Genomic DNA, 121,896 nt, shown 5'->3' on the forward strand with positions numbered 1-121,896 from the left:
GAGTGTGGGGCGGCTGGTCTGGGCCACCACGGACAACCATACTTTTTTTATTTTTTATATTTTACAACAACAGAAGACCATGTCAGATCTCCTTCAAGTAAAGTTAGAGATGCTTGTAAGCCACCATGTAAATGCTGGGAAATCACCTTGGTTCTTTGGAAGAGCAGCCAGTGCCCTTAACCCAAGCTGTCTTCCTGGCCCTTAATTAATTTTTTAAATCCTGGTTAATTATACTGTTAGAGTCCTTAAATACCCACTCAATAAGGAAGCACCGGCATTGAAGGTGTTACACACTTAACATGAATGCTGTTGTTAAGAGATTGAAATCTTCTGATTTGGATAAGATTTATCCCAAATCTTTTTGAGTGTCTATAGCTAGAGTAAATGGAGTTAAAAGTCTGTTAAATATCTGAGCACGTTATAGGACCTTTTACCACCATTAGTTTGATGTATCTTAATACTCATGTGCCTAAGATATGGCCCTTGAAAGACCTATTTTCTTTTCTTTTTTTTTTAAATTTCTTTTTTTTCTTTTCTTTTTTAAAATTTATTTATTTTATGTGAGTGCACTGTAGCTGTCTTCAGACACACCAGAAGAAGGCATCAGATTCCATACAGACGGTTGTAAGCCACCATGTAGTTGCTGGGAATTGAACTCAGGACCTCTGGAAGAGCAGTTGGTGCTCCTAACCACTGAGCCATCTCTCCAGCCCCCTATTTTCTTTTTTTTCTCTCCTTTTCTTTATTTTTTTCTTTCGAGACCTCATCTGTTTTTATTTTATGTGTACGGGTCTAAAAGTATGTACAGACCCATCTGTCTATGCATGCAGTGCTTGTTCAAGTCAGAAGACAGTGTCGGGTCCTCTGGAACTGGAGTTACAGAAGGTTGTGAGCCACTCAAGGCTGCTGTTTGTTTGTCTGTCCTCTTAAGGAGCCTCTGATGTTCTCAACCACTGAGGACCTCTCCAGCACAGCTGAACCATCTGTCTAGCCCCGGTGTCTTAGTTAAAGTTTTCATTGCTGTGAACAGACACCATGACCAAGGCAACTCTTATAAAGGACATTTAATTGGGGCTGGCTTACAGTTTCAGAGATTCAGTCCAGTATCATCACGGCGGGAAGCATGGCAGCATCCAGGCAGGCATGGTGCAGGAGGAGCTGAGGGTTCTACATCTTGTACTGAAGGCAATCAGGAGACGTCTGTCTCTGGGGCAGCTAGGAGGGAACTCTATGGCACTGGGTGGAACTTCAAAGCCAACCCCCACAGTGATGCCCTTCCTCCAACAAGAGCACACCTCCTAACAGTGCCACTTGCCAACAGCCAAGCACGTTTAAACCACCGCTGCCAGATTCTTTGCTTCTTAGTAGAAGGAGTCTGGCATGGTGTCTCATACCTTTAACCCCGGCACTTGGAAGACAGAGACAGAGCCTACACAGCCTGGTCTACATACAGAGTTCCAGGATATCCCTGTCTCAACATAACTAAAATAAAATAAATAGTAATAGGGAAAATATCTTTAAATTTTCTTTTTTGTTTGTCTGTTTTTGTTTTTCCTGAGACGGGGTTTCTTTGTGTAGCTCTGGCTGTCCTAGAACTAGCTCTGTAGACCATACCGGCCTTGAACTCACATAGATCCAACTGCCTCTACTTCCCCAGTGCTGGGATCAAAGGTGTGCACTACCATCACTCAGCTATAACATCTTAAAATACTTATATTTACACAGACAGACAGACAGACAGACACACACACACACACACACACACACACACACCCCTAAAAACACAGAGGTAAGTAATTTTCTTTTGTTAAATATTTATTTTAAAGATTTATTTATTATATATAAGTACACTGTAGCTGTCTTCAGACACACCAGAAGAGGGCATCAGATCCCATTACAGATGGTTGTGAGCCACCGTGTGGTTGGTGGGAATTGAACTCAGGGCCTCTGGAAGAGCAGTCAGTGCTCTTAACCACTGAGCCACCTCTCTAACCCCATAAGTCATTTTCTTAACGCATGAAATGAAGTTCAGCATCTCAGAAGAGAACAGTTATTTGACAGGGAACCCTCTTAGCTGAAGCAGGAGCCATTGTCTCTTAAACTTAATTTATAGCCTCAGGCAGTTGGGCTGTGTCCCAGAACTAGAAGCCAAGATCTAGGAAACCAGATCTTGACCAGAACTGTACGATTATAAAAGTCATGTTTTTTAAACTAAGTTTTTTTTCTAAGTATAAATTTAGATGCTTGTGTTAAATCTGTGTTAATCCCCAAAGGCAGATCCAGGATGTCACCGCCTCTATGCGTTCTACCAAAGTTGTCACATTAATTAAATACTCTTTAGACTCTTGCCATTATTGTTTCCCTGGCAGAATGGACAGGAAACCAACCCTAACCTGTAGAGGCCACTGTAGTTGGAACCTTTCCTCTTAAAGGTTTAGTCTTGTTACTGGGCCAGTGTAACAACTTCAGCTTACACAAGCACTTACTAGTTGATTTGGCATACAGTAAATGACACAAAACACATAAGCACACTCCACATTGTATACATACATATACTCCCAAAGAGATCTCCGTAAAATCCAAGGCTGTGAATGTCAGTGTTTGTTGGGTCTTTATCTATCAGTCTCACTGTGAAAAGAAAACAACACAACAAAGACCTTTAAAGAGCACATATATCAATTGCTTTTCATCTATCTTTTTAAAGTATATGAGTGTTCTGTCTTCATGCACACTGGACGAAGAAATCAAATCCCATTACAGATGGTTGTGAGCCACCATGTGGTTGCTGGGAATTGAACTCAGGACCTCTGGAAGAGCGGTCAGTGCTCTTCACTGCTGAGCCATCTCTCCAGCTCTGATATTAGTTTACATGTCCAACCTTAATAAAACCTTACATTGGTGGCACAGGCCTTAAATCCCAGCACTTAGGAGGCAGAGTAGCCGGCCAGGTCTACAGAGTTCCAGTACAGTCAGGGCTACACAGAGAAACCCTGTCTTGGGTGTGGAGTGAGTTGGGGGGAGGACATTAGTTGCATTTTTATAAATGTGTCAGTTTTCCTCTTAACCCAGCTAGCTCTCAAATAATGAAGACTGGACTATTATATTTATTTTATGAGCTTTAAGGGCACAACAACTGAGCAGTATTACTCTAATTCTCTAAGCTACTTCCCAGACAAAATTCCCAAGATACTTGCATTTTATGGCTTTCTCGGCTCAAGGTGTCTTCTCAAATATTTCCTGGACTCTATCTAGCCCTAGGGCAAATCCCCCTTCCTCTTTCTTCCCCAGTCCCCTGGCTGGGAGGAAGTCCAGCCCTAATCTCCTCCCTTCCCCAGTCATTGGCTGATCAGCTTCTTTGTTGAACAATCAAGGAATAATTAGAGAACAATGTTTACACTTCAGCAAGGCAGGATATTTTCAGAATAAGGATTGCAAACAGATATGGGGACACGGAAATCAACGTTTGAATAACATAGGAATAACATTTACAAAGTGCACAATAACATTATCCCTATGGAGGGGTAGGGGCAGATGGGGAGTTGGTGGGGTGGATGACACGTGGGGGCGGGGCTTCATTCCCAGCAACCATATGGTGGCTCACAGTCACCTTTAACTCTAGTTACTCTTCTGGCCTCCAAGGGCACCACGCATGCACATGATGCGCAGACTTACATTCAGGCAAAACATTCACGCATATAAAACTAACAAAGCCGCCTCTGCTAAGCGGCGGTTTCGGCCATTAATCACAGCACTCAGGCAGGCAGATCTGAGTTTGAGTGGAGTCTGGTCTTCAGAACGAGTTCCAGGATAACTAGGGCTGTCAAACAAACAATAAATAAAATAAAAACAAAAAGAGGGAGATCAGCAGGAAAGCAAAGACGCAGGGCGTTTTAGGACTCGGGTTTAGAGAAAGCAGAGGCAGTTGTTTCTAATGTTCCGCTTTGAGGGACCAGTTCTCCCCTGTGTCTCCAGCCGCTCATTTGGAGACAAAAGACTGGCTTAAGACATCTGGGCATCGGGGTTGGGGATTTAGCTCAGTGGTAGAGCTCTTGCCTAGCAAGCGCAAGGCCCTGGGCTAGGCCCCCAGCTCTGAAAAAAAAAAAAAAAAAAAAAAGACATCTGGGCATCTGCTCTTATAATGAAGCCTCCTATCCTGGAAAAGCCATGTGTTTACAGGCATAAATATTTTTGGAACCTACTTTTTTTAATTTTTAAATTTTTTTTCCAGGAGCTGGGGACGGAACCCAGGGCCTTGCACTTACTAGGCAAGCGCTCTACCACTGAGCTAAATCCCCAACCCTGCAGCCGGTGCTCTTAACCACTGAGTCATCTCTCCAGCCGGCAACCTACTTTTAATAAGGGTTCAACCCCTAGTTCACCACCCAGCATAGGTGGTGGGAGAGAAAAGTTATTAGGATATGGGGGAAGTGGACCTGTTTAGCAACAGTTCTTTGAGGGCGAGTTCTATCTTCTTGGGCAGCTGTTCAGTCCTGTAGCAAACACCAAGTACGTTCAGCAGCTGCGGACCGGTCCTCTAGGCAGGCAGACACCAGGCAGCTGTAGTTCAATCCTATAGAAACTGCCAGGCTCACCAACCAGCCTGAGGTGAGGCTGCTGAAGCAGCAAGGTGCTGCAGGAACCTCGTGAGCAGTGCTTAGGCAAGTTCTCCCAATGGTGGCGTTACCACAAGTTGAACTCAACAAGGCCACGTAAGGCAAACCAATACATGATCGTCGTTAGTAAAGAAGAATGAGACGGAGCAAGCCAAGCCAAGGCTCAGTGCTCATCCCTCACTGTCTGTGGGGTTATATTTATACTCCTTCATCATAGGTCCTTCCACGTGTTTGTGAGATGCCAAATCTTTTAAGTTCAGACTCCATTTTAGAGAACCTGACCTAAGTTGGAACTCAGGTAAACTAACAGGCTGGTACCTAGCATCAATTTCTGTTGGTATTCTGTCTAAGCTCCACCCCAACAGCTACCTGGCAACAGCCGGGTATGCCCCGCCCCATAGTTGCCTGGCAACAGCCAGCTGTGCCTGACTATAAAGGGGGCTGCTTGCCCCGTCCTCTTCCTTTCTCTTGCTCTTTCTTCTTCCCTGCTCTCCTCATCGTCCCCTTCCCTCTCCACGTGCTCATGGCTGGCCTCCTTTACTTCTCCCCTCTTCTACTCTTCTGTTCTCATTAAACCTTTCCACGTGGAACCATGCTTGGTGTGCTTTGTCTGGATGTGGGCCGAGATTTAAACCCCAACAGATTTCAAGTTGACCCTCCAACAAAACCTGAGCCTAGCTCCAGTCTCTAGGCTAATCCCCAACAAGACCAGCGTCTCCAGGTTACACCCTCAACAAGACCAGCATCTCCAGGTTATTCCCAACAAACTTGCACCTCCAGGTTACAAGCCCCACCCCCTGCCTAACAACCACCAATGGGAAGGGAAGCAGCAATTAAGTTTATGATAGGACTCCCAGCACCAGCCAGTCATGTTAAAGGCCACGATAGCTTTCCAACTAGATGCTTGCACACGTACTCCCCCGCCCCATAGACATTCTGGGCTCCCCTACCACCAATGGTGGTGCGTTTGGGGGCCGGGGAGGGAGGAGAGCTGACTTGAATAAAGACCCTGCTGTGAGCCCCATCAGATTGGCTCCTGTGTTTTTTGGGGGAACCACTAACATTTCCTTGGAACTACATTTGCTCTATCAAAGCATCCTTTCACCATGTGTCTGCTTCAGGAAAACTATCTTTCAAGCGTTTGCTTTAACAAGACATCCTTTCACCTCTGTGCCCCAGCAAAAGATCATTTGACATAACTAACTTTCCAGAGAAATTAGAATTTCAACTTCATGTAGTATTTCATCTAACCCAGAAAACCAGTATGAAATTGTCTAGGAGATATATTTATATATAACAAACACAAAGTGGGTCCTCTCTCCACCTCTTTAGCACCGGGATTGCAGGCAAACACTACACACACACACACACACACACACACACACACACACACACACACACACACACTTGCTTGTGCAGCGCTTGACTGGCTGAGCCACTTGCCCATAAAAATTATTTCCGTTTTAGAAGATTAGACGTGGTGCTAGCCACAAGGGTTGCATGTCTTTTCTTTTGACACTGTCTTTCCACTGGGGTTGTTTATGTCTGTCACATAGACTTTGCTCCTTCTCTGGTAGATCTGTTTTCTCCCAGGCATCTACCACAAAGCCCTGTCTCTTCCTCATGACATTTGGCCTATTGGTGTCCTGTGTCCTGATTTTGGTAGTTGCGTATTATAATTAAAGGATGGAAGGCTTATCTAGTCTCCCCAGGGTTTTGATTCCCTCGTAGTTGCGTGTCTCCCCCACATCCGCCCAACACAAAACAAAAACCGATTAGCATATAGTCAGTAAAACACAGAACACTGCCTTTAATTCTGCCTCCCACGGAAACCACTTCCTGCTCGATCTTCCTCCCGCGCTTCTGTGGATCTCCGCGTCGTATTTACTTCTAGACTTTCTGGGGAGCTTATAGTTCCCTTTCCTCTCTGTGTGTTTACTCTGCTTCCCAGGGCAGGCCACAACGTAGGAGTTTCCTGCCTGCTCATCCCCACAGCAGCTTCATTGTCTCTCCTTGACACCTCTTCCTGTCTGGCCTTCAAACTCTGGGTCTCATGGAGCCTCGGAATCACCTTCCGGTGTCTGAGTCCCAGTGCCACCTCCCCAAGGATCCGAGGGATGTCCAAACTCCCTCGGGCTTTGCTTGTGGTCCAGGTATTGAGGCCATTAGGCAGTTCTTGAATGCGGTCTGTTCATTGCCTGGCTTCCCATCCTTGTTCTGATTCTTTCTTCCTTAAACCCCCTCCTAAAGCACCCACCCGCCGGTCGAAAGGTATAGCCTGACCTACTTCCTCCTTGAGACCCTGTCTAAGGCCCGCTTCCTTCTCTGGCCACGCCTATTTCCGCCTCAGTTTCCGTGCTCCCCATCCCTTCTCTGACCTCGTGCTTATAGTAACTACATCCGTTCTCTGTGGACAGAAACTTCCCGTTTCCTGTTGTGTCTCCCATCCTGACTGTGCTTTTCATTGACATTTGTACCTCACTGGCTTTCAGAACCGGCGCCTAGAGAATACTCAATCAGTCTGGGGCCTAGAGGGACGAATGGCTTTAAAATGTTCTGCACAACTCAATTCTCCAGATGCGCCACCCTCACCCCCACACACACGCAAATCCACCCAGGTTGATGTGCAGATCTCCGCACCACATCTGCCTGGCTCCCAACCTCCTCTTGTCACCAAAGTTCTCTGTGAACTTCCATTCCTTCATCTGTCAAAGAAGACCAAAAAACAAAACAAAACAAAACAAAACAAACAAACAAACAAAAAAAACAGCAGCAACACTGAGGTGAGAATTATAAAGGCCTAGAGCTCTGTGTACCTGCAGACTAAAGTGACAAACAATACCAAAGGACTGCTTTTTCTTCAATGTACTTTTTAAAACTTATTTTTATTTTATTATTACAAAGCATTGGAAATGTGCTATGGTGCTTGCGTGGCTGTGTATCTATGCAGGTCGTGGGACAACTTGTGTGGAGTTGGACCTTTATTCAGGTTCCAGTGAACTCATGCTGGCAGGCTTGCGTCTTTACCTACTGTGGCATCTTGACCGCCCAGATGTGTCTTCTTTTGTTGTTCTTGCATTGCTACTGTTTGTTGTATTTGAGGAAGGCTCTCATGTAGCCCAGGCTGGTCTCCAACTCACTAAGCAGCAGAAGAGGATCTTGAACTCCTGATCCTCCTGTCTGCACGTCCTAAGAGCTGGGATTGGAGCCATGTTCCATCACACCTGACCACTTGTATTGAGTCCATTGTATTGAGTCCTATTTGCCAGCTGTTCACACTGTTAGGTTTTCTACATTAGGTTTCGACCTGGCCAATCTGTCCTCACAAGTCAGCTACATTTCACAAAAAGGTAAACTGAGCTACTGACTGCTCTGCTGAAGATTCTGGGCTCAATCTGTTAGTTAGATTCCCCCAGCTTAATCACGCCTGTTTTGCTGGTTGTTTGTATTCGTTTCTTCTTTGTTGTGTTTGCTTAGACACTCCAGGTCTGGCATTGACTTCCCAAGGTATCGAGGCATGACCTTGAACTTCTGACCTTCTGCTTCTACCTCCCACTGCTAGGGTTTATGACTGTTGGGAATTGAACCTAGGGCTTCCTGCACAGTAAGTGAGCTACTCTACCAACCAAGCTACAACCCCGTTCCCTGTTTCTAAACTATTATCACTTCACTCACTTATATCTCTACATGTGTATGTGTTTGCGGAGGTTTTCTGTTTAGCTCTAAGCAGACTGGACGCAAGCTCCAGTCATTTGCGAAAAGGGAAGCTCAATCGAGAAAACACCTAGACCAGAAGCATCTACAGCCAGGACTTTGAGGCATATTCTTTATTAATGATTGACTTGAGAGGGCCCAGCCCATGGAGGGTGAGGTCAGTGCCATCCTTGGGCAGGTGCCCCTGGGTAGTAAGAGAGCAGGTACCACTCCTTTAATCCCAGCACTGAAGAGGCAGAGGCAGGCTGGTCTCTGTGAGTTTGAGACCCGCCTGGTCTGCATAGTGAATTCCAGGAGAGCCAGGGCTGTTACACAGAGAAAAACTATCTCAAAATACAACAACAAAGACAAAAAAAAAAAAGGGGGAAAGGAAAAAGCAAGCAAACTGAACACGACCCCTCGAGGAGCAAGTCAGGAAGCAGCACTTCCCCATGGCCTCTGCTTCAGCTCCTGCCTTCGGTTCCTGCCTTGCATTCTTGCCTGACATCCTGCAGTGGTGGGCTATACTGTAGAACCGTAAGCTGTAATAAACCGTGCCCTCCCCAAGCTGGGTGGTATTGATCACACCATTAGAAACCTAAGACAGAGGAGAAGCTGTGACACTTTATTCTCCCCGCCAGGTCACCTCAGGAGGCTTGGGGGCCAGTGCCCTGCTGAGTCACAGAGCAAACAAGGAACGTTTTCTGCATTCTGGAAACAGGGTACCCTGTGACTGAGATGAGTAAGTGAGGTTGACCTTGAACTCCGGATGCTCCTGCCTCTACCTCCCAAATTCTGGGATTTTACGAGCATTACGACACTATACCCAGGTCTCCATAACACATTTTTATGAGCAGCTTACTCAGGTCTGGAAAGAAAAGAAACTCCAAGTCACTGTTCCGGACTTGGTTAGAATTGTGCCAACTTTTTAAATGTGCCAGTGGTTTTTTTTTCTCTCTCTCTCTCTCTCCCTCTTGGGATTTGAATTTGAAAGACCATCTTGAATGTCTAGATGAATCCGATGGAGAACAAACATCTTTATAACATTTGCGACTTGGTGCTTTCCTGACCGTTCCCAGGCACACCCATCCAGATATTTAAGCCCCCTTTTTTGGTCTCTGAAATGTATTCCCATTACAGTCTTGCCCAATCGTTCTTAAATTTTTTTTCCTTCCCCCTGAGGCCTGTGGTTTATGCTGTTTTCTCTCCCTTCATGGAATATGTTAGGTATGTCTTCCCCATCTCCTCTTACAGAGGCTGACTTCCCACCTCCTTCCTCCCACTGTCCTAGCAGCAACTGTCTAGACTTAGCAGCTGATGTAGGGGACTCACACCTCATCCTCAGGCCGTCAGCTGAGCATGAGGGGAGTGACAGCTGTTTCTGTGGGCACAATGACCACATTCTGTACTCAGACTTACTTGGGCCTCATCCTTTTCCCTGACCAGAGCAACTGTTTTCAAGGACGGCCCGGCCCCACCTGTCTGCTCTAACCATTCCTTCCAGCAATCTCTGCCCACTCTGGTCTGGTGTACTCATGTCTTAGCACACTTCTAGCACGCCCTGTCAGACTGCCTCTCATGGGCTCGTCCTGGTCTGAAGTTAACTGGTGGGAGGGGAGACATCTCTCACCTTGGAGCAGTTTACTGAGTGTCAGCTCAGCTGTCATATTCAGACACAGGCTCCATTCAGGTAGATGGTTTTTTCCAGGCAGATCGATGGTTTTTAAACTATTATTACTATTATCTACTATTAAACTATTAAACTATTATCTACTAACCCATGTTAAGGGAGAGGGCTAGTTACCTGTCTTATGCCTGCCCGCCTCTCTAGATTTGGCACAAAAGTCTCCATCTCTCCTCCTGGGTCACAGTGTGTGGCAGTAAATCTCCAACTCCAATAAACCCACACAAAAAACACACAGCTTGGGTTGGGGATTTAGCTCAGTGGTAGAGCTAGGCATGCGCAAGGCCCTGGGTTCGGTCCCCAGCTCTGGGAAAAAAAAACAAAAACAACAAAAAACCCAAAGAGACGGTCCACAAGAAATCACCTGATCCACTCCTCAGGGCAGCCCCTCTTTGTTAATTCTCTTATTTTATTTTATTTTTTTACTTATTTATGCTGTCTTCAGACACACCAGAAGAGGACATCAGATCCCATTACAGATGGTTGTGAGCCACCATGTGGTTGCTGGAAATTGAACTCCGGACCTCTGGAAGAGCAGTCAGTGCTCTAAACTACTGAGCCATCTCTCCAGCCCAGGGCAGCCCCTCTTGAGGAAGCAGAATTAACATCAAAATACAAACAACAGCAGAGCAACCCACACCAATAGTGACCTTGGGGACCCGGCCCTTGGTAAGGCAGCCCTGGCTGTTTTTCAGATGTCTTATGTGAGGGATGGAGGTATTGCTCAGTGGGTAGAGTCCTTGCCTACCACACACAAGACCCAGGGTACCACATAAATCAAGAGAGGTGGCACACACTTGTCATCTAGCGCTCAGGAGGTAGAGACAGGAGGATCGAAAGTCAGCTACACGTGGAGTTTGAGGCTACACGAGACCCTGTCAGAAAGAAAAGCAGAGCTGAGTGTGGGACTTCCGCTCAGGCGAAGTCAGACCCTTGATCTCATTGCGGGAAGGATTTTCAGGGTAAGTCAGAGTGAAGCAAAGCCCGTGAGCTTGTTTTTTATTTTTGTTTTTTGAGATAGGAACTCTCTCTGATAGACCTGGTTGTCATGGAACTTACTAGATAGACCAGGTTGGTCTCAAATCACAGAGATCCACCCGCCTCTGCCTCCCAAGTGCTAGGATTAATGCTGGATACCACCACACCCGGTAGCCTATGAGTTTATGAGGTAGAGATTTAAGTGCAGTCATGTAGAGAAAAAGACGCAGAAAAAGGAAAATAATGTACCCAAAATATGAGATATGAGGGCAGCAGAGAGAGAGAGAGATGTGATCAAGTAGATTTAAAGATTAATATTTAAAGATTAAGTTTAACACATTTCCTCCCCCCTCTCTCTTTAGACAAGTTTCCTAACACAGACTGGCTTCCAACTGGATCATCCTGTTTCTGCACCAGGGATGCTGGGATTGCCGTCATGTCCCACACCAGTTTTATATGATGCTAAGGAACAAACCCAGAGCTTCATGCAAGCAAGCATTTTCCCAGCTGTACTCCCTCCCCAGCCTCTTTCCCTTCTCTTAGAGCATTTCCTTCTTTGCACATAAAACTGCAAGATGGCTTTTCTGGAGTATATTGTTCAGGTTGGAAAATGAGAGGAGAGCGCTAAGACAGCAACACTCAAGACCAGAAACAATTTAGGTAAGCATAATTTATTCGTGGTTCTTGGTTTTGTTATTATGTTTTGGGTGTTTTGCCTGCCTGCATTTCTGTGCAGTGTGTGTACACTTAGCGCCTATGGAGGCCAGAAGAAGGGGTTGGATTCTTTGGATCCTAGCGTTACAAATGGCTATGAGCCGCCATGTTGGGGCTAGGAATCGAACTTGAGTTCTCTGGAAGAACAGCCAGTGCTCTTAACAGCTAAGCCACCTCCCTCCAGGCCCTTACCCTTATTGGTTGTTTTTTTTTTTTTAATATTTATTTATTATATATGAGTACACTGTAGCTGTCTTCAGACACACCAGAAGAGGGCATCAGATTCCATTACAGATGGTTGTAAGCCACCATGTGGGTGCTGGGAATTGAACTCAGGACCTCTGGAAGAGCAGTCAGTGCTCTTAACTGCTGAGCCATCTCTCCAGCCCTTATTGGTTGTTTTAAACGTCCTTGTTTTGAGAAATCTTCAGGGCAATGAGCATTGTTATTGATTGATTGATTGATTGATTGATTGATTGACAGGGTTTCTCTATGCAGCCCTGAATATCCTGAAACTCAGTCTGTAGACAGACCAAGCTGGACTCGAACTCACAGAGTTCTGCCTGCTTCTAGAGTGCTAGGATCAAAGGCATATGCCACCACACCTGGCTGGACCATTATTTCTAGAGACCATTTTGGCTTTACCAGTTGTGTTTTAAGTTTCTGGCTCCTAACCAAGATTCCGGAGGGCAGGGTTTAGGGTGACGAAACAGTGGTTAAGGGCACTGGTTGCTCTTCCAGAGGACCTGCGCTCAATTCCCATCACCCACATGGTGACTCACCTGTACCTCCAGTTCTAGGGTAGCCTAGTTGTCCTTTGTCACCAAATGTCCACATACTGGATATGCATTCAGACAAAACGCCCATATGCATAAAAATAGCTATAAATTAAACAAAAAGATTCCAGACAGCAGGGTTCCTTTCCTTCCCGAGTGCCCTTAATTTTCTCTGTATGCTGGTCCATTCAGGTAGCTGAGGAGTAGGGACTTTCTGGAAGTTAAAAAAACCGAAAAAGCAGACGGATGCCTTTGAGAGCCAAGCCAAGCCTTGTGTTTTCACCTTTGAGAATGTCCCCTACAGATTTGGATTTTTTTTTTATTCATTTATTATATATAAGTACACTGTCGCTGTCTTCAGACACACCAGAAGAGGGCATCGGATCCCATTACAGATGGTTGTGAGCCACCATGTAGGTGCTGGGAATTGAACTCAGGACCTCTGGAGAAGTAGTCGAGTGCTCTTAACCGCTGAGCCATCTCTCCAGCCCCCAGATTTGGATATTTTAATACTTGGTTCTGACATTCAGGAGGCGTGGCCCTGATGGAGGAAGTGTATTTACACAGGGGTCGACTCTGAGAGTAAAAGATTTACCTGCCTTCAGTTTACTGCAGTTCAAGGTGTGAGTTCAGGTTCACTTTCCTGTTGGCCTGCCTGAGGCTTGTTGCCTCACATCCCTACCCTGGTGGATGGACTCTTACCCCTTTGAACCATGAGCCAAAATAAACTTTCTTCCCTAAGTAGCCTTTGATCTAGGTATTTTAGCACTGCAGTGATAGCAGTAACTAATACCTGAATTTCTTGTTCTTCTGTCTCCAGTGCTGGGAGAACAGCCCTTTAACACAGCTCTTCATGTTGGGGTGACCCCCCCCTCCCCCAAGCATAAAATAATTGAACGAGACTGTAATTTTGCTACTGTTGTGAACCGTAATGTAAATATCTGATATGTATGATATCTGATAATTTGACCCATATGAAAGTCATTTGACTCTCAAAGGGGTCGAGACCCACAGGTTGAGAACCTCTGTGCTAAGGGATCAACCCCCAAAGCTTTGAGCATGTGCTGTATCAACAGAGCTATAACCCAGTCCCTAGATATAGTTTTAATTGTGGGTCCTAGTGGCCATAGAGTGCTCTGGAGCCCTTGGGTAGAGAAATACAGACTGACATAGGAGGAGGAGGCTCGGTGCTCCCAAGTCTGGCCAGAACCCGTTAGCTCTATTAAACTCTCACCAAGACATCTTCACGTTGCCTGTACAGTGCCCGTGACCCTGCCTGACCCTTCGTGGGTGCAACCTCTTTCCCGTTTGTTGCAGCACCTTGCATGCAACCAGTCTGCAACCAACACACAAATGCCCGTTCTCAACTGCTCTTCCAGAGGTCCTGAGTTCAATTCCCAGCAACCACATGGTGGCTCACACCCATCTGTCATGGGATCCGATGCCCTCTTCTGGTGTGTCTGAAAACAGCGACAGTGTACTGATATACATAAAATAAAATAAAATAAAATAAAATAAAATAAAAACAACAAAAAGTTCTCTTAAAAAATTTACTTCTTCTTGTTTACTCACTTTGCATCCTGCTCACTACCCCCCTCCTGGCTAACCCTTCCCACAATCCTTCCCCCATCTCCCCATCCTCCTTTCCCCCCATCCCCTTCTCCTCTGAGTGGGCGGGGGCACCTGGGTAGTCCTTCACCCTGACACTTGAAGTCTCTTCGAGGCTAGGCGCTTCCTCTCCCACTGAGCCCAGACAAGGCAGCCCAGCTAGAAGAACATGTCCCACAAACAGGCAACAGCTTTGGGATAGCCTCTGCTCCAGTTGTTTGGGACCCACCTCAAGACCAAGCTGCACATCTGCTACATATGTGCGGGGAGGCCTAGGTCTAGGCCTAGGTTGTTGATTCACTCCCTGAGAATCCCAAGGGTCTAGGTTAGTTGACTCTGTTGGTCTTCCCGTGGAGTTCCTATCCTCTTCAGCGCCCACAGTCTTTCCTTCTATTCTTCCATAAGCATTCCAAACTCCATCCACTGTTTGGCTGTGGGTGTCTGCATCTGTCTGTGTCAGCTGCTGGGTGGAGCCTCTCAAAGGACAACGTGCTCCTGTCTGCAAGCATAACAGAGTCCAGTGGGCAAGCATAACACAGCATCACTAGTAGTGTTAGGGATTGGTGCTTGCCCATGGAGGGTTTCGAGGCAGCATTCTTATCAGCAATGAAAATGCTAGAGGCAGGCTGAAGGCATCCAGTAGGGTGGGTTATTACGGGACAGGATGGGAAGGAGGAGGACAGAGGAGTTGAGGCCAGGATGGGCTAGGGAGAGACAGTGGATGAAGATTAAACAAATTCCTTGTCTCCCACCCCACCCCCTTGCTTGACTGAATTCCTCATTGTTACCAGACACAATAACCCGTTTCCTCTCTGTGTCTCCCCAGCCCAAGGACTTGAGCTACTCCCTGATCTATTGAGACAGGAATTGGGAAGGAAAGTATCTGAAGCCAGCTGTGGAAGCTGAGGCTGGAAAAGATGGACAGACATACTGTGTCGGTGTGGGTGGTTGTGGGGGTGGCGCGGTGTCACGGCAACCATAGGCGTTAAGCGTCGGGGCTCTTTGTAGTTCGGGAGTTCCCAGAGGGAGCCATCCAGCTTGCTTTTCGTCAGCTTTGTCCTGCTGCGGTTATTAACTGACCAGGAAAAATGAAGATATTCTAAAGAGACACTCGTGTCTGTCAATTTAACCAACTACCAACGCAATGGAGCCTAAAGAAAGGAAAATTTCCCGGCAGTCTGTGAGCCGCCATGCCCAACTTGACTCTTTCAGTCGTCCCGCCTTTTTGGCCTGCATCACCCAAACTTCTCTCCGGAAGCCCTGCAAGCCGAGGACCCAGTGCAAATCTGGAGAGATAACAAACCACGAAGCATTGACCTTGATGTCTTGTGTCTCACAAAGCTCGACCAGAGACAATTTGGGAAACGTGCTTTGAGCCCAACATCGAGAATCCTCTCAGCTAGTCGTGCCTCCTAGACTTAGGAACTAGCTCAGAGCGAGCTCCAGTTTGGTTTGCTTTTTCCTACACAGGGTTTCTCTCTGGGGCTCCGGCTGTCCTGGTACTCGCTCTGTAGACCAGGCTGAACTGGAACTCACAGGGACCCTCCTGTCTCTGTTTCCTGACTGCTGGGATAAAAGGTACGCCCCACAACCACCACACTCACTCCAGTTTGTTGTATTGGTGTTGTTTGGGGACCTTTTAAGTTTTTTTTTTTTTTTTTTTTTTTTTTATTACCCAGGCTGGTCTTGAACTCACGAACTCACCACATGACACCAGCAGGCCCTAAACTCTGATCCCCTTGCCTTCACCCCTGGAATGCTGAGATTGCTGGCATGCATTGCTCCACATGGCTCTAGCTTTTCTTTCCACAGCCAGAAATGCTTTGTCTTGGATTATGGCGTCGCCTCCAGACCCAGTTTCAGGAGTGTGAAACTTAAAAAAAATTGTTATTTTATAAATTCGTACACGTACACACTTGCATCTTAGTCGTAAATATGCTTTTTCTTCTTTTTAAATAATTATTTATTTTATTTATATAAGCACACTGTAGCTGTCTTCAGACACACCAGAAGAGGGCATCAGATCTCATTACAGATGGTTGTGAGCCACCATGTGGCTGCTGGGAATTGAACTCAGGACCTCTGGAAGAGCAGTCAGTGCCCTTAACCGCTGAGCCATCTCTCCAGCCCCAATCATAAATATCTCTAACAACTCTCCCCTACCTCCCCAGACACCCCTCAACAAGGCTTTTCCCATCACCCTTCTTTTCCTCAGTAACCCTTGAGTCTGAACAGTGCTGCCTGCGGCAGTGTTGACTGACCTCATCGGCTTGGACTGTGCGGGTCTTGTGCAATTTGTGAATTTCATAGAAAGCCGCGCTGTGTCTAGAAGACAGTGTTGCGCAGCGCTCCTTCTCCTCCAGCTCTGGCATTCTTTCTACCTCCTGCCCCGTGCTATTCCCTGAGTTTCGAAGGGAGTAAATATAAACGTCCCACTTAAGGCTGAACACCGAGCTGTCACTTATTCTCAAATTTTTGATGAGTTAGGAGTCTCTGCATTAACTGTTGTCCACTGAAGAAAGCAAGCTTCGGGTTGGAGAGATGGCTCAGCGGTTAAGGGCACTGACTGCTCTTCCAGAGATCCTGCGTTCGATTCCCAGCAGCCACTCGGTGGCTCACAACCGTCTGTAATGGGACCTGATGCCCTCTTCTGGTGTGTCTAAGACAGGGTGCTTGTCAGTGGGTATAAACACAAATATTTATAAGGTGGCTTGACAGCATGTCCATTTGGCCTTCAGAACCGTGGGCATTTAACCAAGTTCGCAGTACCGAGCATGAATTACCTCTGGAGGGAAGCAATCCTCAAGTCCAAGGAGAAAGCGGTTGGTTGTTCCTGTAACTCTCGTACCAGTATTGCACCAGTGGGCCTCTCCTTTTTGGCGGGTTAATTCACAGTGTTCGCCTCTGAATAAGACTACACGGCTTTCCTCCCTGAGCAGCCTGCATAGTCTTCCGTTACCGTGAAAGCTAACGAGCAAGGAAAAATGGGGCTGTGAAACTTTGAGGGGAAGATTCAGTTGCGACTTAGGAGACCAAACTCCGCTACCACAAGACTTACTTCTTTCCCATGGTGATTACTTCAACCGGCTATTTTGAGAAACTGTAGACACAGAGGTCTCTCTGTAAAGCTGTCCTTTTGTGAAGAAAAGGAAATGTTCCCTTGTAAAATCTTCTGTACCAGGAAGACAGCGATGCTAAAGTAACCTTTACCACAAAGGTTTCTTTCTTTTTCTGCAGTGAGAGGAGTCCACTGCAAGGTCAGCAGTCCTATCCCAGAGACTTTTATCTACATAACAAGACAGTCGATTCTCCATGACTTTTTTTTTTTTCTGTCTCAGCCTCCCTTAGTTTGTCTGTTACCCCAGGAAGCCTCGTGCTGCTGTTCTGAAATTGGAGAATCATATGACGTCAGGGTGGTAGATAGACCTCAGGGCTTGCCTCAGGTACACCCTCACTTCTTTGTTTAAGAAGTGACATTAGTCCACATATAATTAAAATCAGTGTCACCCATCAATCCGTTTTCGGGTCAATTTAATTCATATACTGGTCAAAGAACCTAGAAAAGACAGGGCACACAGCAATATTTTTTCCTCCATGCAAAGCCTTAGGGCGGAACTTACTGTTCTCTGAGACACAGTTGAGGAACAGTAAGGAGGCCATTGGTGCCTGGAGTAGAGAGTAAGGGAGGCCAGGGGCTGGAGAGATGGCTCCGTGGTTCAGAGTATTTAACTGTTCTCACAGAGGAAGCAGATTTAGTTTCCAGCATCCACACAGTGGTTCACAGCCATCTGCAACTCCGGTTCTGGAGGACCTGACGCCTTCTTCTAGCCTTGGCAAGCACTGCGTGCATGTGGTGCATAAGTGTACACGCAGAGGAGACGCTCATATACGTAAATGAAAAAGAAAGAAGTAGGGAGAAATGGCTCAGCAGTTAAGGGCACCGGTTGCTCTTCCAGAGGTCTTGAGTTTAATTCCCAGCAACCACATGGTGGCTCACAACCATGGGATCTGATGCCCTCAGTGGTGAGTCTGAAGACAGCGACAGTGTACTTAGGTATATTAAATCAATCTATCAGTAGGTAAGTAAATAAATACGAGATGGGAGCCATGGGCAGTTGGAAGAGAAGGAGGGCAGATTCCAGTTCATGCCTTTATAAAGGCTGCTGCTCTACTCCTAAAAGATAAATGGGGATATCAGCCTGATGGCTACCACAGCAATCCTACAGAGAGCTTCCAGGAGCCCTTACAGAGAGTAGTCACAGGAGCCCAGGGACTGTGGCAGGCTTGAAACGCTGTCAACAGCTAGGCTTCCTCGTCTGAAGGCACTAGAGGAGTTCTCCTAATGCTCTAGGCCCTAGAATCTTGGGACTTGCACTCTGGGAAAGGCAGGTCTTTGACGTTGACGTAGAAAAGAGTTGCAGGACAAATCAGTATGAAGCAGAGTTAAACTGTATTAAAGGACATTTTTATCCATTGAAAAGCAGAGGTTGGGGGGTTGGGGATTTAGCTCAGTGGTGGAGCACTTGCCTAGCAAGCGCAAGGCCCTGGGTTCGGGCCTCAGCTCCAAAAAGAAAGAAAAAACAAAAGAAAAAAAAAAAAAGAAAAAGAAAACCAGAGGTTAAAAGAAAGGTCTCAGAGAAAAAGTGAGATAGCATAGTGTCTCTCTCTCTCTCTCTCTCTCTCTCTCTCTCTCTCTCTCTCTCTCTCTCTCTCAGTGGATTTTAACGCTATTATAGCTAAATCCTTACCAAGAACTTAAATGAGCTCACAGGACAGTTCGTACAACATGCAGGGAGGAGTGCCCTTGATAAACTGTAATCAGGATTGAGGATATAGCTCAGCTGGTAGAGTGCTTGTCTGACTTCAGCAGTCCTAGCACCCGAAAGCCAGGAATGCTGGTGCTCCTCTGTAATCCCAACACATTGAAAAGAAGTTCGAAGTCCCGCTGGAGAGCTGGCTTAGGGGTTAAGAGCATTACCTGTCCTTCCAGAGGTCTTGAGTTCAAGTCCCAGCAACCACATGGTGGCTCACAACCATCTGTAATGGGATCTGATGCCCTCTTCTGTTGTGTCTGAAGACAGATACAGTGTATCTATATATAATACATAAATAAAAATCTTTTTAAGAAAAAAAGAAAGTCTGTCCCTGAATCAGCAGTCTTTACAGAAGTCTTTGGTTTTTCGTTTGTTTGTTTGTTTGTTTTAAGAATTATTTATTGTTTTAAGAATTATTAAAAGATTTAGCTCAGTGGTAGAGCGCTTACCTAGGAAGCGCAAGGCCCTGGGTTCGGTCCCCAGCTCCGAAAAAAAGAACCAAAAAAAAAAAAAAGAATTATTTATTTATTTACTATTTATATAAGAGTACATTGTCCTTGTCTTCAGACACACCAGAAGAGGTTATCAGATCCCATTACAGATGGTTGTAAGCCACCATGTAGTTGCTGGGAATTGAACTCAGGACCTCTGGAAGAGCAGCCAGTGTTCCTAACCGCTGAGCAATATTTCCAGCCCCTGAGTGTTCTTAATTATGCTGCAATTTTTTTCCAGCTGGAGAGCCTTTAACTAGATTGAGAGGTTCCTTTCTCTTTTCTTCTCAGTTACCCACAATTTCTTTTTATTCCCCCTCAAGTTTTTTACCACAGAGCTATCCTCTCAGCCCCAGATTTTTTTTTTAGACAGTATTTTATTTCCTACTGTCCAGATTGACCTCAAGCACTATGGAGACAAGAATCATCTGGAAATGTTCATCCTCCTGTCTCCACCCCCCAAATGCTGGGATTGTATGTATAAGCCACCATGCCTGGCTCACATTTGAACTTTTTTATTATTATTATTTATTTATTTATTTATTTATTTATTTATTTATTTATTTATTGTGTGTGTGTGTGAGAGTGTGTGTGTGTGTGTGTGTGTGTGTGTGTGTGAGACAGGGTTTCTCTGTGTAGCCTTGGCTGTCCTAGAACTCCATCTGTAGACCAGGCTGGCTTTGAATTCAAAGAGATTTGCCTGCCACTCCCTTAGGAGTCAAAGGTGTGTACCTCCACTGCCTAGCAGATTACATTTTTCTAATTTTAATTTTATTTATTTTAGGCTGAATGTATGGTGGCACATACATTTAATCCCAGCATTTGGGAGGCCAGGGTCGGGGGGGGGGGTGAGGAGTGGGGGTGGATCCCTATGGGCCAACCTGATCTACATAGTAAATTCCAGAACAGCTAGGACTATGTAGAGTAATAGGTTTCTGTTTCAGATAATAAGTTTCTTGGCCGATGTAATAAACCAAATTGAGCCAAATTTAAAATTTATAAAGGCAGGTTTATTGGAGACAGCTCTCGAGTGGGTTTACCTGTCTCAGTCTCAGAGAATGAGAGAACGAGGCCAGAGACATCTCCACGCAGACAGGGACACAGAGACAGGCAGACAGGCAGACAGAGAACACTGAGAGCACGGAGATGGAGCTCTGGGGTGGCTGGGGGCCTTTTATCTGTAGCACCCACCTTGCACACCCGTCAGAGCAGACGATGATGTAAGCGGCTGTTAGGCCCCCGAGAGCATCACCTGTAAGCTAACATAGATCTCTTTCCTTTATACAAACTGATTGTGTGTGTCTGATGGTGAGTGCAGTGCTGGTGCAGGCCAGATGTGCTACTGCTGCTTCCCTGCAAGGTGGAGGGAAGAAATTGAGCAAGACCATGAGCTCAAGACCCACATGTTTTTCCCTAGGTCTCCACGCAGCAGCCCAGGTGTGGGGGAGGGGCGGGGGGGCAGTTAGGGTCGGTGGGACAGGCTTGTGACTACTGAACCACATCAAAGCAAGTAAGAGAGAGAATCATGCTGCCTGTCGTCCACATTCTTGCCTCTCTCCAGGCTTCTGTTTTTAATCTTTAATCTTTTCTTCCTTCAGGGTCTTTGATACTGACAGGGACAGCTAATGACAGATGGGAAGTGACCGTATTCCCACAGCTTTGAAGTCTGCAAAACACCTCATGCATACCCGACTCGTTCCCTAGAAGAACAGAACCGATGGAATGAATATATCAAAATTAAGGAATCTAATTAAATCCATTAGGAGCTGGAGGGACGGCCAATCCAGTAAGGATCGGATCATCTGCTTTGGCCACGCCCTTTTGATCTCTTCATCATCAATTAAGGCAATCAGGGCAGCTCTGCAGGAAAGGCTCCCTACTTGGATCATTTTAATTTGTGGCAAGCTGACATTGAAACCAACCCTAATAGCCGCCATCTGCACTGAATCCAGCCTTGAGTTACAATTGCTTTCTGAGGGGGAAGTGAAAATTTTAAAACAAAGCCTACTGGATGGCAGAGGCAGAAGGATGTCTGTGAGTTTCAAGCCAGCCAGGGCTACACAGATCAACCTTGTACCAAAAAACAAACAAACAAAAAAACCCAGGCCATATATCCAACCAGATAAGTTGGAAATATGTACATGTATATAACTATGTATATGTATATATACACATATAGTTGTAACTATAAACATATATACATATATACATATATACATAAACCTCCTTTAGATTAAGGCAGGGAAATGACTGGAGAAGGTCTTGAACTGTATGTCCGCCTATCCTTTAGTAGACATACCATCCAGTTCTATGTAACTGCACTCAGTTGCAACAGAAACTGTGCCTCCCATCCTCTTCCCAAAAAGGATCCAGCAGAGACTCCGCAGGTCCTGGCTGGCTTGGCCACGGGAGTTGTACAGGGTGAGGGTTAGGAAACATGTCTGAGCATAGCTTAGCTTCATCTGAGGGATCAAACACATGCCATCCTCTCTGTGACTCCTCCAGCTCTTCCTCCACTTCCAAAGGCAACACCTGAGGTGCCTGGATCCCAGAAGAGTCCACATGCTTCAGGTAACACGACTAGAAAGTACAGTCCAACGCTGAGGTCTGCCCCTACTGCGCCCCATGGGGAATTCCTGCACATGGCCCCTCCCTTCTTCTCCTCCTAAGAAGGCAAGAGGGAGCAGCTGGACCTATTGAATATACCAGGTGCCAGAATGCAGCTGTTCTCTCCTTGTCGCCTCCACACCCAAGCGAGCTGAGCTGGGTGGAGGCAGAGGGGGTGGGGCTCCCTTGTGCTGTCCTGTGATGCTGTATCCACCGCAGGCAAATGCATCCTGAAATTGATTCTGAGCAGTTCTGACTGGTGAGAGCTGCTACTGACCGGTTCGAGCTGGTGAGAGGGAGGGCAAGGAGTGCAGGCTTCAGGTATTCAAAGGGAGAGAGAGTGATTAAAGAAAGTGGGTATACAGGAAATGGCACCAGGTAGGCCCTAGCCTCAGTGCCCACCACCCTCCAGCTGTGGGCTCCATTCCCATCCATGCTAACAGTGAGTGAACCCCCCTGTGCTAGCTTTCATGTCAGGAAAGAGCTGCTCCAAACTAACCCATAAGTTGAAAGCTGGGGTATAGAAGTATATGCTAAAGGGAGGACTCCCCACTTTGCCAGTTTTGCCAGCTGAGGTGGGTGCTAGAGGTACAGTCTAGAGAACCTGGGTTCTCTTTGCAGGTCCTGGTCCTGCCATGCCCGTTCCACTGCTCCCGTTGATGCTTCGATCGCTGCTATCACGCCTGCTGCTGCCTGTTGCCCGCCTGGCCCGTCAGCACCTCCTGCCCTTGCTGCGCCGTCTGGCCCGCCGACTGAGCTCCCAAGACGTGAGAGAGGCTTTGCTGAGCTGTCTGCTGTTTGTCCTCAGCCAACAACAGCCACCGGATTCTGGAGAGACCTCTAGAGTGGACCACTCCCAGAGGAAGGAGAGATTGGGTCCCCGGAAGTGAAGCCATGGGTCCCTGAAGCAGCCACGTCCATCAAAGTACCTTTTGGAGCGGGTTAGTTCAGGCACCCGCTTGAACTGGAGCATGCCCGGTGGGCGAAGACGGTCAGGGCTGAGTGTCAGAGGGTTCTGACCCGAACAGCTCCCACTCCCCTAGCACCTAGAGGTCTACAGATTGTGTTGTTGCCCTTGCTCCCCGCAGCTCCCTTTGCCTTATCTCTGGCCTCCAGGGTGGATCTGCAAATGAAGGAGGTATCCAGGTCAGTTAAGAGATGGTGTTTCACTTAAGACTAAAGACAATTTAGCTAAGAGGTGGTATTTAGATCCAAACTGTCCAGTCTAAGACCTTGCCTCCCTTTAAGAGACTTAAATACTTTCAAAGCTTAGTCAATAAATGACTGTGTGTTGTTGTTACTGGTGGCGGTTTGTTCTGGAAGCTGTTTACTGTATCCAGTCTGGCCTCAGCCTCCTGAGAAAGATCTTGAACTAACTCCTGATCCTTTTGACTTTATCTCAAAGGTGCTGGAGTTACAGGTTTATACCACATCCAAGCCTTGTTTGGGTGGCACTGAGGATTGAACCCAGAACTGTATGCACGCTAAGCTAGCTCTCTACCAGCCGAGCTAATTTCAGGCTCTGTGTTGAATGACTGGGGTGTCTCAGAAAGTCTTGCCACCCCACCCCCACTCTGTCCTATCTCCGGGTTATCTGTGGGAAGCTGGAGGAGCAGGAGAGGTGGAGATATTGGCAACACTTCCTTCCGATAACTTGTTCCATCTGTCCCTCGGTCCTCACAAGCTCTACGTTGTTTGGAGTTGTGTGATTTCATTTAGAATGTCCTGCTGTGGCCCAGTGATCAGTGGCTTAGATCTGTGCTGCAGGAAGGCTAGCTGGCTGAAAGGGCAGGAAAATTGGTCCCTGGCATGCTTTGGAGACATCTCAGCTAGAGGTAGTGGGAAAAGAAGATTGGCCAGCAGGGCTGTGGGTCAGGAAGTAGGGTCATGCATGACCTTTAGGGACATCTTACTAGCCTTGAAGAAATAAGAAATCACCTCAACATTTCACCTCTTGGGGCTGGAGAGATGACTCAGCAGTTAAGAGCACTAGCTGCTCTTCCAGAGGGCTTGAGTTAAATTTCCAGCATCTACACGGCCGCTCACAACCCTCTCTAAGCCCAGTTCCACACTCACGGCTGGTCTCCAAGGCCTCCAGGCGTGACCTGGTACAGGGATACACACTCAAGCAAAACACCTATACACATTAAAAAAATTTTTTTTTAAATTTATTTCTCACTTCCCAGCAGAGTGAGCGGAGCGCTTTTGTGTACACATGCGGGGGAGGGCATCGAGTATTACGATTCTCTGTATAATTTATGATTCCCACACAATAAACCTTTCAGGAGTGATTTCGGCTGCAGGTTAAGAAGAGCATAGTAAGGAATACAGGCCCCTGTCAGGGGATCCCCAGTCAAGTTGGGGATCCCATGCAGGTTCCTACAAAACTTGAATCTGGGAAAGCCGGACATCTGAGCTGAGCTGCCCTTCCCCCCTCCCCCTCTGCCTCTCAGGCCTTGCAGAACTTTTTCCTCCTTCCCATGACCCAGCTAGAGTCCTCATAGTCCAGCGACCTATGTGGACGGGTGGATTAAAAGCAGTCCCACCTTTCCTACTACGTCCCTTCTCAGCCCTATGGCCCCTCCCACTGGGCCTCCTCGAGCCACCCGGATCTCCACTCTTTGGGCGGCGCGGGGCGGGGCCGGGCAGGGCAGGCAGCGGCTGCGAGCGAGAGGCTAGCGAGCTGTCGTCGGTGGCGGCTACTCTCGCTCGCCCTGTGCCAGAGACTGGTCGGCTCCGGCCTTGGCAGCGGCCCCCACCCCAAGGTGAGGAGGTCGGGAGATGGCTGGGGTCCCCAAGGCCTGGGAATTTTTATTCTCCCCTGTCCAGCCTCCCCACCCCCACCCCAGGTCCAATCTCAACTGGTGCAGTGGGGCGCCGATGGGGACTGAACGGTTCTGATGGTGTCTAACGGGTCCTTTGAAAAGGAGGATTTGACTCGACTCGCAGAGTACAAATCTTCGACTTCATGAGGATGGATTTTTTTTTTTTTTTGAGAGTTTGTAGGCCCACAATTAGATGGTTGTTTAAGCTCTGGGCCACTTAAAATTATCTCCTGGATCAGAGGAGACATCTGCCAACCAGAGGGTTAGGAGACACATCTGAGAAATTTGGCTAGAAGCCTAGGCTTAGACGGAATGAACAAAGTCAGTTCTTCTTGAACCCTGACCTAGTATCCACCTGTGTACACATCTGTCTTTATATGGAAATTTCATACTGGGCATGGGGAAGACTTGCTCAGTTGGTTTAATTCTCTCAGACCCTATGTAGTATGTATGTATGTGTATGTATGTATGTATGTATGTATGTATGTATGTATGTATGTATATACATATTTTTTCCCCAAAGCTGTGATTCCACTTATAATCCTAGCACTGTCAAGGCAAGGGAGAGGACAAAGAGTTAGAACTCCTATGTTACAAAACCAGGCCGGCTAGGCCAGTGGCACAGGCCTTTGATTTTTAGCACCCCTAAAGTAGAGGCAGGCAGATCTGTGTGAGAATTCCAGGCCAGCCAGAGAGACAGGGTGAGATCCTGTCTCAAGAAACAGAACGTAAGGTAACTGGAGAATTGGTTCAGTGGTTAAGAGTGATTACTCTTCCCCAGGGAGGACCTGAGTTTGGTTCCCAGCACCCACATCAGGTAGCTCATGACTGCCTACAAGTCCAGTTCTAAGGGACCCAAAGCCCCCCAGCCCTCCACGTACCCGCGCATATACATTACGCAAATACATAATCTTGAAAAAAACAAACCAATGAGAATGGTACCTAAGGAACTGCAGTCAGAGGTAGTTCTCTGACCTCTACACACACAGGAGGGAATGGGGGGGATGAAGAGAGTTTGATCTTGTATTAATTATGGAGCCCTTCCACTAACTTATTTTTTTTTTTTTTAACAATGGCATTAGGGCTGAGGAACTAGCTCCACGGCTAGGAGCGTTTCTCTAGCACGCTCTGGGCCCTGAACTTGACCGCAGTGTCCTGAAACAAACAAGAGCAAAACAAACACAACAAAACCCACGTTGCCTTAAAATTTCTCTTCATGGCTGACTCTTTTTGGTGTCCCCTTAAAGTCAGCACGATGGGCAAGTGTTTCCCTGGGTTTTCCCTAGTTCCTTTTCGGCCTCAAGGCCACAAAGATTTAATCACCAACAACGGAGAACTTGAGACATAGCTTGTGACAACCCCCCAGCCCGGAGCAAACACTGTTGCAGCAAACACAGATGGCTGTTGCTAACAGCTGGGAGAACAGGCCTGGAGAGAGAGAGAAGAAGGCTGAGCATGTGATGTGAGGCAAATCTACCTTTGGGAGGGGCAGAAATGATAGAACAAGCCACAGTCCCAGCTGGGGGGAAGAACAGGACGTAAAGTGAGCATCAGATCAGGTGGACCAGCCTTCCTGACCTAACCTTTAGGGACGGGGAGAGGGGAGCCATGATAGAAGGTTTAAAAACAAAAACAAAAACAAAAACAAAAACCTGGTGGACCTGCCTAAGAATCTGCCTAGGCTTGTGAGCTGGGTTCCCTGGGCTGTCCAGCAGAGGGCCCTGGCACCAGCAACTGGCTGAGGCTGCCTGGGGTGTGGGTGCTGGCTGGAACCCAGGCAAGAAGCTTGCCAGACGGGCTATTCTCCAATAATAACAGGCCTAGCTGTGGCCATCTGCATCGACGGCCAGGTCCCAGTGGGTGTGAGGAAAGGAACCAGCCTTCCCCAGTCTGGCTGGGACCCTCACCACTTCTCTCTTTCCGTCCTCCAGCTTGCTTTGCACACCAGGGCTCCCAGCCTGGCCATGCCTATTGGATCTCTCCCGAAACTGCGCCAGCTACGGATGGCTACAGAGCGAGACCTGGGATGGGGAAGAGGGGAAGGGCAGGGGCCCACGGAAGAAAGGAGGCAAAGGCAGGGAAAGACAGGGACTAAACAAACAGAGGGTAGGGATCTGGCGTTGTAGACAGACATGAGGTTACTCTTAAGCCATGGGATGGTGCCCAGAAAAATACCACCCAAGCCCGGCTTCCTGCCCTCTGTTTGCTTAGTGCTAGTGGGGAGATGTGTCATCTCTGTGGGAGCAGGAAGGCTGTATACACCCCAAACAGAACAGCTTGAGAGAACCCACTGTCCTACAGAGTCAGCTACCTCCTAAGGGCCCAGTCATTCTCTGGGGAGAGCTATTGCACCTTTCCCTTATGATGTTAGTACTGGTAATTGTTAATTAGTTCCAATGGTTTCTCTGGGGCATGGGCTCCTTAGGGAGGTCGGGTGAAGTAGGCAATCTGGATGGGATGCTCTTGCCTCAGGACCCTCCCCAACTTCTGTAGGGAGTGCTAATGTAGGGGCTTCTAATAAGTCCTTCCTTCTTGTAGGGCCTTGAGGGTGGGGGATATGGATGGACAAGATTTAGCAAGGCTTCTAGCCCCCAGGGTTGTCTTGGGATGGAACAGTGAAATGGTGGTTAGGACAAAGATATGCAGGATGTGAGGCCTTTCTTCCTGGCTCCCCCCTTCTCCGGTCTCCAGCTGTGCTTCAGTTTTTCTTAGAGACCTCAGGGCTGACCCTATGCAAAGAACCTTCAAGGCAAAGTTATAGGGGGAGGGAGGGAATGATGTTTGTGTGGTGTGCCAATCTGAGGGCTGGAGAGAGGAAACAAACACCTCCTGTGTCCGGGTTCCAGAACAATTAAATCTGAGGTATCCCACCAGGGTAGTGGGTGGAAAGTCTTCTTGAAGGGAAAAGGAGGAGTGGATAGGAAAAAGGATGTATTAGAAGGGTGTGTGTGTGTGAGGGGGTGCAACCAGTAAAACGGTGGAGTGTGAATAATGGCGTGGGCGGGGTTCGGAGAGGGATAACGGAACACCTGAGGTGGAGCGTGGCAGTGGGGGCGTCTGGGCCTGGGTGAGCAGAGGGCCTGTCTGTGCAAGAGTCCTGCCGTGGAACGTGTGGGAGTTAGGAGGGCAGGCCCAGCGCGGAAATTAGAGGTACCCAGTGTGGGGCCCGTGCCCCCTCCCAGGCTTCGGTGTCCTCCCAGGCGACGGTTGGGAAGGATCCAAAGACATGCTTGCCATCGAAGCCAGCAGCCCTGGCGGCCCGAGGCTCAGGGTCTCTGGGTTGTGAGCGGGTGAACTGTTAAGGGGGCGGCGAGGAGCCCGGGGGTGGGGCTGTACCCCGGAGGAGGTGGCTCGGGGCGGGCCCAGTAGAGGGCGGGTTTGAAAGCGCTCGGGCGGGCGCGGGAACCGCTGGCGGAGCGAGCAGATTTCGTCGCCGGAGGTGTCCTTCTCCAGCAGGTGCTCCTATGACCCGGGTGGAGCGTGCTGGGGACCCCGGGGTAGAGAGTGGCGTGTCCGGCCTGCTAGGAGGGAAGGGAGGCCCGGCCTCCCAGCTCCGAGGCGGCGACAGGGACTTTGGGGTGCGGCCCCCACGCGGCGTGTGCGGAGCAGCGCAGCACGGGGCGCGCATGGGCCTGGCTTTGGGTAGGGGGGATGATCCTTTTGTGGGGACCGGGGCGGAGGCGAGTCCAAGACAGCCTGGCTTCTGGGCCTGAAAGCGACTGTCTCTGTGTTGACTTCCGCAGAGGGTCGGCGAGTAGGTGGTTCAGTGCTATAGCTCCTGTTATGAACTGGAGAGAGGAGCTGTGCTGTCTTCTGCCCCGAGGCTGGAGGACGGGGAATGCGGGGATACAAATGAACGTGGGGTAGCTAGCTGCCCATTTACTGACTAAACTCCTGTCTCTGGACTCCCTTCCCTGGGAGCGTCCTCATTTACTCAACACGGAGAATTGAACCAGTGACAAGATAAGGACGCGCACCCCCAGGCTCCCGGTAGATGAAGGCTTGCTCCACCCCTGCACCTCACACCCCATTCGGGACCGTGCGGCTAGTCAGCTCCCTCTTCTTGACTAACCCTTCTCCCGTTCTGTTGTTCTGTTTGTCTTGTCCTGCTTGTGTGACCTTTGCATATATATACAATAATGTATGCGTGGTGGAATGGTTGTGAAGTGTCATGAATCTGAAACTAATGTTACGTGGGAGAATGACCTGATTTTCTCAACTTGTTTAAGCCCTTTAATTGGAGCACTGTTGCCCTCCTGGAAGTCTACATAGATCGCTGAGGAGCCTTATTAATTCACCTTCCCTACCTGAGAAGGAACCTAGAATAATTGGTGCATTGAAATTGATGCCGTTTTCCCCCAGTCACCAGCTTCCCAGCAATTGGCCCATCTATTCAGTAGAAACTGATCCCTACTAGCTTCGGGGGCAGCTAGGAGAGGGGCATCTGCAGATTCCAAGTAAAGGTTCTGACACAGCAAAAACTACACTGAGAAACTGAGCTTCGTGAGAGGTGTCATGTCGGGGCCCTAGGACACAGGAAGGCTTCAGATTGGTGGCTGCTTTCAGGGCCTCTCCATCTCAGACAGGTCAAGGCATGGCTGAAGTGACACCAGAGGCCCTGAACTGCTATTAGATCCCTGGTGGGACAAAAGCAAGGCACCTAAGCAGCGAATGGAATGTTTGGATGTGGGCGCGACCCAAGGGCTGCCTATGGCTTTAACTGGTGTCCAGGGGCATTTCTGCAAGGGGAGGTGTGTGTGTGAACACCTCTCCAAGCCTAGGCCAGTTTTATGATGGGAGAGTGTTAGCCCTCACTCTGGCTTGGGGCTACACTCACTTTTTTTTAAAGATGTATTTATTTATTTCATGTATGTGAGTACATGGTCTCTGTCCTCAGACACACCAGAAGAGGCATCGGATCTCATTACAGATGGTTGTGAGCCACCATGTGGTTGCTGGGAATTAAGAGCAGTCAGTGCTCTTAACCACTGAGCCATCTCTCCAGCCCCCCCGCTACATTCACTTTTGCTGGTGTATGAGAGGGGTGTGGAGTGCTCAGCTACGAGTTCAGTGTGCTGAGGGTCTGCTATGTTTGGATGGGGGTTCCTTCCCTTCTATCTAATAGAAACCTGAGTCCTCAGGCTCTCCCCAGCCCCAGCAGAACCTCTTGTCCTAGAAAAATAGCAACGCAACTGTTTACCACTCTGTCCCCAGTGCCTAGGAGGATGCTTGGCTGACACACAGAGAACCTCAGCTAATACTCCTTGAAACCAACAGAAGGAACCTTCTGCTTTCATCTGGAGGTGTGTGGCTCTGCTGTCTAGGATTGAGGGAAAGGAAGACCTTTGACCAGTCTGGGCTTCACCCACAGAAGAGCAGAAGCGGTTGTAGGGCCTGAGGGTGGCCAGCTGTGACTCTTGTCTGGGCGGGCGGGGCCTGAAGTCCTGGCCGCACCTGAGAGCTGACCTGGATGCCACAGGCTTAGCTCCTACCCTGCTGAGCCTGCTGCTTCTGCTGTCTTATCTCCCAGCTACCGGGTGGCCCTTTATCTCCTGGCTTCTTAGCTTGGGAGACCCTGCTGAATGGGGGCCCCTTGAGGCCTGAGGGATTCTCTCCCGATAAGCCCTTTGCCAACCTTTTCACTCTGGACCCAGGACCCAGCGTTCTGCCTGAGCGTGAGCTAGGACCCCCCTCCCAGGGAACGCCCAGGTGCCTTGGGCTTTCGCCCTCCTGCCAACATCGAGTCTCCAAGTTCGGTGAGTGATGGGATAGGGAGCTGAAGCAGCCTACCCTAGGCAGAGAATGGCAGTCTGAGGGGGGTCCCTGTGGGGCTGTGCCTTGTATATTCCCATCCTGCTGTCCTACAACTGAAAGCCTGTTCAGCCCACTGAGGCTGTGCTTTCCCTCTCCTCTTTGTGGATGGGCACCGAGCGGGATGCCGAGGGTGTGGGTAAGAGCTTTGGCATCACGATGCTAGCCTGTGCCTTCCTTACCTTCCCAAATTTCCCTTCAAAGCCACTGTCAGAAGCGGGAAGAGGATAGCTGGTGGCCTGTGCCTGAGAAAGGAACCGAGGTGGGGGCGGAGTGGGGTGGGAAAGAAGGGAACATTCTGGGATGTGGGGTCAAGGAAAGGAACTTGCTATGGAGAAGGCCATGTCCCTCCCACAATTATGAAATGTATTCTTGGAGAACTCGGGAAGCCCCCAGGCAGTGGTTGGAAGGAAAAGCTGAGGCACTGGCTACAGCAGAACCTGGAGTTAGTCCCAATCCCTCTAGGAAGCAGCCTGGGAAGGCCCTCCCTGCCACAGTCCTGGTTGGGGATGGGGTGGGGGGCACCCTGGAGCGAGAGTGCAGGCTCACAGCAGGCAGGCCTCAGGAGACCCGAGTTCCTGCAGGTCTGTTTGCTGTCTCACCGCTCTCCCCTCTTTTCCCTCTGCTCAGTCTCCTCCCCTCTGCCTGCCTCTGCCCTCTCTCTCTGCCCAGTGTCATCACTGTCCCCGACCCCTTTCATCTCTTTTCTGCCGTCTTTGACTCTCTTTCCCTGCCTCTCGGTCATGCGTCCTCCTCCTCTCTTGCTCCCCTCCCTTCGGTTTCAAGCTTATAAACCGCTTCTGCTGCTGGGTAAAAATAGCGGTGGCAGCGGCCAGGCGGGCAGCCAGGTACAGCCCAGTCAGGCAGAGAGACAACAGGAAGGGCTTACTGGGGCCAAAGGCCAGATGGGACTGAGTTGAGTGGTCCTGAGTCTATGGAGGCTCATAGGGTACCTTCCCTTGCCTACTCCAGCCCTAACCCAAGAGTCTGAGAAGGGCCCTGGGCAGTGTGGAAGTAGAACCAGACAGGGCTCAATATTCCTTTACCCTCAGCAAGAGCCAGAGGGAAGGAGCTGCCAACCAGGCACAGCGGAGAACACTGGAACCATGACAACCAGTCACCAGCCTCAGGACAGGTACTGGGTGGCCAAGGGGTGTGGCAGGGGGTGGTTATGAGTATGAGGAGAGAAACTGGTCTGGGAATCTAAGGTCTCTTGGGTAAGGGTGGGAGGCAGGTGCAGTACTTGGGACTTGGGGTACCCCAGAACTAACCGTGCTCCCCGCCTGGTGGTTCTGAGTCAGGTCTATGGGGTAGGGTGGAGAACATGCATGCCTTGGCTGGGTGCTGGCTCCTCTGCCTACAGGGCTAGGTGGGCAGCAGGCCCCTTCTTGAGTGTGTCAGTGTTTCCACTGTTAGCTGCGCAGCTAGACAGCAGCTTCCAGCCCCTCCCACCATCGCTGTGGGGAGACACTTGGCTGCTTCCGTCATTCCAGAGCACATCTGGCAGGACTACCCTTGTCCCTGGGGGCTGCCCTGGGGCCTCTGCCTCGGATGACCTCGGCCCACCCCACTCTTTGGACTGACCCTTCTAGCCTTCTATCTCTGGAGCCTGTGATCTTCCTCAAGCTAGTTCAGGTCTAGGATGTGTGTTTTGATGGAAGAGGAGCTTGAGTCAAGTCTTCCACAGGGGCTGAGGCTTGTGGAAGTGTATGAAGCCATGTTGCACTCTTTCCAGATGGCCTGTATGTCCTGTGGGTCTTTCAACCCCTCATTGCTCCCCTGCCCACAATTTCCCTCTTGCGCCAAAGGCTATGTAATTAGGCCCATTCTGACTGGAGAGCTAGCTTCATCTTTCGGGGACCATTTCTCCGCCTGTAAAGTCTGGCGAGAATGTCAGCTGTCTGTGACTGTTTTCTGAGGGGAAGAATTGTAATTGCAGATTCCAGCTTCCTGCCTCCTTTCTTTCCCCGGGCTGCCTGGTGCCCTGGTCTTGCCCCTCAACAATCTGCCCACTTCATTGCTGCCTGGCTTGCTAGTCCTTCCTCTGACCTCCCTTGGAATTTTACCTTTCATCCGAGCCTTCGCACCAAGCCTTGAACATCTGGTCCTCAAGGGGAATGGATGAGGGCTTTGAAGGCTGTGGTGGCCATGGCTTAGACTGGCAAACTCCCAATGAAGGCTTACAAGGGCTCCAGTTCCACCGAGCTGGGTCCCCTGGCTCCCATCTCTGTGAAGTCTGTGGGTACCTGCTAAGGGGAAGGAAGGTACTTTACCAGGTACAGGCAGCTGTAATGGGAGGGACAAGGGTTGCTAAGCTTATAGGCAAAACGACTGTCCAAAGTCATGCTCGCAGCCAGATGGTATCCATAATCCCTAGTCTGTCTGCTCTGCCCTGCCCTGGGTAGTTTAGACTATAAAACTGGTTCTGTCTAGTTAGGAAAAAAGATCTATAGCTCCCTACTTCCCAGTCCCGACACCCCATCTCTAGGCACCTAGCCCGTCTGACCCACTGGGTCTAGAGTTGTCTGGGTGTTTTCTGGCTTCAGAGTTCTTCAGGGAACTCCGGAGCTCCTCCTCTGACAGCTTAATTCCTCCAGCGGCTGCTGTGGCAGGGCCCTGGCAGGGCCCTGGCTGGTGTTCACTCGCTCTCCTTCAGCTACCTACCCACCTTTATTTAGCAGAAGTTCCCAAGCCCTCTCTGGCTGTGTGGATCACACTGCTTCCCAGCTCACCGGGTCCCCTAAGCCTTCTAGGACTTAAGAACAAAGGTCCTCTCTCCCATGTCACTCAGAACCTCACAGGAGGGAGGGCACCTACAGTGGCACAGCCAGCACGGCTGGGGAGCTGGGGGGGGGCGCTGACCACTTGGCTTTTCTCCTTCCTATACAGGTATAAGGCTGTCTGGCTCATCTTCTTTGTCCTGGGTCTGGGGACACTGCTCCCCTGGAATTTTTTTATAACAGCAACCCAGGTGAGGTTGGAGTGGGGACAGGCACTAGGTTCCAGAGATCATGTCCCCTAGGCTTTGGAGGCCTGGTTCTGTGCCTCTGGGCACAGAGACTCAGCCTCTGCAAACCCCACAGTATTTCACAAGCCGCCTGAACACGTCCCAGAATATATCCTTGGTCACCAACCAATCATGCGAAAGCACCGAGGCCTTGGCTGACCCCTCAGTGTCCTTGCCAGCCCGGAGTTCTCTCAGTGCCATCTTCAACAATGTCATGACCCTGTGTGCCATGTTGCCCTTGCTGATCTTCACCTGCCTCAACTCTTTCCTGCATCAGAAGTGAGTCTGTCCATCACACATGTCCAGTCAGCTCCCGCTTCCTTAGCCCCGGGCTGACCCTTGACCTCCATCACCATCCCCCTGCCTCTCCTAGGGTGTCTCAGTCCCTTCGGATCTTGGGCAGCCTGCTGGCTATCCTGTTGGTGTTCCTCGTCACTGCCACCCTGGTGAAGGTGCAGATGGATGCCCTGTCCTTCTTCATCATCACCATGATCAAGATTGTGCTCATTAACTGTAATCGGGGGACGCTGTGGGCAGCCCGGGGCCTGGGTTGAGAGTTGGGGAAGATGAGGGTGGGGGTGGTTTGGGGTACAGCTCCCTGGGAACCCTGAGAGCTAGCCCCTGCTGACAAGCCGTCTTCACTCTTTGCCAGCATTTGGTGCCATTTTGCAAGCCAGCCTTTTCGGTCTGGCAGGCGTCCTGCCGGCCAACTACACAGCCCCCATCATGAGTGGCCAGGGCCTGGCTGGCTTCTTCACCTCTGTTGCCATGATCTGTGCCGTCGCCAGTGAGTCCTACTGCGCACACTGCCCTGCTTGCTGGTTGTGGGGAGGCGAGGTAGGGTGACTTGGCGGGTGGCATGTGTCTGAGCTTGTCCACTGTCTGCCAGGTGGCTCTAAGCTGTCAGAAAGTGCTTTTGGTTACTTCATCACAGCCTGTGCAGTTGTCATTCTGGCCATACTGTGTTACCTGGCCCTGCCTTGGATGGTGAGCAGATGGGGAGCTGGGGAGGCCTCGGGGTTCAAAGCAAGGGTGTCTTAAAACCAAAATATAGCAAGTCAGGGTCTGGAGCTGCTCCTGACTCCCATCTCCCTTGCTGGACAGGAATTCTACCGACATTACCTGCAGCTCAACCTTGCGGGGCCTGCAGAGCAGGAGACCAAGTTGGATCTCATCAGTGAAGGTCTTAATTACTAAAGGAAGTCTGGGAGGGTGGTAGGACCAGAGGGGGATGGTTGTGGGCATGTTGTCTTAACTGGCAGCCATGAGCCAAAGGAGGACACAGTGACCACAGGTAGGGTGAGGATTAAATCGGGATGAGCTGGGGAAGAGACGGGGGTGGGGGGCCCAGGGTGTGTGGGGTGTCTTGGAGTGTTACTCACTTGGTAAGAGTATTTGCACAGAGCCCTGAGTTTGATTCCTACACTGGGCAAGGTGATGCACATGTAACCTTAGTATTTGGGAAGGAGAGGCAGGAGGATGGGATTCAAGGTCATCCTTGGCTATACAGTGAGTTCAAGGCCAGCCTGACCTTCATAAAATCTTGATGAGGAAAGAAGGAAAACTTGGATTTCCCTGAGTGTCTCAGGCATTTGGACAGAGGTTAGCGGTTTCAGAGGGAACAGAGAATTACAGGAGCCTCCTGGGGAGAAGGGTAGCCCCCAGACGCTTGAGCCAAGGGCATTTAGATCTATGGGGTACTAGGGTATAATTAAGGGAGGTGTTCACTTTCAGATCATTCTACCAGTTGCTCTGACCTCCTCAACCTTTTACAACCTCTTACCCAATAGGAGAGGAGCCAAGAGGAGGAAGAGAGGAATCTGGGGTGCCAGGCCCCAACTCTCTACCCGCCAACAGAAACCAATCCATCAAAGCCATACTGAAGAGTGTACGTGGGTCTGGGGTGTCCTGCCTACACTTCCTTGCCCCTTTTCTCCTTTTGCTGTGTCTACCCTTACACCACTTCCCTTTCTGACCTAAGGCTGGGCTTTCTCCTGTTTTTTCCTTCCTTTGAATGGTGTGTGTGTGTGTGTGTGTGTGTGTGCGTGTGCGCGTGCATGAGAGCTTTTTATTTATTTATTTTTAGAACAGGGTTTTGATGTAGCCCTGGTTGTCCTGGAACTTACTTTGTAGTAGGGGGTCTGCCACCAATGTCTGGCTCTCTGGTCTGTTGTACACAGCTGCCATGACAGCCCAGGGCCTTGGATGACTCTCTCTTCTCTCTCCAGATCTGGGTCCTGGCTCTGTCTGTCTGTTTCATCTTCACAGTCACCATTGGGTTGTTCCCTGCTGTGACTGCTGAGGTGGAATCCAGCATCGCAGGCACAAGTCCCTGGAGTAGGTTGTCATGTGTCTTCCCCCCCTCTTCCCGCTCAGGGTGGATTCAGCCAGTGTCTAAAGCAGAATTGAGGGTGGAGTATGGGCAACCTGGGGACCCTTCTCCCCAGCTGGATCTACACGGGCCTACTCCACACCCTGCCATTGGCTGGAAACAGCTCTCTGATGCAGAGTGGAGAGGCGGAGGCCCAGAGAGGGCCAGGCGCTAAGTCTAAGTCTCTCTTGTAGAAAACTGCTACTTCATCCCTGTGGCCTGCTTCCTGAATTTCAATGTCTTTGACTGGCTAGGCCGGAGCCTCACAGCTATTTGCATGTGGGTGAGTAGAGGGTGGGCCATGGGACCTGTGGGATTCAAGTACCCTACTGAGGCCAAGAGAGACTCCAAGAAAGTGTGGTGGGGCTGGAGTGTGGCCCTATGATAGAGGGCTCACCTAGCACACATGACCCCTGGCTCCCATCTGTAAAACTGCAAGAAGGGAAAATAAATTAAGGGGCAGGGGGCTGGAGAGATGGCTCAGAGGTGAGGAACACTGACAGCTCCTCCAGAGGTCCTGAGTTCAGTTCCCAGCAACCACATGGTGGCTCACGACCATCTATAATGGAATCCAATGCCCTCTTCTGGTGTGTCTGAAGACAGCTACAGTGTACTCATTTAAGAATTATTTTATTTATTTATTCCATGTATGTAAGTACACTGTTGCTGTCTTCAGACATACCTGAAGGGGAAATTGGATCCCATTACAGATGGTTGTGAGCCACCATGTGGTTGCTGGGATTTGAACTCAGGACCTTTGGAAGAGCAGTTGGTGCTCTTAACCCCTGAGCCATCTCTCCAGCCCCAGTGTACTCACTATAAAAACAAAAAAAACAAAAAAACAAAAAAACAAAAAAAAAACCTGAAAGAAGGGGAAAATGCCGTGTAACGAGAGCTATCCTTTTCAAATCTACATGTAACTTATGTGTAACTATGTGTATAAGTTCATTTTGTTTGCTTATCCATCAAGGCAGGGTTTCTCTGTATTGCTATCTGGGAATTTACTTTGTAGACCAAGCTGGCCTTGAACTCACAGAGATCTACCTGCCTCTGGCTCCTGGGTGCTGGGATTAAAGGCATGTGCCGCCACTGCTCAGCTGGTTTTTTTTCTTCCTTTTTTTCTTTTCTTTCTTAAAGATTTATTTATTTAATGTATGAGTACCCTGTCGCTGTCTTCAGACACACCAGAAGAGGGCATCAGATCCCATTACAGATGGTTGTGAGCCACCATGTGGTTGCTGGGAATCGAACTCAGGACCTCCAGAAGAGCAGTCAGTGCTCTTAACCACTGAGCCATCTCTCCAGCCCCCCCCCTCTCTCTCTCTCTCTCTCTCTCTCTCTCTCTCTTTTCTTTTTGTGACAGAGTCTTATTATGTAGGTCTGAATCTGGTTTTCCTGGAACATGCTGTTTAGATCAGGTTGGCTTCGAACTCAGATCTTTTGCTCCCTGCCTCCCAAGTGCCTGTGCCACCATGATACAGCTAAGATTTTAAAATCGTGTATGAGGGTGTGTGCATGTGGGTGCAGGTGCCCACAGAGGCCAGAAGAGGGCAGCAGATCTCCCCGAAGCTGGAGTGATGGGAGATTATGAATACTGGAAACTAACCTTGGCTCTTGTACAAGAGCAGTACTCCCTCTATCGAGCCATATCTCTAGCCCATGCATACAGTTCTTCGGTGTGTAGCCTGGCAGAGGTGTGTGTCTGTATGTCCCCTACCTGGATTGAAAGATACATTCCAGCATTTGGGGCTTGGCACTGCTGCCCAGTTAATACGATGCCCCACGAAGCCCCAAGTTTAACCCAGGGCACCTCACAAGTACAGCAGTCCACACTGAAATCCCAGCACTTGGGAGTTAGAAACCGGAGGACTGGAAGATCAAGGTCATTCTTGCCCGCGGAGTGAGTTTGAGGCCCTCCCTAGGATACATGAAAACTTGTCTTACAAAGAAGAAAAATCTGATATCCCAGAGGCAGCACTGTGTCCCTAGCAATCAGCACCCTCCAAAGGTATCCAGGCCTAGAGGTTTTATCCGAGTCCCTAGGCCCAAGTGCGCCATGAGGACGGACACCCGCTGAAGCTTTGCTGGTCATTGCAGCCTGGTCAGGACAGCCGCTGGTTGCCGGTCCTGGTCGCCTGCAGGGTTGTGTTTATCCCCCTGCTGATGCTCTGCAATGTGAAGCAGCACCACTACCTGCCCTCCCTCTTTAAGCATGACGTCTGGTTCATCACCTTCATGGCCGCCTTTGCCTTCTCCAATGGCTACCTCGCCAGCCTCTGCATGTGCTTCGGGCCCAAGTGAGTGGGGCCACGTGGGAGGGAATGTGAGGCCATCAGGCAGGGCTTAGGGGGAGGTGGCAATAGGAGAGTCCCTCCCATCCCAACTGCTAGCCCCAGAAGCTGGGGCTTGTGAGGGGGAGTGGAGGCGAGGGCTTGCAAATGTGCTCTTGCTGAACTGTGTGGGAGGGGATCGAGGCTGGAGGATGGTCCCGAGACACATTTTCCCAGGAAGTGGGCTGGGAGTGGGAGTTTAGGAAGGCACTCAGGGGCAGGACTGGGCTTGGCTTACCTAAGATTACCTTGCCTTTTCTTTTAGGAAAGTCAAACCGGCTGAGGCAGAGACTGCCGGAAACATCATGTCCTTCTTTCTGTGTCTGGGCCTGGCTCTGGGAGCTGTGTTGTCCTTCTTGTTAAGGGCACTTGTGTGAGCGACCCTGTGTGGACAGAGGAACTACACTGCCTGCTTCCTGCTCACTTCCTTTGCTGTTAGGGACGAGCAGGGGTCCAGAGGGCTGCTCTTCTGCTTTCCTCCGGTGCTGGGCCCAGATGTCCAGGAACAAAGGAGGGAGCCTCTGAGGATGGACTTGGGATTGGGGGTCAGAGTGGTAGGGGGACAATGGTCTCTGACGGACAGCTCTGACTGATCCCTGCCTAAGCCAAGCACAAGAGACTCCACAAGGATGGGGTGGAGACGGATGGCTGACTGTGTATCATGATCTGATGTCCCTTGCCCTTCTTTCTTCTGTGCCTGTTCCAGGTCCCCGATCCTTGTCATTTTACTGCCTTTTTTATACTGACAGAAACCAGGTGCCTTCAGAGGCCATCTGATTAAATAAACAATTTTTTTCCTCCATAGCTCTGTGCATCTTTCCAAGGTTTAACCCTTTGGGGAGTTGAGAAGGCTGGCAGCGTGAGTCTAGGTTTCTGCATGACCTAAGGCTGGTGCCTCGGTATAAGGGAAGGATGGAGTCTTTCGGTCTCAGGGGCTGCAGCGCCCCCTGCTGGAGCCACAAGGAAGGAGAGGTCTGGAGCCAAGACACCCCACCCAGACTGTGGCCCAGATTTAGAAAGACTAATTTTTTGGAGACAGGATGTAGCCCAAGTTATATTCACATTCCATAAGTCCCTGAAGATGGCCTCAGACAGCTCCTCCTGCCTTTGTCTCTTACATGCTCGTGCTGCTGCTGTGTACCACCATGTCCTAGATCTAGGGATCAAGTCCAGGGCTTTGTGCACGCTAGCTAGGTCAGTGCTCTGCTAGCTGAGCTATGCCTCAGCCCCTCTTTCTCATTTCAAAGGCCTAGAAATGGTGACAGCTTTGTCTTCACCACTACCTTCCCCTCCCCCACCAGCGCTGTCCTCAGCCCCTGGAATGAACTCTGCCAAGCTGGCCAGCACCACCCCCAGCTCCTGGCCATACTCCCTCATCTCTGGGCAGGAAAAGGCTGAGGCCTGGGTTCTCCCTTACCTTGGCTCCAGGCCCTGACACCAAAGCCCAGGCTGCCAGACTTCCTGGAGAACAACAGGCCTGTGTGTCCTCAGGTTCGTGTTGGACCTTCCCCTTCTCCAGGCATGCTGCGGTCTGAGGAAAGGTGGGTTGGTATGGGATGTGAGACTCTCTCAGCGGAGGGGATGTTACCGCTGGTGCTCCAGCTCAGGATTGACTGAGTGGGGAAGAAACTCTCACTCCCCAGCCCTGGGAAGCATCCTGACTTTTCCCAGGAAGGCAGAAGCTTTGGTCCCCTCCCCTCCCCCAAGGCCGCTTGCTCTTTGGTCCTTTACCAGCTGATGGCTACAGAGTTGGCCTTACTGTTGGAACTTCCTTTTTCACAGAAATGTCATTTAAACCAGTGGTTCTCAGACTTCCTATGCTTCAGCCCTTTAATACAGTTCCTCATGCGGTGAGCACCAACCATAAAATTATCTTTGTTGCTGTTTCATAACTGTGATTTTGCTGCTGTTAGGAATCGTTCTATAAATAACTGTTTTCCGATGGTCTTGGGTGACCCCGTGAAAGAGTCCTTAGACCCACCCCAAAGGAATGAACTGATTCGAAGGCTTCAGACCTCCATGGGTAGTAGTGGTTGTTTTGTTTTTTCTTTTTTGTTGAGACAGGGTTTCTCTCTAACCTTGGCTGTTCTGGAACTCTGTAGACCAGGCTGGCCTTAAACACAGAGATCCATCTGTCTCTGCTTCCTGAGAGCTAGGAGTTAAAGGTATGTACTACCACGGCCTGGGTTGTTTTAAATTCTTTTTCCTTTTAAAAAAAAAAATGTCATGTGCATTGGTGTTTTTGCTTACATGTATGTCCGTGTGAGAGCATCTGATCCTCTGGAGCTGGAGGTAAAGACAGTTGGGGGCTTCCATGTGCTGGGAATTGAACCCAGGTCTCCTGGAAGAGCAGCCATCCCACCCCCCAGCCTCCAGCTGCTAGTTCCGTTCTTCCGAAGGCCAAGCTTTTCAGTGGGTTCAAGGTTAAGTGTATGGTTGTACTGTGCTAGCATTGACGTCCTTGGCCGGTTTGTCAAGCTGCATATGTGCCTGGGCATTGGTGGCGCTCACCTTTAATCCCAGCGCCCTGGAGTCAGAGGCCTGCAGATCTGTGAGTTCAAGGCTGTTTCGGTGGTCTACAGAGTCTACAAGTCCCAGGACAGCCAGGGCAATACAGAGAAACCATGTTTCAAACCAGCAACCAAACCAACTAACAAAAAACTCCAGCATATAACTGAGCTGTTAGAAGTGGCCTCCTGTGTTATCTGGTTCAAACTGCCTGCTCCTTAGTTATGAGGCAAGCTAAAAAGTAGAAACAAGTCTCTCCTGCTTGCCCTTAGCTCCCCTGACTGACTTCCTCCTTGTACTGAAACTCCGAGAGGCTTAGCAGCTTTCTCCTTCTGCACTAGTAGCCTCCGGGGAACCCAAGTTTCTTCCCAAACTCTTTAACCTCCTACCTACAGGCTAGCTTCTGAGTTTCCTCTAACCCACCCCACGTGTGGCCACAAGAAACTAGCGGGAGTGTAATTACTCATTTTTTAAAGATGTATGTATATGAGTCCACTGTCACTGTCCTCAGACACACCAGAAGAGGGCATCAGATCCCATTACAGATGGCTGTGAGCCACCATGTGGTTGCTGGGAGTTGAACTCGGGACCTCTGGAAGAGCAGTCAGTGCTCTCACCTCTCCAGCCCCTCTGCCTCCAACTTTTTTGAGACAGTTTTTCTCTATAGCCCTGACTGTCTTAGAACTTGCTCTGTAGAGATCCTCCTGCCTCTGCCGCCTGAGCTCTGGGAAGATAAGCCATGTGCCACCATTGCCCAGCCTATAACTATTTTCTTGTTTTTACTGGAAGATGAGGTCCTGTCTTTTCAGAAGAGTCTTCAAGATTCAGCCTCATGGCTCTGCATCCTAGCTGGCCTGTTACTCACTATGGCTAGCCTCCCGAGGGCTATGGCACCATCGCAAGGAAACTTTTGTACAGCATTACAACGGGCGTCTCTCCTGGGGACATGCACCTACTTCCCCAAAGTGTCTTGATGTTCGGCCAGCCACCCTCGGCTTGTGCAGCTCTCTTCCCCTTCGGCACCCTAGGGCGTTTGTAGCGTGACTTAGCTCCTGTCACACGTTCTTTGAGTTGAAAGTGCTGTCCCTGGCTCCTAGGGGTGCGCGGAAGATATGCATGAGCATGGACACCCAGATATGTGGCAGCACTCATGTCTTTGGATGTTAATGGGATCCCAACACCAGCGCTGACCGGAACGGGTGTCCGAGGGGGTGTTTATGATCCTGCCACCAGTGTTGAAGAAAATGGCTGGAATATGATTGTTTCCCCCCAAAGTCTTTCTTAAAAATTATTTTATGTACATTGGTGTTTTGCTTGCATATATGTCTAGCTGCAGACGGTTGTGAGCTTCTATGTGGGTCCTGGGAATTGAACCCAGGTTCTCCGGAGGAGGAACCAGTGCTCTTAACCAATGAGACATCTCTCTGCTTCCCCTGCCCCAAAGTCTTCCAATGCAGTCTTGTCCCTGTGTAAAAACACTGATGGCTTCTACCACAAGCAGGCTCTGCAGGCAACACGCGACCTTGAGGGTCAAGAGCGTCAGGAGCCACTGCTGGTCACTTCCACTTCCTGGGAGGAAGGGAGGATTGAGCAAGGGACGGCCAGGTATTTTTCCTGCCACCATGCTGCACGTCACTTCCTGACATTTCTGTTCAAGGCAGTCTGTTCAGCTTCTGGAAGGCTGCCGCTGATGTACCAGTCCCTTTACTGTGTGGGTCAAGGTGGTAATGACTGCAGAGCGCCATCTCGTGGTCATAATCCATCACTGCGATTGAGCTGGCCGGTGACTGCAGGGATGTTTACTTTTTTTTTGGTGTTTACATGAGAAGACTGGTAAATTCTACCTTTGTCTTAAAAACTGATTTAGGTATGGAAAGGAGGAGGTGTGAAGACGTGGATAAAATGGAAATGGAGAGTAAGGGGAACCTCGACTCTCACCAAAACTATTGTTCTTAAGTTGCTAGCAACTCAGAATGGACGTGAGCAGAGAGCTGTGCTGTCTGGCCAGCACAGACAAACAGGAAAGAACGACCGCAGGAGGTTGGCCAGAAGACCTGATGTCACAGCCTGGCTGGCAGTCTGTGCAGGCCCCTGGGGATCATCGAGTTCCTAGGGTAGAAATGGCCAAGTCCTAGTGTCCTTAACCCATCCGTGATTCTGTGTTCTAGTCTGGTTCTAACAGCCTTGCAGCCCACACTTACTGTGTTTATTTTCAAGGTGTGTCCATTAGGTTCTTTAACCCTCCGGTAGTCCTGAGTACCTGCGGGGAAGTGCTCAGTGTGGATCAGCAAGGCCCAAGATAGCAGCAACCTCTTTCTTAGCCTTTGCAGAAAGAGGTGGGGCCACTTGGCTTGAATTCAGATCCCAGCTGTTCAAACCTGAAGAAGCCTGGGCCACTCACCATTCTCGGTGGCTCTGGTTCCTCAGAGGAAATGACATCAGGAAGGGCCTGCTAAGGGAATTAAGGCCATGTGTCCTGAGTTGAAAAGAGAAGAGTTTGAATGCTGCAAGGTCCCCTGGTAGCCAGGATGAGTCCATGCATCCTGGGGCGGCCTACCTGAGCTACTTGCTCCCCTCCCCGACACCTCTAGGCTCTGGAAACTTGAGAACCAAACTATACTTGCTTACTTACCATTTCCAATGTGTATTACTTACTACTTGGCTTCTTGCCTTCAGTCAGGAATCACAAGGCCATGGGGACAGGATGCAGGGGTTGCACGCTAGGTTTGCCGCAGAGGCTGCTGGAGCTGAGCGAAGTACGTGATGTCACGGTTTCCCAGGCCCCGCCCCCATGGGAGCACCGCTTCCACTTGCTTGTGAGGAAGTCAGACCGTAGGACTGCTCCACTGCACCTCGTACCCAGGTCACCGTGTGTAAAGCTGGGATGGTAACAGGCGGAGAGCTACTGAGATCCTGAACGACAGCAATGCTCGCATCCCCTGGCCTAACTCGTAGGTACACTGTCTCGAAGCTCTCCCAGTAGCTGCAGACTGGGACTTCTCGCCATGCCTGGTTTACTCTGGAAAACTAAAGCAGGAAGGTTAAAGGCTGAAAGCGGATTCTGTAGTCAGGCATGGTGGCGCACGCCTTTTTCCCCAGGACTCGGGAGGCAGAAGCAGGAGGGATCTCTGTGAGTTTGAGGCAAACCTGGTCTGAGAGCATGAGTTCGGGGACAGTCAAGGAAGGCTACAAAGTGAAACCCTGTCTCAAAAGCAAAAACAAAACAAGATTCTATCTGTAAACTACAAGGAACTAGAGGGATTTTTTTAATCCCCCCAAGCCCATGAGGAAGGAAGTTCTCAGGAAAAGACACAAGGTGCTGCTGATCTGCCCATCCATCCACAGCGGGGATCCCAGGCCTGGCACTAGGAACTCTCAGCATACAGAGTGGAAGCTTGAGTCCTTGATGTCTATATCTGCCACCCAGCCCCATAGCTGAGGACACAGGCACAGAGCTCAGCAAATGGCTCGGAAATCCAGTCAGCTGAGACCTGTGTGCTGAGAGGAAGTCGCCTGTGCCTGGGGCAGGCAGGAGGCAGGCATAACCTTAGACAGGTTGTGTGTATGGTGCCAGCCCGCACCTCCCCTGACCAGTCAGCTCCAGAATAAATTCCATTCAGGCTACTTGTTTCCCCTGAAGGGGCTGTGAGCACTGGAGGAGGTCAAGTCTGAGAGGATGTGTGGTAAAAGATGTGTGAATGAGCTAATACGGCACACTAATGAGGTCCTATTTATATTTTGAGAATAGGGTAGGTCACAAATCCTGTCCCTTTTGTAACCATATCACCCTTAGCCATTCTTTTCTTGCCCATAACTTTAGCTATCAGCTTGGGTCTTCCATTCAAGTCCCATCTGGGTCTCTCCCACATATCCCTCTGCCTGCTGGACAGCTGTTTTTGATTTGTTGTTTTTAAGATTTGCTTATTATTCATACAGTGTTCTGCCTGCATGTACGCCTTGAGGCCAGCAGAGGGCATCGGATCCCATTACAGATGGTTGTGAGCCACCATGTGGTTGCTGGGAATTGAACTCAGGACATTTGAAGAGCAGACAGTGCTCTTAATCTCTGAGCCTAGAAGAGGTACCTGCCTCCCTCCAAACTAGGAATACCCAGTCCCCCACCCCACAAGGTTTCACTATGAAGGTTTCTCTAGCTTTGAAGTCACTACTGTCATTTAGGGTGTCACCTCTCAATTATAACTTCTTTTTTTCAAAAAAAGATTTATTCATTTATTATATATAAGTACACTGTAGCTGTATTCAGATACACCAGAAGAGGGCATCAGATCTCTTTACAGATGGTTGTGAGTCACCATGTGGTTGCTGGGAATTGAACTCAGGACCTCTGGAAGAGCAGTCGGGGCTCTTAACCACTGAGCCATTTCTCCAGCCCCTACAATTATAACTTCGACTGGCTTCTAACTCACTAAGTAGCCCAGGTCTCCAACTGTGACCCTCGTGCCCCCAATTCCTGAGGGCCAGGACTACAAACACACCACACCCAGTTTTCAGCCTCTTCACTCTGTCCTCAAAAGGGCTCATTCTCTCCTCTCCTGCTGGCTGGCCTCCCTGCCTCTAGCCTTGACCTTCTCTCAGGATCCCCTGTGAAAGCTCCAACCTGGGTTTTATGCGTTCACTGCTTATGTCTCCTCCTTTCCTTCCCTTCCTGCGTCTGGTTTCTCCTTGCCTGAGCTTTGCTTTCTCATTCCTTCTCTCGGTCTCTAGCTGAGACAGTGTTTCAGTAAGCCCAGGCTTCCTTTGAGGGTCAGGTAGGCTTTGCCTCCGCTCATTGGTTCTAAGATTGCATAGTGACTGGTTTTGTTTATTTGAGACAAGGTCTTACTATGTAATCCTAGCTGTCCTTATGTGCAACAGGCTGGCCTCACAGAGATTTACCTGCCACTATACCTGGATTTACAGTCACTGATTCTAAGGTATATTTATTTTATGTATATGAGTACATGGTAGCTGTCTTCAGACACACCAGAAGAGGGCATCAGATCTCATTACAGATGGTTGTGAGCCACCATGTGGTTGCTGGGAATTGAACTCAGGACCTCTGGAAGAGCAGTCAGTGCTCTTAACCACTGAGCCATCTCTCCAGCCTGTCACTGGTTTTAACAAGTCTCCTAAATGTGTCGTTAGTTCTCTTGATCTTGCCAGTAATATTGATGTATTTTTAACATAACAGAAAACTTGGTGACACCAGTTTGCCACCAGCTGTCAGAGACACGGTCCGAGGGGGGTTCCTACTGCTTGGTAGAGGCTTCCACTCCCATTCCTCACAATGCCATTGTAGCATTTTCCTTGCCAAACTTAGTTTATTACCAGTCCTGAAGAATCGCTGCCTCCAACTGGCCAGCCTGAAACATCTGGTTCTGAGCATCTTTTAAACACCTGGTTCTGCTTTAGCAATGCCTAGCTTCAGGGGCTGGAGAGATGGCCCAGCATCTGGATGATGCTCTTCCATAGGTCCTGAGTTTAATTTCCCCGCAACCACACGGTGGCTCACAACCCTCTGTAATGGGATCTGGTGCCCTCTTCTGGCCTGCAGCTTGTACATACAGCTACTCATGTATATATAATTATCACCCTGTACAAAGCTTAAGTCCAAGTGGATCAAGGACCTCCACATCAAACCAGCTACACTCAAACTAATAGAAGGAAAAGTGGGGAAGAATCTTGAACACATGGACACTGGAAAAAATTTCCTGAACAAAACACCAATGGCTTATGCTCTAAGATCAAGAATCGACAAATGGGATCTCATAAAACTGCAAAGCTTCTGTAAGGCAAAGGACACTATTGTTAGGACAAAACGGCAACCAACAGATTGGGAAAAGATCTTTACCAATTCTACAACAGATAGAGGCCTTATATCCAAAATATACAAAGAACTCAAGAAGTTAGACTTCAGGGAGACAAATAACCCTATTAAAAAATGGGGTTCAGAGCTAAACAAAGAATTCACAGTTGAGGAATGCCGAATGGCTGAGAAACACCTAAAGAAATGTTCAACATCTTTAGTCATAAGGGAAATGCAAATCAAAACAACCCTGAGATTTCACCTCACACCAGTGAGAATGGCTAAGATCAAAAACTCGGGTGACCGGGGTTGGGGATTTAGCTCAGTGGTAGAGCGCTTGCCTAGCAAGCACAAGGCCCTGGGTTCAGTCCCCAGCTCCGAAAAAAAGAAAAAAAAAAAACTCAGGTGACAGCAAATGCTGGTGAGGATGTGGAGAAAGAGGAATACTCCTCCATTGTTGGTGTGCTTGCAGCTGGTACAACCATTCTGGAAATCAGTCTGGAGGTTCCTCAGAAAATTGGACACTGAACTATCTGAGGACCCAGCTATACCTCTCTTAGGCATATACCCAAAAGATGCCCCAACATATAACAAAGACACATGCTCCACTATGTTCATAGCAGCCTTATTTATTTATTTATTTATTTATTTATTTATTTATTTTATTTTTTTCGGAGCTGGGGACCGAACCCAGGGCCTTGTGTTTGCTAGGCAAGCGCTCTACCACTGAGCTAAATCCCCAGCCCCCGCAGCCTTATTTATAATAGCCAGAAGCTGGAAAGAACCCAGATGCCCTTCAACAGAGGAATGGATACAGAAAATGTGGTACATCTACACAATGGAATATTACTCAGCTATCGAAAACAATGACTTTATGAAATTCGTAGGCAAATGGATGGAACTGGAAAATATCATCCTGAGTGAGGTAATCCAATCACAGAAAAACACACATGGTATGCACTCATTGATAAGTGGCTATTAGCCCAAATGCTCGAATTACCCTAGATGCACAGAATACATGAAACTCAAGAAGGATGACCAAAATGTGAATGCTTCACTCCTTCTTTAAAAGGGGAACAAGAATACCCTTGGGAGGGAATAGGGAGGCAAAGTTTAGAACAGAGGCAGAAGGAACACCCATTCAGAGCCTGCCCCACATGTGGCCCATACATATACAGCCACCAAACTAGATAAGATGGATGAAGCAAAGAAGTGCAGGCCGACAGGAACCAGATGTAGATCTCTCCTGAGAGACACAGCCAGAACACAGCGAATACATAGGCGAATGCCATCATTAAACCACTGAACTGAGAACAGAACCCCTGTTGAAGGAATCTTAGAAAGGACTGAAAGAGCTTGAAGGGACTTGAGACCCCTTATGAACAACAATGCCAACCAACCAGAGCTTCCAGGGACTAAGCCACTACCTAAAGACTATATATACATGGACTGACCCTGGACTCTGACCTCATAGTTAGCAATGAATAGCCTAGTAAGAGCACCAGTGGAAGGGGAAGCCCTTGGTCCTACCAAGACTGAACCCCCAGTGAACATGATTGTTGAGGGGAGGGCGGTAATGAGGGGAGGATGGGGAGAGGAACACCCATAGAGAAGGGGAGGGGGAGGGGTTAGGGGGATGTTGAAAAAGAAAATAAAAAGAAAAAAGAAGTAATGTTTAGCTTCTCTCTTTTTTATTTAGTTTCTAATTTGTAATTGATATGTTTTTCCTTTTTTTATGGTATATGTGTACACATGTATACATTCATGTGTGCATGGGGAGGGTATGTGGGCATGCCCGTAGAGGTTAAAGGACAGCCTAGGGTAGCATCCTCAGGAAAAGTGCTGGGGTTATGAACTATTAGTCTCAATAGGCTGGTTTCCCTTTTTGAGTCAGGATTTCTCTATATAGCTCTGGCTGTCCTGGAACTTTGTTCTGTGGATCACACTGGTCTCCAACTCAGAGATCTGACTGCCGCTGCCTCCTGAGTGCTGGGATTAAAGATGTGCACCTACACCCGGCATGCTCCACACTTGTATGGGTCCTGGGGGACTAACTAAGGTCCTCGTGTTTCACTGACTAAGCAGACATCCCCTCTGGACATTTTCTTCATACCGCCATTTTTTTTCTTTTTTGAGATAGTCTCCTGTAGCCCAAGTTGTCCTTGGCTCACTCTGTAGCCGATGGTGACCTTGAATGTCTGATCCCTCCACCTCCACTTTCTCAGTGCTGGGATTGCTGACTTGGGCAAGCATGCCAGTTTATGCAGTGCTGAGTAGAACCCAGAATTTCGTGTCTGTACTTGACCTCTCTGCCATACACGCACGCACGCATGCACGCACACACGCACGCACGCGCGCACACACGCTATATTTAGTATTTTGGCTGCTGTAAGTACATCTGTGTGTTAACCTGTGCCCACAGAGGTCAGATGATGGTCTTCAGAATCCCCTGGAGCTGGAAATTACAAACGTTTCTGCGCCCCAATGTGGGTGCCAGGAATTGAACTCAGGACCTCTGGAAGAACAGCCGGTGCTCTTAACCGCTGAGCCATCTCTCCAGCCCCATAGTATCTATTTTGTTCTCAATTATGTGTGTGTGTCTGTCTGAGTATGTGCACGTAATGCTAACGGTCAGATCCCCAGAGCTGGAGTTACACAGTTGTGAGCCCCTGATGTGGGTGCTGGGAACGAGAGGTTGGGCCCTTTGCAAGAACAGTGTGTAGCCTGAACTGCTGGGCCATCTCTCCAACTTCCTGTTTGCCATTTTTATTAAGAGGCTTAACAAGCTTGACTTAAGAAACTTAACCCAATGATTGGATAATTTATTTTCTTTTCTTTTTTTTTTTTTTTTTGGTTCTTTTTTTCGGAGCTGGGGACCGAACCCAGGGCCTTGCGCTTCCTAGGTAAGCGCTCTACCACTGAGCTAAATCCCCAGCCCCTTATTTTCTTTTTTAAAAATATTTATTTATTTGATGTATATGAGTACACTGTAGCTGTCTTCAGACACACCAGAAGAGGGCATCAGATCCCATTACAGATGGTTGTGAGCCATAGTGTGGTTGCTGGGAATTGAACTCAGGACCTCTGGAAGAGCAGTCACTGCTCTTAACCGCTGAGTCATCTCTCCAGCCTGATAATTTATTTTCTTAAGCTTATCTGGGAAATTTACAAATATTCACAATCAAGTTTGGGTTTAGTAACACATTTATTTTTCCAGCACTCAGAATTTGGGGTAAAGGATTAACATGAGTTTCGGGGCAGCCTGGGCTATGCAGTGTTTTGCAGGCTAACCTGGGCTACAGAGTGAGATCCTGCCTTAAAGCAATGATGGGGCTAGGGAGATGAATTACTGGTTGCCCTTCCTGGAGCACACATGGCACACAGACATGGAGGCCAAACATCCATAGACAGGCTTGGTGTGGTGGCACGCACCTTTGATCCTAGCATCCGGGAGGCAGAGGAGGGTGGCTCTCTGAGTTTTAGGCCAGCTTGGTATACATAGCAAGTTTCAGGACATCTCAGACTACATAGAAAGACTCCATCTCAAAAACAAACAAAACATCTCCACCTATATACATAAGAAAACCTCCCCCACCCCGCACACACAAAAGAGCTAATAAAATTCATATCTCACCATGTCTACAACAAGGATAATAGAAAAATTGAAAATGTGAAACACCAGGGTGGAAAGATGGCTCAGTGGTTAAGAACACTGACTGCTCTTCCAGAGGTCCTGAGTTCACATTCCCAGCAACCACATGGTGGCTCACAACCATCTGTAATGGGATCTGATGCCCTCTTCTGGTGTGTCTGAAGGCAGCTACAGTGTACTTATAATTAATATATATATATGTACATATATATATATGTACATTTGAAAGTCAGAGGATAATTTTGGGGGGTGTGATTTTCTCCTTGTACTGTGAGTTCTGGGATTGAATTCTGGTTTTGAGGCTTGCTTAGCAAGTACTTCCTTCACTGAGCTGCCTAGTGACATAAACCACTTTGCATCAGAGAAAAGCCAGGCCTCGTATCAGATCCCCATAATATCAGCACTTAGGAGTCAGGAAGCAGTACGATGACCAGGAGATGCAGGTGCTCTGTGATCCACTGAAGCTTGGGGGATATATCAAACACACTCTTCTAGAATGTGTAGCTGTAAGCCCCCAGGTTGGGAACATTTAATGTGCTAAATATTAAAGTTAGGAAATAAAAAAGCAAAGAAAGAGGGCTGGAGAGATGGCTCAGAGGTTTAGAGCACTGGCTGCTCTTCTTCCGCTCTTCCAGAGGCTCTGAGTTCAATTTCCAGCACCCATAAGGCGGCCTGCAACTGTCTGTAACTCAGGTTCCAGATATCTGACGACTTCACACAGACATACAGCAATGCACATAAAATTAAAACAAAGAACAAAAAGGAAGAAAGAAAGAAAGAAAGAAAGAAGGAAAGAAAGAAAGAAAAAGAAAAGAAAAGAAAAGAAAAGGTTTTGGAGAGCTGGGACAGCAGGCGAGACTGTTGGCTGCTCTGACAGAACACAGGGTTCAGTTCCCAGCATCCCTGTTGGATGGCTGCTAGACACTCCAGAGTTCTGGTGTTGTTGTGATGCCGTCTTCTGGCATCAATGAATTCTTTAGAACTGGAGTCACATTAGAGTCACGGGTCTATCAGTCACCGGAATCACCCGCTGTGGGTACTGGAAACCACACTCTGTGGAAGAGCAGAGTCTCAGTTAAGGGTTTCTATAGCTGTGAAGAGACCATGACCAAAGCAACTCTTACAAAGGACAGCATTTAATTAATTTGGGCTGCCTCACAGTTTCATCATGGTGGGAAGCATGGCACTGTGCAGGCTCATTTGATGCTGGATGAGCGGAGAGCTCTACATCTTGATCCGAAGGCAGCAAGGAGGGGACTGTCATCTACACTGGGCAGAACTTGGGCATTGGTGGCTTCAAAGCTGAATACCACAGTGACACACTTCCTCCAACAAGGCCAGACCTCCCAATAGTGCCACGCCTGTGGGTCAAACATATTCAAACCACCACAAGCAGCAAGAAGCCTTAACTGCTGAGCCATCTCCACCACTCCAGTCTCCTGCCTCAGCTTTTCGAGTGCTGGAATGATAAATTTGAGTGTTTCATTCATTTGAGACTTTATGAGACTTTATTTATTTATTTTGCTTTATGTTTTGTTTTTTGTTTTTTCTGTTTTTTGAGACAGGGTTTCTCTGTGTGACTCTGGCTGTCCTGGAATGTCCTCTGTAGACCAGGCTAGCCTCCAACTCAGAGAGGTACATGCCTCTGCCTCACAAGTGCTGGGATTAAAGGTGCGCACCACCACTGCCTGGATGAGACTGATTTATAACCTAAAATATGATTAATGTTTATCAATGTCCCAACTATTTTGGAGGAGCAGGTAAACAGAATCTCACGACGTAGATCTGGCTGGCTTGGAACTTGCTATGCAGACCAAACTTGCTTCAAACTCAACAGAGATCCTCCTGCTTCTGCCTCCCAAGTCTCGGGACTAAAGGCAGGTGCCAGGTTCTCAGGCGAATGCTCCAACGTTGAAGATGGCCCTGGGAAGATGGCTTGGCTATTAAGGTCGATTGTTGCACAACCATGAGGACCAGACTTTGGATCCCAGCTCCCAGGGAATCAGCTGGGGTGTCTTGCACACGCCCATGTAACTCCGGCTCTGAGGGATTCGGCTGCCTTTGAATAGCTTCACACAGCTGCGCACACAGGCAGGCAGACATGCGCACGCAGAGATAAATGAATAGACACTTTTCAAGAGGGCTGGGGGCTTAAGCCCAGTACCAGCAAGCTCTTAACTGCTGAATCATCTCTCCAACCTGAGATGCCCTTCATACACAGACAGGGTCCTGTACAGTCCATGCTAGCTTCTATGTAGTGTGGGACCATGAAATTTGATTTCTAGCCTCTGTCTCCCAAGCACTAAAATGATGAGAATGAGCCACCATGACAGGTGCATTCAGTGCAGGGAATCCAAACTAGGTCTTCATGCATGTGTGCCAGCCACACACGCTCTACCAGCTGAGCTATGTTCCAGCTTTAAAATCTTCCCACTCGGGGAGCTGGAGAGATGGCTCGGCTGTTAAGAACACTTGTTGCTCTTGCAGAAGATGGGGGTAAGATTCCCAGAGCCTGGGTGTGACTCACAACCATCTGTAACTCCAGTTCTAGAGAAATGTTGCCTCCTTCTAACCTCAAGGGTACTGTGCGCTGTGTGCTCACAGACAGCCTGGCAAACACCTGTACCTATAACACGTAACACAGAACATTTAAAAATAAATGGGTAAACAGAACGATTTTTTAAAAACATCCAAAACTTTATAGAGGCTAAAATTCAAAAGCGATACAATTTTCCCTTATCAGAAATACTATCTTGGGGCTGGAGAGATGGCTCAGCGGTTAAGAGCGCCCGACTGCTCTTCCAGAGGTCATGAGTTCAATTCCCAGCAACCACATGGTGGCTCACAACCATCTGTAAAGAGATCTGATGCCCTCTTCTGGTGTATCTGAAGACAGCTACAGTGTACTTATATATAATAAATAAATAAATCTTAAAAAAAAAAAAAAGAAATACTATCTTTCACTCAGGCATGGTGGCATTTGCTTGTCCCAGCATTCTGGACATGGAAGCAGGGTACTCTAGACAACGTTGGGAAACTGGTTAAAAAAAAAAGAATGAAGGGAAAGAGGAGGGGAAGTGGAGTTGATTTTATAGTTCTGATTTTTTCCTCCCCAATTCACTAACAATTGTAAAAATAATTCTTTGCCTACAGGTTGTGGAAAAACAAGCACGGAGCCCGGCAGCGGCAAGTAGTGGCCGGTTAATAGCTGTTTTAGCTGGCCCGTCTCCAACAGCTGCTGCCTGATCAGGAATAAACCGTATCTTAGGAACAATGGTGTGTGTGCAGCTGCTGCTGCGACTCAAACTCCTGCAGGCTTGGGGGGGGGGTTAAGGCTGTCTCTAGGGGTCTTCCTCACTCAGCTGAGAGCCCAGCCTGGCACTTGCAGCCTTTTATAACCCAGCCTCGGCTTGCAGGGCTACTTTCCTTACCCAACCTCTTCTTGTTCCTTTCTAGGTCACTAGGAGTCTCCTGGCTTCTACACTACCCTGACTCCACAGGTCCTAAGCCTGTCTCTGTCCTTGGGCCACCCAGGTTCATCCCTGGGTTGTTAAGGGTCCAAGTGGACTGAGGGTTCTAGGCACCTCTTAGTACCTTCAGGCTCACTAAGGCTCACCACAGGGACCTGAGAATGTCAGTCAACGGAAGGAGGGCCGGGCTTCAGGATACAAGGCAGAGGCCTCCCAGACTGCAGACTGAGTGGTACATGCTAGACAAGCATCCCACTACTGAGCTATCTCTCCAGCCCTTCTCCCCTCCTTTTCAAAATTACTATTTTAAAAAACAAACAAGCCGGGCGGTGGCGGCAGCCTGGCCTACAGAGCAAGTTCCAGGACAGCTAGGGCTACACAGAGAAACCCAGGGTCTTTCTAGGATACTTGACTGGTGTGTAGATCAAGCTGGCCTCAAACTTACAGCAATCCACCTGCCTCTGCCTCCTAAGTGCTGGATTTAAGGCGGTCACTAATTTTTTTTCCTTTTATTTTAGGGAGCTAGAGAAACAGCTCAGCAGTGGAGAGAGCTTACTAAGCTCCAGAGGACCCGAGTTTGACTTCCATCACCCCGACTCATAGCTCATAATTGCCACTGACTCCAGCTCCTTTGGCTTCTCAGCACTCCCTCCCATTCACAGTTTGAGTACACACACACACACACACACACACACACACACACACACACACACAATTCAAAAATTATTTTATTGTTGTGTGTGTGAGATGCGGGTGCGCATCTCCTTTAATTTACTCCTTTAAACTCATAATCCCAGCACTTGGGAGGCAGAAGCAGGAGGATCTCCATGAGTTGGAGACTAGCCTGGTCTTACAGAATGAGTTTCGAACAGTCACAGTGAAACTGTCTTGAAACACCACAAAAATTAATGGTTATTAAATTTTCTGTGAGTGTGCATTTCCTGGACCTGGAGTTATAGGTGGTTATGAGCTGTCCAGCATAGAGGATGGGAATGGAGCTCGGGTCCTATGGGAGAGCAGTAAATGCTGAACCATCTATCTAAACCCCAGGCCTTTTATAAAAAGAGCTCTTACACCCGGGGAGTGATGGAACATGCCTTCAATCCCAGCACTCAGGAGGCAGCTGAAGCTCTGAGTTCGAGGTCAGTATGGTTTGCAAAGCAAGTTCCAGAACAGCCAGGGCTGCACAGAGACACCCGGTCTTGAAACTCCCTGTCTTAGGGTTTTACTGCTGTGAACAGGCACCGTAACCAAGGCAAATCTTATAAAGAACAACATTTAATTAGGGCTGCCTCACAGGATCAGAGGTTCAGTCCATTATCATCAAGGTGGGAGCATGGCAGCACCCAGGCAGGCATAGGGCTGGAGCAGCTGAGAGTTCTACATCTTCATCTGCAGGCTGCTAGAGGAAGACTGACTTACAGGCAGATAGGGTGAGGGTCTTAAAGCCCACACCCACAGTGACACACCTACTCCAGCAAGGCCACACCTCCTAATAGTGCCACTCCCTGGGCAAAGCATATGCAAACCATCACACCTTTCCCCCAAAGAGAATGTATCTTTTGCGTGTGTGTGTGTGTGTGTGTGTGTGTGTGTGTGTGTGTGTGTGTACGTATGGGCACAAGCGCATAAAGAAGTCAGAGGATGACTTCAGGAGTCAGGTTTTTCCTTTCACTATGGGATCGGGCATCAAATTGAGGTTTTAGTCTGTCAGGTGGAGGACAAGGGCAAATGTTTTTTACCTATGGAGTCATCATGCTCCCTAAGCAACCCTCCTCCCCCTTGATTTCTGAGACAGAGTCTGCTAGTATAACCCTTCACTGGTCTGGTACTGCATACTTGGAATTACAGGCATCCTCCTGTCTCAACCACCCTAATACTGGAACAGATATGTGCCACCACGCCAAGCTAAAAGGAATTTCTAGGTTGATGCAAACGATTTTTCTGCTCTAATGCAGCAGGGTCTCACTCTTAGCCCACCTCGGCCTGTACTGTGCACTCCTCTTGCCTCCCTGGTGCTGGAATTACAGATGTGCTCAGCCCAGCAAACGTTTCTCATCTGAGAAAGTCAGTCCCAGGAGCCTTGGTCCTGTCATTGCTGGGAGGCAGCCAAAGGGAAACTCTTACCGAGACTCTTGGCCTCCTTCAGACTTGGCTCCCACTCCACTTTCAGAACAGGAAGGACCCTGGGTTTAGGAAGGGTTATTCACGGAACCCTTCCTTTTCCTGTCCATGAAATGTATAGAGTAGCTTTCAACCATTCAGGGGCCAAGTAGAGGCAGTCAGGGCTGTTTGTGGGTCAGGGAAACACTACCCGGGAGCTAAATGTCCAGCTCAGAGATCAGCGTTGAGTTTCTGGTTTCAGATTATGAATCAATCCAACACCCTAGGGCCTTCCTGACAATCCTACTCATATATTGATTTCTTTATGGGAGACACACACACACACACACGCACACACAGACACGCACACACACAGACACGTGCGCGCGCGCGCGCGCACACACACACACACACACACACACACGCTACAATTAAGGAGAGGATACAGAGGGTGCAGGGTGGGATGATACCAGATGGAGTGGACAGAGGGGCAAGGAAGAAAGCAACTACTGTGTAACAATGAATTCACTTTAGATAGGCTGCATGCAAGCACCGGGAACAAAGGTGTGGGCGGTGGTGCAGGGGCACCGGGCCAGAGCGAGCTAAGAAAGCAGAGGACCATTTACAAAGTGGCCATTCTCTCCAGGAGGGCTCATCAGTCCAACAAGCTTCCAGATGCAGCCTTGGAAAACCGCAAGGCTAGATTGCCAGCTGAAGGACAGGCAAGGCATGGCGGGTCACCTCCAGAACCAAAACACTGGTGCAACTTGGTTCTGGCTCCTGGAAACCGGCCAACCTGTGACCAGCATCTTCATGCGGATACCTTAGAGCTCTCGTTAATCTGCAAAGACCGTGACCTCCTCCTCTCTAGGTTCAAAGAGCTGCAGTAGGGAAGAGGGCTAGCTAGAAAAGCGAAACCAGCTTGAGAAACAGCTTGTGCTCGCAAAGGGAAGGCACATGTCCCCGCGCGCCTTGTACGTGGGCGACCCGGGAGGCTGAGGGTTGGGGAGTGTTCTACCCAGTAGCGTTCGGTTTCCCGTCTCTGTTCACAGAAAGGTGTCCGCAGTCACTCACCCCCACAGCCCCCGTGCCCTGTGACCGATCCAGGTCAGCCATCCCTCCCCCCTCTGCGCTCCACACCTCCACAGTAATGTGGGCCTTCCAGGGCCACGAGTCGTACAAACGTAGCCCATGGTACAGAGACTTGGGGAAAATATTTCCCCAGGTTAAGATCGTGGCAGAGAAAAAGAACCAGCCGAAAGGCGATGAAGACACAGCCCCCGCCGCAGCAGGGAAGGTGGAGCCTCGGGGGGAGGGGTTGAGACCGCCGAGACAGGCCTAGAAACTGCTGGAAGAAATCGAAGCACCGCCACTGCTGCTCCTTCCGCCACAGGCCGCCAAAGAGTCCCTGCTAGCCCAGGCCCGCGCCCCTCCCCTCGGAGAAGCTGCTCCCCGCCTGCCGCTTCGCTGTACCGGGGAGGGTGGGGATCAGGGACTCCTTAAAGTTGGACAACGAATTTCTTATCATCCTTTTCTCTCGATGTGCGATTTGTAGGGAACATTCTAGTAAGATCGGGTCTGAAAATGGCAGCCGAATTGGTCACCTCCGTTCTCTTTCAGAAGTCCCTTGAGGACTGGACTCTTGAGGGTGGGAGCGCCTACATCGAATTTTCTGCGCGAGTCCGTGGGGTATTCGCCGCAGATACATCCCCTAATAGCATATGCATGCTCCCTGGCCATCTTGAGGGCTACATGTCCTACTCATGCAGAAATGAGGGTACCAAACGCTATTGAATTGGCCTTGACTCGCAGCCCAGGCCCGGGGTCCCGCTCTTCCCCGCCCCCTCCCCGGTCTGCGAGCATGACGTCAAGGTGGGCGGGCGGTGGCAGGTGCGTGGCTGGCAGCCACTCCTTTAAGGCGGAGGGATCCAAGGGCGGGGCTAGGGCTGTGCTTCGCCTTATATAGGGCGGTCGGGGGCGTTTGGGAGCTCTCTTGAGTCACCCCCGCGCAGCCTAGGCTTGCCGTGCGAGTCGGACGTGGTCCGGGCCCACCCTGCTCTGTACTACTACTCGGCTTTCTCGTCAAGGTAAGGCCGCGCTCTCCTGTACTTGGCGGCTCCGTGGGTCTTCTTCCTGGGGTCTCCGCCAACATCTCATCTGAACTAAAGGCTCCTTGTTGGGCTGGGCGGTCTGTGGGGATAATGTGCCTAGAATGTCTCCAGTGGCTCATGGTGGACCCCGGCGGGCTTGCACCGCGAGGCTCCCCCGGGGCCGGTGGATTCCCCAGAGCGTGAGGTGGGGGTGCGGCCGGGCCAGGTGGTGGGCGGCCGCACGTGGTAGCCGCCGACCCGGGACGCTGCCATGTTTGCCCTCCACTTCCGGGCGCGGCTGCAGGGTCCATAGGGTCCGCGCGGTGGCGGGCTGCTATGTGCATGACTCAGCAAGACGAGGTTGGCCTGGCTACCTCCCCCGGACGCGTTTCCCAACGTGTTTTGTTCTGGGGAGGGGTACAAGGGTTGGCAGGAACGCTTGAACCCACTGCGTTTGTCCCTTTCCAGATCTTTCTGCTGCCCTCCCCGTGGAGTGGGAGGAGAAACGGGGAGGGAGCAGGTACGGGGAGATTCTTAGGTCCCTCCCTTACTCCTCCCCTCCCGGGAGCTCAGATTGTTCTGGAAGCCTCGGGCGCCCCGCCCCAGTGCCCGGATGCTGGGGCGGTGGGAGGGCTACAGTGGCGCCCCCTCCCCGTGAGTCTCCTGGCGACGCATGTCCGGGTCGCCGGACGGCTGGGCCACCATTTTACTTGTGTTTGGGCCTATGCAAGTCTGCACAGTTCAGCGTTCATGGTGGAGCTTTTTACCTCTTTGTCCTGATTTAATTGCCCTTTGAGTCCTTCCAGAACTATAGCTTCGGGTTTTCTTGCCCTGCCGAGGGGAAGAGCACAAATCCGTTTACGGGAGGCTGCTCTTTCTGTTAAAGTTGATACTTAACCCCAGTGAAGAATGAAGAAGAAATTGGGGATCTTATTGTATAGTTAACTCAGTCTGGATTTTTACTATATCGGCAGGTGTTCTGTTCTGAGTCAGGGAGCTGAACTCTTAATATGCCGTTCAAAAAGTCTGACATTTGGACATTAGTTTGAAGAGCCATCCTTTGGGTTTTTTTCCATTCTTGATTTGTCTTGCCACTGTAGCTTTAAGGTCTTTCTTTTATTTCTTTCTTTTTTTAAACAAATGGCGGTTCTAGTCTTGGGAATGGGTACTACCCAGATTAAAGAAGTTTGAACTGAACTTTTAATAAGACTTTCATTCTTAGATGCCTGAGGAAGTGCACCATGGAGAGGAAGAGGTGGAGACCTTCGCCTTTCAGGCAGAAATTGCCCAGCTGATGTCCCTCATCATCAACACTTTCTACTCAAACAAAGAGATTTTCCTCCGGGAGTTGATCTCTAATGCTTCTGATGTGAGTGTTCTGTTGAATTTCTAAGACGCCACAGAAGAGTGTGAGTGAGTGAGTGAGTGAGTGAGTGTGTGTGTGAGAGAGAGAGAGAGAGAGAGAGAAGCAGGGAGTGATTAGAGTAATCCAGCAGTTGATGAGAAGGAACTGTTTGGATAAATGGAATAAGTGGCTGTGTACGTGTACATTACAGGCCCTGGACAAGATTCGGTATGAGAGCCTGACTGACCCTTCCAAGTTGGACAGCGGGAAAGAACTGAAGATTGACATCATCCCCAACCCTCAGGAACGCACGCTGACTTTGGTGGACACAGGCATTGGCATGACCAAGGCTGACCTCATAAATAACTTGGGAACCATTGCTAAGTCTGGTACAAAGGCGTTCATGGAGGCTCTCCAGGTGCGTGTGTGGCCTTCCACCCATGCCATTCTCAATTTGTTACTGCTTCTGGCTTGCTAATTTAAAACTTGTCAGACTAGGATGTGTGGTCTGTCTTTCTAATAAGTACTTGTGGCCTAGATTCTGGAAGTTGAACTGATTACTACACTTGCTCAGCAAGCGGTTGTGCTTGTACAAGAACAGTTTTGCTCACTCTCTTACAACCCTTTGCAGGCTGGTGCAGACATCTCCATGATTGGGCAGTTTGGTGTCGGCTTCTACTCTGCCTACCTGGTGGCAGAGAAAGTGGTTGTGATCACGAAGCACAACGATGATGAGCAGTATGCCTGGGAGTCTTCTGCTGGTGGATCCTTCACTGTCCGTGCAGACCACGGTGAGATGGCAGTCTACGTTGGGTTGGTAGAATTCTCTGGGGGAAAGCCAGAAAGAAGCAGCCTTAATAGTTACTGTACTCTATAAAAGTACATTTTTGAGGGGTGAATGGCAGCACTTGGGACATGGCATACACGGGTGGTGGGTGAGTTGAGGCAAGCCAGGGCTGTGCAGAAACAGATCGCTTGAGAAACCAGGAACAAAAAAGAGGTGTACCTGTTTGTTGAGTATTTTAGTTGCAGTTTTTCATGTCTGGTTCACTCTCTGTAGGTGAGCCCATTGGCCGGGGTACCAAAGTGATCCTTCACCTCAAAGAAGACCAGACAGAGTACTTAGAGGAGAGGAGGGTCAAGGAGGTGGTGAAGAAACACTCACAGTTCATAGGCTACCCCATCACCCTCTATCTGGAGAAGGAACGCGAGAAGGAGATCAGTGATGATGAGGCAGAGGAAGAGAAAGGGGAGAAGGAGGAGGAAGATAAGGAGGATGAGGAGAAGCCTAAGATTGAGGACGTGGGATCTGATGAGGAGGATGACAGCAGCAAAGATAAGAAAAAGAAAACAAAGAAGATCAAGGAGAAGTACATTGACCAGGAAGAGCTGAATAAGACGAAGCCCATCTGGACCAGAAATCCTGATGACATCACTCAAGAGGAATATGGTGAATTCTACAAGAGCCTCACCAATGACTGGGAAGACCACTTGGCAGTCAAGGTGAGGAGCCTTACATGTTGTGTAAGGAGGGGTACATAGAATGCTGGAGGTGGTAAGGGACAACTTGCTTAACTGGTTGGTACCAAGCTGAGAGCCACAGAACCACGTGACTAAGTATACTGGGAGCTGATTGGCACGGGTGCTCCTTGCTACTAGCATTCTGGGCTTACTTGGTGTTGGCTGTTAGGAATGTGGCACTGACAGTGAGTGTTCCGGTGCCAAAAGTTTAATACTGGGGCTTGAAGCAGTTCTGTCCTAAAATGTACTACTGGGTTTATTTCAGCACTTCTCTGTAGAAGGGCAGTTGGAATTCAGGGCATTGCTCTTCATTCCCCGGCGAGCTCCCTTTGACCTCTTTGAGAACAAGAAGAAGAAGAACAACATCAAATTGTATGTCCGTCGTGTGTTCATCATGGACAGCTGTGATGAGCTGATACCTGAGTACCTCAGTGAGTATTTGCTGGGTTTAAGATGTGCAATACAGGCAAACCTATATTAGACCTTCAGAATACAGCTGAGATACTGATCCAGAGTCCTTGGACTAACTCTGATCCAGCTGTTCCCTGTGCTCTGTCTGGTTCAATGTAGACTTCATCCGTGGTGTGGTTGATTCCGAGGACCTGCCTCTGAACATCTCCCGAGAAATGCTCCAGCAGAGCAAGATCCTGAAAGTCATCCGCAAAAACATTGTGAAGAAGTGCCTTGAGCTCTTCTCTGAGTTGGCTGAAGACAAAGAGAACTACAAGAAATTTTATGAGGCATTCTCTAAGAATTTAAAGGTAAGATGAACAAGTGCTCTCTCCATTACTTTGTATTTAGGCTGGTGTTTTTCCCAGCTCATAGTTGAACTTTCTGTTGCCCTACCCTTTAAAGCTTGGAATCCATGAGGATTCCACTAACCGTCGCCGCCTCTCTGAGCTCCTTCGCTACCATACCTCTCAGTCTGGAGATGAGATGACTTCCCTGTCAGAGTATGTGTCTCGCATGAAGGAGACACAGAAGTCCATCTACTATATCACTGGTATGTTGGAGCTTGGTTCTGATCAAAGCTGTCTTGTGGACTTGGGGAATTGGGGAGGGGAAGTGGAGGCGTGAAGGCCTTTTGGCCATCGAGTCCTGTTTAATCCCATAGGTGAGAGCAAAGAGCAGGTGGCCAACTCTGCCTTCGTGGAGCGTGTGCGGAAACGGGGCTTTGAGGTGGTATACATGACTGAGCCCATTGATGAGTACTGCGTACAGCAGCTCAAGGAGTTCGATGGCAAGAGCCTGGTCTCCGTGACCAAGGAGGGCCTGGAGCTACCAGAGGATGAGGAAGAGAAGAAAAAAATGGAGGAGAGCAAGGCAAAGTTTGAGAATCTCTGCAAGCTCATGAAGGAGATCTTGGACAAGAAGGTTGAAAAAGTGAGTCTTCCCTTGGATTTAGTCTGCTGCTATTACAGCATAGACCAGGCACTAGCAGTATTCAGGGATATTTAATACTGTTTAACTCCTAAATGTTATTCCACCTAATGTATGCATGCAAGAAAAGACCTTACTGTTGCCCAGGTTATCCTTGAATCTCTGCAGTACTCAAGCTACCTTCAGCCTCTACAGCATGTAGGGGTAGGGGGTTAGTCATCTGCTATTCTTTTTTTTTTTTATTATTTTTGTTCTTTTTTTCGGAGCTGGGGACCGAACCCAGGGCCTTGCGCTTCCTAGGCAAGCGCTCTACCACTGAGCTAAATCCCCAACCCCGTCATCTGCTATTCTTGACAAAAAAACCCAAGGTACTTTTTCCATAGCAGTTCCATGATGGCCAACAATTGTCATTGTCCTTGATTGTCCACAGGTGACTATCTCCAATAGGCTTGTGTCTTCCCCCTGCTGCATTGTGACCAGCACCTACGGCTGGACAGCCAACATGGAACGGATTATGAAGGCCCAGGCACTGCGGGACAACTCGACAATGGGCTACATGATGGCCAAGAAACACCTAGAGATCAACCCTGACCACCCCATTGTGGAGACTCTGCGGCAGAAGGCTGAGGCAGACAAAAACGACAAAGCTGTCAAAGACCTGGTGGTGCTGCTGTTTGAGACTGCTCTGCTCTCCTCTGGCTTCTCACTTGAGGACCCCCAAACCCACTCCAACCGCATCTACCGCATGATTAAACTAGGCCTGGGTGAGTCAAGTCAGCCTTGTGAGCAAGCACCTTGTGACAAATTGTTGAACTGGCTGGATCCTTGGACAGACTTAATGCTTTGTGGCTTAGATCTCATGTTTTTCTTTCTCAGGCATTGATGAAGATGAGGTCACTGCAGAAGAGCCCAGTGCTGCTGTTCCCGATGAGATCCCCCCACTGGAGGGTGATGAGGATGCCTCTCGCATGGAAGAAGTGGATTAAAGGCTCCTGGGAAGCCCCCGCCCTCTGTATAGTATCCCTGTGGCTCCCCCAACAGCCTTGACTGGCCCTGACCCACCTGGCTTTCTGCTCATGTCTACAAGAATCTCTTCTATCCTGTCCTTGTGCCTTAAGGCAGGAAGATCCCCTCCCACAGAATAGCAGGGTTGGGTGTTGTGTATTGTGTTTTTTTGTTTGTTTTATTTTGTTCTGAAATTAAAAGTATGCAAAATAAAGATGATGCAGTTTTATACAGTCCTGCTCTCCTTGTAAAGTAACACTCAGGATTCTGGGCTCCCTGAGTTGGAAGATGATGAGAGGCACTTGTGCTTCTGAACTCAGAACCAAAACACAGGTCCAAAAATCACTGCTGCAGTTTAATCAAATAGAGCAAAAGGTGACATTTCCAAGTAACCAAAACTTGCTCAAGGAACACTGGGGGCCCCAACTGGGCTGGGGGGAGTCCTTTGTCCCTTCTGGCACAGCACCATTCTCACTAGCCCCTAGGGGTAACTGCATGGCCTGTAAACAATTTACTTCCCAGCTGGTGCCTGGCAGCCTCAAGGGGTGGGTGTTAGAAGGGGATGAGCCTGCTGCTGGTTTGCCTGGCCACCAGCTAAGTCAAGATCTCAGGTAGCGGGGAGGAACGCTGCATTACCCACAGCTGTCACTTGGTGAAGTGGGGCTCTTAAGGCAAGGCAAAGAGGCTGCCTCCAGGACTCCAACCCTCTGCTGTGTGCTGAGACACTGAGAAATAATTTGCCCTTGAGCCAGTGCCTCAGCAGATGAGAGCAATGGAGGTCCTCATTCACACCTTCTGCACTGCAGGCTCAGTGGGCACTGCCTTCTTTCCCCGCTGCTTCCGGCCCCGGGCATAGACTCTGAGGAGGAGGGCAGTAAAGACCACAGCTACTCCCAGTCCCCCCACCACAGTGACAGTGTGGCCATAGAGGAGGCAGGAGAGAAGGATGGCGATAGCCTGCCGCAGAGTCATGATGATAGTGAAGACGGCGGCCCCAAACTGTCCGATGGTGTAGAAGATGAAGAGCTGACCGAAGGCAGAGCAGACGGAGAGGAGGAGGGCATGGAGTGCAAATTCACTGTGTCGCCCCATGAAGCGGGCCCCCTCTAGGAGAGCCCCCTGTTCCAGTAGTGAGCCTACTGTGAAAAGACAGGAGAATAAATTGACCCCAAACATCATCTGCACCGACGACATCTTATAGGCAAACAGGGCATCCTGCCAGTTTGAGGTGAAGCTGTCAAATGCAATATAGCCTGCCAGTAGGACCAAGCCAGAGAGTGTGGTGGCTGGAGAGCTCCGGGGCTCTGGTCCACTCGACAGAAGAAACATGCTAACTCCAATGGAGATGAGGCCCGCAGTCAGGTACTCCCAGTGTTCATAGCTGCGCCGAGACACCAGCTTTCCCATCATCATGACAGGAATCACCTTGGAGGCCTTCGCCAGCACCTGGGTAGGGAAGCTGACGAACTTAAGTGCTTCATACTGGCACCAGCTGCTAAGCACATTTGACAGACTGGCAAAGGAGTACCGGTACATGGGTGCACCATGACGGGGCTGCTTGCGTAGGATACAGTAGAGGCCTGCCACAACCAGTGCCAGCACGCGGTTCATTAGCACCAGGAATTGTGAGTCTGTGAAATGCTCCCCTGGTGATGTGGCTGTGGCCCCATAGCTGCCGGTCATCACTCTTTCCTGCAGTACACCCCAAGTCAGATAGGACACCTGGAAGAGGGAGGGCGGAGAACAGCGACAGTAAGTGAGAAGGAAAAGGCAGAGGTCTCAACCTCCCACTTCCTCAGAATGGGTTGCATAGGATATAACTGACACCACCCTTTTGGTTCCTCTGAGGTAGGGGCTTCTTTCCTGAGCTTTAGTTCCCCTTGTGGGGAATCAAGTGGAGTTGCAAACAGTGTGACACCCGCTTTAAGACCAAACCCTGTCCCTCTTCATGATGCAAGTCCATTAGAGCTGGCTACATATACCATATAACGTGTTTTATTTATTTTGCACTAACTCAATAAGACACTGGAACGCCTGCAAGGCTCAGGGAGGGCTGGACACTTGGAATTCAACATCTACCTAGGGCGAGTTGGCCCCCACTTTGAAAGCCCTGGGATAGCTTCACTTACAAAGAAAGCCTACTGACAAAATTTCAGAGAAAGCCAAACATGGTGGCATAAGCTGTCATCCCAGCTATTTGGAAGGATGAAGCAGGAGGGTTGAAAGTTCAAGGTCTGCATCTGCTGGTGGTGGCACATGCTTTTAATCCCAGCACTCTGGAGGCAGAGGCATTTGGATCTCTTAAGTTTGAGGCCAGCCTGGTATAGAAAGCAAGTTTCAGGACAGCCAAAGCCACTCAGAGAAACTGTCTGGAAAAGCAGAAAAGAAAGTTCAAGGCCTGTCTGAGCCTGTGAGAGTCTGTCAGAGCAGGTGAGCCGGAGGCCGGCTCGTTCTACATAGTGAGTTATGGAATAACTATGGCTGCCTGACGAAAACTTGTTTCAAAATAATAATAAAGCGGTGAGCAGATCTGGGGTTATAAGCTTAGTCAGCCATTCCTCAAACTCAGATATGGAACACAGAGCAGAATAAGAGCACAGGCCTTCTTCCACACTGTATAAGATACCTCGTGCATGTGCACGTGAACTTTCATTTCAGTACAGGTATTGAAGGAAGCACTGAGAGTTCACTTTCAGGATGGGGCTATGCCCTATAGGGACACAAACCATCCCAAAACCAACAAAACTTTGGGGTGGGCAGGACAACTTTGGTTTCATTAAGTCCCTGGCTGTCTGTACCCAGCTTGGGAAGAGAAGGGGAGCCTATCTTACCTGGAGTCCCGCGGCACAGAAGACCAGCTTCAGGACCTGCCAAGAGGGGGTGGATTCTGCTGTCTCTGTCCGGGGAGCTAGGGGAACCTCATCAGGGGCCTTGGGCTCATTGCCAAATACACAGGCTTTCACCAGGGGGAAGCAGAGACCCCTGCCTGAAGAAGACACATAAGTCAAGCTCCATAGCTTCTCCAGAGCAGCCAGCCCGACCCGCTGTCTGATTTACTGGCCTCCCTCCCTTCCCAAGTCATGGTCTGCCAACACCTGCAACCGGACTTGGCTCATTTCCCCACCCTTTGGCCACATTACCTGTCTCCAGGTAGTTCTTCCGTCTTAAGTACTGCACCAGGAGGTAGCCAGGTACCATAAAGCTGGCATAGCCAGCTACATTCAACAAAAAGCGGAAGAGCCACAGCTGTGTCCAGGACTGCGGAGGGGCTTCGGGTGACTCTCCACCTGCTCCCAAGGAAGGGAGCGTGGCGAGTACCACTACTGCCCACCATCTGCTGGGACAGCCGAAGCAACGATTAGGGTTGCAGCTCTTCCGCCCCTCTGCCCTCCGGAGGGGACTGTACCAGGGAAGTGCCCAGTGGCCTCCCCGCCCCCTCCGCTGTAGCCCAGAGGGACGGACAAAGAGCCTCTCTCTCCCTCTCTCTCGGGGGGTCCGGCGCAGGCCAGGCAGAACCTCCTCCCTTCCCGGGGGCGGCCCCGCCTGTCCAGCCACATAGGTCGCCTCTGTTCCCTCCAGCGCGCGGGCAGCTCAGGCCACAGGCACCCCCCCTCCCTTTCCCGCTCCGAAGCGCCACAGTTCCGCATCCCATCCGAGCGACAATCCCGAAGCTCCGTGAGGAGCGTAGGCCACATGCTGCGTGCCCATCCACTCTGGGATCCCGACAGTGCCACGCGGATCTGCGGCCGGGGGACCCCTCCAACCCCCCACCCCGCCTCCCCAGCGCTGGGGACTCGGTCACGTGGCCCCGGGATCTCGGTCACGTGGCCCATGGCTGCCTGAGCCCCCCACCTGGCGTCCATGGCCCAGCCGCGTGGGGCGGAGGGGGGACCGGGGAATGCGAGTCCCCGGGCCGTGCTCTCCCTCCGCTCCCTCTGCCGCTTGCTCCAGCAGCCAGCCAGTCAGCCAGCCAGCGGAAGTGCTGCGCTCTTCCCGCCTCCTCCCCGCCTCAGCCTCCCTTCGCGGTACCCCGGCCACAGCGCCCCCGCGCGGCCCGGAGGCAAACCGGGCCCGGTTCCCCCGGGGAACTCCAGTTGGGACTCCCTCCCTTTCCCAATCAGCTTGGTCATCAACTCAAGCCACCCCAGACACAGTGATGACCATTGCCACCTAGTGGACTGGAATTTTGAGTATCTGGACCCAGGTACTTCCCCTTCTGTCTTCCCATTTTTAAACAATGTGTCCTTCTTTCTTTGGCTTTGTCAGTGATCATCCCCCCTAGTACCTGTGATGGTGACTTTCACGGATCTGCATGACCTGGTGAGTCCTCCTCGCCCACTCGCCCAACCTTGTAGAGTCCTGTTGACCCGTTTTCAGTTCCTTTAATTCACCGGAGGCTTTCCCCAGTGAAGTCCTTCTCTTTGCTCATCCTAAATCCCAATTTCTAGATACCCGTCTGAAGCTTCTCAAAGAATGATCCTTCACCTACTCCATTGTCCTGCTTCCTGCTAATTTTTTTCCTTCCCGGTCACCCATTGCAACTTATAACCATGTATTTAGTTGTTTATGATTTTAATATCTGTCTCACTCACAGGATGCGTTTGCTTAGAGCTTATAGTCGCTAAGCATCGGAAACTATGTTGGTTTATTTCTTCTCCTCCTTCGTGCCAGTCACGGGCTTGACCTAGCAGGGCCCTCAGTGTGTGGACTCTAAGGGGGGGGGAGTAAAGTTGCAGTTCTCTTGTGCTCAGTGTCCCCAAGCTTCTCCAGGTACATGTGTCTCGATATTCTTCCTCCTCACTCTCCTATCCTGGGCATTTCCACAAGAAGATGTGTCTGTGCAGGCAGGAAGTGGGACTGAGAACTGTCAGTCCTCCTACCATACCCAGCAAGGCTCTACGCTTGCTCAGGGGCCAGCTTCCTTCTCTCTGCCTTTCCCTGGGAGTCACAGGCCTGTGCATACAACTGTAGAAGGGAAACATTGTTTTAAAGTCTGTCTCTCGCACTTTAGTGTCATATTAGAATAATATCAAAGGTTCCGTTGGGAGCCTTATGTTTGAAGCCTTAAGATAACTGTGCTTTTCCAGGCCCACTGCCACCAGACCTATAATCCCAGCTACTCAGGAGGCTGAGACAGGAGGATCCCCGTTCAAAGATGGCTGCCTGGGCTACAGAGTGAGTTCCAGGCCAGCTCAGGCAACTCAGTGAGATCCTATCACGAAATAAAAAACCAAAAGGGGACTGGGGACAGAGTTCCATTACAGTAAGCTTGCCTACCACTGCTGGTCTGGGGAGGTTCTAGGTTCAGACCCCAGTGCCAAACACACTCACAAAGGTACTTTAGGTAAGACCCTCAGGGGTCAGTTCGCTCATTCCTGTTTTCCTGGTGGCTGGTAATGTCAGCCCACGCCATCTCCAACAGAAGCAAGGAGGCTTCCCTCAGGACACCAGCGGCTTAGAGGGTCTTTCAAGAATCTCCATCCAGTCCACCTGGGAAGTTCTTCTGTCCAGATCGGCTCTTCCTCATTTGCAATCCTTCATCTCATTTTAGGACGATGCTAGCCCCAGACTCTGGCATCAGCAGAGGAGCAACACTGCTTGGGTCCCAACGGCAGCATCTGTGGCTCCAGCTTCCAATTGGAAGAGGTGGGGGCCCATCCAAGCTTCAGTCAGTACATAGCAGTGGCTTCCCGGAGATTTTCAGGTCATCGAAGGGCAAGTAAGAAAGGAGCTGAGAGAGAGGAGGGGGAGAAGCAGTTAATGTCCTGAGTGATGGCAGCTGGGACCCGGGAAAGCTGAAGGCCAGAGAATGAGAGACCTGGGCATGGCAGAGACCCAAAGCTCTAGACAAGATCTAAAATAAACCATGCAGAATATTTAAGCTAGGAATGACCTTAGAGCTGATCCAGTCCATTGGCATATATATATATATTTATATATATACACACACATACATACACACACACACACACACACACACACACACATATTGGCTGTTGTTGGGGTTAGGGTTGGGGTTGAAGGGTTAGCATTCAATGTTTTGAATACTTTTGTTTGTTTTCTGAGACCAGATCTTACTATGTATCCCTGGCTGTCCTGGAACTCACTAGGTAGACCAGCCTGCCTTTACCTCCCAAGTGCTGGGATTAAAAGCATGTGCCAGCACATCTGGCTGAATATATCGTCTTTAGTGTAGAGAAAAATGTGAGTTTTGCCACTTTAAAAAAAAAGTGGGGGTGAGGGGACTGGAAAGATGGCTCAGCAGTTAAGAGCACTGGCTGGTCTTCCAGAGGTCCTGAGTTCAATTCCCAGCAACCACATGGTGGCTCACAACCATCTGTAATGGGACCCAATGCTCTCTCCTGGTATGTCTGAAGACAGTGACAGTGTATTCATTCATATACATAAAAATGAATAAATCTTAAACAAAGACTTTTTTTTAAAAAAAGCCTAAGACCTGACAATCCCGGGTATCTATTTGTATGCTGAAGACATTTACTCAAGACATGTGCAGAGGTGTGTGTGTGCAGAGGCATTGTTCTTCCTGTGCTCCCAGGCCCCACTGTGGTACTGTCCTCCTTCTGCTTAGCTTCACCGAGCCATTCTTGTTGGAGTCCATATTTGGGCTCCTTGGGCCTGACCAGCTTAGGAAACTGGTCATAGGCTGGGAGGTTGGGGGTGGGGTGGGGTGCAGTCCTGTTCTGCCCCTAACAGATTTAGGGGGCTGGAGGAGTTGAGGTAGGAACTCATGTAGCTCAGGCTGGCCTTTAACTTGCTATGTACACAGAGAAGACCATTTCCTAAATGCTCGAATCACAGGTATGTGCTACTTTGTGTAGTTCTGGGTGTTGAACCAGGGTCTCTCACGTGCTAGGCAAGCACTCTACCAACCACACCCTCAGCCTGACCCCAGCACTGTGAACTGGTGAGAGCACCCTTTGCCTAATGAATGTGCCTAACTGTTACGGGTGAGAGACTCTGCCTTGCAGAGCGTGTATTTCTCTTACATCCTCGGCCAGGTCCTGGGGTGTCTCATCTTCCACGTTCAGCAGCAGCGAGTCGGCACCGGCCTCACACAGAGTGGACGAGATGCTGTTGAGGCCCCGGCCAGCTGCCAGGTGCAAAGGTGTACACCCATTCAGCATGCGGGCATCTACTCGGGCACCAGCCTGGAGCAGGAACTGCACCAGGCTGCGCTCCTGGGTTTCCACAGCCAGGTGCAGGGCAGTCTTTCCACTGGTGCCCTCCTGTAGAGGAACAAGGATGTCAGCTATGCATGTGATAAGGCAGCGTGCTGAGCCTGTGCTCTGGAATGGGGTGGCAACATGTTTGACACTGGCAGGGCACCTGTGGGTAGAGACCTGGTGGTCGGCAGGTGGGTGGGCCAGGTGGTTGGCAGGTGGTGGACCAGGTGGACCCCTGATTGGCAGACCAGGGAGAGCCTCACCTGTGCATCGATGTCGGCTCCATTCTGAAGCAGCAGTTCTATGAGTGGTTGGTTCCTCTGCAATGTGGCGATGTGGAGACAGGCCAGACCTGGGGTGGAGGAGGGTGGGGACTGCTGTTTGGTGTCTACCGATCCTTTTCTGCAGGGACTACCCTGCCCTTTAGCCTCAAGGGACCCCTGCCTACTCAATGCCTCTAATCACAGGACTATTAAAATACAACCTCCCAAAAATCCCCTCAGAGGTCTGAGAGGAAAGGAACTCAAAGTTTCCACTTTTTTGGTCATGTTACTGAAACTTTTATGCTTCAAGGATCAGGCTGCTGAGTGACAGCCCCAAACACACACGCGCGCGCACACACACACACACACACACACAGAGTCTTCCAGTGTTCACACCCACCTTTGCTAGCCCAGGCAAGGCTCCTCAGAGCTGTCTGGTGATCCTCCTGGCTCCAGTCTCTACACAGGGGTGCTATCCCTTTTCTGGCCTAGAACTTCCTTCCTTTCTCCAGCCTTTCTTATAATAGAGATTTAGATGAAAATTTACATCCTCTGTCTCTCTTTCAAGTCTCTGTTCAAAGGCCCCTGACTCTGAGGACTTCCCCCCAATCCTGCCTCTCCTCCTCCCGCTAGTCTACCAGGGCACCACCTTCCTTTAAACACACACACAATCCACGGTGGCTTTATTATCTGTCTCACTCTTCCTCAGGTTTGCTCCCAGGTGTAAGTTCTGCTCCAACGACAGCGTGGGACACGTAGAAGGTACATTCCTTTGCTCATGTAATTGCTACCAAACTTTTCATTGCTCAGTAGCTAAAAGATAGCCAACTGCCATCTTTAAGGCAAGATGTGGATTTCTGCTCACCACACTGCAGGCACTGGGTGCACAAACAAATCAATCATTCCACTATTTAGGAAGGATGGTACTGAGCACTCAAGAGCTGACGCTGAGGGAATAGCAATGGGCAGGGCAGTAGGAATGGACCTCCCCTGGCACTTTACCCCTATCTACCCCTCAGGCTCTGGGGCTGCTCGAACCTTGCCAGTTCTTCAGTTGGAGGTCCAGGGGATGAGATGGCTGTCTGCCCGGCTCTGGCTGCTCCTCCAGCAGGCAGCACGCACAGGCCAGATTCTGGCGCTGACAGGCTACATGCAGGGCTGTGTCGCCGTGTTGGTCCTGCAGTATTCGGCTGGCTCCCTTCAGCACCAGGGCCCGGACTACATCTGGCTGATCCAGATGAACGGCCAGATGCAGCGCTGTCTGTGGGCACAGAGGGTCACAGGGTCACAGACCAGTGTGGCATGCCCCTACCCACGAGGACATATGGGGATACGGCCACCTCGAGCTCCCAGGAGCTGCTCTGAAAGTAGCTGTAAGGGGTCACAGTTGGGTCTTCTGTGAAATTACTCCCGAGCCCCTCCCCAAATGTTTGGGACCCCAATTCTGGAAGTAGGGCAAGGGGAAACAGTGCCCTCAGTGCTTCATCTCCTGGAGAGATTTGTATTATCCTCCAGGGTTTGTCTGCAGGGGCTGGGTGAGGGGTGGAAAGACAGAGGAGCCAGGGCCATCTCTCTGACACCTCCCCCTTTAAGGCTCAGCTAATATGTCATCTCTTATACTCAGCCATCCTTGCCTGTCCCACAAAGACAAAGATGACAGACCCCACTGAAGCTGGTAGGGTCTTCAATACACCTGTCAGCATACTGTATAATTAGGTGTCAGTGATGAATCTGTGGGCACCTGGTGGGCAGACGCTGCTTCCTCCACATGCAGCTTCAGGCCCCGTGTGTGGCAGATGGTTTGGCTGCTGCAGATGGCAACAGGTGTCTGGGGACAGCCTTCTCTCTCCTCTACTCACCTGGTAAAGGTTGTTCTGAATATCCAGGACTTCCTGGGGCAGGAAAGCCAAGCAACAGAATAGTACCGATGGGGCTTCATGGATTACTGCCAGGTGGAGCAGCCTGGAGCAGGAGAGGACTGGGGTCAGAGTCCAGGTCAGAGAGGATAAGCTGGCATCTTGGGGTTAGAATGAATGCCTCAACCTCTAGCTACCCACAACCAAGCAGGTGCAGGAAGTGAGAGTCTGGGCCAGGAAGTGAGGGCTTGGTACAGGAAGCCAGGATTCTGGAGGTGGGAGCTCCAAGTTCAGATGGCTGGACCTGTGGAGGGCCCTGGCTGGGTGGGCATGTGGGCAGGGTGCTGACAGAACACGGGCCTTCCTGTCCAACTTGCCTACACCCAGCTTCTCTTCTGCCCCCGGGGGCCAGGTCAGGCCAGCTGCGGCTCAAAGCTAAACTGAAAGGTGCTGGAGGAACACAGGGGGTTTCCAGGGCTGAGCTCCCCACCTCCCCACAACAGGGAGGACGGGAGGAGGCAGACGTGGGGTTCCCCCAGCAACTCAATGTCACACATTCCAAGGAGCCAGCGTGGCATTGCAAACTGCTTGCTGCCTTACCCACTAGTCAAGAGGGCCATTCCTCAGCCTGCACAAGCCATATGGGGTCTGGCCACAAACCCTCTCCTAGGTACAGCTCCAAGAGGAGTACGGTGCAGTGCAGAAAATGGGTTTGATGGGGAGCATAAGTTAGGGCCAGCCAGGGCAGTTGGGATGGGAAGTTCCAGTCTTGGGGTTTCCCCACATCAGGTGGGGAAAACGAAAGCCAGGGTTAGATGGTCTAGACTAGGACAGCTGCCTTGGGGCAACTTGGCTAAAGGCTGTCTGGGCTAGGGAGGGGGATACTAAGGCAGGACGGGGGCAAACTTTTGCTGTAGGCAGGCAGTAAAGGAGGCCAGGAGAGAGTGACGGAGGGAGGGAGGAACCACTCTGGAAATCCCCTCGGCCAGGGCCTGCTCTCTGGGTCACATTCCTGCAGCCACCTCCCTCTCTCCCTCAGTCTCCCCTCCTCCCGCCCACTTCCTTTTCGCACTTCCACACTTCCCACAGTCCAGCCATCTCCAAAGGAGGGAAGATGTCTGTTGGGGAGTCCTGATGAATCTTTCAGCACCTGTCTCTAAGCAGAGCTCATCAAGGCTGCAGCTCAGAGACTAACCGTGGAGGACGGCCTGAGAAGTGTGTGGTGCTCCCAGAACTCTGGGGTTCTGTGATAAGGGTTTGTGACTGGTGTGTGTAATACAAAAGGCTTACCACCTTCCTCCTGATCACAGGATTGAGACTATCTTTGCCAGTGTCCACCAGAGACCCCTACCTCTGCAACAAGCAGGTCAGGGCAGGTATCCCCCTGCACACCAGTATCTCCCTCATCTAGGTCTCCAGCTGTCCCTGCTCTATCACCCCCAATGCCCAGTCACCTCTTCTGACTTTGATAACCTCCCAGCCCAGCTGCACCTGACTCCAGCTGGGCCTAGGGGAGGAAAGAGAAGATCGGGATAACATAGGACAGTAAGGAGAATTTGGGGAGCTTGGGAGGTGCAGTGTGTTGAGGAGGCTGACGCCAAGCCATTACTTCCCTTTTCTCAGCAGAGGAGGAAGTGAGCCGGGGCGGCAGCTGGCTATCCTGTTTGTTGGGGGCAAGAATTCTCAGTCTAGCCACCCTTCTTTTGGAACCAATTCCAAACAGGCACCCAGCAGTACCCGTAGTCCATGCTTCCTGGGCTCAGATGACAACCTGTAATCCTGGGGTTATCATTTTTCCCCCTCTGGTTAGGGTGTTCTGAAGTCAGGCCCTGGTATCCCAAATGTTGAGCAAACAGGGACACCCCTTCCCCCAACAAGAAAAACAAAAACCGAATTGGTTGGGAGGTTGTGGGGGAATTCCTCTTCCCCGGGGTGGGTCACCGGTAGATTTTCAAGATTCTGCCTGGTGTTCTAGGTAACAAGGGCCCTGCTAGCTCTGTCCGCTCCCAAAAGAGATGATGATGTCTGTTTTTTTGGTCTGAACCTGGCTTAAACTATAGCTGAACTACAGCTTAAAAGCAGGCTGCAGGTTAAGTTTGGAGTTTGGAGAAGGGGGTAGGTGGGGTGGGGCTGGCCATTCCGGGGCGGGTGCTGTAAGAAGAGTCTATCCTCTCAGGTGATGAAGTGGTCGTGGGTGCCTAACCAGTTGCAGCTCCTAAGGAGGCTCTGGCTGAGCATCCTGTCTCAGCCTAGCTAGTTTACTCACGTGTCTCCATCTTCAGAGATGTACGTGAGCGCTTCGAGTTGCTGAGGGCTCAGCACCCCCGCGGGGGACACCGGCGAGCTTGGGGTGGGAGGGTTTGGATCCTTGGCCTCGGGTCTCTCCAGCAAGGGCAAAGACTCTGTGAGAGAGGAGGAGGCATAGGTGGAGTCCGCTCGCTCTCCATCCGCATCTTCCTTCCCCTCTGGTTCCTTGTCCGTCTTCGGAGCATGGCTCCAAGGCTGTGGGCAGCCGCTGTGCGATGATCCAGAGACTGGGGCCGCAGCAGGGTCGGGCAGGGAGCGCAGAGAGCGCAGCGACTCTATGCCGGAATCGCACTGGCTGTCGTCCGCCTCGTCCGGCCCCTTCCGCGCATCCGACATGCCGGCCGCGCCAGCCCGGGATCCAGGGTCCAGCGGGATCTAACTCTGAGGTGTGCGGCGCGCTTTTCCGGGTTTGTGTGTCCGCCTAACAGAACCAGAGTCCCTCTGCGAGCGGGTTCATTACCTGGCTGTGCAGGCGCGGGGAGCGGACGAGAAAAGCGAGAGGTCCAGGGCGCCGGCGAGGTCTCCAGCAGCGGGTGCTTTGGGCAGCTGAAGGGTCCCTAGTCAGGTCTTCTCTCTCGCCCCGCCCCCGGGCCCAAGAAGTGGCCACAAGCCACTACCACGCCCATGACCCCGCCCCTCAAAGGCGCTTCCGGGTAGAGCCCCGCCCCTCCGGAATCCCCCTGTTTGCTGCTTGCGTAGGCAGGGAGTCTCTGGTTACCGGACTTGACTCACTCTCTCACTCTCGTGTTGATTGTTTCGCCCATTCATTTATTTTTTTATTCATTCATTCACTCATTCATTCATTCACTCGCTCTTCCCCTTTCTTTTTACTTCATTCACTAATTCTATGCATTCATTCGTTCCTTCTGTTTAGTTCCGCGGTGTCTTCATTCGTTTATTCGTTCGATTGTTTAAAAAGTGCATTTTTTGATTTTCTGCACAAACTGGCTACTTTGTGGGGAGTTTGCGTAGGTTGGTGGGCGGTGCCTTAACGTTTCTATTGCTGCAATGAAACATCCTGATCAGAGAACAAGTTGGGGAGGGAAGGATTTATTCGCCTTATACTTCTAGATTATAGTGCATTATCAAAGGAAGTTAGGACAGAAACTCAAACAGGACAGGATCCTGGAGGCAAGAGCTGATTGATGCAGAGGCCAGGGGGCGTGGTCCTGCTTACTGACTTGCTCCCTATAGCTTACTCAGCTTGGTTTCTTAAAGAACCCAGGACCACCAGCCCAGGGACGGCATCACCCACAATGGAATGGGGTGGGCCCTCCCCATCAGTCACTAATTAAGAAAGTGCCTTCCTGTTGGATTTTAGGGAGGCATTTTATTTTATTTATGTTTTAAAAGATTTATTTATTTTATTTATACAAGTACACTGTAGCTGTCTTCATGCACACAAGAAGAGGGCATTGGATCCCATTTACAGATGGTTGTGAGCCACCATGTGGTTGCTGGGAATTGAACTCAGGACCTCTGGAAGAGCAATTAATGCTCTTAACCACTGAGCCATCTCTACAGCCCCTAGGGAGGCATTTTAACCCAGGCTCCCTCCCTTCAGATGACTCTAACTCCCATCAAGTCACCTGACCAGCCAGCACAGATGAGGGGAGGGGCTCTGCTTGCTACCCTCTGCCTATTTTTTCTCGACTTCTCTTGCCTTTTCACCCCCCCTCATCAGTCCTCAGGGGGATTGGTTAGGAGGGATGCACCTATTATCTTTAGGGGAGCATCATTTCCCTGGGAAATCTTCATAGAGAGCTCCTGTGTCAAGTCCCCTGATCGCAGATTTGGCAGGAGAATTCGATTTGGGGAAGTGGGTTTTCTGGGGCAGACTTATTTAATAAGTCATGGTGGTCATGGGTTTCTTCTTCCTTACAGGGTGTGCACTGGTCTTTGGTGGGTATAGGATCTGGCTACCCTCAGTAGTCAAAGAAGTTTAGTTCCTCACAGTGGGGTCAGGATGGGGAGGCCCCTAACACTATTGAAGTCTCAACCCTAGTCACAGCCCTGAAGTCTTTCTCCTTCCTTCCTGCTTTTCCTCAACATAGCTAGGGTTGAGAAAACATGACCCACAGTTGATCCCTGAGCTGGATTCTTGCTGCTCTTTCCTTGGGCTAGAAATGACCATTGCCAACCAAAGGAACAGCTTCATTGCATCCCTGGCATTGAGGGGTGGAGGAGCTAGGAGAGACAGCCACTATGAGCTTCTGCCCTTTCCCCAAGAACCTTATTTTCTTCATCCATTCATTCGTTTGCAAACATATATGGAGCTGATCTTGAAAATGACCCAGGTTCGGTTCCCAGAATCCATGGGGGTGGGGGAGAGCTAACAACCATGTGCAATCTGATATGATGCCCTTTTCTGACCTCCTTGAACAGTAGATATGAACCTGTGCAGGCAAAACACTCATACACATAAAATAAAAAACTCCTGTCTGTCTGTCTATCTGTCTGTCTGTCTGTCTGTCTCAGTTTGTCAAGACAGGGTTTCTCTGTGTAGCCCTGGCTGCTCTGGAACTCATTTTGTAAACCAGGCTGGCCTTGAACTCAAAGATCCACCTGCCTCTGTCTTCCGAGTGCTGGGACTAAAGGCGTGTGCCACCATTCCTTTCATAATAAATAAAAACAATGAAGAAATAAAATCTTTGAAAGTTCCTGGCCATTATAATGCAGAATGTCTGTCACACAGTAGGGCCAACTACTTACTCAGTGGGGAGAGAGACAGAGTTGGTTCAACATGAGCTGGAGAGAGTGAGGGAAAGAGAGTTGAGAAGAGCCTCCTCTCTTCCCGGGAGTCAGTGCGGGTGACCTTAGCCAAGATGCAAAACAGTGGGGACAGGGAACCTGAAGAGACCACCTCCTGCAGCCAGGCAGGACCGCCAGTGGAGGGATAAGGAACCAACCCATCCACAAGACTTTTGACCCAAAATTTATCCCGTCTAAAAGAAATGTAGGAACAAAGATGGAGCAGTGACTAAGGGAATATCCAACAAATAACCGGCCCAGCTTGAAAACGTTCCCATGGGCAAGCACCAATCGCCGACAGTATTAATGATACTCAGTTATGCTTGCACACAGGAGCCTAGCATGGCTGTCCTCTGAGAGGCTCCACCCAGCAGCTGCCTGAAACAGATGCAGACATCCACAGCCAAACAGTGGAGTGGTCAGGGACTCTTATGGAAGAGTTGGAGGAACGATTGAAGGCCCCGAAGGGGATGGCAACGCACAGGAAGACCAACAGAGTCAATTAACCTGGATCCTTGGGAGCTCTCAGAGTCTGAACCACCAACCAAAGAGCATACATGAGCTGGATGGAGCCCTGCCCCGGCACATATGTAGCATACGTGCAGCTCAATCTCCATGAGCATCCCCTAACAACCGGAGGGCTATCCCTAAAGCTGCTGTCTGTCTGTGGAATCCATTTTCCAATAGTAGGAGAGGATGCGCCTGACCCTCTCAGAGGAGAAGGATGGGGGGAGGGACTCTGTGAGGGTGGAACCTGGAGGGGGCAGCAATTGGGATATAAAATTAATTAATTCATTTATTAAAGAAGAAGAGCGTCCTCTCACTCGCTGCTCTCCGTACCCCTGGAGGACTGGGAAGAGGATGTGCTGAGCCCAAGGCTGGTTGGAGTCACAGCAGAACAGCCAGGAATGGAGGCATCCATTAGGAATGTAGCTCAGAGGTAAATGCTGCTTACCTGGTAATGTACCTCCTCTCCTATATGCACCCCTCCCATCTTCAAAATCTAGAGCAAATGTATAAGTTACAGGTTAAAGAAAAAACTGCCTGAGGCCCAGAGAGGTAGGCTGGCTTGCCCAAGAACCCGTAGACAGAAAAACACAGAACTTGCTTCTTTGGACCTAATTCTATGTTTTTTTTAAGAGTTATTTATTTATTATATATAACTAAACTGTAGCTGTCTTCAGAAATACCAGAAGAGAGCATCAGATCTCATTACAGATGGTTGTGAGAGACCATGTGGTTGCTAGGATTTGAACTCGGGACCTCTAGAAGAGCAGACAGTGTTCTTAACCACTGAGCCATCTCTCCAGTCCCTCTATGTTCTATAAGTTTTCTCCAGTGAAACTCTTACCAAGATCTCAATATCATCGATAGGGGAACCCGACTTAGGGAAATGCAAGGGACCACTTTTCTAATTCACAAAGAAGCCAGATAAGCCACATTTAAGGATAATGATTTCAACCTAACCAGGTCCCAAGCCCTAACAGGTATGTGGCAATCCCTTTACTGACCACATGAGGTCAGCATCGAGCCACCCACGGCCTCAGCCAAAGCGCCTATACTCTGACTGGGAGCCTTTCTGTCACTCCAGGAGTCGGGAGAAGGACGCCAATGGCAGTTATCTCAAAGGACAGTCGTTGGCCTTTGACTCAAGCTGCAATGTCATTAGGTCCTGACTTTTCTTAACATCAGCCCTCTCCCAGCGGGGCCATTCAGCCCCTCCCTCTCTGCTGGTGTCTTCTGCTTCCCTTTGGACGGCCCTACTTCCACCTCTGCCCACTGTACTGGGCTTATCTTCAGGGAAACAGGCCCAGTTTCCATGGTGACCAGGCGGTCAGCTTCTTCTACTGCCCCTTCCTTTCAGTCCCCCATTCCCTGCCGCTTCCAGGGGAAGATTTTGTCTATGACTAGAGAAGATGGGGGTGGTCTCTTGGGAGTTCTGGAGTTGACCAAAGGGAGTTGTCCCTCTTACAACTGTCCCCTGAGGTAGAGACAGTGGATGGGCATGAGGGGGGAGATCATAACAAAGGAAAAGTATGAATCGTCGGCCATGTAGGTTAGGAAAGTCCAATGCTGGGACCTCTGCTATCTGTGCAGGGAAGACTGGAGGGTGGTGAAGACAGACTGAAACCAGAGTGAGGGGCTCAAGTTGGTTGTGAGGCAGTGGGTGGGAGCCACTGGGATGAGGTACCAAGGTTCCCTTTCGGAGACTACACACACCCTGTTCTGGGGGAAGAATGGACTCTTTGATCCAAAGAGGACCATTCAGGCTGTCCTCCCTCGGGAGGGAGGAATAAGAAGTAGGAGCTTGGAAGCAGAAGCACTCGGAGGTGGGGTTGGGGGAGGCAGAAGTAGGGACGGAAGGAGTGGTTCTGGTCCAGAAGAGGAAGGGAGCACCGAGCTACTCAGTATCTTACTTCCGGGCCCCAGAGATCAGATATGACATCAACACTGCCTCAAGGTCACTTCCTGCTCCAAAGGAACTTCTGGTATTGGGAACTGAACCTAGCTCTTCACACATGCTAGACGAGTGTCTGTGACTGAGCTACAACCCCAATCTACTACCTAACCCCTTTTTGGACAGCTCTTTGGTATCTAGTCCAGATGGTGCTGATCCTCCTGCCTCAGATGGGTGTCACTTCTCTTCACAAAGAAAGAGAAAGCTCTGAAGGGTAGGAGCCAATCTGTGGGTGCTGGCGGGTGGGTCCGTAAGCACTCACTTGCCCTCCATACACCTTGGTGAGGAAGAACAGTTACTGTCCGACAAAGGCCCCAGCAGCAGAGTAGGTTGTCACAGTTCACTATCTACACCCAGAACCACCATGCCTGGCCTTTATCACACTGTTATAATGACTGCTTTGCATGTCTTCTCTTCAACTAGGCTGTGCTTTTCGAGGGTAGGAAGATGTATTCTATTTCTATACATGACACACAGTAGGTGCTGAGTACCTGCTTATTTATGGGAGCATCAGAAACGCACGTACACAGAACACTGCCAGTCTCTCGTGTGTCCTAGTCACTGCAGGGAAAAGCAGCTGCGGGTGGGTGGCACAAAGGGCTTGGCTATACAGTCACTCAGCATGCCTGTGGTCTGTGACTTTGCCTCCCTACGTTGGCAGACTAGTGAACTTTCTCATTGTACCTGTGAGGGACAAAATAAGGGCTTGGAGACAGAAGGTGCTTGCCTATGGACACACAACAGAGCCAGAAGCAAGAGTTAGAACTCAGGTGTCCTTAACCACCAGCCTAGGGAACTGGATGCACTTCATCGCTTTTCTGGGGCTGCTCTTGTGAAGGAGGGAGAGCCTACCAGCGGCTCCTCTCTCTGCCCTCTAGTAGTCCTTTCTTGGATTTGGCTTCAGTGCCTCTGGAGTCCGGTTTCTGCCTTAACCCTTTACCATGCAAATTAGGAATAAGGGTCTTCCCTAAGGTGCCCAAGACTCATTCTCTTCTCCCCAGCCTTCAGCCTCAAGGACTTGTGGGGACCAGAGATTGGAGAGGGATGCTGGTTGATCCTCCGGCGCGTCAGGGCCCTTCTAAGAGGGCAGCCGGAGAGGAGTTGAGGTTGAGATCTTGCCAGAATGGGCAGGCGGCAAGAAGATGCGGTGAGCGAGTCGGACAGACAGAAAGGGTGCGGGGAGCCCCTGTTGCTTCTCCCCTTTGGCAGTGTGGTGGTGGTTATTAGGAAGGCTTGGTGAAGGCGGAGTTTGGGGGGCTGGGGGCGGGGCTCTGCTGCACTGGGAGGAAGAGGGGGGGCGCGCTGGCTCCAGCTCGGCTCAGACAAAAGGCGGCGGCGGGAGCGGGCGGGAGGCGGAGCGGCGCCGCGAGGGCCTCAAGGTGACACCCGCCCCCGGCCCCGGCCCCCCCAGCCCGGCCCCTTCAGCCCGCCCTCCCACCCATCCCCCCCATCTCCGGCCTCCCCCGTGCCCTTTCTAGGCCCCCTCCCCCCGGCGGGGGGTGGGGAGCAGAGAGGGCCCCGCCCCTCGCGCCCCCTCCTCAGGGCCAGCGCAGGATGCCCCCGGCCCCTGGCAGCCCCCCGGGAGGTCCTGAGCTCGACGCGCCCCCTCTACGCCATGTCCCCCCCTGGCTCGGCCGCGGGAGAGAGCGCCGGCGGCGGCGGCGGCGGCGGCGGCTCCGGGGTCCCGGAGGAGCCCATGGCAGCGGCGGACGAGGGCCCCGCCCGAGAGGAGGTGAGAGCCGGCGGCCCCCGGTTCCCCCGCACGACCGCGACCTGGCCCCCATCCCCCGCACCTCGCGCGGTCCCTGCCGGTTCCGCCGCAGAGCGGCCGGCGCCCCGCACCCCGAGCCGGCCGCTGCAGCCGCAGTCCAGCACCACTGCCCCGACCTGGCTGCCCGCGCAGTCCGCTGTGGCGAGGAAGGGGCCGCGTCGGGGGCGGGGCTCAGGGGGTCCTGGGCAGGGGGAGGGGCCCTGGGCGGAGCCTCGCAGACCCCGGGCTTAGCAGCGAAGGGCTAGGCCGGCCGCCGGGTGAGGATGGTGGGCGGCATCCCACCTTGAAGGCTAGGAGGGAGAACTGGAAGTGCTCCGAGGCAAGAAGAATGCGTTGTGGGGAAGCGATGGTGTCACCCTAGCTGGGATTATAGGAAGATCAGACGGGTACAGAAGCCATAGCCCCTGGGGTCACCGGAGTGTGTGTGTAAGGGGGCTGCTGCTCACCTCTCTCAATGCCTGATGGTCCCCCTAGGGGGCACTAAGCTTAAGGATTTCTGAATCAGTACTATGCATGTACCTTGCGAGGGTCCTACTTGAGTCTTTTGAAAACGGGAGACAAAGAAACTAAGGGAAGTACCAGAAGCCCTCCGTCCCAACCTCCCATCCACATTGGTGCACTCCATGCATATTACACGGGGGCTGGAGAGTGGGGATGGACTTGCCGGTAGCCCCTTTCGGTTGTGCTCACACTGGGACAAGCACATGACCAGGCGGGCACACAGGTGCACCTGTGCACCCGGCTTCCAAAGGCACAGCTCCCAGAAGGCAAGGGTACCCTCCCTACCCTGTAGGTACTCTCTGTATTGTTTCCTGTTCTTCCTACCTATGCACAGAAATCTAGGACCTCTGCTGTTAACTGTACACTTGGTTTCCACTGCTTTATCCCTTTCTGGTGGTCCCTAGGTCAGGATGAAGAATTAAAGGGGCCAGTCAGCACTGCAGCAGAAGGTTGTGTGTGTGTGTGTGTGTGCACATGTGTGTGCACATGTGTGTGCAACAATGCAGAAAGTGTGGGAAGACAGGCTATTTGAACAATCGAACTCAACCCTCATTGATTATGTGCCTGCTGGGTGTCACTTAGGAGGCAAAGAGAACGAGACGCTGGCCCTGCCCTCAGGAGCGCTCCATCTGGTGGAGAACTAGACATGTAAACAACTCAGAAGGTGCCAAGTGCTTTTAACAGACCGGCCCTGGAGAGTATCAAACATTAGTGACAAACGCCAGGGCTTCCAATATCTTCCTTTCCTGTAGTCCACCCCTCCCCCATCTTCTCTCCTCACCCACAGACCTCTGTCCCTTTGGACTGTTTTGTGGGAAGGTGCGAAGGTGCCCCAGCCCCTCTTCCCCACCCTAGAACAGAGAGGAAGAATGTGTTTACTGGGAAGAGGGGGTGTGAATAGTAGGAAGACTCACAGAAGGATACAGGGGAGGTGAATGGGATAAGGTTAAACCTCTACTCCAGAGAAAGTGTTAGATTGTCTGTAACGGAGAGGTGAGCCAAAGAGAATGGTTTCTCTAGAACCCAGGGCTGACAGTATCTCCAAGAGGTCAGGGCCCCACCTAGTAAGTGGGGAGATATGTCAGTGGGTCCCTCCCTGCTCTCTTGGGACCCCCTGGAAAAGGTCTGGGCTGAGGACCTACCTTCGCTAATGCCTGTTTGTCTATTCCTTTTTTCCCCATCCACCCCTTCTCTCGTTTCATCGCCATCTTTGTGTCTGTCTTTGGACTCTTTCTGGATATCATCCTATCCATCTGGTCCTCCACTTCTGATCTCTCTCTCTCTCTCTCTCTCTCTCTCTCTCTCTCTCTGCCTCTTGTGGTCTCTCTCTCTCTCTCTCTCTCTCTCTTTGTGTGTACTCTTTTATGTTGGCATTCTGGTCACCTTTTGTCATGGTTCTGTCTGGGACACTTCTGTGTTTATCTCTGGTCACTGGCTCCCATCTCTGTCTTCTTCCTGCTACATTCCTGTCTACGACCCTGGCACTGGCCTACTGTCTCTCAATCCCTGTGTTCATCATTGCCTCTGTGCCGGGTCCTGTCTCCTCGTCTGAGCAGCAGCGTCCCATCCAGCCCTCTTTCACCAAATCTCTCTGCCGTGAGTCTCACTGGAAGTGCCTCCTGCTCTCACTGCTCATGTATGGCTGCCTGGGGGCAGTGGCTTGGTGCCACGTCACCACAGTGACCCGCCTCACGTTCAGCAGCGCCTACCAGGGCAACAGCCTCATGTATCATGATAGCCCTTGCTCCAATGGCTATGTCTACATCCCCCTGGCCTTCCTGCTCATGCTGTACGCCGTCTACCTGGTGGAGTGTTGGCACTGCCAAGCCCGCCACGAGCTGCAGCACCGAGTGGATGTGAACAGTGTTCAGGAGCGTGTGGGACGAATGCAGCAGGCCACCCCCTGCATCTGGTGGAAGGCCATCAGCTATCACTATGTCCGACGAACTCGACAGGTCACCCGATACCGCAATGGAGATGCCTACACGACCACCCAGGTGAGAAGCTGTGGATGAGCGTGGGCTGTTCAAGACAGGAAGGTTGCTTGGGTTTCTCTCTGCTTTTGAGGGAGCTCGGGACAGCATGAGCCCCCATGCGTATCCAGTAGTGACAACCAACACCAACAGAACCGAGCTCTAGGCACTTACAGATTTAAAACCATTTACTTAATTCTATGAATTAAGCAAACCTATGAAGTGGCTATACCCCCATTTTATTTTAAAGAGTGGTAAAGACAAAACCCATCCAAGGTCATACAGGAGATAAGGAGGACGGGACTTTAGCTCAGCTGGCCGGCTCCTGGGTTGGAGTCTGTTTAGTGCTTCATGCCTGCAGATGACTTCACCTGTATCTGCTCAACTGTTCGGTAAAGTAATTATTACCGAGTACTTATTCTCAGCTACGGAGACCTCAGCTCAGACTGGCCTGAGGCTACTTTTACTTGGCAGAGGTAGACTTAAAGTCAGGTTTCTGGGTCTCAGGCCAAGACTATTAGAGGAGGTGGTTGTGCGTGGTACAGGGTTTTCAGGGCAATCCCACTGGGGTTGGGAGCGGAAGGGGGAGGAGGTGGTGATGGTGATGATGATGATGGTGACGGAGGAGGAGGAGGAGGAGGAGATGATCTCAGGTATAAGGACCTCGGTCTGTGTTGGGATAGATAGACAAAAGCCGCGGTATGCTCCCCCTTGCGACTCCAACCTCCTGCAGGTCTACCACGAGCGGGTCAACACACACGTGGCGGAAGCGGAGTTCGACTACGCGCGCTGTGGGGTCCGGGATGTGTCCAAGGCGCTGGTGGGGCTGGAGGGCGCGCCGGCCACGCGGTTGCGCTTCACCAAGTGCTTCAGTTTCGCCAGTGTGGAGGCTGAGAACGCGTACCTGTGCCAGCGCGCGCGCTTCTTCGCCGAGAACGAGGGCTTGGATGACTACATGGAGGCTCGAGAGGGCATGCATCTCAAGAACGTGGACTTTCGCGAGTTCATGGTGGCCTTCCCCGACCCGGCTCGGCCACCTTGGTATGCCTGCTCGTCGGCCTTCTGGGCGGCAGCCCTGCTCACGCTATCGTGGCCGCTGCGCGTGCTGGCGGAGTATCGCACAGCATATGCGCACTACCACGTGGAGAAGCTCTTCGGTCTGGAGGGACCGGGCTCGGCCAGCAGCGCAGGTGGCGGCCTGAGTCCCAGCGACGAGCTGCTGCCCCCGCTCACGCATCGCCTGCCGCGGGTCAACACGGTGGACAGCACCGAACTCGAGTGGCACATCCGTTCCAATCAGCAGCTGGTACCCAGCTACTCGGAGGTGTTGCTCATGGACCTAGTCGAGCTGGGCTCGCGCTGCGGCGGGCCAGGGGGTGGCTTCGTGCCCAGGTGTCGCTACGGAGGGGTTGGTGGCCCGGGCGCGGCGGGCGTGACCCCGCACTGGCGGAGCTGCGAGCACTGTCAGCGAGCGGTCAGCAGCTCGTCCATCTTCTCGCGCAGCGCGCTGAGTATCTGCGCCAGCCCGCGGGCCGCCCAGGGCCCCGGAGCGAGTGCCGGGTGCGGGGGCAGCCGCTTCTCACTCAGCCGCCTCTATGGTTCTCGGCGCAGCTGCTTGTGGCGCAGCCGGAGCGGGAGTGTCAACGAGGCGAGCTGCCCCACGGAGCAGACCCGTCTGTCGAGCCAGGCCAGCATGCGGGACAACGAGGACGACGACGACGAGGAGGAGGCTGGGCCACCACCGCCCTACCACGACGCCCTATGTTTCCCTGTCCTCATTGTCCATCGGCAGGAGGGGTGTCTGGGCCACAGCCACCGGTCACTGCACCGCCATGGCTCCTGCGTGGAGACCTCACTGTGACCTCCCGCCTTTGGAGGGAGCCTGTGCCGTTCTCCCTCCTGCCTCTCCTTGTGTTGTGCTCTCTGTGTGTAGCAGAGGAAGGCAGGATGGTAGTTAAGGCCAGGCAGGGGGTATGAGAGAAGGCGGGAGGTGAGGGGGCACACTCAGACGAGACCTCAGTGATCTGAGACTGCTTCCCTGTACACAGACGGAGGATGGGAGATTGGCAGCTCTCTAAGAATCCCATCCACTGGGGCAGAGGTGGTTCTCTTCCAGGCCCCACCCAGTTCCTGCGGGGACACCTCCTTTTCCATTCACACTCGAGATTTCCCTCCCAGGCTTTCATCGAGTCTTGACTGTTAGTATGTTGTGGGACCCGTTTCTGGCTTCCCCACCAAGGGAACCATCATGGTGAGCAGCAGGAAAAGCATTTGGGGCTCTTTTTTTTTTTTTTTTTTTTTTTGCCCAGGCCCCCCGTGGAGAGGGGCGGTGGTTTGGTGGAGAGCAGCCGAGCTGGCTTCCAACCAGCTTCTGTGTTCACAGGGTCTGAGGGTGGGGCCGGGGGGTGGCCCTCCCAGTATTGCTCTCCACACCTTAAAAGAGTTCTGGCGGCGTCTAGGCGCTGCGGCTAAGAAAGCTCTGTTGTTTGTTTCATTGAGCCCCAGAGCTCCAGTCCTGGAGGGACTTTTCATCACATCAATGACGTCACTCACCTCGGGGCTTACTGGCTCTAAAGAGCTGTTGTCAGGGTACAGGGCAAGGGAAGGAAAGCTGGGAGGACACTGCAGGCTCTTTCTGGAAAAGACTCAGCCTCCCATCCATCAGCTGCTTCCTCCCCTGGGTTCTGGGTAGAAGCTTCCATGAAGGAGGCTAAGGTGCCATCCTGGAGGCCCTCATTAAAGTCAGCCAGGGTGAGTGACCCAGTGGACAGAGCTTGAGGCACATCTTGTTGAGAGACCTCAGGAGCAGAGTTAGTAATGGTGGGTAGACTGAAACTAGCCCTGAAGGTGTGGTGACAGGGCGTGCTGTAGCTTTTTCTCGTGCAGACGCTTAAGAAGAAAGGTGCCCCTCACGCGCGCCTCCGTAGAGCTGAGTCCTTCACAAGCCCTAGCTAGAGAGATAATCATTTCCAGTGGCAGGAGTTCCGTTTTTGCCAGACCCTCCACTTCTTCCTATCCCATGAGTTGAAGCTCTAGGTCTTCAGAGGGGCGCCATGCCACAGCCCCAGGGCACCAGCCCTTTGTCCTGTCCCTTCGAAGCTTTGACACCAACTTTGCTCTCCCATTCCCTATACTCCCTTGCCTCCTCCATTCCGGTGTGCTTCCTTGTGCATGTCTGTGTTTGGCCCCTCGCTCTCCCAGCTGCCCTGGCTGACATTTTCCCAGCAGACTTAGTACCCAGGGATTGGGCTCACATCCATCCAATCTTGTTCCCTCTGCTTCTTGCTTTGCCTTCCTCATCAGATCTCCACCTTTTTGGCTTCCCCTCTTCCTCCTGGCTGTGCCAGTCCTATGCCAACCAATGGAAGTGGCCCCTACCTATGCACAATCTCCTCTGGCTCCCCTTCCCTTTTTCTCTGGGGGATGTGGGAAGCCCTGTTGTGGGGATGCCATGGTCTAGGGCTCAAATGGGGGTTGAGCTTTCTGGTTATACAGAGATGTTTGGGTGAGGAGGGAGGGGTGTCAGAGAAGGATAGGTTCGAGCAGAAGGGATCAGCACAGCTGCCCACTGGGTTTCCTGGGCAACAGTGTCCACTGGCCTGCTAGCACTGAACCTTCCAGGACCCTGAGATTGAGCTCCGTGTGTGTGCGTGTGTAAGTGTGCATGTGTGAGTGTGTGTGGTGTGAGTGTGTGTGTGAGTGTGTGTACTATGTGTGTGTATGTGTGAGTGAGTGAGTGTGTGTGTTTGTGCGTGTTTGTGTGTGTGCGTGTGTGAATGTGTGTGGTGTGTGTGTGTAAGTGTGTAGTGTGTGTGAGTGTGTGAGTGTACTATGTGTGTGTATGTGTGTGTGTGTGTGAGTGTGTGTACTATTGGAGCACAGGTGGTGAGTGAGCTGTGGCCTCAGGCCTCAGTTCTTGGCCAGCTGGCGACTGAATGTCTTGTTCTCATTTAGGGGCAGCTTGGCCATCTCACAGCTCCAAGGAGGGAAGGACTTGGCTCCTCCATTCTGGGTCCAGAAACCGAGCTTGACCTTGGGAGAGGAGGAGGGAAGCCCTGTTATTATTTTTGCCTGACCATTTCTGCCTAGGTCTCCTCACACAGACAGCCTCACCTCCCACACATACACACACATGCACAGACTTAGAGAGAAAGCAATTCTTTGGTCTCTTTTCTTGGTAGCTTTATTGATTGCCAGGGAAAATGAAAACCAGAAAATTAATTAATCTCTAAAATTAAACTTTACACTGAATGTTCTTGTTTCTCTAATTAGAACCTCTGCTAGCAGCTGTGGCTACACACACACACACACACACACACACACACACAAATATATAGACACACACACCCTCACACCTACATGTTTGCACTCTGGAACTGTCAGAGGGTGTCAGGCACAGAGGATTCTAGGTTGCCCGGACAGGCACACACATAGTCACTCCCAAGCCCTCTCTGGTGCTCTGCTCAGCTCCTGCTTGTTGCAAAGAGTCCCTGGAGTGCAGGCCCTCCTGGATTGTAGCTGCAGTCACCCATCTTTGAGGTAGAAGATGGGCTCTGGGCCACTCAGCTCAAGGAGAGTTGGGAGATAAGAGTTTGAGTTAGTCAGTCAGATCCTCTCGTGAATCCATAGTCCGTAATTCCTATGGGTGTAGCCCCAGGGTGGGCAGTCATGGTGTGGAAGGGACTCAAGGAGAGGGTACCTGGAAGACTGTATGTCCTGAGGAGAAGGGCTTGTGGGGTGGGCTAGGCCTGGCTGGGGAGGAGACAGGTCTCTGTCAAATTGGGTGCATCACACTGTGGCCTTTTTGTCATGGAATTCCAAGCGCAAAGATTGTACAAATCACACTGATGGATAATAAAAGTGTGGATGACTCACCGGTCTGCTCCCTCAGAGTGACACTTGCTCCCCATGCTCTCCATTCCCAGCTTGAGGGTTAGTGAGGGTGCGATCTGTACAAGTGGACTAAGCCGGGAGCTTGACGGTAGTGTCTCTGGGAGGGTGGAAGGGCAGAGGGAGACAGCCATAGCTTTGCTCTGTGTGCACTCATGGGCGTGTGTGCGTGTGTGTGTGTGTGCACGGTGTGTGTAGAGACTGAGATCAGGACTCAACTATCTGCTTGGTAGAAAGGGAGAGGGGTGGGGTGGGTCAAGAGGTAGATGGGGCTCATGAAGAGTTTGAGCAGGAATGGTTGTCTCATAGTCCTTTGTTGTCCCTGTTCCTGGTATGGGTCTAGTAGTGGCCATCTTCCAGGTGTGGGAGCTAGGCCACCACCATTTCATCCTTAGGCGTGCCCCTTCTGTATCTCAGCATCTTCACGTATCCAAATCTGGCCACCCCTTCCAAGGAGACTCGTGGTTCCCTTTCTCGATTCTTCGGAACCAGGGGCAGGCATATCAAGGGTGTGAAATGAAGGTGTGGTTGCCAGGGTGACCCATCAGCTCACTGTTCTATCCCTGTCTTAGCCTACAGAATTCTCACTGTAGTTGTTAGTGGGTAAGGTGAGGTGGCCAGGACTCAGGGTCCGCTGGCGAGCAGCCTCTCGGTTGTTATGCAGAACCTGGCCAATGAGGTACTCGCTCTCCTGGGCTACATCTGACAGTCGCAGGTCGAACTCCAGAATGGTCTTGTTGTCTGACATGCCTTCCAGGAGCTGCTTCCCACCGTCCTGGGGAGGAGTGAGGCAGAGGGGTCATTTGGTGTCACAAGAACACACTTCCATACAGGTGGGATACCTTTTGCCAAAGCCACCTGTAATCTATCTGTTCGGGACATGGACAAAAATTCCATTCTACTTGAAGAACTGTGGTGACGGCAGACTGAGGTGACAGCTTAACCTAAATGTTTTGAAAAAAATATGGATTCGTGATAGTGATGTGGTTCTCCTTCCTCCCTCACATCAGTCCTGGGGACCTAAGAATAGTCAGTCTAGTGAGATGTGAGAAGAAGTTTGGAGGGGATGGAATGGCTACAATCCCAGCAGCCACGAGGCAGACCTCAGAGTTTGAGGCTAGCCTGGTCTACACAGTGAGTTCCAGGATAGCCAGGGCTACACAGTGAGACCCTGCTTTAATCAATCAATCAGGCAGTCAATCAATCAATCGATCGATCAATCAATCAATCAAACCACCTTCCTTTCCCTCCCAGAAACTAAGAGCCAAAGGAAAAGGAGGAACCTGTAGGTGACTCTGAGGAAAGCCCTTGTGCCTGTGCACAAGGACCAGAATTAGGATCTCCAGAACCCATGGGAGTACTGAGTAGGTAGAGTGCCCATTTGTAACTCTGGGGATGAGGGATCGAGGATCTCCAGAGCAAGCTGGCTGTCAAGATCAGTCACTTCAGAGGCTGTCTCTGGGTTTGACGGAGAGACCCTGCCTCAGCAAATAAGGTGGAAGAACCATCGAGGGTAATTTTAGATGACAACTTCGGGTCTCCACATGCATGCCCACGTGTACGCGCTCATATAGGTACACCCTCACACACGCAAAGACATGTATACATGCACATATAGCACAGACATACAAAACAAAAATGAAAAGAATTGGGCCCTGGAGCGCACACAGGAGAAGAACCCGCACACATGTTCTCTGAGCAGCACACCACGGTCTGCTCCTAACATTTCCCCCGCCCTGGCAACGGTCTATGTTAGTTGGATTCCACCCCATACCCACCGCTCCGGAAGCCATGACTCACCTGCCCAATGTGGTTGCAGGATAGGTTGAGGCTGATGAGCGTGGTGTTGACTGGGAGCACTTGGGAGAGGAGCGTGGCTGTGGGCTCAGACAGCTCATTGCCGCCAAGGTTCAGCACGGTGAGGCACTTGTTGGTCTCCAGGGCGTGGGCGATTGCTTGGCCACCCTCGTCCTCGATGCAGTTGAGGCGGAGGTTGAGGGAGACGAGGTTGGTGTTGTGCGCCAGGGCGTGGGCCAGTGACTGTGCACCGGACGCCCGCAGTTGATTGTTGGCCAGGTTGAGCACTCTCAGGCGACTGTGGCTCAGCAGCTTGGCTGCCGCGCGTGCACCGCGGTCTCCAATGAGGTTGTGGGATAAGTCCAGCTCCTCAAGGGCTGGGTGGTCCAGCAGGCTACGGATTAGGATGCGTGCCTTATCGTCGTCCACCTTACTTCGGGTCAGTCTGAAGATCTGTGGGCAGGTGGGAGTTTTACAGCACCTGCCAGTCTGGGATAGCCTGCGCTACCTAACTGCTCTGTGCCGGTAGAGAAAGAAGATACAAGCTGGCATGAGGCTCAACACCTGGTGTTAGCCACCTGCCTGGCTTTCAGGTTGGAGGTGGAGTCACCTAATGATGTAGAATTGCTGGCAGGTGGTAGAGAGGAAGGCCATCACCAGGTCCAGCTCAATCTCGGTTTTCTCTATTCTTTTGACCAAGAAGCTGACAGTGGAAAACTTTGCCTACGTCACTGTTAGTGGCTGGTATTACAGAACCTTCCAGTATGGTGTGCCAATCCAGCTATATTTCTCTGGACAACATACTCTCTCATAATCTGTGACTACGTCAGCCTTTCTGGCTTCCAGTCTGCCCATGCCACGGTACCTACAAGCCCCCTTTCCACTGAAGGCCACTCTTCTGTTCTGTTTTATTTTGTCCTGGCCACTGAATAGGCTCCTCCACTGTTTTCATGATACCAACACAGATCTCCACAGCTGCCTACCACATGCCAACTGCCCCGCTTCAGGTCTCAGCCCCAGCAAGCATTGACCCTGGTCCCTGAGCCTCTTTCTGTATAACCAATGATTTTCTTGTAGACCAATTCAGGTTGAAATTGGTGCAATTTCCTCTTCAGAGACCCAGAAGCCCTCCTGTGTCCCAGCTCTGTTCCCCGCTTTGCAGTCAAGCTCTTGACAAAACTGTTCACAGCCCCGCCCTTTTCCTCACTTCCCACTCTCTCCATATCCACAGCTGCCCAGCTTCTGTTTCTAATACCCCACACCCAGGGACCCCTCAGGTCCCTAAGCCAGTCCTGGGCTCCATCCTGTTCGGTGGCTTCCTCCTTCTATTTGAAACGTGCCCCTGTCTGGGATCTGTGACACGATGCCATGGCCTCTCTCCTATTCCTGGCAAGCTCTTCCCCCTCTAGCCCTACATGTCAAGCTTCCTTTTTCTCCCTTTGGATCTTTCTTCTATGACTCCATCCAAATGCAAGGCCACACTCAAGAAGACACAGTTCTCAAAGCTCAACTTAAGACTCTCCCCACGTCAGACTCTCCCTAGCTGTAGAGAGGACCTCTCTCTGCTCCGGGCCACCTCAAACTGGAACTCATGTTTTTAAACTCAAAATGGTCCCCCTCCTCCTCCCCCTCTTCCATTCCCTGCCTGCCAATGATTCCTACAGCATCTGGTCTCGTGAGAAGGGCCCTCAGCACATCTGCCTCGTCCTTCTTGTCTCCATCCTCCTTACGTCACAGGGGCAGGTTACCTGACTGTGTTTCTCTCCAGATTCTCCACTTCATCCATCTTTGCAGATACGGAGGCGGTTCCAACCACCCTCACAGTGCTTGCTTGCTTGCTTGTTTTGGTAGTGAGGGGGCCAGGGACACAGCTGAGAAGAGAGACTCACTGGAGGACCGAGGTCAGATTGACTGGGAGCAGGCCTGCGTGGGACTGTCTTGATTGTTGATTGATGGAGGTCTAGCCCACTGTGGGTAGCACTATCCCTAGGCACATGGTCTTGAACCGTATGAGGAAGCTAGTTAAGGGGCTGGAGAGACAACTCAGTGGACTTTAGCCTGTGCAGCCCTTGTGGCCCAGGAGTTCAGTTTCTAGTACCCATATTGGGTGGCTCACAATAGTTAGTGACTCCAGGCCCTCTCAATGGGCATGTGGACTCATGAGCATGTACCCTCCCATTATGCATAATTTATAATAATAAGAATAAATCTAAAAAGAGAGAGAGAAAGAAAGCTAGTGGGGTAAAAGCTGTGTATGAGCCAGCCAGCAAGCAGTATCACTCCATAACTTCATGCTGGACTTCTTTGGGCTGTGGCATGAGTTCCTTGTTTGCTGGCAATGCTGTGTGGGATAACAAGCAGGCTTGCCTTCAAGTTACTGCCTTGAATTCCTTCACTAATGGCCTTGGCATGGGAGTGTAAGTCAAACAAATCCCCATTCCCCCCAAAGTTGTTTTGGTGAGAGTGTTTTATCCCAGCAACAGAAAAGACACCAGAACGCTAGATTCCTGTGCAAAAGCTTGGCCCCCTCTGTGAACCTGAGAGATGTGAGGCCTTTAAGAGGTGGGGCCCTGGGGCTGGGGATTTAGCTCAGTGGTAGAGCGCTTACGTAGGAAGCGCAAGGCCCTGGGTTCGGTCCCCAGCTCCGAAAAAAAGAACCAAAAAAAAAAAAAAAAAAAAAGAGGTGGGGCCCTGGTGGAATTGATAGGATGTCACCCTTGGAAGAGTCTGGTGAGGCTCTCCTGGGACCCCAGGACCCAAGTTATTCTTGCAAGAGGGTGTGCTTGGTCTCTTGTGCACATGTCCTTTCCTTCCGGCTTTTCTGCTATTAATGCTGGCGCTGTGTGATCTGTGAGTCCTTCCAGCTACCAGGAGCTAAGTAACCCTGCTTCTCCTGCTTTCCCTTCGTGTTCTCTCTCTCTTTTGAAAAGATCCTTGAGTATGTTGCACATGTGTGCTTTTGTGTGGGTATGTGGGTGGCTAGAAGAGGTCAGATCCCCTGGGGCTGGAGTTGATGTAAGCGCTGGGAACTGAATTAGTGTTTTGTGCAAGAGCGGTCAGTTTGTGATCCTAACCACTAAACCACCTTTCCCCTTTCTCTGGAACAGAGTTTCCTGTAGCCCAGGCTGGTCTCCAGTTCACCATGTAGGTATGATCCTGACCTTTCGATAACCCTGCCTCCAACTTCAGACATGTAACATGTAACTCCAGACGTGTAACATGTAACATGTAACATGTAACTCCAGATGTGTAACATATAACATGTAACTCCATTAAAAAAATTGTATGTCGGGGCTGGGGATTTAGCTCAGTGGTAGAGCGCTTACCTAGGAAGCGCAAGGCCCTGGGTTCGGTCCCCAGCTCCGAAAAAAAGAACCAAAAAAAAAAAAATTGTATGTCTTGGTGCTGGGAACTGAATCCATGTGCTTCAGCATCTTGTCTTGTTGCTGTGACAAAATACTTGACAGATGCATGTTAAGGAAGGAGGAGGCTCTTTGGCTCACAGTTTTGAGGGCACGGTTCATCACAGCAGGGGGAGCGGCATCAAGCTGCTAGGCTTGGTAAGAGAGGAAAGAAATGCTGTCCTCTGTTCACCCGCTTTGCAGCCAGCCAGCAGCCAGCCAGCATCGGGCCCTATCCCAGGTGCTGAAGATGCAGGGGGCGCGGGGGGGGGGGCAAAATTATGCCGTTTGAGCTCTGCGGATGGAGCAGTCTGATGGGATGAAAGGCACTAATGAGCAGCCATAGAAATGTGAAGCTGCAGCTAGGCGGTGGCTGCCAGATTTCACAAATAGAAACACAGAACGTCCAGTTAAATTTGAATTTCAGATTAAAAAAAAAAAACCCTCAATGTTTGGCTGCGTAGCCCAAATAGTCCACGGGGCATACTCGTCTGAAGATTTCAACATAACCAGGGTGATGGTTAATGCTGCCAACTTGACAAAGCTCTAAAATAGCCTAGAAGTGAGTCTCTGGGTGTGTCTCTGGGGCATTGTCTAGTTCAATGGCTAAATTACCCAGCTAAACCTTTCTTCTCCCTTGAGACAAGATTTCTCTGTGCAGCTGGCCGTCCTGGAACTCATTCTGTAGACCAGGCTGTCCTCAAACTCAGAGATCACCTGCCTCTGCCTCTTGAGTGCTGGGATTGAAGGTGTGCACCACCACTGCCCGGTTTATCTAGTTAAACTTTAATTGTGTGTGTGTGTGTGTGTGTGTGTGTGTGTGTGTGCACGCGCGCGCACGGGCGCGCATGTCCTGGGCTGGATAAAAAGGAGAAAGCTGAGAATCCCCATTCCATGCTCTCTGCTTGGCCAACGCCTCAAGCTCCTGCCGCCATGGCTCCCCCTCTGTGGTGAACCATGCCTTGAAAACTGTAACCAAATGACTGTCAGCTCCCTTCAGTTGGTTCTGCCAGGGATTTTAATCACAGCCAGGAGACAAGTTAAGCAGTACAGTAGACCTGCTGTGGAGTGCGTTTTAGCTTTTCCCAGTGGCAGGGGCCAGACCCATGGCTTTGCACATGCTACAGACACTCTTTGCCTCTGAACTGCACCCCAAGCCTGGGCGTTTTTCATTTGGATCCATCCTCAGTATCACTTAGACTGGGCGTAGTGGCGTCATCTGTGATGACAGCACTTGGTCGTGTTTGTGTATGTAAGGCAGAGGCAGGAGGTCAGAAATTCAAGGTCATTTTTAGCTGCAATCAAGTTCTGGGCCTGCCTAAGACATGTGAGACCCTTTCTCAACAGAGTTTCAAAAGAAAAAAAAACGAACCCAAATATCTAAACAATTCCCTTCTCTACTGAATGAATGCAAGGAGATGGGAGAAGATGGTGGGAGGAGAGGAACAGGCAGGGAGAAGCAACCCCTGAGGCAATGAGAAAGGAGGCAGGCGATTTGGGGGCGGGGGGAGGGGGGAGCGGGCTGCGGTACCTTGAGAGTGTGACAAGCTTTGATGGTGGCTGCTAGAGAGTGGCAGTCTCGGTAGGTGAAGAGAAAGAGGTTCCACTCAAAATTCATGCCGCAGTCTTTGACGCCATACACCAGGTCCAGCTCCTCCAGGTACTTGAGGCCACCCACAAGAGCCTGCAGCTGGTAGTGGTTCTTCTCAGGCTCGTTCCCTTCGCCCTCACTGCCAGAGTCCGACTGTTCCTCTCCCTGAGGCGGGGTCGGCATCCGCACAGGTGGGAGGAACTGGTCCACGTGGATGCGGCGCACGTAGTTCCTGCAGAGGGGCACCAGGTCCAGAATCACGTTGGGGTCCGTGGTCCCTGGGATGAAGAGCTTCAGCAGGTTCTCCAGGTGTCTTTCAAAGAACATACGCTTCCAGCTGTCGCCGTGCTTGGACACGTGGCACACGGACCAGCGCTTGATGCAGCAGCGGTGCCAATAATTCTCATCCTCAATCAAGTTAGCCGTCACCGACAAAGGCAGCTCAGGGGGCAGGCTGCTCAAGACCTTCTTTTGGTGCTCTGGGAGCAGCTGCTTCAGGATGGGGTTGTCTTTGGGAAGGGAGGAAGGAAAACAGGGTCAGCCACCATGCTGGGAACGTCACAACACAGTGCCCCGGGGCTGTCTTGGAAGATCCTTTGTGATCTTGGGAACTTTGCTTTGAGAGGAGAAACGGTTTCATAAAGAGACACTCTTTGAGGCGCTCTTGCCTGCAACTAACTGGCAATTGCATTGGGCAGTATCTGGTCTCAAGCGGACCCACCCAGAGAAGAACAGATAGAATCTCAGGGCCAGTTCTTAACGTATCGTCCAGTCTGACTTCTGAGACGCCCAGTCAGACTTTACTCATTCATTTCAGAATTACTGTATGTATTTTAACACCTACTATGTGCCAGATGCTGCTGGGGAGAAAAAAGGAAGAAAACATGGGGCCAAAAAAGATGGATCAGGGTGTAAAAAAAAATGCATGCTGAGCAAAATTGAATCCCACCCCAGAACTCATGCAGAGGTGGGAGGAGGGAGAGCTGACGTCATGAGTCTCTGTATGTGCACTGCATTCCTTGGTGAGAGCTCTCCCCACCCCCAATACATCCTTAAAATGAAGAAGTCAGACATGGCCCTGGCCTCCTGGAGTTCATCTAAGCTTGCTGGGGCACACATCGACATGCTATGTTAGATAGATGGCCCATTTCTCGGGAAGCCCTTGTCCCACAGAGTAGGAGAGGCCAGCTAGTTCTCTTTGGAAGGAGCTGGAGTGGAGGAAACCAGGAAGCCATTTGCATCCCAGAGGACTCTATCAGATGTGTGCGCAGGCGTCTGTTTGTGTGGGTGTGCATGCACGTGTGCATGTGTGCTTGTGTGTGTGCACATGTGTGCACGCGTCTGTGTTCAGTTTGTGTGCATGTGCATGTACGTGGTGTGTGTGTGCGTGCACGCATGTGCCTATGTGTGGGTGTGCTCGTGCGCGTGCACGTGTCTGTGTTTGGTTTGAGTGCGTGTGTATGCACGTGTGCATGCGTGTTTGTGTGTGTGCGCGCGTGCACGTGCACATGCGTGTGCGTGCGTACACATGGCAGGAGACACCACTCAGTTGGGTGGGAGTAGATTTGAGAATGCTTCCAGGCTTGGGTGTGGTGGTCCCCACCTCCTCCGGCCCAGATCACGTGGACTCACTCTGGAAGTTCTTGACAATGTGTTGAATGCAGAGCTCTGTAAGGAGAGGTACAATGGCCAGCGACCACTCCGGGTCCTCGGAGATGATCCTGCGCATGCGACGGACATTTGTGGTCTTGGTCTTCAGCTGACTTGGGGCAGGGCTGGTGCTAGTCTTCAAGGACACGGGTCCTGGACTGGTACTACCCAAAGTAGAGACCTGGCGCTGGATGTTGAAAGCGGATTGGCTGCGAGACGAAGGGTCGGACGCTGTTGTTGAGGTTTCCTGCATGTTGACTGCTGGCAGTGAGGCAAGGGTAGGAACCTTGGCAACCTGGCAACAGGAAGCTTCTTACTGCAGGCAGGATACAGGATTGGGGGCGGGGTCCTAGCTGGAGCAAGAGGAAGGAGACAGTGTTACCTGGGGGGAATTAAGTGGCACAGAGCGGTGCTTGAGGATCAGTCTCTGGAGTGGAGTAGAACCAGATGAGGATCTCGGAGACTGGCTGTGTGGCTTTGGGCAAGCGAGCAAACATCTCTGAATCCCAGATGTTGCCTGTGAAATGAGGGCAGTAACTACCAACAGGATTATTAGAGGAGTTGATAAAATAATGTATTCTAAGGGCCACCGTGTGTACAGGAGCAGCCCCAAAGTTTAGACCATAGCTGTTCAATAATTATTATCATGGCTACGTACCAGGTACTCATGTTGGATATTAACTCATTTGTCATTAAGAAAAAAAAAACACGCTTTGGAGGTAAGAGCCCATTTTCATCTTCTTTTTTTTCCTTTGAAGGAAAATGAAACACAGAACGGTCCCTGACTTGCCTGATGTTGCACAGCTGATACTGAACGGGTAGTCTTTAAAGATTGTGTGTGTGTGTGTGTGTGTGTGTGTGTGTGTGTGTGTGTGCGCACACGTGCACACAGAGGCCCTGGTGCTGAAGTTACGGGCAGTTGTGGGTAGCCTGACATGGGTGCTGGGAACTGAATTCAGTCCCTCGGTGAGAACAGAACACTGAGTGCACATGACCTCTGAGCCATCTCTCCAGCCATCCATAAAGTGTGCATCTAAACTCAGTTTCTCGGGGCTGGAGAGATGGCTCAGTGGTTAGAGCACTGACTGCTCTTCCAGAGGTCCTGAGTTCAATTTCCACCAACCACATGGGGGCTCACAACCATCTGTAATGGGATCCGATGCCCTCTTCTGGTGTGTCTGAGAGCTGTAGTGTACTCATATAAATAAAATAAATAAGTAAAAAAAAAAAAAAAAAGCAAAAAAGGGGAAAAACTCATTTTTTGTGTCGCCCTAGCTGTCCTGGCATTCACTCTGTACAGCAGGTTGGCCTCAAACTCCCAGATCCTCCTGGCTCTGCCTCTTGAGCTCTGGGATCAAAGGTGTGCACTACCAGTGCCAGGCAAATAAATAAATAAACGGGAAAAAAAAGAGGCTTAAGTAGAGTTGGGAGTATAGTTCATTGACAGAGCTCTAGACCAGGACCCCTAGCTAAAAACAAAACAAAACAAAATCCCAAACAAATAAAAACCCTACAGGAAAAGCAAAATGAACAGAACAGCAACATCTTGAAACAGGTTTAAGGTCAGTGTGGTCTACAGAGTGAGTTCCAGGATAGCCAGGGCTGCACAGAGGACGCCTGTCTTCAAAAAAAAAGAAAGAAAGAAAGAAAGGAAAAAAATCAAAACCCCAAACAGATGAAATTATTGTACACTAAACATTATTGCTGAAATGTGTAATTTGCATACAGATTTTTAAATTAAAACAAAAAACAAAACCAAAAAAGTTGAAACTTATGGGTTGGGGATTTAGCTCAGTGGTAGAGCACTTGCCTAGCAAGCACAAGGCCCTGGGTTCGGTCCCCATCTTCGAAAAGGAAAAAAAAAAAAAAAAAGAAAGAAAAAGGAAAAAAAAAAGTTGAAACTTAACTATCGCACTATACTCAGGAGGATACTGTTCCTCCCCCCTCTTCTTTCAATTTTAAAGGGATACTGTCACCTAAATGTGTGATCCGTATAGTTTATCTTTCTATTTTGACTTGTCATTTATATGTACATATGTGTCTGCGTAGGAGGGTGGGAGCTCATGTGGATGTCCACGGAGACAGAAGAGCCAGCCCCCTGGAGTTGGAGTGAAGGTAAGTGTGAGCCTATCAGATAGGGGCGCAGTGAACGCGATACGAGTCCTCTGGAAGACCAATCAACAAGTACGCTTGGCTGCTGGGCCACCTCTTTAAACCTCTGCGTAAAGGCTTTGAATGGGTAAAAGCTTTGAACGGGAAGAATAGGTATGCTCAGGTCAGATCTGAGCTTATGGCCTCCATTCAGGGCGCGTGCAGTTGGGAGCAGCCAGACACACCCTCCTGTAGAGTGCGAACGCTGCCTCGCCTCCCTTCAGTCCCACCTGGCTCCCACTTCCAAGTCTCCCCTCATACCAGACGGTGGCGGGCAGTCGTGGGAAGTGAGAAGGCAGCTAAATATGGGGCTAAAGACAGAAGACTGAGGATGCTGTCTGGGCCTGGGGGATCTTCTGCACATGGCCACCTCTTTGTCCTCCTGCTGCAGGCACCCTACCGGTAACCTGAAGGCAGAACACGGGCGCCTGGGCCCTCTGCCCGTTGCTGGGCAGCTTCCCTTTGTGCTACACTGTGGTGTGGCCAGTGAGAAGGAGAGCCCTGCTCCAGCAACAGCATCCTTGGCAGAGGGAGGAACCAGATGGTACTCCCTAGCCTGCCAGGCAGCTCAAGGAGGAAAAGCCTTGGGAGAGGGGCACTGTCAGCAATATATTTATGTATTGTGTCACCCTGTATGCAAATCAAATGCAAACTCACAGACTCTGTCCGTCTTTAACTACACAATGCCTTTAATCCCAGCACTTGGAAGGCTGAGGCAGGTAGATCTCTGTGAATTTGAGACCAGTCTGGTCTATATGTATATGGTGAGTTCAGCAGGGTGCTGTCTAGATAGAGGCACCAGATGGTTTCGCATTTCTGGCTTGCTGCACAACTTATCTGGACTTGGACTTCCTCCTTACCCTTCTCTAAAATGGGATAATAATGTCTTCCTACGTAGGCGACTGTGGAGATTCCTGAGAGCTGAGAAGTGTCTCTACATGAATGCCAGGTCTCTAAGACTTGTCCCTGTCTCTACAGGAGAGAAGCGTAAAGGGTCAGTGGCAGTTTGAGGACCTGGTGCACCATGGTTAGAGGCCACTTGCCCCGCTCTCCTGGGAGGTGGCCTGCTCCCTCCTCTTAGGAGGTTTCATCACAGCTGGGGTTAATTGTGAGCCCCTCGGTGCTGCATACTGCCTTTCTTGGTACCAGGCAGTTCTTCCTAAGGTCTAGTTCTCGTTGTGTTTGCTGCTGCTTTGTAGTCTGCCTCTGGCAGAGATCATAGAGCCATCCGTGGCCCTAACAAATCTCACAAGGGGGAAGGGTAGTCTCCCCCATTCCCGTCGCTGCCACAGGGACTGGAGACATAGCAAGACCCAATAGTAGCTTTCTATGTTTACAGAAACACCCATACCCTTGGTCTGATGTCTCTTGACTTTGGTTTCCGGCTTTTGTTTTGAGACAGGGCCTTACTCTGTAGCTCTGGCTGCCTTGGAACTCACTATGTGAAACCAGGCTAGCCTCGACCTCACACAGCTCTGCCTGCCTTTGCCTCCATGGGTGCTGGGATTGAAGTCATCCACCACGCCTGGCCTGATGTCATTTTTAAGGCAAACGTCGAAAGCAATTACATCATAAGGTCAGAGTTGACCATTTTCATATACTTTGTGTATCCACCATTTTCATATACTTTATATATGAAATATACATTATATATGTTATATTTTTGTGGTGTGGAGATTAAATCCAGGCTCTTGCAGATGACAGCCAAACATTCTACCACTGAGCCACGCCCTAGCCCACTCATTTTTTTTTTTTTGGTTCTTTTTTTCGGAGCTGGGGACCGAACCCGGGGCCTTGCCACTCATATTTTTTAAAAAAGTTATATTTATTTAATGAATATGAGCGCTCTATCTGCGTAAACACCTGCAGGCCAGAAGAGGGCATCAGATCCCATCACAGATGATTGTGGGCCACCGTGTGGTTGCTGGGATTTGAACTCAGGACCTTTGGAAGAGCAGCTGATGCTCTTAATCGCTGAGCCATCTCTCCAGTCCCCTATTTTCATTCTTGAGCTCACTAGTAGCTGAGGCAGACTGTGAATTCCCTGTAGTAGCCTCCCCAGCAGTTGGGATTACAATCCTGCACTACCGGGCTTGGCTCTAAGGATATTTTTGACAGGAAAATTATTACCAGGCCCAACTGGGCCTGGTGACGCAGACCTGTAATCCCAGCTATGAGGAGTTTGAGGTACAAAGACTTAACGTTCAAGGTCTGCCTGGGCAGTTTAGTGAGACTTTGTTTTTCTTTTTCTTTCCTCTTTATTTTTTCTCCTCCTCTTTTTCTTCCTCTTCTTCCTCCTCCACCCCACCTCCTTTCTTTCTTTTCCTTCAAGATAGGGTTTCTCTGGGTAGCCCTGGCTATCTGGGAACTCACTCTGTAGACCAGGCTAGCCTTAGAATCAGAGATCTCCCTGTATCTCTCTCCAGAGTGCTGGGATTAAAGGCACCACCACCACCTGGCTAAGATTCTGCCTTTTTATTTCTCAAAATAAAAACTATGAAGAGGATTATATATATATATATACATATATATATGTAGTTTTTAGTGGTAGAACACTCATAGGACTTGAGTAATATTATTATTTCCTATTATGATTATGATGATGATGATTATGCGTCAAACCTTAGTACTACCAAACATAAGAAATAAAACAATAACCAGAGGTTATCTCTAGAGATTCCAGTTCCATGTGATTTTCAAACATCTCTTTTGAAGGATGGGGGGGTGCCGTGCAGCTGAGAGCATCTGCCGGACATTTTGGAAGCCCTGGGTTTGATCCTGCATACACTGGCATCCCAGTCCACATCTATAATCCCTGTACTTGGGAGGAAGAGGCACAGTGAGCTTGAGGCAGCCGGAGCTACATCTCAAACAAATCACCAGCAAGAAAATGTGTTTTGAGGGTATATGAGGGGTGGAGAGACACCCAGCCGTTGAGAATGTCTGCTGCGCTCAGAGAGGGCTCTCAGCACCCACATCAGGCAGCTTGCAACCAACTCCAGCTCCAGGGAGATCTTTGGAGGGTACCTGCATATACTCACACAAAGATGCACAGTTGAAAGTAAAACAACATTTAAAAGAAAAGAAAAATGTCTACCGATACTATATCAAAGTATACTTAATAGGAAAGTGAGTTAAGGGAATTCCTTGGGTCTGTTACTTCTGGCTCTCCTGCCTATCTTACCACTTCTGTTTTTTTATAAGCAGTTGTGTGCTGGGAACCAAACCCAAGCCCTCTGGGAGAGCAGCCAGGGCTCTTAACATCTGTCTGAGCCATATGTTCAGGCCCCCCCCCGCCCCGCCCCCGCCGGCTTTGGGCACTCTGTCCACCCCCAGGTTCTGCCCATCTTGCTCCTGTTAGGGGACCCAGCTCTCCACCGTCTGCTGTCCAAGTTCCTCAGATTCAATTTACACAGAAGATAGAGCTGAAAGCAGGGAGTCAGCTCCTCCTTCAGGTCACACAGGGGTTCGCTAACCTGTTCCTGCTTAGCGCTCTCCTTTCTCACTGCTGCCTCAGCCTAGGACCTCTGTGTCTGTCACACACAGCTCCACTTGGCCCTAGCATCCAGTCTGGTCCTCTACAACCAGCCCTGCACAGCCAAAGAGGCAGGCAGCTATATAAAACCTTCAGTGGCTCGGAACTGCCCAAGGACAAAAGCTAGCTCGTTCAGCATCTCAGAGGACAAGGGCGTTCTATCGCGACTAGTGGCTCTCCGAAATAAAGCCTGCTCTCATGCAGGACATTTTAAACTAGTTTGATCGTTTGCTGAGGCCACTCCTTAAACTTGGGATGCCTTTCTTACCATCTCCTCCCGGGAATGAGACAGACATCCATCCACTTACTAGTTCAACCCCTCCCCTGGCTTCCCCCAAAAAACTTTGTTGTAGCCCTAGCTCTCCAGGACCCTGCCACCTTCCCCTGTGCCCAAATCCACAGCAGACAGAGCTCACTGGATCTGCATGCCCAAGCCCAGTGCCAGGTCTGCCTTAGGCAGGTAGCTAGTTTGAGTCTGTCCTATTTGCTTCTAATAATAGCTTCTAAAGAGTATCCCATTGGCCACTGCGACTGACGGGCGTGGCCTTATAATGCCAACCAATCAGAGACTTTCTTAGGATTGGTCCAAGTAGAGGCTGACGGAAGGAAGGACCGCTGCATGTCCTTGAAGGAGCAGGAGCCCTACTGCTGAGAGTCACTTTCCCTGACGAATACAGAGCCTATCTGCAGTAGCAGAGGATGAAACCTAGTGGGGGGCCGGCAACCAGAAAAGCCAGAGTGATAAAGGCCTGATGTCCCTGAACTGCCGGGCTTCGGGTCTCAACATGCAACCTCCTTGCATGTAGTATCTTTCTCCTTTGTGACCACAGGGTGCTAGGTTCGCTGGTGAGTGAAATGGAAAATTCCTAAATCAAGGAAGTTTGAAGTTAACCTGGTCTTACGGGAAACCCTGTCCAAAGAAAAAGAGAAAGGAAGGAAGGAAAAGATGCTATCCCAGTTTGATTGAGGGGAAAGATTGGAGGAAGGGGGAAACGGACAGGCATAGCAGCTTACATCATTTGCTGGAAGGCCTTAATCTGGCTGGCTGTCTCCAGGCTTTCCTGAGGATTCTGCAGGGATGGACAGAAACCTAGATACCCAAATACTCCCAAAGGACCACAGAAAGAAGACAGCTCCTGAAAGGACCCAGCCCAGTTGGCGCCACAGGGGTGGTTCTCAACCTGTGTGTCCCGACCCCGAGGGTCACATGGCTGATATCCTCATGTCGGGTATTAACAATCCATAACAGTAGCAAAACTACAGTTATAAAGTGGCAACGGAATAATTTTATGCCTTAGGGGTTTACCACAAGAAGAGAAAATAGTTTAAAGGGTTGCTGCGTTAGAAAGGTCGAGACCCACTGGATCTATAGTCTCACATCTTCCTTGAGAGCCTGTAGGGCGGGGAGAGAAATGGCATTTCGTACTACAAGGTCCCACTCCTTTCTTCACGTCAGGGATTGTCTTTGGCATTCCAGACAAGCTGAGATCACCAGAAATTCATTTTTTTTTGTTTTTTGTTTTTTGTGTTTTTTTGTTTTTTGTTTTTGTGTGTGTGTGTGTGTGTGTGTGTGTGTGTGTGTGTGTGTTTGTGCTGCTATGTGATGTCCCCACTAAGGACAACCTCTGCTCTTAAGAGTGTGGAAGTGGGAGATGGGTCACAACTTACATCTTGGGCCCCTGGGTTCGGTCCCCAGCTCCGAAAAACAAGAAAAAAAAAATCTTGGGCCCCTTCTCAAGGACCTGAGGGCTTTACAAGGCTGCATCTCTAGCATCAAGCGCAGCCAAGCAAGATAGGGAAAGGTCATTCTTTCTCCAAGCCCATCTCTGTGTCCTCAGGACCGGGACAGGGGCATAAAAACACAGGACACACGAAGCCACACTGTGAAGGGTAGGGACTTTCTGGGCCTTGGTACAAGTAATAAAATGGTGTCCCACTTTGGCCAGGGCTGTCCTCATTTCGGATGGCTTTGTATGTGGTGGACAGGTGGTCTGGGGTCATAAACTTGGCTCTGGATAGCTGTGACTTATTGCATTCTAGGCGTGCAATGGCAGATGCCCACAGCGGGTTGACTCTACAGTCGCTGGCTGAGTGCTCAGGCCTTGGACTATCTCCGCTCACACCCTCTCTCTGCCTCTCACATCTGCAAGACCTTGGACAAGGAATTAACCTCAACAGGTTTCAGGGGCATCACCTGTTAAATGGGGACAGTAATTAATATTCCTATCACCTATCATTCACTGTAGATGATTAAGGAGCTAAACTGTGATGTTTCACACAGGCTTGGCCTGGAGTCGGCACTCAAGTCGTAGAGGCTGTGAAGAAGTTAGCAGCTTCACCCATATGAAGCTCAGTAAGCCCTCATGTTCACAGGTGATGTTTGTCATAACACCACTGTCTCCACCTTACAGAAGAGGAAACCGAGGCTTAGAAAACAGAAGGGACTCACTGTCACTTCAGAGCTGTGCTTGGAGTGCTTATCTGCCCACTGGGCTCTGCTTCTCTGAGGTGCACCTTTCTCACCTCAGCTACAGGAAGTTTTCTGGAACTTTCTCCCACTTGCGAGTTCTCTAGTCACCACTGAGGAACTGGAACCTTTACCTACTTTGGTGCCGACCTCCAAAAACCCAGCACCCTTATCCCGTTTCACTGCTCGCAGCACCTGACGCTTCTGTAAGGCTGGATTGCCGCAGACACCTTTTCCCTTGAGGTCTCCATGAGGGCCCAAGAGAATATTTCGGGGTTGCTCTTCTGCCCTGCTCACCCTGGGTGCTTCATGTTGCTCACAGACTGGGTCAAACTTGGGTCTCCATCATATCCCTTCCCTTTTCCGTCCTTCCTCAAGTTCCCAGTAAAATCTGCCTGAGTCAGGGAGGTTCCTCACACTGCTCAAATGGGAAAGTTAAGGAGTCTGTCCTGCCCCCTATGTTCCTCTGAAAGTGTAGCTGATGTGGCCTCCACCCATTTCTCTGCCTTTGCTTCTAATGTCTTCTCAGTCAGCTTCCCACCCATACTTACCCCAGGCTCCCCCAAAAGAGAGCCCTCCTTGGGCCTCCTGTTCCTATGTTCAGAGCCCTGGGCTTTTGATTACACCTTCTCCCACCCTCTTTCCTTGCCCTCTATTGCTCAAAGTCCTGTTGTGAATTCTCCGTTCACTGGACTAAAGGAAGAGAGAATTAAAAACAAAGGAGTAAAACAGAGTTTTCCCAAGAGCCCAGGTTTGGTCTCTGGCCCGGGGAGATAGCTTGTTCATAGCCCAAGGGCCCTCCCCTTTCCAGCTCAGACTCCTGTAGTCAGTGTATGGAAAAGGACACCTAGTGGTAACCAACCACAACTTCAGCCACCTCTCCTAAGCCACCCCAGGGGGAAAGCTCAGCTTCAAAGGTCAGCATGGTCCTCCTCCTCCTCCCCCCCTTGGTAACCCAGGGAGACCAGGTCAATGGGGGGGGATCTAGGGAGGGGCAGAACCCACAGGGCTTGTAGCATTGTCCACAGCTGAGGATTGGGGATCCTCCTCTTCCCAGGTCCCCCACTTTCTTTACTTGAATTCTAGGCCTCTGGACCAGTTTACAGATAGTCGTTGTGTGGCACGCAGAGCCTTGATCCAGGCTTTAGAAGGCAGGGTTGAGCTGGGGGCTTCATGTAATTGCAGGATGGGTTCTCCCATTACAGGACATACGAGGCTAAGATTGATGGCTGCGGGGCCACAGACCTGCGTGGGTTGCAGGAGCTGGCAGAGCTTTAGGCTTGACCAGCATGGTCTGAATGGGAAGATCTGAGTTGGGCGTCCCTTTTTCAGAGGTCACCTCACCTGCTCTGGAGACCCAGGAAACTGCTCTCACAGGCGGTTGGCGCAGTTGGTTGTTAGGGACGCCTGAGTCACCAGGGGGCGGGCCGTGAGCCCTCTGCCCTGGGCGTTGGCGCGCCCTCCTCCTCCTCGCCTGCCCTTTGCGCGCGCGCGCGCGTGCTCAGAGAACGATCCTGTGGACTTGGGCTCCTGGCTGCGTGTTTCGGTGCATTAAGGTTTTCGTGTGGAGAGGATGTACTTCTGAAAAGGAATGGGAGAGGAGAAGGAAGGCCCAAGAATAACAAAGGAGACCGGGGAAGCGAGGGGGCTTTCTACAGTTACTTAAGTCTCTGGAATTCCCCTGTGGTTGAGCTGTAGACCCCAAATCTGCTGGGTAGCCCCTTCGGTTTTCTCTAATATGAACCAAGTATCAGGAGCAGGAAGGGCCTGGGCCTCCAGATGGCTCTGTCACTCAGCCTGGTGCAAGCTCTCAGCACTGGCTTGACAGACAAGTTAGGGCTGCTGTCCTTATCTGTTTGTAGGCAGGAGAGCGGGCTCCAGGGATCCGGCTATGTGTAGTAAGAGAAATGGTTCTCTAGAGGAGAGGGACAGCAGACTGGAGAGAGAGAGAGAGAGAGAGAGAGAGAGAGAGAGAGAGAGAGAGAGAGAGAGAGAGAGAGAGAGAGAGAGAGAGAGAGAGAGAGAGAGAGAGAGAGAGAGAGTTGTCCCAGGAAAGCTTAGCTTCTCTGGTCAGATTGCCTCTGTTGGCGCCTCAGTTCGGTGGTCATGGAGGAGCCGGATCTGTGGTAAATGTAGAAGACCAATCTTCTATCAAGCTCCAGAGGTCAAGCCATGCAGTGAGGAGGCAGACTACTGTTCCCAAGTCCCTTCAAGCCCTCTCAAGAGACTTACAAACCATCACTTGTATAGTCGTGGATGATCTTGAACTTGTGTTGTTCATGCCTCGCTTCTCCAGAGCTGGGATGGCAGGGGTGTAATTGAGTTAATGGGTTGCTGGGGATCGAACCCAGGGCTCAATCCATGTGTTACTCTGCCTCTGGAGCTACATTCCCAGTCCAAATGATTACACGTTAGGCGGTGGGGCGCTATGGCATCATGCAGGCTCGCTCTGCTTTGTTAATTAGCGTCAGGGAATCATGCTTTGAAGATGCACACCCCCACTCCTGTCCCCACCCATCCCTCACTCCTGCATCTGGGTATAGCTCTGCTGGGCAGCTTTGTTCTGATAGAGGAGGAGGGTCTTCCCCACATCCCTTAGCTTCAAATGTTGGGTTTCGGCTTCAGCTGCTTTATTTGGGCACATATGTGTCCACAGGTGTGTACACGCATGTGGTGGGGAGAAAGGCTGACCTCAGGTGTCATCCCTCAGGTGCTGTCCACCTTGAGAAAGGGTCTTTTGTTGCCCAGGAACTCGATGAATAGGCTAGGCTAGATGGCTTGTGGAGCTCAGGGATCCGCCCACCTCTGTGCACCCTTCTCCACATGGCACAGCTGGGATTATGAAGGGATGCCGCCATGGGGCTCCTGGCACTTGAACCTGGGTCCCTGTGCTCAAAGAGCAAGTACTTTGCTGAGCGATCGCCTTCAGTGGTTTTCACCTTAGCTCCAGCTTGGAGCACGTGCTGTGTTAACTCTTACGGTGGTGTAAGCTTTCAATACCAGCGCTCGGGAGGCAGAGACAGGCGTATCTCTGTTAGAGGTCAGTCTGGCCCACACAGTGGTTCCAGGCCAAACAAACAGCTATATATGGAGACCCTCTCTGAATAAGAAAAGTCCATCACTGGTCTGACCGCTCATAGCCTCACCCGGTGTTCCTTCAGCTCAAACACCTCTCTTGGGTTTCCTCAAGGCTTACACCCATACCTTCTAGCTCAGACACCCTTCCCAGAGCTAGTGACACCACCGTGTCCTCCTGTCCCCATTCTTTCCCTTTCTCATCCTTGACGGCCCCCTCCCTCCCCACTTCCGTCGTTTCCCCTGGAAGCAGGCTCCACGAGGGGAGAGCTGTCTGCTGGTCACTGTCAGCTGACCAGGCCCTGCTGCTCAGAATATCAGTGAGCCATCCTGGCCTTACTTCAGTCACTGTTAGTGACTAGTGGCACCAGGGGTCCATTTGTGCTGCACTGGTCCCACTTTCACATGACATTTCTGAGTCTTGATAGCCAGGAGACTCTTCCTGGTATCCAGGCAACCCTGGCCCCCTCTGAACATGCGTGCTTGGCGGTCCGGGTTGAGGCACCAAGTACTTTCCTACTAGGGTGAGTGGTCAGGTTACCGATGGGATGCTTAGGTCATGCCGGGGAAGGACACTTTTTCTTTTAAAAAAATTGTTTATTTTATATATATGAGTACACTGTAGCTGTCTTCAGACACACCAGAAGAGGGCATCAGATCCCATTACAGATGGCTATGAGCCACCATGTGGTTGCTGGGATTTGAACTCAGGACCTCTGGAAGAGCATCTAGTGTGCTCTAACCACTGAGCCATCTCTCCAGCCCCCACTTTTTTTTCTTTCTTTCTTTCTTTCTTTTTTTTTTTTATGTCACATATTTGCAAAGGCCACAGAATCCAGAAAAAGGCAACAGGCTTGCTGCTGGTGGAGTTAAAAGCGACTGTGAGCCATATATGGCTGCTGGGAGCTCACCTTGGGCCTCCGGAAGCACTGACGGGCAGGCCACTCTTTTTCCCACAGACAGACTTTTCTAGGACTTCTAATGCTCTGTGAAACACTTTTTTAAAAAAATTGTTTTATGGGGTTGGGGATTTAGCTCCGCGGTAGAGCGCTTGCTTAGCAAGCGCAAGGCCCTGGGTTCGGTCCCCAGCTCCGAAAAAAAAGAAAAAAAAATTGTTTTATTACTTTGCATGTATGAGTGTCTGTATACACGAGTGCCTACATGTATGTCTGTGTACCACATGTATTTCTGGTGCCTGATGGGGTGGGGAACCTCCATGTGGATGCTGGGAACCGAACCTGGGTCCCTTCTAGGAACAAGTGCTCTTAACCACTGAGCTGAGTCTGCAGCCGGTGAAACGCTTTGAATGGGTGCTCCCAACCACAGCAGCCCAGGTCTTCCATTTGCTGGGGTTGCTGCCCCTCAATCCACACTTCTTCCTGCTCGCCTCTCAGTGGCCCTGGTGCCCTGCTTTGGCTCGGAGACCTGGCCTCCAGCCGCTGGTCCTCTGCTCCCGCCTCCGGGAAGATTATGTGGCTCCAGATGCTTGCCTGCCTTCTATTCCTCTGTGTCCTGGGTGGGCCTCGTCAGAGCTGGTTGAGTGCATAAGCTCGGGCTGTCCTGAGGGCAGCCTCCAGGTCAGCAGTGTGTCCAGTACCCTGGGCTATCACTGGAGAGCCCCAAGCCTTGCCTCCCATGTGGCTGCACACAGCTAGGGCCCAGGCCTCAGCTGTGAAGGTAGGTGTGGCACCCTACGGGGAGAGAATCAGAAGGGAAAAATTACGTGGAACAGCCCTCGATGCTGTTACCTACTTGGTGGACCCCTTGAGAATGCAGTCACCAGTCATCAACACCCTCCCTCGGGTGGGGCATCTGGTGAGGCAAAAAGGAACGGGCTGGACTGGGAATGCGCAGGGAAGGGATGAGCAACTGAGACTTGTTTGCAAGTAACTGGGGCCTTGAGGCAGGTGACTAAGGAATTCACAATGCCTTCTGGGAAGGGGAAGGGGTTATCTTTAGGGACGAGGAGAGATTGTTCTAGTCCCGTCATAGGTTATCTCCCTGTACCCTACATCTCCTGTCTGGAAGAACAAAAGAGGTAGAAACAGCTAGACAGGGGCCATTTCAGGTGGGTTCTTGGGACCCTCTTACCTGGGCCACCTGGCAGGCACACAGGACACTGCCAGTGGGCTGGGGGCTGAGCAGCAGCACGGACATGCTGGGGGCCTGTTTGCACAGCTGCCGCACGACCTTTACCAGCACCTGTATGAGGGTGACATAGTGACCCACCACTCCCCAGATGCCCAGGACCTCCCAGGCAGGACTTAGCCTTCTGCAGGTCCCAGGCAGGCCACTGCACGGCACTCACCGAGAGGGACTGGGCGGAGACAGTGTCCACAATCAGAGGCCCCTCCGAGTGCCGTTTCAACAGCTCCTGGGATTTCTCCGTAGCCTGTGGGGCCGAGGAGCAGCAGAGGGGCCGGAGTTGGATATTCCACTTCTGAACTGAGACCCAGCCTGACAGCCCCCGCCCTCCCATGCTCGCTCTCTCCATAAAGGCCATCAGTTCTGAGGAGAGGTGGTGGGCGGGGCTCTGCCTGGTGCGGCTGCTTTCTTGGGTTGCATCTGTGGCCTTCTGTGACTGCCTTGGCTCTTCTATTCTGTCACAGGGCCCTCTAGGTTGCTGAAGGTGAGAGGAGGAAGGCCAGATGGCACAGATGGACTGGGAGGGGATCAGGAGCTGGCAGTCAATGAGCAATTAAGGCTGATTGGCATTTCAGTCAGGAGGCTGTCTAATGGGAATGGTGGCGGGGAGGGGAGGGGTGCAGGGAGGGGAGGAGGTGTGGCAGGCAGAGGTGGGGAGTGGCTTGGTGATATGGGAGCACACGAAGTAGGATGCTGTCCCTGACTTCTATCCCAGTTCTGGAAGCTTCCTAGGGTGAGTGAGGTGATGTTTATGAGTGCCAGGCAGGGCTGACCTCCTCTTACCTGGCTCTTCTCCAGTTTCCGGATGGCGGTGTTGGCACGGCGCTGTAGCATCTTCAGTGTGGTCTGCAGCTCCTGCCGCTGCCACTGAGGTATCACAGCAGACTCTGTGAACTATGGTCAGAGCCGTGTGTCATTGCCCTTCTCCTGACTGACAGTACCAGGGCAGACACCATACCTACCCTGAAGACAAATGTCTGCGCAGCTGGGAGGCCAGGAGGGATGGGAAAGGTCAGGGAAGGGATAAGGAAGGAACACGGCTAGTGGAAGGCAGGGACTGGAGTGGTGAGGGTGTGGCCCCTGACCTCAATGAGACGTCCTATGTCCTTAGATAGCCGGTGAGCCTCCAGCAGGTCCCGGCTGCCCCGACTTAGCCGTTCGCTTGCCACTTCCACCTCCTGCGACAGGCTCTGGCCCACCTCTCGGGCCTACGGGAGGGGACAAGAAAACAAAGGCTTTAGACTTAGTCACCCCTCCTAGGACAGTGTCTCCTACCTCACTACAGTCTGGACCATATTAGAAATGTTTGCCAGTAGGGGCCTGACCGGAACCAGCAGCTAAATTAGCAGCTGCTAGCTGCTGGCAGAGACTCCGTCACCGCAGTGCGTGTATACGAATGCTGGCCGTACCACTGGGCACTGCTGAGCTTGGGCAGCCGTGGGTTCCCCTCAGCCCCTCAACATTCACAAGTCTCCAGGGATCCTTGTACTCTAACCTGTTGGGCCTGCTCCCCGGTGATGGCCAGTAGGCGAGTGATGCCTTTGACCAGCTGGCGATCCCCAATAATCACCAGGTCTCCCACAGCCCCAGTACTTAGCAGGTGCCTGGAAGGAAGTGAAGAAAAGGATGATAGTGGAGAAGTCTGAGCCCAAAGCTAAGGTTAAGGGAGGGTGAGGATCCAGGGCTCAGGGCTGCCCAAGAGTGACTCACGTCCCGCAGCACAGCTCCACCGAAGTCTGCAGTGCAGCTTGGGAGGCTGGTGCCAGTGCCTGGGCCACAGGAACCCCCACTGACACGACCCGAACGGGGTCTGGGTACACCTGAGGGGAAGGTGGCACAAGGGCTGTTAGGTACCTGTGAAGGCTGGGGAAGCATCCTGGGATGGCCGGCTTGCAGCTCACCTCATCCAGTGAGCGAAGGCCGGGGATACGGGCAGTGTGTGCCAGGGGCACTTCCTCCATGTATACAGGCTTATCCTGCCCCACAGCTTCCTGCACGTAGCTCTCTACTGTCCGTAGCTGCTCTGTGGTCAGTGGGGTCTGGGAGGGTGGGGACGCAGAGCAACAGGCACAGGTTAGGTAAATGCTTTTGTCCATTAAAGGGTAGCTGATGTTCCCAGTGGGGACAAGGAAGGTGAGGAGTGGCTAGGGGTGAAGTAGTGTCCCGAGTAGAGGGGTCTTGCCGAGGTGAGGTTCCGAGGGACAGTGCAGTGGTACCGACCTACAGCCCAGGTCCTCAACACTAGTCAACCTACCTCCTGTCTGCCTTGCTGCATGTCGCCTCCCATAAAGCCTGTCTTTCTGTGTCCAGCTCACCTGCGTGGCCACATCAAAGCGCAGCCGCTCCGGGTTGAGATGGGAGCCCCGCTGTTCGGTGGTTGGTCCGAGCGTCTGCCGAAGTGCCCAGTTCAGCAGGTGGGTGGCTGTGTGCTTCACCATGCATCCCATTCGCCAGGCCTGGAACACTTTTGTCACCCAGGGTCCTGGGTAGAGGGCCTGGGGTGGGGAGGGACAGCGGCTGCAAGTCCCCAAGAGTAGTAGGGATAAGCGCCTTACCTTATCCACATAGAGCTGCACTCGGTCCCCGACTTGTAAGCACTCGGGAGCCATGGCCTCATGCAGGATGAAGCCTCCACAGACCTGAGCCCGGGCCACAGGGAACAACACATCCTGAGGAGAAGAGAGTCAAAGTGCCAGATGACTGATTGTGGTCATCCTTCGACTTGTGGCCTCACATCCACCTCCCATGGAAGTCATCCTCGGGGTGTCTGACACTCACCTGCTGCCCTGTACGAATGAGGTAGCCTCGGTCCGAAGCCTGACCCCCTTGTTCAGCATAGAAGTTGGTTCTGTCCAATAGGAGGCCACAGCGCTGGCCTTCTCCCACGGAGGCCACAGCTGTCCCAGTCTCTGAATACAGCTGTAATACCTGGGCCTCACAGAGGCCAAACTCTGCCCAGAGGCAGAAGGATACCAGTGTTAGGGTCTGGGAATGTGATGGGTCTGGGATTTGAGGAAAAGGCATCTGGCTTCAGAGGGTGAAGAAGGGTTTTCCGGATGAAGGAGGTAGTGACCCCTGCTGGCTACTTAGGGCAATGCAAGAGGCTGGTGGCTACCATTTCTCTCCTTCCCAGTCAAGGTCAGGTAAGCTTGTGCCTACCAGTCTGGGTCTAGGTTCTCACCATAATCCCCATTGGGGCGAAGAGAGTAGTTATATTTGGGGCTGTCATCAGTTGTGGGTATGCCTTGACGGTGCAGCTCCTCCAGTGCGTGGACATCAAGACACAATCCCTCCTCCTGAGCTGCCTCTGCCTGCTGGGCCCGGTGCTGCAGCAGGACAATAGTGTGTGTGTATGAGTGTGTGTGTGTGTGTGTGTGTGTGTGTGTGAGTGTGTGTGTGTGTGTTGATGGTGAGGGGGCATCAGATGTATGGAGAACTCCACAGGATGGGGATTGAGCCTTTGAGAGCCCTGTCTCTGTGGACCCGGCATAAGAATAAGACCTAAGGGTGTTTGCTGGCTTCTAGAGAGCTATCTTATGTGTCTACTAAACTAGACAGGACAGATGCCTCAGGGTCAGGTCTCTTTGCTCACAACCACCTGAGGACTCCCTCCCCTCAGCTTCTGTTTGGTCACTGGGGCTGATGTTTCTCTCCGTAGACTGAGCAGGGCTGTGGTTCTGTCCCCTCAGCGATAAGGGCAGAGGGAGGAATGGCTGGGTCACTGCCCGGTCCCGTGGACTGTACCTGGGCTTCCTTCTGGGCTAGCTGCTCCAGGCCCGCAGTGTCCAGCTTCACCCCCTTCTCCTCCAACATTAGCTGCACCAGGTCCAGGGGGATCCCCAGATTCCCAGACAGTGACAGTGACCAGGCCACTTCGGCTGAGGAGAGAGAGCAGAAGTTTTGAGGATGAGAGCAGCAGATCAAAGGGAGGAGAAGGAAGAGAGCTGGCTCAGGCTTTTTCGGCCACACAGACCCCCTCCAGTGTGCGAGGAGCCATCTTGAAACTTTGAAACTTGGGTTCCAAGGTCAGATAAGGATGAGGGTAGCCCAGCACACTCCCAGGGCTCATGGCATTTTGGTGGCCTCAGTTTAAGCACGAAGCTGACTTTGGAAACAAGGGATGGGAGGTGGGGCTGGCTGGGTGGTTAGGAGACGGGTGGCAGAGCGGGTTCCTGCAATGGTCAGGTTTAAAGCAAGTGGGAGAAACTTCTGGCAGAAGTCAGGGCTGGGGGTGAGTCTGAAGCCCCAGCAGGCTGAAACCTCTGGCCTTTGCTCACACTGGTATGCCTGAGAATCCATTTGCTTTGGTTAGGCTCCCAACTCACCAGGGAACAAATCAGAAGGGCCCAAGCGCTTAACGGTGCGATCAATGATCCGACGGCCTCTCTGCAGGGAGGCCAGGAAGGCTGCCTCATCCTCTGACACCAGGTTGGCTATCTGAACCGAGGCAGAGCAGGGAGTGGGTCTGGGTTTCCTTGGAGACAGGCCAGGCTTCTCCCTACAGCTCTCCTCCTCCCATCCCCATGCCCCCACCCAACCTCCCAGATCAATACCTTGACTGAGTTCTTCTGAAGTTCTGGGTAAGCAGCTCCCTAGGGGTGTAGGAGAATTCGGAAGAGGTAAACAGTCCACCCTCCTCCATACTCCCGGTATCAGGGGACACCCGCCCAGGAGGCTCAGATGAGGCTTCGCAGGCAATAAGTGGAAGGGAACCCTGAGGTCAAAGATCCAGCATCCTGAAGCATCCTTGCGAGGTCTCCCTGCTTTTTGTGAGCAAGACTAGCTTTCCAGCCTGCTTGATGGGATGTAGGACTAGACGGTGAGGGTGGGTCACCACTGTTGCTCAGTGGTGAGCTCCCAAGGTTCAGAAGGTGTGCAGAAAGGAGGAGGCTCTGAACTTACCAATGTCGCCACCACCACTGGTACCAGGTTGCCCAGAAAGCCAGGTGGTGCCTGCAAGACCTCTGTGGAATAGCGCACAGCTCGACGGAGAATCCGACGAAGAACTAGCCTAGAGGGTTTCAGAGTGCAGGCATGAACCCCTGGCGTCAATTAGTCAGCAATACGGGGTGTGGGTTGCTTCCCCTAGTCCTTTTGAGCTCTTGACCTGATTTCACCTCCCCATTCCCTCCCTGGCAGCCCTGCCACTCCCGCAGCACCAGACTCACGGGGCGCCTGACATCCCCGGGGAGACGCCATCAGCAATGCAGACACTGAGCGTGCGGATGTGATCAGCTACAACTCGGTACGCTGTGTCTATTCGTCCCTCATCCGCTGCCCCTACGCGGCCAGAGTACGGGGGAACCCTGCAGCTCTGTAAAGCAGGAGAGCGGCCATAGCTGTTGGGTCTGCCTGACCCGGCCCAGGTAAATGCCTGTTCTCAGCCATAAAATCCCCCGAATCCTGTAGGACACAGTCTAAGAGTGGAGTCCTGTGCGGATTCTGGGCTAGGAACTATTAACAGAGCTGAGAAAGGAGAAGGCCCCTAGCTTAGGATCTGGTTTGTACTTCCTGTTGGCTGAGCGTCAAGAAACTAAAGGACAGTTGGTAAAAAACGAAGCCACCTAGAGATGGCACTTGTGTTTGTAAAGACGTTTCAAACAAAGTGACACACGAGGGGCTGGAGAGATGGTGGGATGGTGAAGAGTGCTTGCTGCTCTTCCTGAGGGCCCGACTTTGGTTCCCAGCACCCACACCAAGTGGTTCACAACTACCTGTGACTCCAGTTAATATGATGCCTTCTTCTGGTCTCTGTGGGTACACACATACACATGACACACATAAACACACACACATACACATACCACACACATACACAAACACACCACACACATACACACACACATACCACACACATACACAAACACACCACACACACACAAACACACAGAGGACACACACTCACAAACATACCACACACACAAACACACAGAGGACACACACACAAACACACCACATACACACAAACACACAGAGGACACACACTCACAAACATACCACACACACAAACACAAAGAGGACACACACACGAACACACCACACACACACACACATACACACTCACTCAAAGGACACACACTCACAAACACACCACACACACAAACACATACACACGACACACACATACACATACACATACACAGAGGACACACACTCACAAACACACCATACACACAAAAACATAACACACACAATACACATACACACACACACACAGAGGACACACATATAGAGGACACACACACATACGACACACACACACATGACATACACAGACATAGCTCTATATCTTTTTTTATTTGAGCCTCTGTACCAAGCATAAAGGTTTTGGATTAGGGGCGATAGTCAAGCCACACCCACCTGCAGCAACCTCTTCCTTACAGCCACCCTCAAGAAAATGGCAAACCCTCTACCAAAAGCCATCTCTACCTCCCCTAGCACACCAGACTCGTCGTGTGCCTAGATTCCAGGAAAATGGCAGGTGCCGCTCTTAACTCCCCAATCCGACTACAGGCTCAGGACACCAGACTCAGGACACCGAGGGCTAACAGAATAGTGGGTGCAGTCAGGTAGAAGTGCCTTCATCACGTCCCGACATTCTCCGAGAAGCATTCTCCTTCTCTGGGATGAAGGCCCATGCTGTGGACTACTTATCAACAACATGGCACAAAGACCTTCTAAGACCTCTTAAGAAAGGACCACCACTCGGCCTTGGTGTTGGGGCCTGAACTCTCTTCAGAATCCTGCCATGCTTCTGTCTGTAAAGTTAATAAATCTTCTAATAATTTTTTTACCCTAATAGAGGATCTGCCTCAGTGTCTGCTTGAGCTCCAAGCCCAGAACCTTTCTTAAGGATAGACACATGCACATTTTGAATGGATGAGGGGAAGAATGAGGGGTAACATCAGGTCACAGTACACTTGATACCCTAGGATCCTTGGTCTGTACTGTCCCCACATGTTGGGAATGCTCTTGAGTTCTCAACAACACCAGAGGGTGGAGGAACTGGGGAGATGGTTCAGCTGGTACAGTGTTTACCTCACCAGCACGAGGACCCGACTTTGACCTCTACAACCCATGTACAATTGCTGGCCCAGTGGCATATGATTCTAATGCCAATGCTACACACACACACACACACGCACGTGCACACATGCACACCGGAAAGCTAAAAAATAATGGGGCTGGGGTTGGGGATTTAGCTCAGTGGTAGAGCGCTTGCCTAGGAAGCGCAAGGCCCTGGGTTCGATCCCCAGCTCCGAAAAAAAGAACCAAAAAAAAAAAAAAAAAAAATGGGGCTGAGGCAGAGGGGGTGCTCACCTGGTGTATAGCATCAAGCAGTGGAGAAAAGAGGTCGGTGTCGTAGGTGGAATGCTTGCCCTGCAGTACAGCCACCAGTCTTTCCAGGCCCATTCCTGTGTCCACATGTTGCTGTGGCAACAGATGCAGGCTTCCGTCTGCCTCTCTGGCCAGGAAAAGTGTGCAAGGTGAGGCCAACTGGGTCTGGCAGGTCTGAGGCAGGTGGTCAACTTCAGCAGAAACCTGACAACCCAGGGGCTGAGAGAGGCAGGTACCCCCGCTCCCCTGCTCAAATGTAGATGATGAAGACCTTGGGTCCTCTCTTTTCTCAAAAAGGAGAAAGGCCTTGCTTGGGCCCTTGTCTGCACCTAGACATGCCCACTAAGATAGATTCTTTGTCTTTAGAGAGATCTGTAAGATACGTTAGAAGAAAATCATAGCAATCACCAAGCTCAACTCCATGATGTGACAGGAGGCCAGAGAACATCAGTAATGAGTGAAGGATGTCACAGTCAAGGAGGAGAATTAGATCAGTTTCTCTTTTTGACTAGCAACTAGTGGTAGTGACGGCCACCATTACCTGTAGTGTTGCATGAAGACCAGATTCCATAGCTCAACCAGCTGGGGGGGTCCCATTCCACCAGCCAGATCGTAATGGATCTCGGTACAAGGCCCACAAGGTCCGGTGTCTCCCATCTCCCAGAAGTTCTCTTGCAGTCCGAACGAGAGCACACGGCTGGCAGGTACCCTGGGGAGAAAGTCATGTAAGTGGTGGGAGACTGGCATGGTCAGAGGCTGGGATAGCCTCTCACCCAAGTCCAGGTTAGGAAGAGGGTCCTAGGGCTGAGCATAGCATGCTGGGACATGCCAAAGTCATGAGGGCTTGTACAGATAGGTCTGTTTTCTACTCTTCCTATTGCCAGGGGACAGAAGAAGGGGCCTGACTTACCCCAAGCTGAGCCAGATGTCTCTGGTCTCCAGGTCTGGGTCCAACCCTGTCTTGGAGTCACCACTGAAATAGGAGACCCATAACCTGTCCTCAGGGATCCCATAGACTTGAGTCAGCAGTTCCCAGGCCATGCTACATGCTTCCTTCTGCAGGGAAACCCACCATGGGGGTGGAGAGATGAGACGATCTGGCCACCCAAGTTCATGAGAATAAGACAAAACCATTCCCACTACCCACCCTAGCTTCAATGTCAGACCATGTCCACTTCTGCCTTGAGGCTTTTCTTACCCAGAAAGTGTGCCCATCGTTACAGACCTACCTTCTTTCCAGACCCAGATGAATTCTATCTTCTCCATAAACCTCTCCACCCAGCCACCCTGACCTGGGGACTTTAGGTCCAGTGACTCCAGTGGCGATCTCAGCACAGCTGTCTGGCTATCTGTTCAGCTAACTTTTAAATGGCCATTAGGCAGGAGACAGTCCCTTCCCTCAGTCAGGGAAGTGAGGCATATTCCTTCACATTGGACGTTGTGTGTGTGTGTGTGTGCGCGCATGTGCATGTGTGTGTGTGCACTCCTGTAACATGTGGGCATTCACCTGTGAAAGTTAAAGGACAGCTGTGGGTGTCTGTACTTAGGAACTAATTTTTGTTTGAAACAGGGTCTCTCATTAGCTTGGAACCTTGTCTGTAGGCAAGACGAGCTTGTCTGTGAACTTCCAAGGATCCTCCAGAATCACAGACACAGACTTTCGGGCTGCACTTTAAATGCAAGTTCTGGGAACCACAAGCACTTTACCAACCAAGTCATCTTTCTCCCCTATAACACAGCCTAGCACCTGGCCACAATGTCCAGTATTCGGGGTTCAAAGGCTTTAAGTCTAGAGTTCCCTGGAAACTCACCTTAAAATATTCACCCCCAAAAGCCCAGTTGCCAAGCATCTCAAAAAAAGTATGATGAGAGAGATCACGGCCCACATCTTCCAGGTCGTTATGGCGTCCTCCAGCCCTGACACATTTCTGGCTGTTAGCTACACGTCGGAAGCCTGCCATCTCGCTTCGTGGATCCACCGTGCCCAGGAAGATGGGCTTGAACTGGAAGCACAAAAGTAAGGAAGGGGGAGTTCTTTAGTTCCTTAGTACAGGATTAAACTGGGGAGTGGATGCAGATGGCTGTTGAAACTCAAGACTATTTGTGACTCCAAGGGTATAATGTGGTCTTGGATATGGGAACCCCAAGGAGCTCAGGCAGTCGTTTCTAGTGTATGTGAAGCAAAGAAGAGGAAAATGAACCTAAACCAGACACTTCTTCCTAGTAAAAAGTAGTAAAATTTACCTAGCAGGAGTGCAATAAATGTCTATTTAATAAATGAATTCTATTTATTTAAATAGTTTTCCACTCGAAGCCCGTCCCTCAGGGCCTCACACCTGTTATCCGAGGATAATAAACTTAATTTCTCCCCACAAGTTTCCAAGCTAATTCCCCAAACCTAACCAGGCTCCCAACCACTTTACCCAGTCCCTCTTCCACTCTGAGTTCCGCCCCTCACTTTTTTGGTCCAATCTTGAAAGCACTTTTCTCAGGCTGACCCCTCGAGCTCCGCCCCCGATCGGTGTGGCCCCGCCCCCACCTGGTTCATGCCTGCGTTGACGAAAAGCAGGCTGGGGTCGCCGCGCGGCCTCACGGAAGCGGAGGGCACGAGCCGGTGGCCGTGGCGATCTCGGAAGAAGCTCAGGAAGGCGTCCCGCACGGCCGCTCCGTGGGGTGGGTGGGGCTCGGTTGAGAACCGCTGCCATGGGCACGACCTCCCAATGGCTCGCCGCAGCCTCCCGGCCGCAGCAGCCACTGACGCCGCCATTTTAGCTCCGGGCAACGGCTTCGCGGGGTCAAAGAGTGACGTGCGAAAGGACGCCTAGGTTTCCTACAGCGGCCCCTGGCGGGTGGAAGACTTAGGGGGCAAGTCTCAGCTTCTGGTGGAAGTGGTCGCGCAAGAAGGGGACTACCCCTGGCTAGCGGTTCAGCATACGACTTTGCACACAGTAGACCCTTAGTTCATCCAGGATTAAACCGATAATCATAAAAAAAGATCATTATGTGGTAGGCTTTATTTTGAACGTTAGTAGCAAGATTAACACCACAATGCCTCTGCCTCCAAAATCTGTATTCTGGCAGTAAGGGTTGTTGTGTTATTGATTTTGTGGGGGTTGCATATGAACAGGTGTGGGTGCAATTCCGTGCGTGGGCGTGTGGTTTGCGCTGGTCCAGGCTGAAGAGTGCCAAGGGATCGTGAGTATTCAAGAGGTGGTCAACAAGTACAGAACCTTGCATAAGTGCCAGGCACTGCTCTAAGACCTTGCCAGGTCCTCTTCTGCCCTCGGCTTGCAGAGAGCCACTTTGTCCTTAGGGACTGACGCAGGTTCTTTGGAATTGGAGTCTGGTGGAAACACCGACGCCAGACTGCATCTGCTCCATTATTAATTGCTTAATGACATTTGGTCTTTTAATTTGCTTGGGGATGAGAGAATCCAGGTCGCCAGGTCAGGACAAAGTTGTTGGCTGAAAGCTGTGAGGTTGGCTTTCCATAAGCCTCCCAGTACCCTGAGGTTTTGTGTTTTGCTGAGAGAAAAGAGATATCTGTCCTGGCAGGCCCATCCCCTTGACTTCCTGTCCATGGTAATAGC

At 50.9% G+C, this 121,896-nt stretch overlaps 8 protein-coding genes and 1 long non-coding RNA gene across 43 annotated transcripts; 5 read left to right on the forward strand and 4 right to left on the reverse strand.

Annotated features, from left to right (window-relative positions):
• The first annotated feature begins 22,096 nt into the window (after positions 1-22,096).
• Positions 22,097-23,274, forward strand: Mymx (myomixer, myoblast fusion factor). Of its 3 annotated transcripts, none has more exons than NM_001399467.1 (2): positions 22,097-22,237; positions 22,600-23,274. In NM_001399467.1, the coding sequence occupies exon 2, from the start codon at positions 22,614-22,616 to the stop codon at positions 22,866-22,868; it is 255 nt and encodes an 84-aa protein (NP_001386396.1). In that variant the 5' UTR covers positions 22,097-22,237; positions 22,600-22,613; the 3' UTR covers positions 22,869-23,274. The 3 variants fall into 3 exon arrangements, with proteins under 3 accessions (NP_001386396.1, NP_001386395.1, NP_001386394.1); NM_001399466.1 differs by having other exon boundaries at positions 22,197-22,267; NM_001399465.1 differs by having other exon boundaries at positions 22,228-22,299.
• A 1,320-nt stretch (positions 23,275-24,594) lies between these two features.
• Positions 24,595-39,126, forward strand: Slc29a1 (solute carrier family 29 member 1). 16 transcript variants are annotated; one of them, NM_001432782.1, is given in 16 exon segments: positions 24,595-24,743; positions 30,018-30,106; positions 30,458-30,559; positions 30,819-30,876; positions 31,667-31,749; positions 33,504-33,585; positions 33,698-33,900; positions 33,995-34,134; positions 34,274-34,408; positions 34,511-34,608; positions 34,726-34,804; positions 35,412-35,509; positions 35,850-35,958; positions 36,187-36,275; positions 38,090-38,289; positions 38,588-39,126. In NM_001432782.1, coding segments are annotated over 12 exon segments (1,374 nt in total). In that variant the 5' UTR covers positions 24,595-24,743; positions 30,018-30,106; positions 30,458-30,559; positions 30,819-30,876; positions 31,667-31,720; the 3' UTR covers positions 38,700-39,126.
• An 18,725-nt stretch (positions 39,127-57,851) lies between these two features.
• Positions 57,852-63,436, forward strand: Hsp90ab1 (heat shock protein 90 alpha family class B member 1). The gene is given in 11 exon segments (NM_001004082.4): positions 57,852-57,948; positions 59,174-59,320; positions 59,508-59,714; positions 59,928-60,087; positions 60,357-60,799; positions 61,083-61,248; positions 61,388-61,578; positions 61,673-61,820; positions 61,932-62,200; positions 62,628-62,961; positions 63,074-63,436. Coding segments are annotated over 10 exon segments (2,175 nt in total). The 5' UTR covers positions 57,852-57,948; the 3' UTR covers positions 63,184-63,436.
• A 100-nt stretch (positions 63,437-63,536) lies between these two features.
• Positions 63,537-67,186, reverse strand: Slc35b2 (solute carrier family 35 member B2). 3 transcript variants are annotated; one of them, XM_087567222.1, is made up of 4 exons: positions 67,055-67,186; positions 66,343-66,536; positions 66,034-66,184; positions 63,537-64,924 (listed from the first exon to the last, which is right to left on the reverse strand). In XM_087567222.1, the coding sequence occupies exons 2-4, from the start codon at positions 66,534-66,536 to the stop codon at positions 63,989-63,991; spliced, it is 1,281 nt and encodes a 426-aa protein (XP_087423348.1). In that variant the 5' UTR covers positions 67,055-67,186; the 3' UTR covers positions 63,537-63,988.
• A 1,355-nt stretch (positions 67,187-68,541) lies between these two features.
• Positions 68,542-75,329, reverse strand: Nfkbie (NFKB inhibitor epsilon). Its single transcript, NM_199111.1, is given in 6 exon segments — positions 68,542-68,933; positions 70,210-70,449; positions 70,650-70,738; positions 71,688-71,910; positions 72,509-72,611; positions 74,772-75,329. Coding segments are annotated over 6 exon segments (1,098 nt in total). The 5' UTR covers positions 75,149-75,329; the 3' UTR covers positions 68,542-68,867.
• A 6,007-nt stretch (positions 75,330-81,336) lies between these two features.
• Positions 81,337-89,142, forward strand: Tmem151b (transmembrane protein 151B). Its single transcript, NM_001191804.2, is given in 3 exon segments — positions 81,337-81,753; positions 83,850-84,290; positions 85,000-89,142. Coding segments are annotated over 3 exon segments (1,686 nt in total). The 5' UTR covers positions 81,337-81,636; the 3' UTR covers positions 86,128-89,142.
• Drc5 (dynein regulatory complex subunit 5) lies at positions 87,154-107,341 on the reverse strand. Of its 5 annotated transcripts, XM_087565900.1 has the most exons (6): positions 107,093-107,341; positions 97,978-98,112; positions 97,578-97,890; positions 95,886-96,454; positions 90,957-91,406; positions 88,432-89,931 (listed from the first exon to the last, which is right to left on the reverse strand). In XM_087565900.1, exons 3-6 carry the CDS (start codon positions 97,846-97,848, stop codon positions 89,725-89,727), a joined length of 1,497 nt encoding a protein of 498 aa, XP_087422026.1. In that variant the 5' UTR covers positions 97,849-97,890; positions 97,978-98,112; positions 107,093-107,341; the 3' UTR covers positions 88,432-89,724.
• A 2,058-nt stretch (positions 107,342-109,399) lies between these two features.
• Aars2 (alanyl-tRNA synthetase 2, mitochondrial) lies at positions 109,400-121,086 on the reverse strand. 4 transcript variants are annotated; one of them, XR_015628519.1, is made up of 23 exons: positions 120,846-121,086; positions 120,118-120,309; positions 119,217-119,362; positions 118,848-119,015; positions 118,289-118,433; positions 116,137-116,282; positions 115,871-115,979; positions 115,522-115,560; positions 115,294-115,405; positions 114,713-114,846; positions 114,150-114,294; positions 113,747-113,919; positions 113,524-113,637; positions 113,284-113,424; positions 112,870-113,007; positions 112,679-112,788; positions 112,464-112,572; positions 112,054-112,176; positions 111,752-111,862; positions 111,132-111,215; positions 110,915-111,025; positions 110,062-110,514; positions 109,400-109,895 (listed from the first exon to the last, which is right to left on the reverse strand). XR_015628519.1 is itself a non-coding variant. In NM_001431966.1 (22 exon segments), coding segments are annotated over 22 exon segments (2,943 nt in total). In that variant the 5' UTR covers positions 121,074-121,086; the 3' UTR covers positions 109,400-110,349.
• Positions 111,467-117,767, forward strand: LOC108351892 (uncharacterized). Of its 9 annotated transcripts, none has more exons than XR_015629411.1 (7): positions 111,467-111,701; positions 113,279-113,382; positions 113,537-113,767; positions 114,785-114,993; positions 115,281-115,396; positions 116,108-116,334; positions 117,482-117,767. It is a non-coding gene; the product is annotated as an uncharacterized LOC108351892 (long non-coding RNA). The 9 variants fall into 9 exon arrangements; XR_015629413.1 differs by lacking the exon at positions 111,467-111,701 and adding an exon at positions 111,751-111,840 and having other exon boundaries at positions 117,407-117,767; XR_015629410.1 differs by lacking the exon at positions 111,467-111,701 and adding an exon at positions 111,751-111,840.
• Positions 121,087-121,896: the final 810 nt, after the last annotated feature.

Source organism: Rattus norvegicus, chromosome 9 (genome assembly GCF_021556685.1).
Source record: "Rattus norvegicus strain SHRSP/BbbUtx chromosome 9, alternate assembly SHRSP_T2T, whole genome shotgun sequence".
In the NCBI taxonomy this organism is placed as follows: domain Eukaryota; kingdom Metazoa; phylum Chordata; class Mammalia; order Rodentia; family Muridae; genus Rattus; species Rattus norvegicus.

Bases quoted from the DNA above. Each gene is read 5' to 3' on its own strand.
- Drc5 (XM_087565900.1), bottom strand. From the start codon at position 97,848: ATGCAGGAAACCTCAACAACAGCGTCCGACCCTTCGTCTCGCAGCCAA. The intron at 96,455-97,577 runs GTGAGTCCACGT...CCCTTCCCAAAG, and splicing joins CATTGTCAAGAACTTCCAGA to ACAACCCCATCCTGAAGCAG. The intron at 89,932-90,956 runs GTGAGTCATGGC...ACTCCTCCCCAG, and splicing joins CCTGCAACCACATTGGGCAG to GACGGTGGGAAGCAGCTCCT.
- Slc29a1 (XM_087567501.1), top strand. From the start codon at position 31,124: ATGGGGTGGGGGGCACCCTGGAGCGAGAGTGCAGGCTCACAGCAGGCA. The intron at 31,750-33,503 runs GTACTGGGTGGC...CTTCCTATACAG, and splicing joins AGTCACCAGCCTCAGGACAG to GTATAAGGCTGTCTGGCTCA. The intron at 35,510-35,849 runs GTACGTGGGTCT...TTCTCTCTCCAG, and splicing joins TCAAAGCCATACTGAAGAGT to ATCTGGGTCCTGGCTCTGTC.
- Slc35b2 (XM_087567222.1), bottom strand. From the start codon at position 66,536: ATGGTGGGCAGTAGTGGTACTCGCCACGCTCCCTTCCTTGGGAGCAGG. The intron at 66,185-66,342 runs GTAATGTGGCCA...TTCTTCAGGCAG, and splicing joins GAAGAACTACCTGGAGACAG to GGGTCTCTGCTTCCCCCTGG. The intron at 64,925-66,033 runs GTAAGATAGGCT...TCCCTCTTCCAG, and splicing joins TCTGTGCCGCGGGACTCCAG to GTGTCCTATCTGACTTGGGG.
- Mymx (NM_001399467.1), top strand. From the start codon at position 22,614: ATGCCCGTTCCACTGCTCCCGTTGATGCTTCGATCGCTGCTATCACGC.
- Aars2 (XM_087565100.1), bottom strand. From the start codon at position 121,073: ATGGCGGCGTCAGTGGCTGCTGCGGCCGGGAGGCTGCGGCGAGCCATT. The intron at 120,310-120,845 runs GTGGGGGCGGGG...TTGTGCTTCCAG, and splicing joins TCAACGCAGGCATGAACCAG to TTCAAGCCCATCTTCCTGGG. The intron at 114,847-115,293 runs GTGAGTTGGGAG...CTCTCTCCTCAG, and splicing joins CCCTTCTGATTTGTTCCCTG to CCGAAGTGGCCTGGTCACTG.